General features: G+C 47.6%; 1 protein-coding gene across 3 annotated transcripts; it reads right to left on the minus strand.

Moving 5' to 3' along the window:
- Positions 1-3,014: 3,014 nt before the first annotated feature.
- GATA4 (GATA binding protein 4) lies at positions 3,015-81,865 on the minus strand. 3 transcript variants are annotated; one of them, XM_070794397.1, is made up of 7 exons: positions 81,740-81,865; positions 50,447-51,533; positions 11,417-11,586; positions 10,344-10,469; positions 7,897-7,984; positions 5,959-6,107; positions 3,015-4,713 (listed from the first exon to the last, which is right to left on the minus strand). In XM_070794397.1, exons 2-7 carry the CDS (start codon positions 51,060-51,062, stop codon positions 4,531-4,533), a joined length of 1,332 nt encoding a protein of 443 aa, XP_070650498.1. In that variant the 5' UTR covers positions 51,063-51,533; positions 81,740-81,865; the 3' UTR covers positions 3,015-4,530. The 3 variants fall into 3 exon arrangements, with proteins under 3 accessions (XP_070650498.1, XP_019821359.2, XP_019821358.2); XM_019965800.2 differs by lacking the exon at positions 81,740-81,865 and adding an exon at positions 55,124-55,280 and having other exon boundaries at positions 11,417-11,583; XM_019965799.2 differs by lacking the exon at positions 81,740-81,865 and adding an exon at positions 55,124-55,280.
- Between the last annotated feature and the right edge of the window lie 62,314 nt (positions 81,866-144,179).

The raw sequence follows: 144,179 nt of genomic DNA on the forward strand, positions 1-144,179 counted from the left end.
GATTTGGAAACTGAAACCACTGGCAGTGATTTGAACTTCAGGTGCATCTGGTTAAAAACCTATGCGATCATGTTTATTTCTCAGGTGAAGCAGGGCCACCACAGCTGTAGGACAGAAGGCAGTCACCACATAGCACGGGGATGCAGTGTGAGTGTGTGTTGTGGGGGGCGATGGGGGTTCTCATTTATCAGCCTTCACTGGAGATGCTCCCTCTTTGGGTCCTTCTGAAGACCTCCTGACACCACCTCTAAGTCAGGGCCTAAGAGCACCAGCAGGCACCTTACAGGATTTTTCTGTTTCCACTGTTCCTGTGAACCCAGAGCACAGCTGTGTGTGGTTGCCCCTCTCTCCGTACAACTGAGCCCACAATTTCCAAGGCTTCAGCCAGTGTTCTAGCCATGCACAGAACCAAAGAAAACTGGACTTTGAGAACCTAGGTATGCTTTAGTGCCATCTTTGCTTGGATCATTTAGTTCTCCTTGTCACTGATGTCTTTTTGCAAATTGGTCTGCCGCAGCTACTGGAGGGGAGATAATCGCACAGGAGCCAGGGTGGCACAGAACAGCTGTGCTCCCAGGAGGCTACAGAACAGAGGCTCAGTTACTGTAAAGAAAGGAACCGTGTCCAGGGCCCAGAGTCCCCTGGAGCACGGATTCCACTTCCCGGGCTACACTTGGAAGCTCTGAGCCTCGTCCTTGGTTCTGGGAAGATACCTATTTGTGTTGTTAAGGATGGAGGCCTGTTTGTGTTCCAGCTTCAAGCAAGGCAAGGATATAATCTGAAGAGTAGTCTCCAATGTCAGAAAATTATTTTTAAAACTGAAAACCAATCATCTCCACTCCAAGAGCAGCTTGCCAAATGACCGAATTTCTCATGCATTAGTGTCCACATCAGTAGGTTCTGGGGGCTTAGAAGAGGGGGCATCAAATAATCCCCAGCCCAGGTCTAGTTGGTGCACGTTCAGTGAATATAAACTCATGTTCACTACTGTCACCCAAGCCAAACATCTGGGGTGAAGCACATAATCATGGCTAAATCTGCTACTACTTACCCCCTAAAGGTATCGAAAAGTCCAATATTAAGGACTCATGCTCCCGAGTGTTAAAATGATTTGATCTGCACTTCAAAATTTTTGTCATAGTGAGGGGTGAGCCTGAAAGGGACCATGAGGGATGTCTCAACCTGAACAAACACCCCCAGGGGCTGCACTCACCATGTTAGGGCAGACACTTATTCTAAGGATGCCATCTCCCACCCCCACCTCCCCATCCTTCCTCTAGCCACTTTCCAACCATCTGGGAATTGTATCCTTTCAAATATCCTGATTGGTAGCAACTTGGCCTCCTCTTGACCTCCTGGGGCCTCCCTGGTGGCTCAGATAGTAAAAGAACCTGCCTGCAATGCAGGAGACCCAGGTTGGGAAGATCCCCTGGAGAAGGGAATGGCAACCCACTCCGGTATTCTTGCCTGGAGAATTCTATGGACAGAGGAGCCTGGCAGGCTACAGACATTGGGGTCGCAAAGAGTCGGACACGACTGAGAGACTAACATTATTATTGACCTCTTCTAAGGATACATTAGGAGAAGATAATGGCACCCCACTCCAGTACTCCTGCCTGGAAAATTCCATGGATGGAGGAGCCTGGTGGGATGCAGTCCATGGGGTCGCTAAGAGTCAGACATGACTGAGCGACTTCACTTTCACTTTCCACTTTCATGCATTGGAGAAGGAAATGGCAACCCACTCCAGTGTTCTTGCCTGGAGAATCCCATGGACGGGGGAGCCTGGTGGGCTGCCGTCTATGGAGTCGCACAGAGTCAGACACGACTGAAGCGACTTAGCAGCAGCAAGGATACATTTGATTTGAAAAATCAACACAGTCTGGTGAGCAAGGAGGATGAATAAAGCTGGATTTTACCATCTGGGGTGAAGCACAAGTTATGACCATATAAGGAATGAGGTCAATCTTCTGGTTGTGTGTGTGTAGGTATATATATATGTATGTATCTCCATCCTCTGAAAGCCATTCCTAAAGGGAAGTGGCAAAAATGTTTTCAGCTAAGACTTCATCATCAGAAAACACATCTTCCCCAAGGCTAATATAAATCCTGGTAGGTTTATTTTTGCTTCTGAATCTTTTTTGCTACTCTTTGCCAGAGTTATCAATTACTCATCTTTCTGGATGGTAGATGCATCGAATAGGTTTGGCTATTTCATAGCCAGTTTAAAGGCTTTTCCAATTTTATATCGAGTGCTTATTACAGTTTTTTATCCTCATTTGCTCAAAAAATAACGTGGGTGCTGTGAAAGGTCAAAGACCTTCAGTTACCAACTGGGTATAAGCCATCTGAGAGGCAGGAAGCTGCTACCAACAGTTCTGAGTGGGAGCGGATTTGCCTGTCTGGGTTCTGTTCCACAAACCTTGGAGTCACCCGCCTCAACCCCACGCCACTTTTAAGATGAAGCAAGTAAGCAAGTCTATAAGCCTAAGTGAAGACAAAATGGACAAAGGAGAGGTTTTTCCCCTCCTCTCCTACTGGTATGGAACCCTTGGGGGGCTTGTTTGGATCAAACCATAATGGAGAAGATGGCAAACAACTCAGCGTGACCCTCCAGTACACACTGTAAAATAAGGTGGACTGGAGAGTACTACCTCGCAGCTCTCCTTCACACTCCAGCTACCGGTGTTTGCCAGCAGCTCTAAAGATGGCCCCCTTCCTGGGGTGGCAACTTCTAAAAGGCCACAGGAACTTCAGTTAAGGGCTGGTTCAACCCGCCCCAGGTAACCAAACCTAGAGGTTACCTGTCAAGTCACAGACTAGTCAGTAGCAGGGCTTGGATGCGTGTCCTTGTCACTAACCCCCAGCACCTACAGAGGAAGTCTCCGCCAACTGCCAAAAGGAATGGACGGAGAAGTGATTCAGCAAAGGGGCCTCGGTGGCTCAGGACTGCCTTGCAACGGGCAGCAGTGAACCTCTTAGAAAACACCGCGGAGGGAGGAGGAGAAGGGAAAGAGGAATACAGATAAATTTATTAGTTAAATACTGATTTTACAGCCATTTCACCTTAAGACAACGTTAGCAGTTTTGTGGGTTAGGGAAGGGTATACAAGGGGTGGGGGGCGGCTTTCGTAGAAGAAAGCCGATGTAAATGATGATTAAAACAGAACCTGGGCTTAAAGATAACTCTGCTACCTCCGGGAGGATTGCGGGGCGGGGGCCTGGGTGTTTGTGGAGTAGCACAGAGGAAGGGCAGTCAGCTACACTCTGCTGGCAGCCAGGGCACGGAACGCAGCATCTTCGCGAGCCCCGGGTCACGGATAGTGAGTAGAGATAGCGACGCGGAGAGGAGGCCGATTGCCAAACCGAGGGAGCGGTAGGCGCCCCCTCGCACCCTTGTATCTTCTCTCATCACCCGTCGTCTTTCTTCCATGAGTTGTGTTGTGTTTGTTTAAATATATATTGGAAAATCCCTAGCATTTTTGCCTCCTGGACAGACGCCTTCTGCTGGAGAAAGGACGCGGGTGCAGGCAGCGCGCCCCTCAGATGGACTCGGCCCGCGGCCCAGGCAGCAGGTGCGTTTCCAGGGAACCACAGCGCATCCGCAAGTTCCAGGCCAACAACCCGGCCCCACGCAGCGCAGCCCCCGCCGGGTTGGGGGAGGCCGTCCACCAGACATCCTGTCCAGAAGGATCTCAAGTCCTAGATGACTGCTAGTCAAATTCGCTTCAGCAGCAGGACCTTTCTTGTTCTTACTCAGGAACCCCCCTGAGCGTGATGGGGCGGAAGAAGGATTCGGGGACTAGTACAAACTGCAGGCCGAGCAGAATCACCAAGAGCAGCGGAGGGGGGTTTCTTTTCAGAGGCCTCGAGGGGGGCGGGGGTGAAGAGAAGGAGCGATTTGAGCCGCGGAAGGAACTTGCAGGGAGGCAAGGTTGCCAGGTAGCGAGTTTGAGGAAGCCACTCTCCCCACGCAGCATCTGGTAACACTGGCCCTACACGCAGTGTTTCTGGAGTCAAGATTCAATATGAGGGATGCGGGTGCACTGAGCCCGAAGGGGAGTGTTGGCCGAGGGCAGGACCGGCCGCGGGGCCGAGGGATCCCAACACACGTCCAACAACAGATGCCCGCTCTACCTGCCCTGGGATCCCCGGTGCCCGCAGCACCGTGGAAAGGCCACCATCTTGGGTGCAGTGGTGGAAACAGGGGAGAAGGACTTCTCGTCTCTTGTCGGGGGTGATGGGGCAGAAAAAGGAGAAAGTCTGCAGCTCCGTGGGAGGGGCTGAGGTGTGCTCCTAGTGAAGGGAGTGGGCTCCTCCTGATCAGAGTCTGAGCTCTCCAGTCCCCCACCTTAAAAAGGTATGCGCTAAAATCCCCTAAGCAAATCATTGACTTCAAGTTTCTTCCCAGTTGTCGTCTGGAGTCATTCCCAGACAGAGCAGGCCGGCACCCTGGAGCCCAGAGCCTCGTCTCTGCTGTCCCCCGTGTCCCCAAGTCCGGGCAGAAATCCGAGGAGGGAAGGGGTGACATTATGCAGTGATTATGTCCCCGTGACTGTCAGCTAAGGCCAGGCTGTTCCAAGGGTCCTGCTTGGAGCTGGCCTGTGGTGACTGGCTGACAGAAGACGCGTAGCCTTGCGGGGAGAGCTTCAGAGCAGAGAGGACCGGGTGGATGGAGGACCCGTGGCCAGACATCGCACTGACCGAGAACGTCTGAAAGCGAAAGGTATAAAATACCATCAGTGGGATCCTTCCTACCGGAGAGGGGAGCCCTGCTCTGTAGCTGTGCCCAGGCTGGCTCGCACCCCAGGAAGGGGACCAGAGGACAGGGTCAAAAGACAAGGGCAGGAGAGGTACCATGCCGCACTGCTGGCCCCCCGATCCCCAGGTATGAGAGGCAACGGGTCTTCCTGACTGACCAGCTGCTTCTGAGCACTGACCTGGTAACTCTGTGACTATTCTGGTTTCTCAGATGCCTTTGATGATTGCATCAGACATTTTCTATAATCTTAGCACCATCAATCTCTATTTTCCAAAGAGAAGCCATTTCCCCCTGCCCAGAGGGGGCTCCTGGCTCTCCTGGTCCCACAGGATTCTCTTCACTCTGACAGCACAAAGCTCATTAGGACATGCTCACCTCAAGTACAGGAGGAGAAGAGGTCAGTTAATGGGAGACCATGACCAAGTTTGGAGGCATTCTGGTCCCGAATGGGGGAGCCACAGAGGGAAGAGGGTGGAGGAGCAGGGTTGCCATCATATCTGACAGAGGGACAGGAGGGTCCCGCTGGCCCATCTCTGGACACGTGTGAAGCTGGACCTGCAGCCAGCTCTCATTACAGTAGCATCCTGCCTGTGACCCCTCATCAACCCCAAGCCTCCCACCCTGCCTGCTGCAGCTTCCACAGGCCAGGAGGGACCTCATCCTCCTGTTGAAATCTACCTGCCGCCAAGATCAAGCCACCCTCATTGAGGAGACAGACTTGCTCAGAAAGCCCCGTTCTGCCTCCCAAGGCCTGCGATGGGTTCGCCACGTCCCCCAGCGAGCCCACAGTCTGATTCGGGTTGCAGTCATGCTGTGTGCCAGCCCGTCTTCACTGGCCTTGGCACAGTTGTTGCCATTTAGTCACTAAGTCGTGTGTGTCTCTTCGCAACTCCCTGGACTGTAGCCCGACAGGCTTCTCTGTCCACAGGATTTCCCAGGCAAGAGTACTGGAGTGGGTTGCCATTTCCTGCTCCAGGAGTTCTTCCCAACCCAGGGATCGAACCTGCGTCTTCAGCATTGGCAGGCATGTTCTTTACCATTAAGCTACCAGGGAAGCCTGGCACAGAGTGTATCACGGCTGTGTATCCAAATCGCTGTAGCTTGATCAGATATGCTGAAATATACCCCTGTGTGGACAGCCCCTTGCCTCTGCTGGGGGCCTGGCCACCCAGAGTCTACTCCCCCACGGGCAGTACCTGCGACAGGGAGCTGCTGGGCCCATAGTGGGATGACAGCCCGGGCTCTGTTTTGATGGGGCGCATCTCCTCACTGCTGCTGGTGGCCACGCTGCTGGAGCTGCTGGAAGCACTGGTGGCGGGAGGGAGGCTCTCACTGCCTGAGGGACCTGGAACAAGGCAGAGTCAGCACACCCAGCCCAGGGCCCGGGACACACGGACGGTGGCCCTTGGAACCAGCCAGGGCAGATCAGCTCTAATGGCTCTGTCTACACTTGCTGGGGAGAGAAGAAGCAGGGCCCTTCATCAGGGCAGGGTGGAAGTTCTCATGATGAAGCAGAAGCAGCAGAATTTCAAGGGAACTTTTTCAGATGACTGGCTCATCCCCCCTTATCCCAGATCCTTGGGGCCACATATGTCTCAGGATTCAAAACTTTTGGATTATAAATGGGGCAAGACCTGTATATTATAGAATATCTGAGGCAGGGTCTGGGACAACACCCAGTAATTAAATACATTAATAGTTCTCCAGCAAAACGTGAATATTCACACGTGGGATAAATAAAGATTATAAGTAGCCTGTGTCGGTTCAGATTACATCTTGCTGCCAAATCTAGCTCCCTGGGTTTGGAGTTTCGGATTGGGGATCGTACACCTGAACTGACACCTGATCCCCCAGGACTCCACCATGTAAGGAGATGAAGTTCCCAGGGGAAGGTGCTGGACACACACACACACAACGTGCAAGGGGGAGGAAAGGCCGAAGACCAGCTACGAGACACTGCACGTGCTAATAATACGTGACTGCCAGCAGGGGCAAGCCACTGTGGAACCTGGAGAAGGAGCACTTCGGTCATGTTCTCAGCAGTGGAACAGGGAAAGTCATCCGAACTTGTCAGGCCTTACGTTAGAAGATAAAATTCCCATCAGATCAGCTGACTTATTTTCCCTGCCCCTGCCACATTTTCCAGTAAAATCTTTGACAGTGGTACTGACTGAGAAGGAAGTGCTCTTTTTTTAGATTTTTTATTTCGTATTAGAGTTTAGCTGATTAACAATGTTGTGATAGTTCCAGGTGGACAGCAAAGGGACCCAATCATACGTATATGTGTGTCCATTCTCCCCCAAACTCCCCTCACATCCAGGCTGCCACGTGACATTGAGCAGAGTCCCCTGTGCTACACAGTGGGTCCTTGTTGGTTATCCATTTTAAATATAGCTGTGTGTACATGTCAGTCAAGCAGGGAATGCTCTTGGTAGGGGACCCAAGTAGTCCTCATCTTGAAATCTAGAAATTGAGAGGCAGAACGTATATTGAACAGAATTTCCATATTTCCTAAGTGAAACCACAGGGGTTTCACCCATTCACAGCTATGTGACCCTTGTTAAGTCACTGCCCTCTCTGAGCCTCAGCTTGCTCATTAGTAAAATGGGGATCATAAATGGGGTCTAGTGAGGGTCTTTAAGGATCTACGAGACAGTATTTGTGAAGGAGGTTTGTAAAGCACAAAGTACACACAATGTTAATTATACACTAGCTTACAAATCAATATCCAAATCTAACTGAACACAACTCATGGGCCCAGTGTTTCTTGACCCCATTTAGCCCAAAGCGAGCCAAAAGGACTCGAGTTCTTCAGTAGCTGCAGCACTAAAGATGGAGGGGCTGAGTAATTTTCCTTTCTCCTCCAAGATCGGTCTAGCTGGACCTCTGCAATCTTTGTAACTGGCAAAAATCAGGCATGACAAGAGTTGAACCTGCTTTAAAAGCTCCCAATACGTTCCATGGCAATGTTACTTTTGCACTAAGTTATTCATTCTGTCTTGAAAGGCGGGGAATGGATGACGCTATCATTACACCTCTGCAGCCTGGGCTGGCCCACCTGAGCATACAGGATGCTCATTCACTCTGAGGGCTACTGAGTTATTCATAGAATTCCACAGAGATCTTTTTCTCACCTGCTGGTGTCTTTGATTTGTTAAGGTTCTTGGGCTTCCGTTTTCTGGTTTGAATCCCCTCTTTCCGCATTGCAAGAGGCCTGGGGACCTAGGAGGTTGCAAGTCAACACACATGATTTTCCAGTTGTACATGATCTGTGACAGTATTTACACAACACACACACACACACAGAAATACACACTGGGAGGGCCAGATCTGTGCAATTCCTCTACAAACTTTGGGACTGAGCCTAAGTCAATCAGGCCTGGAACTCCCTTTGAGCAAGAAATCAATTCTATTAAAAAGATGAGTTGAACACTTATATTTTGGGATACTGTACTAGACCCTGGGGAAACAGACTTAAAGACACAGTTCCTTGCCTGTAGAGTTCACAGTGTGTTGGGAAAGACAGACAAATAGAAAATAACCAGATTTTAGGTGATGTGGGAAAACAGAAAAAATAAAAACACTGAACTCTGTCTTGGGTTGGGGGAGGGAAAGCGGCAGACTGGCAGGGTCCTCTTTCTAGTATTTTAAAATAGTGTGCCTTGCCTACATCTGACTTCTTTCAGGCCTGGCCAACCGAACTGTTCAGTCCCGGGTCTATGCTAGTCTCTCCTGTGGGACTAATACAGGCCACACCTGCAAAAGCCAGAGGAAAAGCCACAGCCACTTTTGAGATATGAACATGGAATTGTTAAAGAAGGAAGTGTAGGGAATTCCCTGACAGTCCAGTGGTTAAGACTCTGCGCTCTCACTACCAAGGGCCCAGGTTCATTCCGTGGTCAGAGAACTAAGCCACCAGAGTGGCTAAAAAATAAAAGGGGGCAGTAGCATCCGTGAACTTGAACTGCCTTCCGGTCGACCTAGTCAGATGAGCCAGCACCTCCACCTTTGGAGGAAAGTGTCCTTCCCTCCCAGCCCTCCTCCCCTCCGCCCACCTTGAACCTTCTTGAACACCATCCTGACTTCAGAAGAATCCTGCCCTCATGTGCACCCCCGCCCACATTAGTACTTTAGAAACATTGTCATAAAGTGCGCGTCACATGAAACTTACCATCTTGACCATTATTAAATGTACAGTTCAACACTGTCAAGCATATTCACGGTTATGCAACCGTCTCCGCCATTCATCTCCAGAACACTTTCATCTTGCAAAACTGAACTCTCTGCTCATTAAACAGGAACTCCTCATTTCCCTCTCCCCTTACCCCCTGGTTTTACTTTCTTGGGGTATCTTTTTCCATATACTAATATGAATTGGTATACAACCAAATATATCTTTTTCTTTTATGGCTTTAAGAGTTTTGAAAATTTGCCAAAGAAAAGTTCTTCTCCCATCCCCAAGGTTATATAACCTCTCCCTCTATATTTTCTTCTAGTATTTTTACTGTCCCTTTTTAGAGGTTTTACATTTCATATCTTTAATACACCCAAGTTTATTTTTGATTTTGGTAGGAGGCAGAGGCCAAGTTTCATTTCTGTGTTCCAGACTGGGTCAATACAAGCATTCTTAAAAAGCTATTCTTTATCCATTGAATTGTTACCTTTGTTATATATCATACTACCACATATACAGACTACTTTTGAGTCTCTTTCATCGGTAAAATGGGAATTAGACTTAGGTAGTATTAAAGATGGAAGTGATGTTCCCTAGCAATGTCTCTGCTATGGTCTGAATGTGTATCCCCCTCAAACTGACATGTTCACAAACCTATAGTCCAAGGTGATTGTATTAGGAGGTGGGGCCTTTGGAAGGTGATGAGGTCATGAAGTTGAGCCCTGATGAATGGGATTAGTGGCCTTATACAGGAGACCCCACAGCATTCTTGCCCCTTCCACCATGTAAGGACAGAGTAAGAAATCTGCCACCAGACAGGGGGTCCTCCCTTGATCTGGCCTCTGATCTCAGACCTCTAGCTTCTAGAACCACAGAAATTAATTTTTGTTGGTTAAGCTGCCCAGTAGGGCTTCCCTGGTAGCTCAGACAGTAAAGAATCCACTTGGAATGCAGGAGGCCTGGGTTAGATCTCTGGGTAGGGAAAATCCTCTGAAGAAGGGAATGGCTACCCACTTTAGAGAACTTGCCTGGAGAATTCTTGCCTGGAGAATCCCCCTTGGACAGAGGAGCCTGGCAGGCTACAGTCCCTGGGGTTGCAAAGAGTCAGACATGACTGAATGACTAACACACACACACACACACACACACACACACACACACACACAAGCTGCTCCGTGGGCCTCCCGGGTGGCTCAGTCAGTAAAGAATCCACCTGCAATGCAGGAGACCCAAGCTGCCCAGTCTATGGCATCGTTACAGCAGCCTTAATAGACTGCTGTAAGACAGTCTCTGGACCTTCCAGATTTAAGTGTATTTAAGGAGACAATGAATTATGATCTGTGGGGAAGAGGGATGAGACCCAAGCTGTGGAGGAAAGTACGGGACGTGGTGCGGAGGGAGCCTTACGCCATGGAGCTTCATGTAGAGGCCGCAGGCATTACACACTGGCTCGCCCTCGGCGTTGCGGCGCCACAGCGTGGTGGTGGTGGTCTGGCAGTTGGCGCAGGAGAGGCCCACTCGGCGCGAGGCAGACTGCAACACAGGAGACAGACCCTTCAGGCCCAAGGCAGGTGCCATGGCATCTGCTTCACCAGGAGCAATCGCGGGGCGGGGCCACCGCAAGGGATGCTCCGATGCTGCGATGCCCGGATGATGGGAATCGGGTACCCCAGCCTCTCACGGGTGCATGGGACCGAGGGCTGGGCTGCCGGAGACAGCAAATCCTGGTCGTTCCTGCTGCGTCAGCGACATTATCTGTCACGTCAGGGAAGAGCCCAGCAACCACTGGGCACTGTAGGCAGAAAAACTTCTCCGGAAAGTAGAATTAACCTGGGCCTCAGGGGCGGGAGTTGACAATTACTGTATCCCAGAGACTTCAAACACTGACTTCAAGAGAGGGAAGCAAGCACCACGGTTTATCCCCTCTGTTCTTCCTTCCCTAATATCTGTGAAAGCTATTGGTCAAAATTAAATCGTGGTAGAAATGACCAGGAAACTAGGAGCCAAAAACTTGCTTCTATCTCCTCCCCAGCTACAGGGCCCAGCACACCCTCACATAATCTTTGGGTTTGTCAACGGATCAGCTGAAAACTGAGTGAGTCACAACATAAAAGGAAGAGTCAGCCTTCCTCACAGGGTTGACGTGAGCACAGGAGACACACCACACAATGCAGGCAAGGCACAGCCTCACTTTTCACTTCTGCATAATTAAGGGGTTGAACTGAATGGGCTGGACCATCCTCACAGTTCAAACTAACACTGAAGGTGGACGAAATGACTCTTTGCCACCCACCCAATCCTTCAACCTGCACCTTCTTTGAAAGATAACTTGAAACCCCAGATTCGAAACCAGGAGCTGCCCACTGAGGCTGAGCCCGAAGCCGGGAGCTGAGAGAAGCAGAGAAGCAAGCCCGCTGCCCCCGCCCTGGCCACGTGGCACCTGCCCCCGCCCTGGCCACGTGGCACCAGGCCCTGCTTACCAGGCGGCGCTGGGGTTTGATGAGGGGCCGGTTGATGCCGTTCATCTTGTGGTAGAGGCCACAGGCGTTGCACAGGTAGTGTCCCGTCCCGTCCCGCCGCCACAGTGGGGTGGACATGGCCCCACAGTTGACACACTCTCTGCCTTCCGAGAAGTCATCAAACATATCTACTGGGTGGGAAGCAACACAGAGGATTAGCTCTCTGCTTATGCCCAGAAATCAGAGACCACAGAAACGATGGCCTTCCCTTGCAAGGAGTGGAAGACGGGCCACTTGGGCTGCCATGTTGTTCCTCACTCTGCCCTCACCCTGGAGAACCGGCTCCAAGGCCTGTCCTGGGGAGTGGACGTTTCACCGCCGACATCACAGACACAGCAGGGCTCTCCCTGGTTGTGAGAAGGGGAAGGCAGGGCGGCAGAGACCACCAGCACCTGGACCCTCCGCTGCTTCAGAGCTGGGGTCTCACCCGACACTGCGTTCCACTCAAGACCTTCTTTCTCTCTTTTTTCCCTTTCAGAATTGAGATTCCAGTTCCTTTTCCGTAAAAATATAATAAATATTTACTTCAAGAAAGTTAAATGCTGAAATGTGTACAAAGAATATAGTAAACACATGTAATCCTATAACTCAAAGATCACCATGTTATTAAGTTCGTTCTATTACATCCTTCGTAATACTTTACACATTGACACAGGTTTGCCTACTTGAGGTCAGGCCATATCATTTTGAGCCTGTCTTTTCACTTCATATCAAAGCATTTTCCCATATTAGAAATTCTTCAGAAACTTTAGTGTATATTATCCCATCACAGAAATGCACCATCCTTTATTCTCACTGAATTTTTACTAAGTCATTACCCAGTTTCTGATTTTTGTAGACAAAGCTCATTCAGTAAACTACTCTTAGCATTTCTGGTTATTTCTCAGGATATTCCCCTAGATATAGAATTACTGAGCAAAAGGGACTCTCTTTTTTGAAAGCTCTTGAAATTTTCAAACTTCCCTGCATGAGAAGGTCGTAATTCATTTTTCTCATTTCAATATCTGTATGATCATGCTATGTCATACCTTGACGTTTTTCTTGCTTATTGGAACAAAGGGATAAAGGTGCATATTATAAGCAATGATGCCTTAGAGTGGAACCTGTCCACAGGAACGTGGCCATCCCTGCCACTCCCCTGCACTCGCTCACAGGCCCCTCCCTCCCCACCCCCTTTGTCTTCCATTGTCTATAGAATTTTTTAAAATATTTACTTATTGATTGATTGATTAATTGATTTGGCCATGCTGGGTCTTAGTTGTAGCATGTGGGACCTAGTTCACTGACCAGGGATCGAACTCAAGCTCCCTGCATCGGGAGCTCAAAGTCAACCACTGGCCCACTAAGGAAGTCCTAATGTCTATAGAAGGTAACAACGGACACATCTCACTCGTGTCATCCTGCTGAGATAGGTTGGGCCGGTTTTCTTATTCCCTGTTATCTATTTAAAGCCTGGCTGAGAACTCCCAGAAGTCTCTCTGACTCCATAGTATTGCTTCCTGTTTTAAAAAATGTTATATTCTTTCTAATTTTCTGTCCCTAAATACAGCCACTCTGGTGTCCAGATTGCTCTTATCGTACTATGAGAAGCAAGAGTGGATTTTTCTCTAGTTCACGGGGAGACTTGAGGAGGAGGGTAACGCCTTTCTCTGCCATCAAGACTTAGCCCCCTTGCCCTGGGGGTTAAGGTCTCACATTCTGCCAGTTCTGTGGCCCCACTACCTGCTCTAAGGGAACATGAGCTAAGAGAGGAAAGGATGGTGGGGGGCCCTCCCCTCAAGTCTGGGTACACAAACAGTCATTTGCACCTGCAAACAAGTAACTGTGAGTCAACAGTGTGCAGGTGTGAGGGGCTGTTTGCTCAGTCTGGGGAGCTGAGCACACACAGTCACAAGAGAGGCTATTTTTGCACCCAGGTCACACTGAGAACCCTCCAGCAAGGTCACCGGCCTTCAGAGCCCCACATGACATGACGACTCCTGGACTCAGCTTTCTTTCCCAAACCCGGGGGAGGCGTCAACAACCTGCACGTCACTCTCCACCCACCACTGCCACCCCACCCGTGCCTGTTGCCCCGCTCCCTTGGCCCAGCCTTCTGGTGAGAGGGCTGGAAAGGCCAAGGGAGTTCATAAAAGGCCCTCAGACCAAGGAGAGGCGCTTACAATGTCCTCATTTGTAGCGTGTTTGCAATCAACACTAGATGGCGCTACAGCCTCAAAAGATCCTCGTCATTCGGGTCTAACTCCGGACAGAGGGCTTTCTACAGCCACCTTTCCATTCCAAACCCAGTACAACTCAATTATTCTTTTTGTTGTTGTTGTTTTTTCAGGCCCAAATGTGGCCTGAATGGGAAAACGAACTCTTATTTAATTACCATCCAGCTTTCAACATTTTGTGGCCAATCGTATCTCATGTATACCTCCACCCACTTTCCCTACCTGATTTTTTTTTTTTTAAGAAACTCTCAGACTTTCTGCCATTTCACTCATAAATATTTCAGAACGTGCCTCTCACAGATAAAGATTCACACTCTTTTTCTTTTAAAGATGAGCAAACCAACCTCTTTCCTATGTTCCGATTTATCTAAAGAAGGCTGCACAAACAGAGGTCTCTCAATCCATTCCTCTTTTTTTGGAGGGGACATTCCCTTTTCTTTTCACACTTACTGTTTTACCTCCCAGACAGGGTCTCATCTCAGGAGGCTCCCTAGCAGTTCCAGTCTCTCTGCTGGTTACTGGCCTGGAGCGTTGAGAACCCAACACCAAGGTTTGCCTTAGAAATACCTTCTCACCTGCCACACAGAATGGGTTACACAGTCAAGCAACTATTTTACAGGCTGGGGAAAGGCACTGGAGGTCGGCAAGTATGTATTTGTCACTAACAAATATTTACTGAGTACCTGCTATTTAAGCACTCTGATGGAGGTCATAGGAGCTATGAACACTAATGCCCTGGTTGGGCAAACTGGGCCACAGTATCAGCAATGAATAACAGCATAACTGAACTCATTTGGGCCATGTATCTTTAAAAAAAATTTTTTTTTTTTTTGGCTGTGCTGGGTCTTCATTGCTGCACAAGGGCCTTCTCTAGTTGTGGCGAGTGGGGGCTGCTCTCTAGTTGCAGTGCATGGGGCATATATGGGCTTCTCATCGCGGTGGCCTCTTTTGTTGCTGAACATGAGCTCAGTTGCTCCACGGCATGTGAGATCTTCTCAGACCAGGGATGGAACCTATGTCTCCTGCGTCGGCAAGTGGATTCTTTACCACGGAGCCACCAGGGAAGCCCCGGGACCCATATCTTAAGCAAGTGGGGTATTATGGTGGCAGAGACTGCTTGTCTAGGGTAGAAGGCGCAGAAGTCTGACCCAGATTGAAGAGTCGGGCATTACAACAGCAGCCAAAGGAAAGCCGTTAAGGACGAGCTTCCTAAAAGCATCGTAAATGTACCACGTCTGCCTACAACCTACCACATCTCCAAATGGGTAAAGTCTCCATGTCTTCTACCAGACAGATCTTGTCATCTGACCTACTCAGTGGGATGTTGCACACATGTAAATGATTATGACGAAGACAACCTAATGATAGAGAAAAATGCCTACTTCCCATGTTAAATAAAAAAACGCAACTTGCAAAACATCCTATACGCTGTGACAGCAGCTGAGACCACCAGGAAGGGGCTTCTATTAGGCTAATAAATTGTGTGGCTTTTTCATTTTTAAAAGTATCATTCTGAAATGTTATAATTGCTTAGCTTTTAAATACGATAAAAAAAAATAAGAAAACCAAAACTTCTGATCATCTACAGCAACTCCCACTATGCCATGGGGGAAGGCACCTTTTATTCTCTTACATCTGACACAAGCAGGAACCCAATGGACTGAAGAAGGGGAAGAAAGTTCAAACACTACTGCTTAGCTCCCACTCTGGGGAAGGTGAGAGGCTACAGGCTGGGAGCCCCAAACCAGCACTAACATCTGTGTGAACCTTGGTAACAACCACCTCATTACATAGACGTGCCCTGGGTGGAACTTCCCGAGGGCAAGTGGGCAGCAGCCTGATTTCTAATGAGGAAGGCCATGGCCATGGCCTTGACTTTCAAAAGCCCCACCCACCCAGTGCCGGGCATCTTGGGATCTGGACCAACCACTTAGAAAGGCAATGGGAATCCAGCTCTCAGAAGTGGGTCAGTGTTACCCCACATTCAGAGGAAAGACTTGTAATAAAAGTTGTAAAGTACTTTGCAAATAAGGGAAAAAAACCTCACAACAATGGCTGTAAAGAGGTCTGCAAACACCCAATGAGATAACAGTGGTGGGTTATTGTCAGGGCTGGTGGGGTTGGGAGAGAGTGGGAACAACCAGGGAGAAACTGGGGGCTGGGATTTTGGGAGCGGGAACAGATAGAAGAGCTAGATTTGGGAATCTGGCCTTTTCTCAATTGTAAGGTGTATCGCTCTTAAATTTGACCCAGTTTGAGACTCATAGGCAGAGTGAACTTGCAGACAGGTTGAGTGGTCTGGGGCTGCTCCTCATGGGAACTCGTAATTCACGATCATTTTAGCAACCAAAAGCAGAAAATGAATTGAGCCCTCACCCCAGGAATGGGGATTTAACTCCTCACTTCCATCCATGCCCAATTAAAAAAATGTTTTAAAGGAGGGGCGAAAACCCAGCCTGGTTTGTTCTGTGCCCAATTTATTAATAGTACGGATATGCCTAGGAATTAAGGCAGACTACGCCCACCCAAGTGCCTGCAAGAAAAATGTGGGCCAGGAGGTTGAAGGATCCCACCCTGACTTCCCCCATGGCTAGCTGACGCAAACACAGGCTGGGAGCTGACCTCTCCCGGCCGGCTCCATCAATCTTGGGGAACCCACCCACAGGCTGGCCAGCAAGTCAGGGCTGGGAGAGGGGCTGACGGGAGAGGAAGAGAGGGGAGGTGGTGGGGGAGAAGTGAGAGGACTCAGAGACCGGGATTACAGCTGGCAACATCCACTGGGTACTGCGAGAAAGCTGTTTTGTCTCCCTACAGCCGGAGAGCGAGCTCAGGCTGATGGACTCGGCCACGTTCATGCCAGCCGCTGGGTTGGAGCTGCAAAGCTGGCTCTGCTCTGCTGCAAAGGTGCCCCTCGTGCCTTCCCTCTTCAGGGGGGCTACCACTTGCTGGGTCTTGAGCCAGAGCTGGGAGGGAGGAGACCCTCCTCTCCCTCAGTCCTCAGATGCCGAGTCCGTCAGGTGCCTGTGTTTCTGGTGGGGGCACCAGAGCCCAGATACATGCCGTGTGTGTGTGTCCACTCTGCTTGCCTTTGAAGCAAGTGCTGGACATAGAGATATATTAGGCAAAGTGTAAAACGTGGAAGTGTTAGTTGCTCAGTCGTGTCCAAGTCTTTGTGACCCCAAGAACTGTAGCCCACCAGGCTCCTCTGTCCATGCCAAGAATTCTCCAGGCAAGAATACTGGAGTGGGTTGCCATTCCCTTCTCCAGAGGATCTTCTCAACCCATGGATCAAACCCAGGTCTCTTGCATTGTAGACAGATTCTTTACTGTCTGAGCCACCAGGGAAGCCCATATTAGGCAAAACTGGGGCAAAAATCTCTGCCCTAAGTTGTCTCGATCTAGCTGGGGATGTACAACTCAAAGCAAATAATTTTATTAAATGCGACAAATTGCAATGAAGCCTGGGCTGCATCACTAGGCCCCACCCCTCACCTCCACCCCCAGCACATCCTCAGCTGCCCCAGGTCACTCTGCAGTCTATCTCGGGAGGGAAAACACACAAACACAATGGAAATTATCCATGCCCAGAGCGCCAATTCAGTGGTGCAAAATCAAGGCCAGAGTGGGTGGGAGGCCAGGCCGGGTGAACAGAGTGGAGGGGCCGCCCAGAGACGGGACAGAGCCAAAGGGGCTTCAAGACGTCCAGCCCCACCCAGAGGTCCCTGCTGAACCCCAGCCCCAAGTCCCATCCAAAGTTCAGCGGAGATTGTGCCTGGATTTCCTGACAGGCCAGGCTCTGTCCCTGGGCTGGCGCCTCGGTTTGAGGCACGAGCAGCAAACAAATCCCGAGGTTTTTGGGCAGCGACTGAGCCTTCGGTCTTCTGGGCTTCGTCAGGCCCAGCCGGTGACAGGCAGCTGGGCGGGGAGGGCAGACACAGCTCAGGCAGCGACCGGCTGGCTGGCAGGATTAGAGCACCTATTTTGGAAGCTCCTGCTAAACAGAAGCGGTTCCTGCTGGGCCGGGCTGCAGCTGCCCTGCGGAGCGGGAGCTGGGGGCCTGCCTCTGAGTGCCCGGCAGGGCACGCGGGAGCTGCACAGAGAGTACCCACTACATCCCAACCCTGACCCATGAGGGGCAGGATAGCTTTAGAAATTTACAAACAAGGAAGCTGAGAAGAATCTGTATGAAACATGTGACCCACTATATTTCTTTTTCTTTCTTTCCTTCCTTCCTACTTTTTTTTGCCACACCATGTGGCTTATAGGATCTTAGCTCCTGGACCAGGGATCAATCCCATGCCCCCTGCAGTGGAAGCACAGAGTCGTAACCACTGGACCCCCAGGGAAGTCCCTGAACTACATTTCTTAATAGCCACTGAGCAATATGAGAGACCTTTAAACTTTTCTTCAGGTGAATATTGTAATTGTACTGGAAATAGATTTCCACCAACACACACACTCCAGTAGCATTTACCAAGGAGCCTGGCTTTGGACTTGAGGTGAGAGTTGAAGAATGAGTCAGGTTAAGAAAAAAATCACAAGTAAGCAAGGACATCCTGAAAGGAAGGAACCACCAGAAACAGGGAGGGAGGGAGGAAGGAAAGGAGGAAAGAAAGAACAACCTCTTGCTATGATAGACTGGAGGAAAATATTTGCAGCATGATGCCAAGGATTAATACTGCCTAATATGCTTTGGCGGGGAAGGCAGTGGCAACCCACTCCAGTAGTCTTGCCTGGAAAATCCCATGGACAAAGGAGCCTGGTGGGCTGCAGTCCATGGGGTCGCTAAGAGTCGGGCACGACTGAGCGACTTCACTTTCACTTTTCACTTTCATGCATTGGAGAAGGGAATGGCAACCCACTCCAGTGTTCTTGCCTGGAGAATCCCAGGGACAGAGGAGCCTAGTGGGCTACCGTCTATGGGGTCGCACAGAGTCGGACACGACTGAAGCGACTTAGCAGCAGCAGCAGCAGCAGCAGCAATATACTTTGGGCACCTGATGTGAAGAACTGACTAACTGGAAAAGACCCTGATGCTGGGAAAGATTGAAGGCAGGAGGAGAGGGGGATGACAAAGGATGAGATGGTTGGGTGGCATCACCGACTCGATGGACTTGAGTTTGAACAAGCTCTGGGAGTTGGTGATGGACAGGGAGGCCTGGCGTGCTGCAGTCCATGGGGTTGCAAAGAGTCAGACACGACTGAGTGACTGAACTGAACTGAATATGTTAAGAAAAATGACAGGTCACACAGAGAAAGACTCCGTGGGGCTCAACAATGACACTGGAGAAGCTGTGGGAAGAGACAAGCCTTTCCATTCTGTGGACCAGCTGATCCTTTCTTGAAGCTCTAACCAACCATGACACTGAAGAAGCTGTGGGAAGAGACAAGCCTTTCCATTCTGTGGACCAGCTGATCCTTTCTTGAAGCTCTACAAGCTCCCAAGTGTCTGCCTCCATTCCTATTTGGTCTGCATTCACAGCAGGGGCAGAGTGGGAGGGAGGCCCAGAAAGAGGTGTGTTAGTGGGGGTCAGAGAAGTAAGTCTTGTCCAGTAAATAGAGGAGCTCAGCTTTCAACCCAGAAAGACTGGCCAGTCTCTTAACCGTGGACCCAGAGTTCCACCAGGTTCTGCCAGCAGATGGATAGCTTGACCATCTTGCCGGGGGCCTGATTCTCCTCCCAGTAGCAGACAGTGATTTTTGAACATGAGCAATTCAAAAATCACTTTGTGAAAGACAGTCATGACATGACATGTTAGCAGCGAGGACCACAAGAAGTCCAGCACCCACGTATGTATGCCTGTTTATCCAGCTCACCGGCACCACAGAAGCATCTCAAGGCACGTGCGTTTCAATGCCCTTCAGCACACCAGCTTGGGAAATGCCTCCTGGCCTGCCTCTTTGTGACCCTCAAGAATCCCCAGGTACAGGGATATAATTACAGTGTAAAGATTTCCCCATGACTGAAGGGGTAGTCACTAACGTGGGAGAAATTTCTGGGAGCTTTAAATTTTTATTTATTTATTTGGCTGTGTCTTTTTTGCTGTGCGAGTTTTTCTCTAGTTTCGGAGAGCAGGGGCTACTCTCTAGTTGCAGTGCTCAGGTGCCTCGTTTCAGAACACGGGCTCTAAGGCACGATGGCTTCAATAGCTGCGGCACGTGGGCTCAGTAGTTGAGTCTCCTGGGCTCTAGAGCACAGGCTCAATAGTTATACGCGTGGGCTCGGTTGCTCCATGGCATGTGGGATCTTCCTGGATCAGGAATCAAACCTGTACCTCCTGCATTGGCAGGTGGATTCTTTACCACTGAAGCACCAGGGAAGCCCTCTGGGTGCTTTAGAATTCACAGTTGGTCCTTGGTGAGCATGATGTCCTGAGCCTCCTGCATTGTGCAAGGTTAAGTCCATGAAGGACACAGACCGCCTCATGATTATCCATGGTGTTAGGTTCTGAGAATACTACTTTGCTTGCTGTATCTATAAGTGAAACACATGTAGACTCCTGGGAGAGGGTCACCATGGCCCCTTTCCACTTGTGATGCACAGGCTTGGGAAACTGTCTTCAAAGTAGACAAACAAACAAAGAGACACTCAAAAGATTGTGTTGTGTTTTAATTTCGATCTTAAAACTCTTCCTAATGTTGATATTTTATCCTTCTGACAATAAATGTTTTTACAAACACTGTTGTGCCCAGTGGTCTCCTGGTCCTCTGTGGGCTCCCCCTCCCCACATCCTGTCCATTTTTACCCAGTGGCTGAGCTGCCCAGAGTCTTCCCCAAGGGGCCTGGGGAAGAACCCTGCAGACATGAGTGAGGACTAGCCTGGGTCTCTGTCAGCTGCTGCATCCAACGGACACCCTGCCCTGCAGCCTCCCGCCTCTAAACCTGGAACCAACAGCTCCTCCTCTTTGCCTCCCCCCGCCTCACCCACTCCGTTGGACTGGCTAGGATACCACATAACTCACAAGTTACAGTAGAACACTTCTGAGGGAAAGGTGCTTGTTACTAATTATTCTGGGTTACCATTTTGTTGTTCACTTGCTAAGTCATGTCCAACTCTTCGCCACCCCGTGGACTGCAGCACGCCAGGCCTCCCTGTCCCTCACTCTCTCCCTGAGTTTGCCCAGGTTCATGTCCATTGGGTCAGTGACGCCATCCAACCATCTCATCCTCTGCCACCCTCTTCTTTTGTCTTCAATCTTTCCCAACATCAGCATCTTTTCCAATAAGTTGGCTGTTCACGGCAGGTAACTGGCTTAACATCAGACTTATGGCCACTCTTGACAGAACTCAAGTATAAGACCTACAACCCTGACACTTACTCCCCCGGGGTCCCCCAGACACTCGTTTCTCGGTGTCACCACCTCCCAGACAAGGTGTATGCAGAATGCAAGGAAAGAGGTGCCCCAAACTGCTCTGAATGCTGGGTTCTCTAGTTGGCCACCAACATCTCCCATCTCCCCAGGTTCAGGCTGGGTTTAGCCTTTGGCTCAGCTACAGCCACAGGAGCCCTGGGTGGGCATCGGCCACTGAAAATATTTGCTGCTTCCTGGACTCTGGGTACTGAGCCCAAAACACACTCCCATTCCTTCTCTGCGCCTGATAAGCTCTGAGCAGCCCCTCATCCTGGTACTCTTGTGCTGGCTCCTTGAGGGTGGGCACACAAGTCTTGAAAACTAGAAGAGATGTCTGGGTGACTATGTGGATGTTTGGTGGAGGAAACCAAGGTCCGAAGATGGTAAGTAAGTCATCTAAGCTTCCAGAACATTCTGTGACCTGATCTTTGCCCTCCCCAGCCCCATGCTGCTCTCAGGCTGGTTCACTTCATCTGCAGTGCTCGGCACACAACAGAAACTTAGAACATTTTGACCGAACAGATTTCAAAATCCAGCGCCCTAAAGCATTCAATGAGGCAGCAGTCACACCAGTAGGACAGTGTACATCTGAAGGCTCCGCTCCTGGCCTGCCTGATTGCCTGGTTACTGAGATCCATGTTCCTGGACAAACATCATAATTCAGTTGAGGGAATTATATACACAGGGCCACAAGTTCTCCTAGCTATAAATACACATATACACATAGTGTACATATACACCCATCTGTGTGTGTGTGTATATATATATATATGTATATTATACATCCATCTGGATGTATGGATGGATGGATACAGGAAAGTACTCCACGAAATGCATTAAAAATCAGCCAACTCTAGTGATAAAATTGCTCTAATAATTCATTAAAATACATCGAAAAGACTCCCCAACACTCCCAGAGATAAAGAGACAGACAGGAAGGCAGAAATATTTATATGTTAGGTGTTAATGGCAAAACACTAGCAACAACTCAAATATTCACTGGTAGGGGAATGAGTAAGAAAACTAAGATACAGTAAAAAAAGAAAAAAAGAAAACTTGGGTTGATTTTTTAAATGACAATTAGTAGACTATGTCAAGAATTTTCTCTTCCTGTAACACAGTTCAAAATTCACTAAATCAGCAGCTAATTAAGCAAACATCTTTGTATTGGGGGGAACAGCATTGGAGGCAGAGGGAACAGCAGTGTGAAATCCCTGAGCTCAGGGGAAATGGATGGTTAAAAATAACATTAATACCGAGAAAGAAGCCGGTCACAAAGATCAGAGTGCATGGTCCCATTCATATGAAATGTTCAGAATCCACAGGCAAATCCACAGAGAGTAGATTAGTGGTTGCCAGGGGCTGGGGGAGAAGGAACGGGAATGTCTGTTGACGGGTACAGGGTTCTTCATGGAGTGATGAAAATGTCCTCAAGTTGACTGTGAGACAGACACACAACTCTGTGAACATATTACCATCCATCCACTGTAGTGCACACTTTAAATGAGTGAAATTTACAGCCTGTATATTACATATTACTTGCATAATGCAGATTAATAAGGCTGTTGCGAAATAACTAATATCATGTTCAATTTACTTTTCAAAAGCATCTCTGCCTAGGCGCCAGGGGATTGGAAATGTCAACTTCATTCCTGCAACTTCCCAGGATCCTCCCATTCCAATGACCAAATGCCTTCTGCACGTGGACCTCAGGGCTCAGGTAGCCACTAAGGCACAGGCTATTCTTCCCACCCACAGAAGGAGAGAGGAAGGTCCTTTCCACAGTGGGCAGGACCAACAAGTGCAGGCATGTACGTGACAAGCCAGTCAAAAGCTGCCTGCCAATCTCGCTGTGGACAAAGTCCGGCGCTGGTTCTGGCTCCCCCAGAGTCCAGGCCTCCCGCCAGCCTGCCTCAGTCTCCTAATTGTGCCCTGGGAGAGGACTGTGGGTAAACACGCAGACCGGACATTGATGGAGAGCAGGGCACGGGGATAGGGAGGTGGGCAACATGAGGATATCTTGGCAAGAGGATAAACACAAGTGCATTTGATCCAGAAACTCCACTTCCAGGAATTTATCCTGTGGATGCCCTGGCACTTTCATAAAACGGCTCACGTACAAGCATAGTTAATGTGGCATTTTTTCCTGTAACAGCAGAGGATTGGGAAAACAACTTATATGTTCATCAATATGGGACTATTATTAACTCAATGAGGGTGTGCTGTGTAGCCATAAAGAATGAAAATCTTTTATACACTGATAAGGAATTCTTTCAGAGAAAGCACTGGCAACCCACTCCAGTACTCTTGCCTGGAAAATCCCATGGACAAAGGAGCCTGGTGGGCTGCAGTCCATGGGGTCACTAAGAGTCGGACATGACTTCACTTTCACTTTTCACTTTCATGCATTGGAGAAGGAAATGGCAACCCACTCTGGTGTTCTTGCCTGGAGAATCCCAGGGACGGAGGAGCCTGGTGGGCTGCCGTCTATGGGGTCGCATAGAGTCGGACACGACTGATGAGACAGCAGCAGCAGCAACAGCAGCAAGGAATTCTTTACAAAATATGCTATGAAATATTAGACGGTACAGAACAGGGCATAGAAGACTCTCTTAAAAAAGAAGAGGCGTCCAACACTGCTATATTTAAAATGGATAACCAACAAGGACCTACCGTATAGCACAGGGAACTATGCTCCGTGTTATGTGGGGGAGGAGTTTGGGGGAGAATGGATACACGTATCTGCAAGGCTGAGGTCCTTCCCTGTTCACCTGAAACTATCATATTTGCTAGTACGCACACCAAGTATCTCTAGGAGGACAGACAAGAAACTGATAATACTGACTGCTTCTAGGGAGACTATAATCTGGTGGCTCAGGAGTACTTTTCAACTGTATTTCCTTGTGAACCTTTCGAATACTGAACTATGTTAATTTATCTCCTCATTGCAATTAAATAACTCTTTTATAGGTTAAATAAAGCAATAAAGCAAATAATAAGCCTCCACCAGCATCACCACTGTTTCATGTAGTGATGTTTTTAATTTAGAGCAGGGAAGATTCCTTTTTCTGATTTCCCATCAGAGCATCTTATCTCCCACAATTTCCCAAGCAGGTTCTCAGTCTAATTGACCCACTGCCATCTCTCAGAGCACCCCAGTTCTTATCCCGAGGTGCCCCCAAGTCCAGTCTCCTCGACCAGCTTAGTTCCCAGCCCCCTGGTGAATCCTGCTTGGTTTCTAAAGCTAGGCTATACCCATGCACGCTGCCTGTTTAGATCCTGTTCCTTTTATTAATTAGGAAGACTGAGAAGGCGCTATGGCCAGGCCCTTTATCAGGGCCGTTGGAGGAGACTTATACCAGGCCAGTCTGGGCCCTTTTGACTCTGCAACCTCTCTTCAAGTTTGTGACAGGTTGGAAGGACAGAAAGGAAATACTGAACAAATTGCCAGACCAGCTCCCTCAGGGATCCAGACAATGGGTCTGGAGGGAAAAGCCTTTTCCTTCCAGCCCAGTGGCCGTCAAAAGGAAACAACTTCCCTTTCACCTCCTGGAATGGCAGCAGCCAGCCAGCCAGCCGGGGAGATTTATGGAGATATAATGTGACCTCTTTATTGCTCTGAATGCTAGGGAGGCATTTCAGGGAGATTTACGCCTTTTAGAAGGGGAGGGGAGCTAAGGTGTAGCACTGTATACATGGGACTACTTTCCTCCTCTGGGGGTTTCTTAGGGATTATTTAATCAAACCCAGGTTAAATTCAATCACCAGCAGTTTATATTTTCTTCTCCCACTAATCCACCTAGTTATCCTGCAAGCTTTTTGCATGAAACGTGGATTCTAAGGAGAGTCAGGAGGGCTCTGTTTAGCTTTGCATTCACTTAACATAAAACAAAAAGAAAGATGAAGATCACTTACAGTAGGGCCAGGAGACTGTGTTCCTCCCAGGCAATGGACCGGATAGCACTCATTTTATGCACCTATGTTTAGGACCTTCTTTGTAAAATGGGAGTGTTAGACCACATATCAAGGTCCTTCCTAGTTCAAAAATTATCTGGATTAATATCAGATCAAATGTATAAATGACTCTGACAGCGATTTTTCTGTCATTTGGGGTTTTTTAAAGCTGCAGAACCCTTCCTTCAATTAAAATTTTATTTAGGATTGATGTATGGCAAAACCAATACAATATTGTAAAGGAATTAACCTCCAATTAAAATAAATAAATTTATATTAAATAAAAAAAAAAAAGACAGAGAAGTGCAGCTGATTGAGTGAAAGGATGACCCAGACTTTTCCCAAATCCCCCTCGATACATTTAAACTCACACAGTGGCCTTGAGGAGGTCCTCCAACCACCAGAGTACTTTTCTGTCATTTGGGTTTTTTTTAAGCTGCAGAACCGTTTCTTCAATGAAAATTTTCTTTAGGATTGATGTATTTAGGATTAGTATAGCTGCAGGAGTGTTACCCAGGACTCTCTACCAATGATGTGAATGAGATCCATCTACTGCTTCAATACCACAAACTACATTTACTAAACTTATAGGCTGGGAGCAATGAGAACCCGCTCCAGAAGCATTACAAGCCAAGACATTCACCAACAGCAGCTTTACCTCTCTTGCTTTGGTCTCCAAAACTCAGAAATAAAATATTTGGAAAAGATGATTTCTAACTCTCTAGGTTGTATTTTTTTTTTTTTAATGTGGACCACTTTTAAAGTCTTTATTGAGTTTGTTACAATATTGCTCCTGTTTTATATTTTGCTTTTTTGGCCAGGAAGCATGTGGAATCTTTGCTCCCTGACCAGGCACTGAACCCGCACCCCAAGCATGGAAGGTGAAGCCTTAACCACTGGACCACCAGGGAACCCCTTTAACTCCCTACTTTTTGAATCATCTGACTTGGCACTACACTGGAACTCTTTCCATTCATGTATATATGTATTTTATTTATCCCTATATTTATGTTTAAATTGTATAAATCATTATTGCTTTAAGAATACAAACAGTACAGAAAGATGGCACACGAAAGATACAAGTCTCCACCATTACCACTGTCCTGCTCCCTAGAAGCAATGGAGGTTAACAATTTTTCTATTTCCAGACATTTTCTATATTATTAATTATAATTTTCATATTTAGAAATTACAAAAAGTACCAAAAATAATATAACAATTCCTTTTATTCTTTATCACCATCCCTATCCAATCACTATTTTGAATTCACTGTATATTCTTCCAATTCCTGTTCATCCTCTTACACACATAGATATGTATCTCTGAACATGATAGGCATGGCTTTGTATAAATTGAAATTTTACTTTACATGAATACCCTCATACTGTACACCAAGTTTACAAATTTACTTTTTTTTAACTGTGAACTATTTCAGTAATTGAGAAGAAAAGAATATTACACCACTTTTGAAGCCAGCATTTGGCTTTGTTAAATCTTAACATTTTACCATATTTCCTTCCAATTTTTTAAAGAAATAAAGCACTGCAGATTGTTGATTCCTATCATCCCAGTCTCCTCTTTCCCTCAGTGGATCTTGAATATGTTTACAATTCATGTGAATGTTTTTACTCTGGTAAATATATGTGCACAGTTTTCCAAAAAAGTACATAGTTTTTTTGCATGTCTTAAGCTTCATTAAGCTTCATAGAAATAACATGATATTTGTAGCTTTCTGTAAGTTTTATTTTTGCCTGTTAATATGTTTCTGAGTTTTAATTATGTTGATACATATGCAGCTACTTTATTTGCTTTACAGTTTTTCTTTATATTAACACAGGGCATTTAATTTGTCTATTTCATTATGATGTATATTTAGGTAGTTTTCAATTTTTGCCACAATAACCACTGCAACAGGAATCCTTGTACTTATCTCTAGGATGTATTAGGCTTGTTCAAAACCTTCCATCCCTGGTAGTTATCCATTGCAAGTGCCAGACCTCTAGAAATTAGCATGTTAAACTGAACCAACTTGAGGGGAATAACTTCCACAGGACTTATTTTCCAAAGAAAAACATTGTTTAGAGTAGCAACATTATAAGCCTACCAAGGCATGTTGTAAAACCTCTAAACAGTAACCCAGCAAGTTTTGTGAATGGAAATGTAGTACTCAAATCACATCTGCTTTAAAAGTTGTAACAAATATAGATGCATTAAAGAGAAACATATACATTCAGCAAACACTTATGTTTGGCTGGGGTGCTGTTTAACAATGTATCAGACATCTTTTGCTAGGTTATGTTGTAGTAAGCAACCCCAGAATCTCAGTGGTCTACTATGTTGAAGCGTTGTTTCCTGCTGTTCATACTACACGTCAGCTGGCTGCAGTTCTGTTGTATGTGTGTAATTCGATTCAATCTGAGACCCAGGCTGACAGTGCAACCTCTACCTGGGTCATGCTGGTCTCATGGCAGGGGCAAAAAAGTGATGTCAGCGCTACATAATGACTCTTCATACCTGTGCTTGGAATCTGCGCAAGTGACTTGTAGTCACATGGCCTTGATCAAAGCAAGTCTCACAGGCAAGCCTATGTTATCAGGGTGGGAGATGTAATCCTCCCCCAGGAAGGGGCACCTGGAAGGGCCCCAGGCATCAGGGCACAGTGCCATCTGCCCTGAACACAAATGGGATCGCACCATACAGGCCTTTCTGCAGCTTAGTTTCTTCATGGAAGCACATGTATTTGGACACTTCCCCCACCCTCCCCCCAAAAAAGGCCTAAAAATATTAGATCTTTATTGACATAGGATAGGAAAATGGACTGAAGTTCCCTTATGCCCAGGACTTTCTCTTATAATCAACAGCCTGGGGCTGATCAAACTCAGACCCCCACTCCCCCAGAGGGACAATCCCTGCTGGTATCAATCTGCCCTTGTTATCAGGGCCAATTTGAGCACTATCTGGTCTAAAGTTTGGTTATAAAACTATGACCCTGGAAAAATAAGGTTTTTGACAGTGTGGTCATAATATTCTTTAGACTCCAGAGAAAGCTTGAAAAAAAAATTCTCTTTAAGAATTCTTGCCCTGAGGAAATAACTCCTCCTATGCCTTAAGAGGGGCTTCCCTGGTGGCTCAGATGGTAAATAATCCGTCTGCAATACGGGAGACATGGATTCGATCCCTGAGTTGGGAAGATCCCCTGGAGGAAGGCATGGCAACCTACTCCAGTATTCGTGCCTGCAGAATCCCCATGGACACAGGAGCCTTGTGGGCTACAGTCCATGGGGTTGCAAAGAGTCAGACACAACTGCCTGACTAAGCACACACCATCAACAAAGATCTATCTCACTCTTTGAAGAATATTTATTAGTTTTACATGGTAAAAGTACATTTACATTCTAATCCATAATTCCCAAAGTTGTTTAGCTGCACTTTGATATCTGAAAGGATCCACTGCTTGCTGCCAGTCTTTTTATACCATGGGTTCCCCTTTCCTAATGCCTTGGCTGTCTTTCAGCAAGAAATTTTTCACTGCTGCATACAGCAGGGCTGTAATGAACATCATTGCCTTAATTTCTGTGCCAGTACCTGTTTATTTTAATTTGTTTTGATTTCTGGCAGGACAAGTTCTCTCTTCTTACATCTTATTCATAAAAACTATCTTGGCTATTCTGGCACAATAACTCATCCATATAAATTTTATAATCATCTTGATAAGTTGAATTTAAGAAATCCTGTTGGGATGTTTGCTGGGACCGCATTAAATTTATAGATTTTCTTTGAGGGGGAATCTGGAAGGAAGAATACTGCTAAGCTTTCCAATCCAAGAACACAATATCTTTTCCCATTTGTTCATGTCTTTTTTATATGTCTTTAAGTTTTACAGCTTTCTCCACAGTGATCTTACATATTTGTTTACCAAAGCTGACCATTCTTTCATCTGCAAATAATGAGAACATTGCCTCTTCCCTTCCAATCTCATTTATTTTATTACCAGGTAAATAAATTTACACCAGCCAGAGATCTGAGAGGTATGGACCAGTTCTCAAAGTCTTTCCCTCAATGTGGTTTGAATTTCCATCCTATTTGAGAGTATTTCTAAAGTTGGGGGAATGAGTTTTTCCCCACTTTTCACTAGAGATGAAGACATTTTGTTCCTAAACCAAGACATAAGTACATGGATATCAGAATATATTTTATATTCATTTATTGTATTAGTTTTATTTTCTTTTTCCTTTTTTCACTCTCAGAGTGTCTGCTGGGCCTCAGTGCCACCAATAAATGTCACAACTTCCTCCAAATGGCTCACCAACTGGACAGGTTGGACATGGATGAGGATGGGGACCCAGGCTTCATATTTCTCCTCGCTGCCTGGACCTCTGCTGGGCTGTTGTCCTCAGACCCTAAGGAAAGGCCCAAAGACGCCTGCTTTTGCCAGTAGCTGCATAAATCATCCTTCAGAGGTTCCTATTTTTTTCACTCTATTTCTATTTGTGCTAAAGTCATTAAAATCCACCCCCTCCAACACACACCCCAAGACTTCACCCTCACTGACTCTCAGAGGGTCAGAGCTGGACATGAGGCATATGGTTCCAATCCACTTGTTTTTACAAAGGAATCAGAAGCCGAGGGAAGCCCATATGGACAATGCAGTTTTCACCTTATAGACAGCCTGATCACCTCTTCTGAGAGGGACACCAAGCCCACATCACTCCCACAGTAGAGACAGAGGTACAGAGAACCCTGGATCAATTCCAGCCCCCCAAATCACTCAGAGGTAGGAATGTCCAGGAAGATGCATAAATTGGGTTACTTAAATAAATTAAAAAAACAAAAACCAAAACCCAATACACAATTCCTCCTTTTCCTCATATTCTTATCCAAATCCACTGGGAATCCAGCAGCCACCGTGGGATAGGTACATTTCCTGGTAGAAATCCACCATGCAGGCGACCTGGCCCCTGCTTTCTGGCAAATACAACTTAGCACCATGATGGTGTGAACCAAGTGATGCTGGCCTGGAACTCTAGGAAGAGTCCACTGAAGGGGCTCAGTGAGGAAGGGGGTCCCGCTTACTGTCAGATTCCCAGAGACAGACCCTGTCTGGGCCTCCTCAGGGCCTGTACTCTCTTCCTTTCTAAGTGCAACCCAAAGGGTTTCTTTGCTTTCCCCTTTTTTTCAGCTCTTGATGGAGGCAGACAACTGGCTCCAACTTCCTTAGAAGGATTTTTAAAACATTCCAAAGCTATGACAAAAGTCATCCTCCAAGTACCTACAACCCCAATTAACATCTGCATATGTACATGTGGCTTCCCTGATAGCTCAGTTGGTAAAGAATCCTCCTGCAAAGCAGGAGACCCTGGTTTGATTCCTGCGTCAGGAAGATCCCCTGGAGAAGGCATAGGCTACCCACTCCAGTATTCTTGGTCTTCCCTTGTGGCTCAGCTGGTAAAGAATTTGCCTGCAACTGTGGGAGACCTAGGTTCAATCCCTGGGTTGGGAAGATCTCCTGGAGAAGGGAAAGGCTACCCATTCAAGTATTCTAGCCTGGAGAATTCCATGGACTGTATAGTCCATAGGGTGGCAAGAGTCAGACACGACTGAGCAACTTTCACTTCACTTCACTCATATACGTGCCCCCATATGTAGAAAAAAATCAGATGTTAAGCTGGATATGTCCAACTGTATGCCTAAATGTACACTAATACTGAGAAAGAAGGTAACTCCTAACAAATATTTACAAAACTCCAATTTAATTCCACCTGGCAACCTAATCTTTCATTAGTAGAACTGAAAAAATCCTGTTTGAAATAATACCTGCTTGGTGATAATAGTGAATATTTATTAATAGGTGACTGATGACTAACAGTTAAGGATGCTATGCTTTAGGAACATTATTTCTGTTACTCTCAATAACCTGATGAAGTGGACGTGAACGCTGGAGAACACAGCAGTGAGTAGTAGAGCCGGAATTTTAAATCAGGTGTCTTGACTCCAGACTCGTGCCCTCAACCACAAGCCTCTTCTGCCGCTCTGTTATCAGCTGCCAAATAATAAAAAGATGGAGGTCCCAACACGAAATATAAGCAAGAGTTCCGAACATGCCAAAAAGAGGTCTGGCTAATGGGCTCTGCCTTCACCGGGAACAGCTGGTCAGACGGTGCATTCGGCCAGCTCTCCCTGGCCCAGCAGATCCGTCCTCCCAGTCCTTCGCCCCCCACTGCCCCTTGTGCTTTGTCTTGGGAAAGGGTCCCCTTTATTAATGCCATTCCTGGAGATGTGTTTACACAGGGCAGGAAACTTAATATCAACATTCCCTGAAGGAGAGTGTCTTGTCACTTCTGTGAAGCACTTCAGGCAGGCAGAGACCAGCCTTCCAAATCAACAGGCACTTACGCCCTTTAAACAGAGTCTGATGGGAGAGTTTGTTTCTACAGAGAATCTTTGAGTTCCTGAGCCGGTTTGTTATGATGAGGTTGAGAGGCGGTTACCCGTATACACAAAACCCTCCTGGGTGCCTTAAGAGGCTCTCTAAAAAGGATCTCAAGGAATCTATTCGCAGTGAGGAGGAGGGAGAAGCACAGATTCAGACACTCAATGAGTTGCAAAGGACAAATCTGCTGAGGGAAATGCTACAAGTCTCCATACGTTGGCAGGGGGAGATTGTATGGTTCTGGCTCCAGGGCCAGAATCTAAGAGGATGCGAAGGCTTGGTGTGTGGTTGGCGGGGGTCAAGCAGTTTAAGAAGTCAAAGAGGGCACCGCCAGGGCCCAGCAGAGCATCACGAGATCAAGGAATGAGGTCGCATGAATTTTACAAGGTGAACATGGAGAGCACTGCTGCTGCTGCTAAGTCGCTTCAGTTGTGTCTGACTCTGTGCGACCCCATAGACGGCAGCCCACCAGGCTCCCCCATCCCTGGGATTCTCCAGGCAAGAACACTAGAGTGGGTTGCCATTTCCTTCTCCAGTGCATGAAAGTGAAAAGTGAAAGTGAAGTCACTCAGTCGTGTCTGATTCTTAGCGACCCCATGGACTGCAGCCTTCCAGGCTCCTCCATCCATGGGGTTTTCCAGGCAAGAGTACTGAAGTGGGGTGCCATTGCCTTCTCTGCACATAACTATCGATTTTTTTTTTTTTTTCAGCTTCCTTTCTTGGTTCCTCTTGCCAGGCATCTCTTAACCTGTTACCACTCCCACCTCCACTAGAGGCCAGTGCTGCCTAGCCACCCCCACCCTCCCACCCCCACTCCCCCACCAACTCTCCCCACAACCCTGGGGGCTCTCTCCTGTTCTCAAGGCTTCAAACAGAGTGATGATTGCAGACTCCAGACTGGCTTATCTGCCTCCTGCCACCTACCTGTCCCTCCCCCACGCCTCAGGACCACCGTGTCCAACACACTGACCCACCCCTAGATCCCCTGTTGTCTTGTTGTTACCTCTGAGAACACATCACTGGAGTTTTCTCTGCTCTCCTCTCTCCCCTGGCCTACTAGGTTTGGGCTGCCTGAGCCTGATTCTTTTTTTTTTTTTTAATCTTTATTTGGCTGCGTTGGGTCTTAGTTGCAACCTGCAGGCTGTAACTCCCCGACCAGGGATCGAATCCTGGCTGCCTGCATCGGAAGTGCAGAGTCTTAGCCACTGGACCAAGAGGGAAGCCCCTGAACATGGTTCTTACAACTCCTCAACCTCCTCCCCTCCCACACCCAGTCCCACCAGTTCCTTCTCCCTGTAAAACTGATCATGCTCCTCCCTGGACCTCTGCCTCTCAGGTTCCTTTTACAAGGATCATCCCCTCCTCTCAAAGTCTCAGTGGGGCCAGACTGCAGGCATGAAAATGTGAGCCGAAGGGGCCACAGACTCTGATGAATTCCTGATTTTATCTTTTCAGATATTAAACGCTCACTTAGTATCTTCCCTGTAATTGTATCACGGACGGCAAAATAAGTGAGGTGGGATTCTTACCCTGGCAACACTTCCCGTCTAGTAGAACTGTAATCCAGATTAAAGGACAGTGCCAAGGATAGACAGGTGTGTACAGGTTGAGAAAGCTGGTCGTGCACAAGTCTCAGGAATTCTGTCTGTGGGCGAGTCAAAGGCTGCCCACAGAGACGAGCCCACGGTGAGATTCCCAGCCCAGAGCCTACCCCAGCTCTCGTGCATTCATGACAAGATCCAGCTCTGCTCCCTTTGGCCTACAGAGAGGCAGCGTGAACCTGATTTCTTTAATTCTTCCTTGTTTGCTTCTAGTTCTTCCATGGTCAGGTGAGTGAGAAGAAACAAAGTTGTTTGCCTTAAAAAGCCAGAATGAACTGACTAGGGTAGAAGGAAAAATGAGGCCACGCATGCCTAGTCGCCCAGTCGTGTCCGACTCTTTTGCGATGCCATGGACTGCAGCCCACCAGGCTCCTCAGTCCATGGGATTCTCCAGGCAAGAATACTGGAGTGGGTTGCCATGCCCTCCTCCAAGGGATCTTCCAGACCCAGGAAACAAACCCACATCTCCTGTGTCTCCTGCATTGAACATGGATTCTTTAGCACTGAGCCTACCTGGAAAGCCCCGCCTCTGTGTATACATGTTCTCAATTTACTGTCTCAGTCATGTTTTCCCTGTTCACAAAGCCCGAACTCCTCAGCCTGATTTTCAAGGCCCTCCACATGCGGCCCCATGGTGTCAACCTGGGCAACCCCAAAAGGAGAACTAGGCTGCACCTGGAAAAGGTCCAAGATGTGTGTGGGGGGGAATATCCAAGATGCCAAGGTGGTCCTCCAGGCTGCAGAGCTGTATCAGGGAGCAAGAGGCAGGGGGCGTCGCTGTGAGCAACCAGCTCACGTACTTGCACAAGAGCCCAGAGCCCAGGGCTGGAAACACTGGAGGTAAACCCAAAATCAAAACAGACAGAGCAGGTTCCAGCAACCAAGCTTCAGTGTTAGCATCGATACTGCTTTTCTCAGACTCTATGGATGGCATAAAGCAAATGAGGAATTCTGTTGGGGTTTTTTGAGAGTGAGATTCTTGATATGGATGAAAGGATTTCAAGATGTAAAGATGCATGCTGCTGCTAAGTCACTTCAGTCGTGTCCAACTCTGTGCGACCCCATAGACAGCAGCCCACCAGGCTCCCCCGCCCCTGGGATTCTCCAGGCAAGAACACTGGAGTGGGTTGCCATTTCCTTCTCTAATACACGAAAGGGAAAAGTGAAAGTGAAGTCGCTCAGTCGTGTCTGACTCCTAGCGACCCCATGGACTGCAGCCCTCCAGGCTCCTCCGTGCATGGGATTTTCCAGGCAAGAGTACTGGAGTGGGGTGCTGTTGCCTTCTCCAAAAGATGCATGAGAGATGTAAAATGGTGCAGTTGTCATGGAAATCACTACAGTAGTACCTCAAAAACCACACACAACTACCACATGACCCAGCAATCCCACCTCTGGGTATATTCCCAAAAGAAGTGAAGGCAGGAACTTGAAGAGATATTGGTGCATCTGTGGGCAAACAGCATGATTCACAACAGGCAGAATAACCCAAGTGTCCATCAACAGGTGAATGGATAAATAAAATGTGCTCTATCCGTGCAATGGAATATTATTCAGTATTTAAAAGGAAGCAAAGGGACTTCATTGGTTGTCCAGTGGTTAAGACTCTGTACTTCCAATGTGGAGGCATGGGTTCAATCCCCGGTCAAGGAACTAAGACCCAATGTGCCATGTGGTGCTGCCCAAAAAGGAAGGAAATTCTGACACAGGCTTACAACATGAATGGGCCCTGTGGACATATGCTATGTGAAATAATCCAGACACAAAAGCACAAACCCTGGATGATTCCACTTACATGAGGTAACTGAATGGTCAAATTCCTAGGGACAGAAAGGAAAATGGTGGTTGCCAGGGGCTGGGAGGAGGAGGAAAAATGTACAGAGTTTCATTTGGGGGGGATGAAAAAGTCCTGGAGATGGAAGTGGTGGTGGACGTGTGAACATGTGGACACACTTAGCGCCACTGAAATGATAGCTAAAAATTGTTAAAATGGCCAATCTTATGCTGTGTATATTTTACAGCAGTTAATACAAAAGGTACATAAAGGGAAGTGAAAGCCTTTCAGTCCTAAATTTGAGTTGGAAGTATTAGCTTCACCACACGATGTATTTTATCTTATCTTCAGGTGGACAGGGGAAGTATTTCCTATCTATTTTGAATGACTCATCCAATAGCAGAGAGCTCAACTAGCAGAGCCAACTCTAAGAGTGGTGTCCAAACACCATTTCTCATTAAAAGGAGCCAGTGTTTCTTGGAGACATGGCCAAACCCAGGTCTGGGAGGAGGAAGTGCATAAGAAGAACTTGGAACATTTTACAGTATGCAAATCAGGAAAGGATCAAGCCAAGATTTTGTCAAAAGAACTCAGGAGACAATTTGAACAAGTTCCCTCTGGCAAAGACGGGACAGTGTGAACATCAATTAGGATAATAAGGAAATAGACTAAAACACATCAAGTATGTTTAAATCCATGAGTTCTTAATTATACTAGAAAGCTTTTATTCCACTGGTAATCTTGGAAAGGATGCTAGTGAACGAATTCATTATTTTGAACATTGAAAAGTAAAGTGAAAGAAGCAAGCATTTATCCTACTTTTCTTATATAAACTGTATCTCAGAGTAACCAAATATTTGATAAATTAAAGTCTTTTTGCTGTCATAGATGCATTTCAGCTAATAAATGAAGAAGGAATGAGAGTATTAGAATGTCACCATTTGCAACCCCAGTGAAGTAACAGATCTAGGCAATGACCTTCAGCTGCTGAACATAATCTAGCCAATTTTTCCAATCACAGATTTACACAAAAAATCCAGCATGGGGGTCCTCTCTCACGGTGCAGTGGCTAAGAATCTGCCTGCCAATGCAGGGAATACGGGTTCAATCCCTGGTCCAGGAAGATCCCACATGCCTCGGAGCAGCTAAAGCCTGAGCGCCACAACCACTAAGCCTTCACGCTACAACTATAGAAGCCTGTGTGCTCTAGAGCCCGTGCACTGCAAAAATAAGTAGCCCCGCAACTAGAGAAAGCCTGCTCACTGCAACGAAGATCTAGCACAAGCAAAAACAAATAGACAATTAGTTAGTTTAAAAAAAAAAAACATGGGATAGAGAAACTCATTAAATGAAGGGAATGCAATCAATAAAATCCAGGTTGTGGGGAAACCTAACGGAAAAGCCTAGTTTCTTTAGCAAATATTGCTGCTGTTCATTTGCTAAGCCGTGTCTGATGCTTTGTGACCCCTTGGACTCATTTCACCTCAGTCTGTGGGATTTCCCAGGTAAGAATATTGGAGTGGTTGCCATTTCCTTTTCCAGGGATCTTCCCAGACCAGGAATCGAACTCCCATCTCCTGGGTTGGCAGGCAGATTCTTTATCACCGAGCTACCAGGGAAGCCTAGCAAATATATTCCAAGAAAAAGAAGAGCGAAAGGGGGAACTCAGGTTAAAAGAGACTTAAGAGACATATTAACAGAGGAAGTGAATAGACGTTTTAGATCCGGATTTCAACAAACTGTTAAAGAAAGTTAGACAAATAGGAAATCTGAACACCAATTGGATATTTAATATTAAGGTGTGATGGTTAATTTGTATCAGAGTGATGCTGATCCTCAGGCTACATTTTTTTTCAGTGTCCTCATATCTTTTAGAGATATGTACAAAGTATTTAGAGATAAAATGATAAGTTGTCTAGAATTTCCTTCAAAATAACATAGTATGGGGGATGGGGGAGATACAGATGAAATACAGCTGGTCTTGAGTCAACATTTGTTGAAGCTAGCAGGATGAGTAGTTACTCTCAATTTTGCATATGTTTGGAAATTAATATGTTTTTTTAAATGTGTATGAAAGGCAAGAAGTGAGCGTAAAATCTTCATCTTCACCTCTAACCCCCCTGGGAAGTAGGTGCTGCGGCATCTGGCTCTGCACACCTGCATGAACAGTAATCTACCGTCATTACCTGTATTCCTATTCAAGACCCTCCTGGTCCCTACATCTCACTTTTAGAGACAGAATCACTAAGAAGGGAGTGGGGTTACAAAAGAGGGTGGGACTCCACCTCTGAGGTCAGATTAGCCACATCCCCATGCTTCCCACGGCAGGGAATCTGGGTTTGGGAGCTAGAATCAACCTGGATTTTTGCCCCTTCTTCCACCCCGGCACGGACACAAGCCACACAGCCACACTATGCCCTACTCTAAAGCACACATAAACACACAACAGCTCCTCAACATCCCTATACTGCGTCTCCTCCTTTCCATTTGAGATCTTTCTCTAATTGGGAACAGGTGGGTGGCTCAGGCATCAAGAATCTGCCTGTCAATGCAGGAGACACAGGAAACTCGGGTTGGATCCCTGGGTCGGGAAGATCTCCTGGAGGAGGGCATGGCAACCTGCTCCAGTATTCTTGCCTAGGAAATCCCATGGAGAGAGGAGTCTGGTGGGCTACAGTCCCTGAGGTCCCAAAGACTCAGACATGACTGAGCATGCATACACACAGAAATGCAGGGGGAAGGCTGTCATCACCTTGCAAGAGTGAGGCAAAAACAAAACAAACAAGAGCCACTAATTTTAACCTGTCTACACTATAACCAAAGTGATGGATCCAAAATGCTACTTGAATCCTGCCCCTCCACTGTCTAAGTCTTGCCTTCCCAAGCCAAGTCTGAACTCTCCAGATGCCTCTGCTGGCCGCATGCTCCCCCACACTTCACCCCCAACACTGCAGAAAAGCCAACTCAAGAGCCTCAGCTTACCATGCCTTTCCCCCACAGGCAGCAAACTCCTAAACGTTTCAGACCCCCGTAGGAGTCCAGACCTGCAGGAAGCAGGCCTCTACCAGTTGATGCATACTGGGCTCTCGAGGAACCCAGATTTACCCAGCTGAGTAAATCTGAGTAAATCTCCATGTGCTCTCCACACACTGAGACCCTCACTTTTTTAACTCCCCTGCCAGATGGTAAGCTGTTGGGATGAAGAGACAACCTTGTTCATTTTCAATCTCCAAAGCCTAGCAAGTGCTCAGCTCCCAGGAAGCAGGGGGGGAAAAAAATCTGTTGGCTGGTTGGCTGATGAGACAAATGATGTGTCTGTACTGGTGTCGGTAACAGAGCTCTAACCCTCTGCAGGTCTCCAAGAACCTCAGGCACTGAATGGGTTTAGTTAACAACAGAAAAACAAAACCAAGGAACAACACACTGAGACCCCCAACACTGGAGTCATTTAACCCATGCTTTCCCACAGATGTTTTTACCTTATTTTATTTTGTATAAGAAAAAAAAAAATTAACCCATCAAACCTGAAATTTCAGATACCACTGCTTAAAATGGGATTCTCAGGTGGTGCTAGTGGTAAAGAACCTGACTGCCAAAGTAGGAGAACGAAAGACAATGTAAGGGAACGTTCGATCCCTGGGTCAGGAAGATACCCTGGAGGTGGATATGGCAACCCATTCCAGTATTCTTGCCTGGAGAATCCCATGGACAGAGTAGCCTGGTGGCTTATGGTCCATGGGGTCACAAAGAGCAGGACATGACTGAGGCTACTTAGCACACACACATGCAGTCATGGAAACCTACACTACCCAGAATGAATGAAATCGAACGGATGCCCAGCAAGCTCAGAACCATTACATGTACCATTGCTGTGAGGAAAGACAAAGCCAGTGAACTATTGTCATGGGCGATGCCATCAGATCCTGGATTTTTAAAGTTAGTTTATTTCCACCATGTGGCTTGCAGGATCTTAGTTCCCTGACTGGGGTTTCTCTGTCTTTTTAATTTGGCTGTGCTGGGTCTTAGCTGGGGCATGTGGGCTTTTAGTTGCAGCATGCAGGGATCGAATCTGGGCCCCGCGCACTGGGAGCGTGGAGTCCGAAACACTGGACTGCCAGGGAATTCCCCAGACCCTGGATTTTTAAATACCCTTTTCTCACTACTTCTGTGCCTGGCCTGATTTCTTAACCTTGACAATGCAGATGCTCAGACTAAGAGAGGCTTAGAAAGTTGTGCAAAGTCACACAGCAGGAAGATGAGAGCATGAGACAGGATCGCAGGGACTCTTGGCGCCAGACTGATGCGCTTTCACCTCAGTGGCCTCCCCTTCTAAAAGTGGGTTGGAAGCAGCACACTCATATTTCCCGAATGTCAGAGCCTCGAAAATCAACATATCCTGTAGCTGGTCACCTCACTTCAAGAGGGCAACCACTTACAACTTAGAAAAACGCCCTAGCTTTAAAATGGCTAAGCACAACATACTGTAAGATTTGAGAACTATGCTCCGATTTGATTGGCTATTTATTACTGCCCATTCTTTCAGTCATTTCCCCAGTCTTCCTCTATTTAAGGCAGTGCTCCCCAAACTTTTTTGGCACCAGGGTCTGTTTTCATGGAAGACAGTTTTGCCACGGACGGTGCAGGGGGATGGTTTTAGGATGATTCGATCAAATTATTACATTTATTGTGCACTTTATTTCTATTCTTATGGAAATACTAATTTCTATTATTATTATATCAGTTCCACCTTAGATCATCAGGTATTAGATCCCAGAGGTTGGGGACCCCTGATTTAAGGGATCAGTCTTTAGGAGCCAGTCTGGGTCACTAATCTTATAAAAACTTTCTTCAATGTTTAAATAACTAAACAGTAACTTTTTATGACTGTTTAAATATATAGATGTATATGGTAACTAAGAAGTCAAGGATTAATGCCTAACAGTGGTTATCTTTGGACGGTAAGATTACAACTCTGTGCATTGGTTTATAAGAGTTTTTCATTTCTCCATAGTAAATACACACTGTTTAATAAAATAAAAATAATTACATTTTATTGATACTATTTGAAAAAAAAATTTATGAAGCCATCTTTGACCTGGAAAATATTTTCTTTTCTCAAATAAGCAGTATTTCCCTCTTAAATGTACACTCAGAGAGAACCACATTCTTTATTTAGGGTCAAGTTAAGTTCTCTCTATATGCTAGGGAAAGGTTTTATTTGTTGTTTGTTTTCCCCGCCTACTCAATTTTGATGGGTAACCTGTATTATTGCCTCTCTTTACCTGGTTTGATTTATGATCTTGGAAGTCAGGTCATTCTCTGCTGGGTCGAAGAAAGAAGGGGAAAAAAAGGTCTCTCCACCTAATACCTGATAAAATATCTGAAAAGGTCATTGCAGACCTTGACAGAAACACATACAACTTCAACCCAATCTGATAAAACAGCAACTTGAAAACTTTTATCAGAAGAAAATGTAACTTGCCATTTCCCAGCTCAGTTGACTGAACTGTTTTTTAAATCTGAAATGACAGACATCATAAGATAGGAAAAGCTGCAGATAAGAAGCCAAATTGGGTTGTCTTGAATCAGATCGGATTGTCTGCCTGGGTTCAAACTCCCACACCTGCTCTGAATGTGTCAATGAGAGTCTCTTGGCATGGTCCCCGAGGGGTTTGGAAACACTGCAAAAGTGGTGAACTTTGAGACTTCAGCGTTTATTCTGCGATTATAATTAACCTGCTCACCAGTTGCTATCGATCAATACTGAATGGCGCTGATAAAGTCTGACTGCATTTCTAGAAGTAGAAATAGAGATTTAAACTAGGAAGCAAAAAAGGAAGATCAAAAAAATATGTTAAGGACCAAATTCAATTTTAAGAAGCAAAACTGGATCTGTGACCAAGGAATCTCAAAGCCTGTAGCTTAATAATCCTCAAAACTTCCCACCAAATTCTGATGGGAACTCCTTGATTTCTCATCCTCCAAAAATAAAGTCAGTCTATGACGATTCAATACAGAGTGACAGCCTTACGTTCTGTGTTCATTCCACTTGCAAAGCGTGAACCAAATGGAATGGGTTACCTGTCTGTCTTTGGCAGAAAAAAAAAGATTATTTAAAGACATGAAGGCAATTCGAGGGCTCTTGCAAAGTACTGAAGGCCAGAAAACCCAATTCCCTTCATTCAGATAAGAGGCTTGAATATCCTGGCTCAGTTCTGATTACAGAGCAGTAATAGATAAAACCCTAGGCCCCCTGCCAGAAACGAGAAAGCTTCTACTGATGGCTTCTGTGATCAGCTCAGACCAAGTCCATGGGCTTTTCCAGCCTAGGGTTTTATCCACTATCTTGATCCAGGCGTCTATTCACATGTTCACTAAACAATATAATTACTGTGATTCCCCTCTTTCTTTCTCAGCTCTGACCTTCAAAGAAAAGGCAATAAAGAGAATACAAAGAAAAGGTAATACAGAAAACTCTAGAAAAGGATTTTTGTGAGAGGCATATGGTTTTGCCCTTCTTCTGTAGCCAACAGTCCCCAGGAATAAGAATTTTCTAGTTTGGAGGGTCTCAATTCTGGGCAATCTCTCTTTTAATTCTCTACACCCCCAAATCGGGATGCTGAAAGGACGCTTCTGTGAGGCAGGGACTCGTGGCACAGCGAGTTCTGCAGCATCAAAGGGAGAGGGCGAGACATTGGTAGGAAACAGGAAAACACAGAAGAGAAACCACAGTGGGGAGAGAGAGCAGGCGGAGAACAAAGTAATACACATGCCTGAAGTTGACCTGAGACCTTTGACCACGACAGACCTTCAGGATTTGAAAGGATGAGTGCCCTTAAACTAGGGCAAGTGAAAGGGTGGCAAACGGGGAGAAAGTGTATTCCTGGAAATTGAGACTTACCTGGGTTCTAAGTCGGACCTACTGTTGGCTACCAGAGAGAACCCGGACAGGTTAATCTTTCTGAGCACCAGTTTCCTCTTCTGCAAAATGGAGATCACAGTATCTAATTCTCAAGAAGAACTTTCAAGTCCCTCTCACCTGACAACTTCCTCACGGAATGGATTCAGCTTACTTGCATATTCGAACGATGTGCTGTGTGCTGTGCTTAGTCACTCAATCATGTCCAACTCTTTGCAACCCCATGGACTGTAGCCTGCCAGGCTCCTCTGTGCATGAGGATTCTCCAGACAAGAATACTGGAGTGGGGTGCCATGTCTGCTTCCAGGGGATCTTCCCAACCCAGGGATTGAACCAGGGTCTCCTTCATTACAGGCGGATTCTTTACCAGCTGAGCTACAAGGGAAGCCCCATATGCATGATACAGGCATTGTATGTGTGTGTGTATTACAAGATAAAGGTTCCTATCCCTAAAGTGTTGTTAGCTGGTTTTCAAACATTAATGTACCCAAACTTGTAAACTTCTTTTGTATAAATTAAAATACTTCAGAGGTTACTATTATAACCCCATTCATATTATCTTCCTTTACCTTCTTTAGAAGGAAACAGAAGAACAGCTCTACACAGAAGAATAGTTTTATTAGCCAATAAAACATTTAAATAATCCTGCCTGAAGAGTGTTACCTGAGACCACTTCATGGGCCATGGCAGGGCAATGTAACAGAGTGATACTTTCCAAGCCATGAGAGAGACTTATCACCAGCAACTTACGCAGGACTGCAGGTCAAAGAAGTCACCAGCAGACAAATACTTTCGGATGTCAAAAAGGGCCCCTTCAAGATCTTAAAACAGCAGTATCCCGGGACCTGGAAGAACTGCCCACTTCTAGAGCAAAGCAATGGAAAAAACCAGGGGTCCTTTTTCTTTATTAAGCAAACAGAAGCAGCGATATTTGCAACCTGCTTCAGCTCTAAGTCCAGAACACCTTAAAGGTCTTAAAAGGACAGGCTGAAAAGAAGTGGTTAAAAGACTGACTTACCTTGCCCTGGAAGGTAATTTGGTTTTCTAACACAATCCCATCACTGCCCTGGGTTATTAGTTTTTCTGGTTCTAGCCCCAATATAATCTGAGTGAAAGTACCCACACCAAGAATGGTGGCCAGTGTATGCACCAGTGAGGGCATCTCAGGAAGTCATGTCAGTTGTGGGGGGCGGGGAGTGGCATCTGACAATTTCGGACTGAGATCTGCTTCCAGAAGACATTACTGAGGGTCGGATAAGGGTTTTTGAACCCCTCAGTAAAGCAATCACCTGTTGGATAAGCAAAAATCAAAAGCCACATTCAATAAACAACAATTTATGTTTTAAAGTGCTTTTCCTGTGCATCCATAAACTCTAAATATAGAACCCTATTTTTTTTTGAAAGAAGGGAGACTTTCAGGAAGTTAATTAACGAATACTTATGTGTCTTTAAAATTTTAACCAGTTTCATGTTTTTTTAAACTGGTAATACAGTTATATGACTCAAAAGTAAAAAGGTTCCACGTGTATACCCATATCCACAGCACCACTATTCACCAGTCAAGAGGAGGAGACAACTTGTGTCCCTGACAGATGAAAAACAAAACGTAGTACATACAAGGGAATGTTGTTCAGCGTTAAAAAGAAAGGAAATTATATCACAGGCTACAGCGTGGGTGAAAGTGGAGGACGTGCCCTTGTTTTTGCTGTTAGTTACTCAGGGTTCAGCTCTTTGTGATCCCATGGATTCTGTAACCTGCCATGGGATTTTCCAGGCAAGAATACTGGAGTGGGTAGCCATTCCCTTCTCCAGGGATAGAACCCGCATCTCCTGCATTACAGGTGGATTCTTTACCGCTGAGCCACCAGGAAGACCATAAGTGAAATCAGCCAGTCACACAAAGATGAATACTGTTTGATTTCCACTTACATGAGGGATCTAAAGTAGTCAAAATCATGGAGACAGAAAGGCAGTGACCAAGGGCTGGTAGGGAGTTTGAAATTTGGAGTTGCTGTTTACTGGGTATAGAGTTTCAGTTTTGCAAGACAAAAAAAATTCTGAAAATCTGTTTTACAACAATCTAAAAACAACTTAGGCTTTCCAGGTGGCTCAGTGGTAAAGAATCCGCCCGTCAATGTAGGAGATGCGGGTTCAATACCTGGGTTCTGAAGATCCCCTGGAGGAAGACATGGCAATTCACTCTAGTATTCTTGCCTGGTGGGTTGAAGTCCATGGGGTCACAAAGAGTTGGACATGACTGAGCATTCACACACAACAACACTGCTGAACTGTACACTTAAAAATGGTTCAGATAGTAAAGGAAATCAACTCTGAATATTCATTGGAAGGACTGTTGCTGAAGCTGAAGCTCCAATACTTTGACCACCTGATGTGAAGAGCCGACTCATTGGAAAAGACCCTGATGCTGGGAAAGACTGAGGGCATGAGGAGAAAGGGTGACAGAGAATGAGATGGTTAGATAGCATCACCGACTCAATGCACATGAATTTGAGAAAATTTGGGGAGATAGTGGACGATAGAGGAGCCTGGTGTGCTGTAGTCCATGGTGTCGAAAAGAGATGTGACTTAGCCACTGAACAACAACAAAATGGTAAAAAACAAAACAAATAAACTTTCACTTTAACCTCCCTGGATGTCAAATGTATTTTCTTGTTATTTAATGACTTAATAAAGAAGTACAAAAATGACAATGAAAAACGGTTAAGATGGTTAAAAACTCAAAAAGTTCCCAAGCATATATGGTGAAAGTCCTTTTCCCCTCACCCCCCACCATCCCATCCCATCGGGCAAGCATTGTTACAAATTCCTTGTGAACAGTTCCACAGAGAAATTAAACATTTTCAAACGTACATAATCTTTTCTTGTCCTTTTTTTAAAAAATACAAATACACATACATCCTGCACTTATACACGTCTTGGAGAGGATTCCAAGCTTATTCTAAGTTCACTGCATAATGAACTTTCTAACTTTTTCTGGAGAGCTTTTTGCATATTCAAAGAATATAAATTCTTTTTTTTCTAAACAGTGTTAATTTTTTTTTAACTTCCTAACTTTTTACGCTGACAAGATCTCCTATTGTTTGTATGCACCATATGTAAGCAAACAGTCGCCTAATAATGCACATTTAGATTATTTCCAATTGTGGTTGGAATAATTATTTCCAATGACAAACAGCGCTGCAACTAACATAGGCCCTTATATTTGCAGAATCAATTCCTAGAAGTTAAATTTCCAGGTCAAGGGTATCAGTTTTGTAATTTGTCAGACATCACAAAGGGCTCTCCACAAAGGTTGTTCCAATTTTCACTTCCATCCACAGGTATCAGAGTTCCTATTTCCCCATCTCAGAGTATGTTTGTTTTCTTAGCTCATTTAAGGTAAAAAAAAAAAAAAAAAAATAGGGAGGGATACCAAAGAAAGTGTTATCTAAAACCATCTCCCGTGCATCACTCTACCTGAGTGCTTAGAAAGTACCTAGCAAATGTGGCTTGACCTTTCGGTGGGACACAATTGGGCAGGTGACAAATCGTACTAGAAGCAGTGACACACCCCTGGCTCCCCCCACACACCTTCCCCATTTAATTGGTTCTCAAGCCAGCACCGCAGTCCAGCCCCAGCTCCGACTGACCTACTTGGGGTGGTAACCGGAAAGTTAAACAACTTTGGTTTCTCAAAGACTGACGAATCATTCTCTAGCCAAACAAGCTACTCACGAGTCTATCTTACAAAGTTCCCTACATAAATGAACTGGCTCAGAAAGCAACTGGCTTTGTTGATAAGCAGTTACCAAAAGATTCTAAAAGTTTGTTTATGCTGTAGGTTTGTGGAACTCACCAACCTACACCATGAACAAACTCTTAGAATACAGCGAATAAGACAAAGCTTTCAAAGAAACCTCTGGTTAACACTGTTATACATGCATTTTGTTGTACTGTTATTTTTTTTAATCAACCCTTAAAATGATTCTAAATTGTTGAGCTCCTTTAAAAATATAATCCCTTGTTTTTCTATTACACAAAAGAATTATTTCATCATAAAATATATTTCCATAGCTTTCCAGTAACATCTATCATAATGTTATTTTCTTTAAGATATATTTACATATAATTTCCAGTTTCCTTTTCAGCCTTAAGTATTTACAAGCATTAATTGGTAAAAAAATCAACTTTATTGTGGTGTAATGTACACACAATAAAATACTCCCATTTATTTTTGGCAATTTTGTTTATTTTATATACTCCCTTTTATTTATTTTTGGCAATTTTGTTTATTTTATATACTCCCTTTTATTTAATTTTTCATCCAAGGCCTCACAGCTTGCAGGATCTTAGTTCCCCGACCAGGGACTGAAGCCACACTCTGGCAGTGAAAGTATGGGGTCCTAACCACTGGACCACCAGGGAATTCTCAGTGCTCCCATTCTATTGGTACATGTCCATGAGTTCTGACAAATGGATATGCCTACTTACCAGCTGTGTTCTCCACAAGGAGACAGCTATATCATCCTGCATAGCTAACTCACACGCACACCTCCGTGGACCCGAGCCCTTGAACACAGCTCCACTGGCAGATGGTCACGCAGTGTATCCTTAAGAACTTTCAGCGCCCACATTCCATTTCAACAACTACAGTCTCATGTGTGAAAGTGTTCTTCTCAAGCCTAGTATCTGCTCACATGGAACAACACGTTTAAAGGCCACAGATTTTTTGTTTTAAACCTTTTGGCCATGTTGTGTGGCGTGTGGGATCTTATTCCCCGACCAGGGATCAAACCTATGCCCTCTGCAGTGGAAGTTCAGAGTCTGAACCACTGGACCACCAGAGAAGTTCTTAAAGGCCATAGACTCTTGCATTTTAGATATCTGTACACAGTCCCTCTCTCTGCTGAAGTTGGCCTCTTCAGCAGCCCAAGTGTGTGGTTTGTCCTGGGCAGAGGACTGTGGCAACTCCCTCTTGGATTTCCACTGAAATATTTGCTAAGTGCCCAGCCTCTGCCAGGCACTTAAACATGAGTGATACTCTGTACCTGGCCTCAGTAAGGTCACATAATTCCATTAGTGCAGCCTAATTCACGAACTCAATGGTGTGTCACGCACATATTGAACTTGGAATGAATTAACGTTTATATACATGCAGTCAAGGCAGAGTAATTCCATCCACCTGAAGTCCAGAGCTCTACAAAGGCCCTTGTTTGCTTTTATTACTTTGGGTTTTCCCTTATTCCAATAACCAAAAAAAAAAAGAACTCTGGCAAGATGTGAACTATTGTTAATATTAATGCTTAATAATTCATAGAAAATAAAAGTATTTGCTTCTTTCTCCTCACTGAAATTAAAAACAGTTTCTGAGTGAAGGGTGAGTTAGTCTGTGTGGTTTTACCTATAGTGACAAATATATTATTTAAACAAAAACCAAACTGGGTTGTATTATTTCATGGTACCAGGCTATGTGACTTATAGATGAGGGCATATGTTTTCTTAATCTTTTTTTTTTTCAAATTGCAGGCACTTCTGGTAAAGTTCTATTTACCCTTCAGTGCCAAGTGCAGACAGTACCACCCTGGTGAAGGTTTCCAGGTTCCTAGACAGAAGGGAGGCACACGTCTGTCATCTCTCGTCTACTATCAGTTCATGGCCATAGCTCCCTGCTGAGTCACTCACTGGCCTTCTTGTGTCTTTAGGGTGATCAACCATCCCCATTTGTTGGGGCCTCTTCTAGGTTTAGCATGAAACATTACCAATCCTAAAAAAAAAAACAAAACCCCAGTCTTTAGAAAATCAGAACTGGTCACTCTGCATGATAGCGAGTGACTGTTTAATAAAATAGCCATCATTTCTGAGATGCCAGAGCCAAGTACTTCACAGACATTACAGTATTTTTCTACTTTAAGACAACATTAAAAGTAGTTACAATCATCTCATTTTACGGAAAAAGAGAGGAGATTTAGAGAGGTAAGTACCTCGCCCAAGATCACAGGGGCACCTGGATCTAGGTTTGCTTTTGCCACACCCCCACACCGTACTGGGTCTTAGGCGCTGCTGCTGTCCACCAGGCTCCTCTGTCCATTGGATTTCCCCGGCGAGAATACTGGAGTGGGTTGCCATTCCCTTCTCCAGGGGATCTTTTCCACCCAGGGATTGAACCTGTATCTCCTTCATTGGCAGACAGGTTCTTTGTGGCTGGGCTACCAGGGAAGCCCTTCAGTGGGTCTTAGGACCTGGTGTTCATTCCACACAGCAAGCTCTCAAAAAATATAGAATCAGTCTTAATCCTTCTACCACTCAGCATCAGTTAACATGCCAGTGATGGTCCTTGATAAAGCTATGAGGCATTTACAAGAGGGCTCATGTGATGGGAGGAACATATAAAAAGCACATGTACATATGCTGCTTTTAACTGGCTTTGATATAAGTGCCACTGGAGAACATACTGGAGACGTGAATGCCAACAAATTCAACATGCCTCCTCCCTTCACATAGATAACATGGAACCTTTCATAACTTGACCACTTAAAACACTTGGCTGTGCACAGAAGAGAAAATCCGACGGCTTGGCCAGACCCAACGGCTGTCTTCAGGTGGGACTTGCTGAACCAGGAGGACACAGAACAGAGCACACTTCTCAGAAAGGATGCCATCCTTAAAGGTCAGCTTGCTGACACTGGAATGTGGGAAACTTTACTGACTCCAATACCCTCCTGCTTGGTAGGGGTTATGTTTTTTAATCTAAATACTCACTGAGTACACTTCTCAAACGGTACTTTTATTTTCTTTTAACATTGCTGCGACTGTAACTCTCATGACCACAAACTGTCCCCCATCTTTGGATTTCAGACTTCTCTTTCTTCCTCTAACACCAAATTCTCAGTCCAGGATTACAGGAGTTTAGGAAGCAATCTCTCCAGCCCACTCCCAAGTTAAAAGAAGTAAAACTCTGAACAATTCCTATTTTAAAATGGAAGTTCTAGAGTGAGTTCTAGAGAGAACTCAGGAGAGTTCCAAGAATGGGAGGCCTGAGGGCCCCACCCCTAGTACTCCCACCTCCAACTGCCATTGTATGGAGATGCTGTCCAGCTATCTCTCAAGGTCCTCCCAGAGGCTAGCAGCCTGGGGGAGGGGGGTCCTCCTCCCTGGGGTTGGGGGGGCTGCCGTCTGGCTCCCCGATGAGGGGGAGGGGGAAACTGGGCGCCACATGCACGGTTAATCAGTTTACCTAAGATGTGTATTTGGTCCGACACCCCTAAGGACCTTCCTAGGCCACCCAGGGCCAGAGAATAATTTAAAAACCTTCAAAGCCAGGATCCTTCTTGGAGCCAGCCCGAGACTGGAAACCAGGGAGGGACAAAGCTTTCCTCTTCAAAGTGCGAAAGGATTTAGCACTTAGTAGGCAGTCAATAAATGTTAACTTTATTTCTCAAGTCTGGGCTTCCCCTCCTCCTCTAAAGCCACTTCCATCCAAACCCGATTCTGTCCCTGCCTGAAATTCCACAGGACCAAAGGACATTTGAATTCTGAATTCGTGGTGCCACTTCCTTTTCCTCTCAGCACGGAAGACCTTCCTGGGACTTCATTTTGTTCATCTGTAAATCAGGCCAAGGGGCACACGCATGCTGTCCTTCTCAGGTCTGACGTTCAAAGGAACTACAACATTGTGCCTGTTACAATTGTAACTTCTAACCCCAGCGCTAGGGACAGGAGGAGGCTGAACACGCGGACCTGCGTCACAGTCTCCACAGGTGGGCATTATAAAGAAGCACCTGTGTGCCAGGACTTCCTATGCCTAGCTCCCTGTCTGCCAGGACACCCATCTGGGGAGTGCTTCTAACGCAGCCCTGGGCACCTCGGTCTGGCCGACCAGCCAAGGTCACAATACACTCTGGCCCTGAGATACGACCCAGAGACACACCCCTGGCACTGGTCCCAATTCAACCCATCTCCATTGCTGTGCTTAGTCGCTCAGTCCTGTCTGACTCTTTAGGACCCCATGGATGGTAGCCGGCCAGGCTCCTCTGTCCATGAGGGTTCTCCAGGCAAGAATACTGAAGTGGCTTGCCATGCCCTCCTGCAGGGTATCTTCCCAACCCAGGGATCGAACCCAGGTCTTCCTCATTGCAGGCAGATTCTTTACTGTCTGAGCCACCAGGGAAGCCCTCTCCATTGCTAGGGTCCCTCATTTGTTCCCGGTGTGAGATACTCAACAGGAAAATTTACGGCCCAGAGGGATCCTCTAACTGAGCCGCCACATGGAGCCAGAAGATGTTGGGCCCAAACCATGGAATGAGTGCCCTGCGGAGGACTGAGAGGCGGTGGGAGCAGAAACCCCGTGGTCTCGGCGCTGTACACCATGGGCGCCCGGTGGCCTCCCCAGTCACCCAAAAATGGGCGCTGCCTGGGTGCACGGCGGCCCAGACGCATCCTACGTCTGGGGCCGCGCGGAGGGCTCCCCCAGCCCCTGCCATCCTGCAGTCGTCTCTCCCGCTCGGGAAAGGATGTAGAGGGCAGGCCCAATCTCACTGAATCTGGGCTCCTTGGAGCTGTGACCTTCACCGCCATCATCACCCTGGCCGCCTGGCTCGGTATCCCAGTCTGCTTTCCTTGGAAATTCACGCATCCCTTCTACCTTCTGCCCCCACCCCCATATATTTGTGAAAAATTAAATGCCCCAAACAGGGCTCAGGGCTGCTTCTGTTCCGGCCCCGGGTACTCGCGCGGCATGCAGCACTCACCGAGATTGGGGTGTCGCGCCGCGGGGTTGGCTCGGCCGGGCAGGCTGTGCAGGACCGGGCTGTCGAAGGGTCCGGCGGAGGCGGCGGCGGCCGCGGCCCAGGACGCGCCCACGTCGGCCATGTAGGCGGGGTAGGGGCTGGAGTAGGAGCCCGCGAAGCCGGCTCGCCCGTACTGCTCGCGGCCCGCCAGGCCCGCGCCGGCAGCCCCGCTGCCACTGCTGTAGGCCGCGGCTTCCCGGGCCGCGGCGGCGGCGGCGGCGGCAGCCAGGGACCCAGTGGTGCCCGGGAAGGAGAAGCGCGGCGACACGGGCGGCGGGGTGTAGGCGGCTCCCTCGGCTCCCGCCTGGCTCCAGCCCGGGCTGCCCTGCTGCGTCCCGGGCCCTGCTCCCGACGGCGCGGCTCCCGAGCTGCCGCCAGAGGCGGCCCCGGAGGCCGCGCCCCCGCCTCCGCCCTGGAGGTAGGACAGGCCGAGCACCGAGGAGGGCACCCGCGGCGTGGGCACGTAGACAGGCGAGGACGCGGCGCCCGCGCCGTGCATGAAGGCACCCGGGCCGCCCGCCTCGTAGGGCCCGGGAGGGGGGCCGTGGTTGGCGGCCATGGCCAGGCTCTGGTACATCGCCACGCGCGTGCTCGCAGCGTCCGAGTCCTCAGGCCAAGGAGTAATGCGGATAGAGAAAATAGTAACACAAAAATTAAAAACAAAAAACGAATAACGTACAGGGGAGGGGCTGTCAAAAAACCCGAAGATCAAAAATCAAAGGTTAAAAAAAAACACACAAATCCTTCAAAAATATATACATATTAAATCCAGCGTTGAGCAAAAAGACTGAGGTTCTGGTTTACTCAGGAAAATCCCAAATTGAATTTGTGGTTGTTCCCCTTGGTGGTGGAGTTGAGGGGTGGGGGGCGAGTCCACTAAAGGTCCTAGAGGATCCGAAGGCGCGGGATGGCGCCGGGGCGCGGAGTCCTGCAGGGTGACGCGGGCCAGCCGGTCGTCAGAAAACCCCGGCCTGGTGCACAGGGTGCGGTAGGCTGGCTCCAAGGCTGAGGCCCGGGCCGGCTCCTTTCCTCCGAGATGTAGCCGCGTCTAAAGAAGGAACGACAGAGGGAAACAAGGTCATCCAGTGCTTTCAGGGCCTATTTCCCCTAAGCTTGGTTGATTCTCTCGCCCTACAAACAAAATCGCCACTCTCAGGGGCCCAGCTCCTCGGAAAGCTGATCTGCAGAGGCCCGTGGGGTGTGACTGCTGCAAGGAAGCCTCGGGGAGGGGCGCCTTAGAGGCGTAGGGCTCTGCGGTTATTGGACGTGTAAATTACTGGTTGTGATCTCGACCAGCGTTTTTCTTTTTTGTGTTGCTTGTCAGGAAGGACTTTTATTTTACCTTATTTCTAGCATATTCTTGTCACAGTATTTTAAAAGACCAAGGGTTTCGGGTTTCCACGAAGAGCCTAGAAATCTAAGAAATCTCTCCCCAACTCCTTTCTCCCCCACCTATCCCCAACTGATCCTGACTGTGAAAGAACTTTAGATTGCCCGTGGAAGACAGGGACAAACTTTATTAAAAAAAAAAAAAAAAAAAAAACAGCAACCTAAGAAAATTTTGTTTGCAATCTTTTTTGTTTGTTTGGGTTTTTTTTTTTTTTTTTGCTTTTAAACTAGAGGCAGATTCTAAATATTTATAAATGAACACAGCGTCTGGTAAATCTCAGTGAAAAGGCTTGTGAACTCTTATCTATACAACTATACAATGTGGATATCAAATTAGACAAGATACACGTTTCTTACAAATAGTTTTATTTTGGAGATTTTGCAGACTGGATATTAAGATGAGAAAAGTGAGAGAAATGTACAGTCGCTTTACAGAACTATAGAACTCACTGGATCTCCAATTCATTGAGTGGGTTTTGCACATGGAATCACAGGTCCAGCCACGTATGGAATCAGAACACCAATGAGACTGCTTGGGGGACAGAAACAGTTTGTAGGACTTGATTGTTTCCTTGCATCCTGTGTTTGATTTCACCAGGCAATTTTTCTGATAAAAACCAAGCATGCTACGTTCTGAAGCACCTGCTTGGTTCCAGGTCATTTTCTTTACAAGTCCACTAAGCAGAAGTTTCTCTCCTCATTTTACAAAAGGCAGAACTGAAGCATCCAAAAGTTTTAAAACTCCTCTAAGATCAAAGTACAATTAAAAGAGGTGGGGGACAAAATCTGAAGGACTCCAGAGTTTAAGTTTGTCCAGTCCATGCCCACTTTTCTCCTTAAGAAAATGCAGGTACTCTTAACAATTTTTTTTATTGCAATAGCAAACTTATAGAGTTATTAACTGAATTATGTACTAAATCCAGGCTCTGCCACTTACTAAATGAATGACTGTAGACATATTACTTAACCCCCAGGCTTCAGTTTCTTCATTTGCAAAAATTCATATATTAAAGGTAATTATCTGGTAGGGTCACTGTGAGGATTATAAATTCTATATACTTGGCTATTATTACTATTAAAAATTTCTAATGTATCAAAAGAAAGTGCTTCTGATGTATTATGTACTATAATAAATGGTCATCTTTATTCCAGTAAAAGTTCTGGAAATTGAATTTCTAATATAATATATAATGCTTTTCATCATTAATAACATCACTAATAATAATAGGATAGCACTATATTATATAGTCATATGTTAACTCTTAAGTGGTTTATTATTTGCTTTCAAAACTCTGATAAATTATTGGTTTGGTGAACATTTCCTTCCAATAAGAAGTTTAGTTAGAGGATGGATATTAAAAAATTTGACCTGAAATCAATTTTCCCCTTCAAAAATGAACACAAAAAATTAATACCTAATGGAATACCTAGGCTTCAATAAGTAAATTACACAGGTTTACCTTAATAAAATATTCAGTATTTAATTTTAAAATCCAATAGTTGACCTATTTCATTGAATTTTCTGGAATACCCCCCTAGTTCTAAAACAAACGTTATATATTTCTTTTCTCACATAGCTGCAGGAAAGGAAGATTTATAATTTTGTAATCCAATTTCCAATATACATACAGATGCTAACTTAACAAGCTTTAAAATGTAAACGCTGAAAATGCCATAAGTCTAACATTTGTCTTTACTGCATTCTCTGCCTTTTTAAAATGGCTGATACATTACCTAAGAGTTGGATTACTGAACAATAGAAGGTGGAGAAAATACCACCATAGACCTTTCTGTTAAGACAAGAAATTAACTGCTCCCTTTAAAAGACTGTTGCTTGTTTCTGTAATTGAGACTCCGACGCAGGCCACCCAGAGAAGATACAGACAGAACTCCTGAGAATGGCAGAAAAGGTCTGGCCTCTGGAGATTCAGACTTGCGCCCAGTTTTCCCTCTCCTCCTGATCACTCATCCCAGTTCACCCCGATTCACAGGCCGGACAGGAATGCTTTTTTTCCTTACTGAGTTAGCGCACAGCCCTTTTCTGATAAATTCTGCCAGCGGGGAGGATGGAGAGCGCCCTAACGTTCTCGTCCATTTACAGTCACTCCTGCTCCTTCGGTTCTGCTGGCGCCTTCCCCCGCGGCCTGCTGCCGAGAAAACTGTCACTCCCGAACGCACACACTCTCTGGCAATAATGAACCTGATCGCTGAGGGGGACGTGAAGATCCAGAAGTGGGGGGGTAGGGTGGGTGGGAACCACCCCGTCACCCTAATAAAAACTCTCTCTCTTTTAAAACCTCTAACCTGCTCTAGGCTGCAGTTCCTTTTCTGAGAAACACAGGAAATACTTCCCCGAGGCGCTTCCCCAACCTTCCCGGCAGCGCTGGCCCGGACTCCCACGAGCCCTGGGTCCCTCCCCACCCTCTGAGACCAACCCCAAGGCCCCTCGTTCTCTCAGCCTAGTGGCAGCTCACCACTTGGGCATCCTCTGATCCCCTAGATCACCCCCCAGCCCAAGGTCAAGCGACAGAATTTCGTGGACGCGGTAGCTAGCCCTGGCCAGTTGAGGGACATCACCGCTCTACGCCGGGTTCCCGCCCTTCCCTACCACCCGCCCCCCCAACCCCAGCTAATCTCATCCAGAAGCACTGTGGGTGGGTGGGGTTGCTAGCTGCGTGAGGGGCGTTTAGTTCCCTGGACCCCGGATGGGAAGACTGGGAGGCATAAAAAGAGCGGGCGCTCAGCAGCCATTCCCGACTTCTGAGCGCCTCCCCGGGGCCCTGAGGCCCAGCTGCGCCGCCTCCCACCGCCACTCTGTCGCCCATGGGCGACAGTCCTCCGTCTGAGTCTCTACGTGTTCGAGCCGCTGGGCGGCCGGTCCCGGGTCAGTTGGTCAGGATGATTTCTCACGGCCATCATCGCCACCAAGGCCCAGTCCTGCGAGGTGCAGACAAGGGCTGGGAAATCCGCACGAGGGGCGGGGATTAAAAACGTCCAAGTTCATACAGAAAAAATCCAGAAGCTCGTAGAAGATTCCTCTCCACTTTCCCCCTAAATCTCACTTAGCTTTAAAGAAACTGCTAAGCCAAAGGAGAGCCGACTCTGGGCAAGGTTAGGGACCCGGGATGACCGACGTCTCCTTTCCACTCGCTAGTTACCTCTCTCTACTCCCAGGCAAGCCCGCACGGAGGAGATCGGTGTTCCGCGACTAGGGAGAAAGAGCCGGGAGAGGGATGGGAAAAGCCGTACCTGCCGGGGTTCGAGCTTCCTGGAGGCCAGCGCGCGCTCCCCCGGGCGCCGCGGCAGCTTAGGCGGCGGCAGAGCTCCCGCAGCCTCCCTGCCGGCCGCCGCGGAGTCCCCCGGCTCGCGGCGCGGAGCCCCTGGCCCCTGCGCCCGGCTCGCCGGCGTTGACTGGCCCGCGGGAGTCACGTGCAAGGGAAGGGGGCGGGGGGTGCGCCGAGGCGGCTGCACCTCCACCGGGCGCCGGGCTGCGGGGCTGTTCAAAAAAACTCCCCCAGCAGGCAAAGTCCAGGCTCTGGGATCTCCTCGGAAAACGCCAAAGTGCTTCTGCCTGGGCGCGGGGCTTCACCCCACCTCACGCCCTGCCTGAGGTCGATTCGATTTTGCGGTTTTGCCCTGGGTCAGCTTTATTAATGAGACCTCCCCTGCCTTCCACCTCGTCCCTCCTCCCCACGCCTCCTGGTGGTCGGGTTCCAGCCGAGGCTAGGGACGCGGTGGGCGAGGGGCGGGGCTGATCAGGGGAAGGTGACCTCTTGGGAGCGACCCTGGCTCGGGTGTGGGGCACTGGGTCACCGGGGAGTGCCCCGGCTGGCTGCAAGGCTCCGGGTGATAGTGGGCAGTGGGGATCCTCGTAGTCCAAGATCCCGGGTAAGTGGAAGAGACACCAAACTTGGATGAGCCTCCTCAAGCGGAGCGCGGAGACCTAACCCGCCCTCCCTTTCACCTTCGCAGTAGCCCAGGGAGTCCGTGAGGCTCCTGCCTACAGTTTTGTGTTTATGCAAAAAGTCCACGCTTTCATGGCGAAGCTCCCAGCCCCTGCGGCCTCCTGCCTTCAGATTTTTCCGATTTCTCTGCAGCCTGCGGCGCCGCCGCACTAATCTAAGAGACTTAGCAGGGGCTCGGGGAGCTCAGCAATCCAGCGGGGCTTCTCCGACGAGATGACTCTTCCAGGGGCTCAGCACCCCGCCCCGAGCCGGGCGAGAAGGGTGGCAGGCCTGAGTTTGGAGTCGGCGTCAGTGCCTAGAGGCCCCAGCGCAGCGGGGCTGCGAGCCGGAGAGTCCCTCAGACAGGTCTAAAGGTTAATAGAGCAATCACAGGGCCCTATTACCGCGTAAAAATAACCCATCGATTACCGCAGCCTTCAGCTCCAGATAACAGCCGGCCGGTGGCTCTCAAGAGCTTTCGGTTAAACACCCCCCACCCGCCAAAGGTCGTGTTTCTATCCCAAGCGCAGGTTTCTCAAGCCAGATTGGAGGGGTCGGGAGGGGGCCAGGATACCTCCCTGCAAGAAACCTGTGCGCCTCCGAAGTAAGGGTACATACAAGGCGAGACCCGCTTCCGCAGTCGGTAATCGGTCTTGGATTCCCGGCCTGCGCAAGGGCGATCCGGGCGCCGAGAACCAGGCTAGGATTAGGGGCTGGCTGGAAGGAAACCCCCAAAGGGATCGTGGCCAACTCGTGGGGATTCTCAGGAAAATCCCGGAGGAAGGACTGAGCGCGGCTGCGCGAGGAAGTCTCTTCCCTGAGCTAAAGGTGCGGAGATCTAGAGAGGCTCAGGCGAAAGAGAGAATACTGAGGTGCCCAGCAGAGGGGCGGAAGGGCTGCTGCTGGCTGGGTGAACCGACGCCGCTCCCTGGGCTGCTGTCCGCCGGGTCCCTTCGCGCCCCGGAAGCTGAGGGTGGCGTGCTAGGTGTTGGTCCCTTCTCCAGCTTCCCCCAACTCCTCGCCAGCGCCTGGCAGAGTTTGGTGCTGCAGATCCCAGGCCTGGGAACTCAAGGGGGGGGGGGGGGGCGGAGGAGGGTCCTGGGGATCCCCGAGGCTGGACCTGGGAAAAGGCGCTTTCTCGGGGACACTCCGACCAGCGCACTTTCAGATGCAGCCGAGAAGGGTGCACGGCCCCTGCGCTCTTTGAAACGGGTCCTCCTTCCCACTGGAGTGAGCGAGAAAGCCACGAAGAAAAAGGCCTGCGTCAGGGGCCTACGAGGGCTTTCTCAGGAGTTGAAAGGCTGAGCTCAGCCGAGCAGGAAGCTGCGTCGGCATCTCTCTTCTCCCTGGAAATTTGTGGCTCCAGCGATGCCCCAAGTCTCAGAGCTGCCTCCCGTCCGCGCGACCCCCAGAGGGCGAAAAGGGATGAACCTGGAGACTGGACCTTGGAGCTTAGCATCTGGCGGAGCGGCCATCTGGGCGTCCTCCCCAAAGCCAAGGACACGGCCACTCCCACGCAGGCTACCTCCACAGTGCAGGGTCAGCCGCGGCGTGAGAGCGCGTGCTGAGGGTCGCATTAGCCCGGTAACCGGCGGGGGGCCTCGCCCCACTTCCCCAACCTCCAGTCTCCAGTGCAATGGAGGGGTCACTTAGCAGTCCCTGCTGTATGTGGCTGTTGTGAGACCCCTGATGGAAGAGCCTGATTTTTCTAAGCGCTTGATTTCGAGGCAGCCGGGATTCACTAGGGGGCCGCTCCAGGCAAGGCCTGCGCTAGAGCTCCTTTACCAGCCCCCACTCCCACGCCACACCTCACCGCCCCCAACCCCCAACCCCCGTGCTCTCCTGTGTGCTGAAGCCCAGGAGTCCACGAAAGATTCCTTGCTTCTACGAAGGCTACTGGGACCGAGAATTTTGTGTCGATGTATTCTGTGTGCTCCCACCTTTGGGCCCAGCGCCCCAAGTTTCTTCCCAAAGGGCCCAGCTCAAGGACAGTCCAGAGGGTGGTTGGCGAGCCGCCCACTCTTTTAGGGTGTTTCTTTTTCCCTCGCTCCCTCCCTCCTTCCTTCGCTCGCCCCCTCCCTCCCTTGGGCGAGGCGGGAGCCGCTGGGGCCGGCTCGCCGTTGCCAGGAGCAGAGAGCATTTCAAGGCCTCGGGGCCCGCGGGCTGGAGGAGGTTTATCGGCTGCCGCTAAGTTCCCAGGCTTCTCCCACGTTCAGGAGGCCGCTAGGAAGGGGGGTCGGGGGAGGGGGGCGGTTGTGTTTGGAGGTTCGAACTCCTGGCTATTTTTAAGGAGAAGGCTCTGAATTGGCCTGGGATATGGCCCAACCCCATTCACGTCCTCTTTCCGCTTTTCTTTCCCATAGACTGCAAGGAAAATGTAATACTGTGAAATTCTTTGACCTCTTTTACTAGGAGTCTGGGTCTAATGAAGAGTCAAGTGGTGAGATTTTTAGAGAAATAAGAATTACTAAAATGTGCTTTACGCTTAAAAAAAAAAAAATCTCCAGGACACAAGAATAAGATGCGTTTTCTTGCTCCATTAAGACCTCTGGGACTTGAGCCGGTCCATACCTTAGAGACAGGTTTGTAGGCAGGACACGTTGGACAAAGGGATCGGAACTCTAGTTCCCTGAAAAAAGAAGTTAATAAGCAGTGGACGATGGGATTCACAGTGACACCAGCGAGGGTCTCTCCGTGTGGGGTTCTCCGGATTTCCTGGTGGGACCGGAGTGGGCTTGCTTTAAGCCAAGCGCAAGGCGGTGCCACAATCTCGGTTCTGGCTGGTGCAGTCGTTGGGGACCCCGCGGAAATCAGCCTCGGCGGCCGCCAGCCCTAAAAACGAACGATGCCGGAAAGAACAGTGGGCCCCCAAAGTCTTCTAATCAAGAAACCCGCAAAGAGAGAGAACCAGAGAGGGGACCGGAAAAGTCACCCCTCGTCCTGTGTAACGAATTCTTTCGAGGTGTGGACGATACTCTGCGAGTCTGTGCACAAGGACTCTGGGCAGACGGGCAAAGGGACCCGCGCTGAAGCGTTTTCCGGCTCGAGTCCCCTCGCCGCCCTCCAATTGCCCCGTGGGGCCTCGCGCTGCGGGCGATTCCTTCTCCCTCTCCGACAGTCGGTCCTCACTCGCGGAGCCCGCACTGAGCGCAGCGCAACCCTCCGCGAGTGGAGCACCGAGGACTAGCGTGCGGAGCAGGGCCATCCCCGTGGACGGAAAAATGCAGAACGAATTAAGCTAGTAGACCTTCTTTCCCTCCTGAACCCTGTGCCTTGGCACTGGGAATTCTTGGTGGGAGGGGGGCATAGAGACCCTCGCCCCCTTCCTGAGGGTAGAGTGCTCTGCACCCCGGAAAGGAATTACCAGCCTCGAGGCCGGCAGACGTGAGAGGAGAAGGCAGCTCGGCTTCTTAATTGTCAAACTTGTAAAAATACTACCCGGTGTTGCAAGGCGAAGCCATGCTCTCACTCACAGACCGCAAACGCTTCCTCCTGCTTCCGGCCCTGAGGACTAGAGTTTTTGGCACATCCTACCATATTTTAGAGTCATTTCCAGATTACAGAACACTTTCGAATTCCTTTTTTTTTTTTTTTTCCTTCGAGGAAACAACAGCATCGCTGTGCTAGAGGGAGAGAGATTCCCGTCCTCGAACAAACGGAAACTCAGAGACCCAGAGCGGTTAAAACCATTGTTGGAGGTGGCAAAGCCAGTGCTCTCTGAAGTAGGTCTCAAATCTAGATTTCTGAGTCTTAATTCTTTTATTTATTCTACTTAATAGAGAAGGAAATGGCAACCCACTCCAGTATTCTTGCCTAGAGAATCCCAGAGACAGAGGAGCCTGGTGGGCTGCAGTCTATGGGGTCGCACAGAGTCGGACACGACTGAAGCGACTTAGCACCAGCAGCATTCTATTTAATATCGAGTTTCTACAACGAAATGCTTTAAAAAAAAAAAAAAAAAAACCCTCGTTTTGTTTTTCAAATATTTCTAAATTTCATTGAATATGCCTCACATTTAAAAATTAAAATCAAGGTTAAATAAAACAGCTCCTGTCTCATAATCTAAGAGCCCGTGGGAAGGGAAAGAAAGGCTAAAAGGAGTCTCTACGTTTTCATTAATTTCGGGAAGGATGCCAAAAGTGTTTTGAATGGGAAGAGTGATCCTCAGGTCCCGGGGCAGCAGAGGCCAGAACTGAAACCCGGTCCAGGCGCCCGCAAGTCCCGGCTTTGCCGCCAGCGGGGCGCGGAGCACGGAGCACCGGGCGCCCTGCGGCCAGGCTGACGCCCTCTCATGCCTCCTCTTCCTTCTCCCAGCCTGGCTCCCTCTCCCCTTCCTCACAGAGGACTTCGGTGGGGGGTGGGGCTGGAGGGCAAGGGAACAGACACTAGCGCTAGCGGAAGCTTCTGGCACCCACTGCCCTGGCTGCCCTGAGCCTGCAGAGTCTTTGAGCTGACTGGCGGGGCCCTACTCTTTGGGACCTAAGCTGCCACCTCTGGGCTCTCTCTTGGTGATGTGGGCACCATTCTTTCACTTGTGGACTCTCCCTCCCTCCTCCTCTATCAGGGACTATTGAAGTTGCAGCACTGGCTGTGCCCAGTGCAGCGGAAGAGCACAGTAAATGTTCCTGGAATACAAAAAAACGTGAATTAGCTTAATCCCTAGGCCTTCTGTTCCCCACAGTTAGAAATTCGTTTATCTGTGGTTGCTTGTACACACCCCTTCCTCCCCCATACATGCCAGAATGCAGGATGTATGAGGGCAGCAGGGGCTGGCACATAGTAGCTGCCCAGTAAATGTTTGTTGAATGATTACAACTACAAAAGGAATTGCCAATAGAATCTCTCAGGGTTGCTGGGAATTGGAGCACAGAACACTGTCTCAAAAGGGAGTGAGTCTCTTGGCATACAGTAGGTGCTCAGTCACCGCCATTTCTCTAAGTAGAACCCTGAGGCCCAGGCCAGACACGGGGAGAGGAAGGCCCACTCTGAGTCTCTGGGGAGTGTTAATCTGTGCAGCTGCCTACAAATCTCCCACCCAAATCTAGGCTGCCTCTAAGGACCAAGGACTCTGGGGTCTGCAGGAAGAAGGGATTTCCAGGTGTAGTCAGGATTTTAGAGGTTGAGTTCTGCTAGGAACCGGGTTAGCGTTGAGCCTACAGCAATTGGAGACGTGAGCTGCCAGGCTCCTTGGGACAAAGGCCGACAAGCGATGCCAGGTGTATTGTCTCCCGGTAGGGAGGGTGGAGGGCGTGGACCCCTACATTTTGGAAAGCTGGAGGGACCATGTCAGTTAGTAGGACCAAGAAAAAAAGTGAGGGAGGAATGGAGAGAGACAAAAACAAGAGGAAGCTGAGACCAAAGAAGGCAGGCAGAAAGGACAGAGAAAAGACTGGCTTGAGAGCCCAGAGGGGCTTCCCCAGAGACTCAGCAGGGGACAGGATTCATTCCGTCCTTAGACAATTCATTCATCCAGTCATTCATCCTATTTTTACTGAGCACCTACTCGGTGCCAGGAGCTTTCTGTGCTGCTGGGAGTCAACATAGAACAAAATAGAGAAAAATTCTTCCTGGGAAGCTTACGTTCTATAAGAGAAAGACAGAGAAGTAAGTCAAATACAGAGTATTAGGCCGTGTGGAGTGTTAGGGGAAAAAAACAGCTGGGAAAGGACTGACAGAGGGCAGAGAGTAACAGAGACCCCGGAAAAGAGGGGGTGTCGACAGAAGAGGGAAACACAGACTCAGAGAAAGAAGAGATAGGAGTCAAGAGACCAGGCGACAGAAACAGAGAGTGAGACCCCCAGGGAGAGACGAGGCCAAGGAGAGAACTGGGAAGGAAAGGCCAGGGCTGCCGGATGGAGGAGAGGGGACCCCGCAGGGCAACTTCAATTCCAAATCGTGCCCCCACCACCCCTCGCGCCCCGTTCCCAGGAGGGCAGCGGGCAGTGACGGGGATCCAGCGCCTGGAGAGCTGCCAGTCCAATACCCCGACATGCATATCGGGACCTATGGGGCCACCGGAGAGGCGGTGTTTCCAGCGCCAGCCTGGGCCGGTTTCCGCACAGGCCTCCCCCTGCACCCTTCCCGGGGCCACTGAGCCCTAGGTGACCCCGGAGCTGGAGAAGACGCCCAGGCAGGCGCCGCGACGTGGCGGCAGAGCGAGAGACAGGAAAGTGTCAAGGAAGCGCGAAGCTCAAGTGCAAAAACAGCATCTCCTCCCTGCCCCCCATTCCCTGGAAATCTCTCCACCCCGGGCAGGCCGCTCCCAGAGCCGAGGCTGCAGGGCTGAGCTGAGCGGACCTGGGGGCTGGTGGCTGGAAGCCCTGTGATCCTGCACGTGGGGGAGGAGCCTCTCTGCCCAGGCCTGGACTTCCCTGTAATGGACCCAAAGTTAGATCAGAGGCCACCACTCCTCAATGGCAGCAGGTGCCTGAAGGGAGTGGACTGCCCTCTTTCACACACTGGGCACTTGGAGATAATTATTTATTGTTGTTGTTGTTTAGTCACTCAGTTGTGTCCAACACTTTGCGACCCCATGGACTGCAACACGCCAGGCTTCCCTGTCCTTCATCATCTCCTATAGCTTGACCAAATTCATGTCCATTGAGTCAATGATGCCATCCAACCATTTTGACCTCTGTCATTCCCTTTTCCTCGTGCCCTCAGTCTTTCCCAGCATCAGAGTCTTTTCTAATGAGTCAGCTCTTGGCATCAGGTGGCCAGAGTATTGGTTATTTATTAATTATTTGTAAATGATTGGTTTCTTGCAACAGCAGAAGAAGGAAGTGGAAGGCATGGAGCTTCCCACACAGCTCGACCTACCTATTTTGGTCAAAAGAGTATTTGTTGTATTTTTACCTGAGTGAAGAGAAAGACTGGAAGATCCCTGATGTTCCATTTCTCTAGGCTAGTTTCAACTTCCCTGTTGTGCATTCTCCTGCATCCGCCTGTTTGACTGAAAGACAAGGGTGCTCTACCTTTAAAGTCTGCTTTCTTCCACAGCCCAAGCCCTTTGTAGCAGAGGTGCTAATCAACAGCAAGATGCCAAAGCTCCAGAAACTAAAGGGGGAAAAATAGAGAGGCAAGGGTCCAAATGAAATGGAATAATCGGCACCTAGCTGGGGAAGAGTTGGCAGGGTTTTGCTCTGGGGGTGGAGAGCCCAACCCCAGGAGCCTCTGCACACAGAGCCTATCTCCCTGCTCCCATCTCATACCACCGCTCACAGAGGCTGGAATCTTCCCCCTGTGAGGGCAAGAATCTTTGCACCTCTACCCCAGGAAGTCTCTGGAGATGCCCTGTTCCCATCGCCCACACACTTCTTGGTGTGGGGTAAGGATGGGATGGAGGGTTGTCACATAAGACACAGCCTTATGTGACAAGAACAATCAAATTCTCCTTCACTAGGTGAGTAACTGGTCTTTATTCCTCTTCAAAAGCCCTGAACTCTCATTCTCTTTCCTCTTCTCTTCCTTCCCAACCTCCCTACCTCTACATACTGTGACATCCCCTCCCCAGACTTCCTGAACATGGCTGTTCAGCAGATGAATTATTTGCGACCGGCCTCAGGATAAGACAAGCTCAATGTAAGTTGTGTTTTAACCTATAAAAGAGGATTGCTGGCATCTTTAAACTTACAGTTTTATTCATAATTGTCCCAAACTGGAAGCCACAGAAATGATCCTCAACGGGAAAATAGATACATGGAGGGACACCCATGCAAGGGAATACGACTCAGGAACAAAAAAGAATGAACTACAAATACACCCGACAACATGAAAGAATGTCAAGTGCCCTAGGGCTGCATCAAAGAGGTGGAACTCAAAAGACTAAATGAACCCATTTATCTGACATTGTCACAAAGGCAAAACCATAGGGATAGCAAAGAGAGGTTGGCAGGGGCAGGAGTGTGGAGGAGGGGTGACCGCAAAGGGGGAGGAGGAAATTTGGGGGTGTGTTAGAACTAGTCTATGTCTTGATTGGTGGTTACACCATTTGTATATTTGACAAAACTGTACACTAAAAAGGGTGAATTTACTGTATGTAAGTTTTACCTCAATAAATCAGAAAGAGGGGATTTGAAAAAGTATCTTTGAAAAACCAGGGGGTTGAAGAGTATTTCTGGGGCAGGATAAAATTCTTCTCCCTGTTCTCTCTGTCTCCACACACACACACACACACACACACACACATCTCCAGTCTTTAGTGAGACTTCACATCCCTGGTACATGTTTCACTCCCACCTAAGATACTTCAGAAAAGTGATTTATATACAGAAGACAACCTTGCATCTCTTCTTTTGGCCCTCCTTATTTCAGGAAGGATGGTTGTTCTCTCATCCTGACAGTCCCCGGACCATGTAGCAGAAGCTCAGAAATTGCTAAGTCACTTTCAGTCACACTGCTGCTCCCCAAGGCAACCAGCTGGCAGGAAATGAAGGGTGGAGAGACCCAGTTGGCCAGAACCTAGTCAGTCAGGAGACTGGGTTTTCTCCGTCTGGTCCCATGAAGTAAGAGTAAGCCAAAGTGTGCCCTTGAGAGCATGAGTTTGGCCCCAAGAAGAGAACTGTATTTCCCTTTCCATTGGGTGAAACATGACCTTTTCTGTAAACGATCATATTCAACCCTCACAACAGTTCTGCAGGATAAGTTGTTCTGACTCTGATTCTTATATCAATTTTCATTACATTCAGCTGCAGTTCATGACCTGCCTGTGGAAGGGCTACCATGTAGGTAGATAGTAACCAGAAAAAAGTGCACATTATTCCAGATAAAATTACACTTTTTACCTGTATCTACAGAAATCACGGTCTAGTGGACATCACAAGCCAGCCCAAAGCCACTGACTACTTGGATCATAGGATGGCTCTGATGCCTTTCCCGCTCAACAAAAGTGGTGTGAGTGTGTGTGCATTCATTTCTACCCCTTCCAAGAGTTGCTGATATCATTGTTTCTAACTCCAATCAAACGAATGCTAACATTAACAGACACCCATTGGTCTTTGGCTTTAATCTCATCCTGTTCACGTGAATTAAAAAATCAATAGCACCAACAATCACAAAACACCACCATCTACAAAGACAGAACAAAACCCCACAAAATACTGTTTCCTGTTAGAAATAAAGCCAACAGATTGGCTCTGTCGATTTCTTTTATTCTCCTCCCCACCCTTTGAAAGCTTGCTAATTTGGCAGTGGAAGATCCAAAAGTAGGGAAGGAAAGGGAAGAAGTAAAAAGCATGCAGGAAGTCACAACTGGGAGAGCCTGTGACCAAGAGAGATTTGATCCTACTACCAGGCAACCTTGAGTAAATCAAGAGTCAGTCTCTGTCTCTCCTGAAATGAGACAAAACACTGTAATCTGAGAGTTCTTTCAGCTTCAGTGTCCACTGAACTTGTATTACTTGGATTCCCTTACAAGAATTGCAATTTACATATCAAACGTGTATTTAATGCTTGCTGTATGCCATGCATCAGGCAAACTTTGGAGATCTAAGGATGAACACACGTCTCCACCTCCAAACTGGTTCAGACCAGTGAGGAAAAAGAACCCTGCAAACAGGCAACGGAAAAGTGCTGCAACAGAGAAATTAGAAGAGAAACCACCTTAATGCTTGGAGGGGCGGAGAGTGGGGGAGTAGGTGGGAAGAGGAAGTAAATAATTCAAGGAACTCTATTATTTTTATATGTAGGTGCCCCCCCCCACGCCCATACATTTGCCTCATTCACTCTTCTCTTTCTAGACCTCAGCACGCGCGCACTCACACGCGTGTACACACACACGCGCGCACACACACGCAGGAGGCGATCTGATTTCGGGGTAAGAGATTGTGTCGACCTTGTAGAGTTCATGCACTAGCGGGCACACCGAGAACCTACAACACGCAGGACTTCGTTCATTCCATATATTTGATGACAATCATGCATATGGATCGTGGGTCCCGCCCAGTGCCCAAGTGGCCGGCGCGTGGGCTGGGAATCCGGGGTCAGGAGACCTAGGCTGTCGTTTTCATCGCCACCAGGTTGCGTGACCTCAGGCATGCCGCTTCCCATTCTGTCTCAGTTTCCTCATCTGTGATATGGGCGGGCTGTGTTCGATCATTTCTAAGCACCTTTGTGGCTCTTTAAAAACAAATGAGCATGTCCTTAAAAGACTCTGAAATTAAGAACTGGAATAAAGTCAAATATTTATTGATGGATAGAAAACGCTGCTTCCGAGCTGCGCGGGGCTGTTTTCGCGCCACGTGGAGTCGGTCCAGCTCCTCGGTGACGGCTGGACTTTCCTGTCCTGCTTTCCTGAAGGGCCGTCGGCTCCTGGCCCGCGCCCGCCCCCCGCGCCGGGTGCCCTGAGCCTCGGGCCGCGCGGGCGGGTGATGGATGGCCGCGGAGCCGGCGGCCTGTCAGGCCTTATTGATGAGGTGCGCGCCGACAGCCGCCGCGTAACCCGAGGCGGCGGGCGGCGAGCGCGGGGCGGCAGGCGGGCGCAGACTCTGCGGCGCTCGGGGTCAGCCCCCGGCCGGCCGCCCCCGCCCCGCGGCGCGCCCCGGATCGGCTCCGCGGAGGGGGCGGCGGGCGCTGAAGCACTTCCCCAGCCCGGCGCCCGGTGCGCGGCCCAGCTTCCTCCAGGCTGTGGCCCAGCTTCCCGCCCCCGCTCGCCCGCGCCACTTCCCCCCGGCCGACGTCGCAGCCTCCTGGGCGGAGGTCCCGCGCCCGGACCTCGGCTCTTACCCGGCAGCCGCGGTCCGTGCCAGGGTCAGAGCCCGTAGCCCGCCCTCTCCAACCGCGCGCCGCGGGAGAGGAGCGCCTTTCCCAGCGGAGGGGCCGCGTAGTATCTCTGGCTACACAGCTCAGGACGGGAATCGTCAGTTTCTCGGGTATCACTCACGCCCGCGCGAGCGCAGCAAAATCAGGACCCCGGCGCACATTCCATTTGAGTTCATCGAATTTTTACATAATGATAGAAACCAAGACAGGTAGATAAATGAAAGTCAGTGCACCTACATGTAAAGACGGTACGTTTCCAGCTTGGAATCCGCCCCCCTTCCATTTTTGTACATTTCGACTGAACTGAACTGAATGTTTCAATTGCGCTTTTATAATAGCGAATACACTTTACTCTCTTGAAAAAATATGATCCACCTTAGTTCACGCGCAACCTCAAGCTCACTCTCGCGTTTCCACCCTCCTCTATCTTGTTTTTGGTCAGTTTTCCTTCCCATTGTCTTTCAGACCAGAAAAGCGGGCACTCTGACCTCCTGACAGGTTTTGTAACTAGGGCAAGTTGTCTTCTTCCTCTGACTTTCTACTGAAAGCCCCCAGGGTCACCTTCTCTGTTGGTGACACTCCTGTGGGGGGAGGGGCCATGCTCATAGCACCTGCAAAGCACTTTCGTGAGAATTGAAGGAGTAAGTCAGCTCTGGAGACAACTTAACAGGAAGTGCTAAAGGGCTCAGATTTTTCTTTTGTCTCCCCCCACCCCGCCCCGCCCCTCACCCCAGTCTGAGTTGGGGGCTAGCTCTGACAAGTAAGGGCCTTCATTCTACGTTAGATGTGACCTAAGAACTGGGAACAGGTAGCCTTTTCTTTGGGACACAGTAGGGAGAGTGGGAGGAGGCAGTGTGGCCCAAGAGACTCACAGCAAAAAGCAGCCTTGGCCAGGGAGTCGGATCTAGGGGTCAGGTGTCTGGTGGAAACTCATTGATTTGGAGTTGGAAGTTTGGGGTTCTAATCCTGACTCTGCAGGACCACAGGCAAATCGCTTCTTTGCGCTTTAGTTTTCTGTCTGTAAGTAGCAGAGGCTGGATCCTTTCCTACATCAACACTTTGTGACTCTAAAGCTCCCCAGGTGGGCATCTCCAAATGGTTCCATTCTGTCCCTCTAAAGGTTCTATAACAAGGGGCTCGCTGCTGGTCCCACACAGAGGGAGGGTAGGAACACCAGACCTTTAAGTCTGAACTCAATTTTAGCCACAGATAATGAGTGTGTTCAATGAGGAACCCAAAATGTCTATATACATACATCTGCATGTCTATGATAGAAGGCTCAGACTGCAGACAAAACTTCCATTTCCTAGACAAACATTTATTGAGTAACAGCTACCACTGGGCACTTACTATATCCAGGCATGGTGCCAACGATGTGGGACAGATTGACTATCTCATTTATCTAGGCAATCACTTTATTCTCCCATTTTACAGATGAAGAAACTGAGACACAGCACTGTTAAATAACTTGCCTAGCTTACTAGCCTACAGCGCCAAGATTTACAAGCAAGTAGTTTGATTCCAGAACCCAAATGCTGCTACTATGAGCAAAGCATTGGTACTGTGAGGGATGAAAAAGGGAAAAAACAAGAGCTTTAACCTCACATTGTTGTTTTTTAGTGGCTAAGTCGTGTCCAACTCTTTTGTGACCCCACAGACCAGATTCTTCTGTCCATGGAATTTCCCAGGCAATAATACTGAAGTGGGTTGCCATTTCTTACTCCAGGGGATCTTGCCAGGGATTGAACCCATGTCTCCTACATTGACAGGTGAATGAAAATCCATTTTTAAAGACTTCAATTCCCAGAATCGATCCCTTCCCCCCTCCTTATCCAGATTTTACCACATTAGTTCCTTTTAGTCTCTCCACATGTCTGCCTGTCTCCATAACCCTCTCTTCCAAATTTCAGCTTTATCAAGGGCAGAAATCCTATTTGGTATCTCTGTATTTGCCATAGCTTCTAATATGTAATAGATGTTTTTAAAAGTTTGTTGAATTGAGCTCAGAAAATGGAAGTTTTCAGTTTGTCTTCACACAGTATAAACCCCTATCGTTTATGACTGAAGATGATGTACCATGTTACATGCGAGCTAAGTCACTTCAGTCACGTCTGACTCTTCGCAACCCCATGGACTGTAGTCCACCAGGCTCTTCTGTCCATGGGGATTCTCCAGGGAAGAAAACTGGAGTAGGTTGCCATGCCCTCCTTCAGGAGATCTTCCTGACCCAGGGATTGAACCCGTGTCTCCTGTGCCCCCTGCACTGCAGGCAGATTCTTCACTGCTGAGCCACTGGTGGGATACGGCAAAATGTGTGCTGTGGTCCCTTCCATTGTGCAAACACAGAAAAGCTCACATACAGAAGATGCCTAATGAGGCCTCACAAGCATCTTAGCCTGAGTGCCCCTATTGTGGGAGTGACTATGACCCATGTACCTTTGGTCTCTTATTTTGACATTGACACTGATATGGAGAGCTGGAGTTGCAAGGGGCCTTGGGGATTCTGGTCCAATCCACTCATTCAATAGATGAGGCGATTAGGACCCAGAAAAGGGCTACAGGCTTGTGCAGAGTCACACAGCTATTTAGTGGCAGAGCCAGTATTAGAGCTGGTCGTACCCTATTCTTCCATTTCAATATGCTGCTGTAGGAACTGATAGCTCCCCTCTATAAATCTGAATCCCAAGGCCAAGCTTTCCTCACCCTGATGCTATCACCAGGGTGAGAGGATTAGCGATAAGGCACACTGAGCTCTGGGGTAGCCAGAGTACATGGTGAGTCCCACCACCCCCACGCTTTGCAGGAAGGTGAAGATGGTGACCAGGCTCAGCCCCGGTGGGGGTGGGCGGGGGAGCGAGGCTGCAGTAAAGGGTCTCAGGGAGTCAGAGACATTCAAAATGACAGTCATTCCTTGCACCTCCTAGACAGAGGATAAACCAAGCCAAAAGGGGCACTGGGTACATAATATGTTTCTGCACAATGGCTTTCAATTATCCTCATAAACATTCCAGCCTTCAAAATGAAATAAGATAGCCAAGTTGTGGGCAGGTTGAGAGGTATAATAGACATGGTTCTGGGTTAGGTCCTTGTCATGACCCTTATTGTTTCATGGGATGATCCCATGTCCCAGTTTATGTCCCCCACGTCCTGCATAATTATTTGTAATACACACTTCACTCATCATTTCACATATATTGAATGGTCACCTTTTGCCACTTGGACTCTCTGAGCTTTGGTTCCTCATCTACAAATTAAAGTTTGATGTTGTTGTGCTCAGTCGCTCAGTCATGTCCGACTCTGTGACCCCATGGACTGTGGCCCACCAGGCTCCTCTGTCCATGGCAAGAATACTGGAGTGGGTTGCCATTTCGTCCTCCAGGGGATCTTCCTGATCCAGGCATAGAACCCATGTCTCCTGTGTCTCCTGCATCAGCAAGAGAATTCTTTACCACTGAACCACCAGGAAAGTCCCATAAATTAAAGGATTTTGAGTAAATATCTTGGAAAATGCTTCCATTTTTTGAGAGTGGAGCTCCGAGAGGAGCCTCACAGTGTCTTTTGTCTGGGCAGCGAGAGCAAAGTCACTATGGATCTGTGACTGCCCTGTTATTGACATTGACCTTTGGGCCTCAAGGCTTACCCGTGGGGTACTGGGATTGACTTTTAAAAAATAATAAAATAAGCCAGTCCTCCTGAAGAACAATATGAGAATTCATTAGAGCTCACCTTCCAAATAAGCAAATCAACTGTTAATTTTACTCATCATCAGCATATGTTACAAATATTCTAACATCTGTTCACATCCTAGGGGACCCCCTCCATCTCTTCACCAGTTTGTTTGTATTTAACATGGAGCTGAGTGGAGGAAATGTGGTTTTTTTGATTCCTTCTTAACTGGGGCAGTCAATTCACAGCCTTTTTTTTTTTTTTTTTCTGCCCGTGATGGTTCCCAGCACTGTGCTTATGATAAAGAAGTGTTGTTGGGGACAAGGTTGTGGCAAGGACACCTCCTCAGTGTGCTGCTTGTTGTGGCTTCCCCAGCAGTCAGGGCAGTCTCCCCTTCCTCCTTTATACCCACTAACTGAGGTTCAAGTGTGTGTGTGTGTGTGTTTTATTTTGCCACTTTATTAAGCGCAAAAGGTCCTTGATGGCTGGAATAGTATTTAATCATTCTCCATACCTTCCACAGTGCCCTGCATTCAGTAGGTGCTCAATACACACTCCAAAGGATGAATTAAGACGGGATGCATCTGGAAGCGAAATATGGAAGTCTGTACCACGAAAGTGTCTATTTGTGAAATGCACAAATTTCTTTCACTTTTTTCACATTTCAGGAGACCTGGGGGCCAAGCCACATTGTAAATGATGGCTTCCTGAACCACTTTATTTTCACTGTTTTGATCTCCCATGTATGGGGGCTCTTAAACTGCTATTTGCTTCACTTTATAACTTGCACCTTGGAGAGGCTGGATGATAAATGAGAGATGAATAATTCCTTATTGCTACTTATCTGTTGAATCTATAAACTAGTGTCAGCATTTACTCAGTTGGGTTTAAAGCTATGCCTGGTATACTTATTAACCTGCTTAAAATAAGCCATAAAAATGGGCTTGGTAGGAAATTGTTTTAACTAATTTTTAAAAATGACATTGGTCATTTCCCACCAACTTGTGGGGTGACCTTTGGCAAATCACTTAACCTCCCTGAGCCTCACCTGTAAAATGAAAGGGAGTGGGGTAGTTAAATAGGCTTTAAGAGACTTGCAGCTCTGTCATTCCTTGATTTCCAGATTTTCAGATGAGTATTAAGGGATCCTGATGAGATCATTTACAAATTAGTTCATACAGACCATCTCAGGAGTCCTTGGCATACTCCTGGAAGGTGGAGGAGGCAGCACAAGCTAGATATAGCAGGGCATTTTGAATTTTATTCTGTTACTTATTAGCGATGTGACCTTTGGCAATGCAACATCTCCAAGTCTCAGTTTCCTCACCTATAAAACGGGCATAATACTATTAATATCCACACTGATTGCCCCAGGGAGTAATCAAACGTGAGGATCAAATGTAATATGTACTTGAAAGAACTCCAATAAATGCTACTCCTTGTCCCCAATTTACAAATCGGGCAATCGATTGAGGCAGTTTGTTTAATCAGTTTGTAGTGGGGTCAAGGGAAGGCTTGTTTGACCTCTCTCGTTCTATTTTGATTACATGTGGAAATTATTTTAAAACTATATAAAGTACTTAAGGATACTTCCCTGGGGTCAGTGTGTATTCAAGAAAATCTTGCCTGATGAGACATTTATGAGAATGCTAAATGGCGCAGTCTTAAGAAAATCAGCCTGTATCTACTGGCCCACAGATCTAGGAAAATCCTAGTTAATAGAAAAATAAAGCATTTTGTAAGGGCTTTGGAAATATGCACCCTTCGTAACTCTGGTTGTCCTTACTTCTTCTTATACCCCTTGCTTTGGGACGTATCCTGGCCAGGTGGAAAGTACATATGGTCTGTCCAAGGCTTAAGTTTGTTCCCTTCCGAGACAAGGGAAATCAGTGGTTGATAAGGATTTTTGTTGTAGAGAATTCAGTTAGCAAAGATGTCTAGAATGTGCTCCTGTGAGATCAGTCTTTAAGACATCACCTACTACCATGACTGTGCAGCGAAGGGGGCCTGCAAATGTAGCGTGAAGATGAATATGGTGCCTTACTAGAGCCCTGCTTGCCTCACAGATGGGGCAGGATGGACAGAAACTCACTCCAGTTTACAAAAAACTTCTGCAGTTCTACCAAAATTCTATTCCTATGCCTTTATTACCAAACCAACCAACCAACCAACCAACCAAAGGCTGACCTCAAAGTTAAACAAACAAAAAGTATAGAGCTTGGAGAGAGAGGATAGGAGTGGTATTTTAAGTCTCTATCCCCTACTGTATTCAGACTCCAATTTTTAAAATTTGCTTGTTTATTCCACAGTTAATATCAATGAAATCAGCCTTCAGCTCCATGCTACTTTATCTTCTGTTGACCCAATATGTTATATTAAATTAAAAATCTCAATACAAGACCCTTGAAGGCTCTCTGAGTTTATGATGGGATTTTGTTTCCATTTATTTGTGTTACCACCTTCCCCTGCAACCCCATCACACAATGCACCTATAAAGTAGAAGGAAGGCAGCCTTCTTCTTTATAAATTGCTACTTAATCCTCTACAAATTAAAACTATTTCACTGGATACTTGTAATTTATTTTGTCCTACAATGCATTCTCAGTGGTTAACTTCCTTGCTTTCACAGAGGTCTTCCCTTCTGAAAGCCCTCTCCGATTTTTGGGCCAACACTAAATGTCTGCCTTCCCTCCTCCTCTTCTCCTGGGTCTGAATAAGCAGCTTTTATTTGCAGTTGGACCAGCACCTGGCCTCACATTCCAGCACATCCTTCTGCCAGCAAAGGGAGTTTTGAGAAGAGGAAAAAGTTACAAGAACTTAGACTGTTGTTTTCAATTTCAGAAACACTCAAGGTTGCAAGTGAAATTCTGAGACAATCTGGATGACTTTGAAAAGATTTTCTAAAGGAGGAGGGGGAATCTGTGTGGAAAAATCACTCCCACCAAGTATAAACGTCTCTAGAGTCCAGGACTGTTTTTGGAATTTGAGTCCATTGAGTTTTGGAAACTTTAAATTCTCTAAAATGAATAAGTGTTTGTCATAAGCACGATAGTCATGAAATCTTAGGAAGCAAGAGAATTGATCTTGGAGCTGACCAATTATCCCCACCCCCTTCAAATAATTTCTTTTTCTAGTTTCAAGGAAACAGGAGCTCATTGTAGTTCATTTGGAGAATACAAATAAGTATAACACAGGAAAACACAACCTATCCTTAACCACATCACCTAGAAAGAAAAACAGAGAACATTAATATTCTCCATCTATCTGATTCTCTCTTCCCTCCACCCCACTCAGCCAGTTTCACACTGTATAAAGTATTTCATAATCTGCTTTTTATTTTTTTATAATCTGCTTTTTATTTTTTAAAAATATATTATGAGATTTCCCATGAGTTAAATATTTTAAGAAAAAATAGTTTGATGGCTACATTATGGATTTTGCACAGTTTATGTAACTTATTTTTCAGAGTTTATATTATTTTCTATTTTTCACTAAACTAAATATATGTTTGAAGGGTCCTTGTCAAGTTCACACAAATATTGGCAAGCAAAGCATCTTGTAAACCTCTGATTATTTCCTTGGAGTAAATTGCTACTACTGGAAAAAGTGGGTCAAAAAATATGAATATTTGTGGTTTGGGATACATATTGTTAAATTGCCTTTCAGAAAGGCTGCACCTAAAATTCCCACCAGCAACACTCCATTTTGGGTGAGATAATTTTAAAACATAGTTATCAATTTTACAGTAAATGTCTACCCATTTGTAGACAAATTTAACTATTGAAGTGTTTTGAAGTTACAGGTTAAGAAACAAACAAAACCAAACCCACAAGGGATATTGATGATAATGAACTAACATTATGGAGATTATTTTAGGGACTGGGAGAGGTCCTCTCTGCCCTTTAAGGTCTGTGAAGATTTCAAAATACAAGAAACAGAAGCACAGAAGTGGTAAGTAATTTGCCCAAGACAATATAGCCAGCGGGGGCTTCCCAAGTGGCTCAGTTCTAAAGAATCTGACTGCCAATGCAGGAGATGTGGGTGTGGGCTCAATCCCTGAGTTGGGGAGATCCCTGGAGAAGGAAATGGCAACCCACTCCAGTATTCCTGCCTGGAGAATCCCATGGACAGAAGAACCTGGTGGGCTACAGCCCGTGAGGGTGCAAAGAGTTGAACACAACTTAGCCAGTAAGCAGTGGAGGTGGGATTCAAATCACATTATTCTAACACAGCCTAAATTCTCACACTCACCGAGTGACAGTGTGCCCCTAGTTTCTCATCAGTTCTAAAGTTTCCAGAATGTTCTCTGTGATGAGGTCATTGTCCAGAAGTTGCCTTTTGTAACTTTGAAGTTTTTAAACAGCAAATGACAACAATCTCATTACTAATGAGGGGGTATTTTATCTTTGAAGAAGGTGGTATCCTCCAATACTGAGAAGCACATTCATGTATCTTATTTCTAGAATATGCCAGAAACAGAAGTGAAATAATTTGCTCCAGGTCACCCAGCTTGTAGGTAGTTGTGTTGAGACAAAAATCCAAGCTCTGAAGATTCTTTGGCTATTGCTGACCCAGCAGCAAATACCCACTATGGGAGGGGGAGGCAGGTCAGCTGGACTAAGGCCTATAGTGCCCAAGCATTACCTGGGGGTTAATATCCTGTACTTGCAGATTCCATTCCCAGGGGAAGTCTGAAAGGAAGGTAGCCCAGCTCGTTAGCAGGACACCTGGGGGTTCACAGTAGCTGGAGGGGCTTAGCATCCTGAGCTTAGGTGAAGGCAGGCAGAGGCTGATTTCTCCCAGAACGGACTTTCCAGTCCTGGGAGCCACATTCAAGCCCACGCAGGCCTCGTAGCCTGCCTTCTGAGGAGGGGATTCCTGCATTGAATGGTAGGCTGGACCGGATAACCCCTGAGGCCCTTGCAACTCCCTGTGTTTCTGATTTGTGTGTTTTAGGGGAAAGAAGTGAGCAGTCACAGGGCTGGAATAGTTGATTTAGGGTTCCGCCTCTGTCGCCAGCATAGCCCTCGTCTTGGGCAAATAATTTAACCTGTCAGAACGAAGCACAATGCCTGGCAGAGAGAAGCTTTGTAAATGTTTGCCGAATGACTGAATGAAAGAATGGGTGGATGGATTTAGGTCTCCCAGGTCCTGGGAATCCTGGTGAAAATTGGAATCTTACAGTGCCCTGCAATTGGGGTGGAGTATGAATGAGACATTGTGAAGTGTACACTGAACTGCCTAAGATAAAACATATAATACTCCAAACTCAAAGGGATCCTAATTCGTCCTTACACTGATAATAGGTAAATTGTAATTTACCAGCATCGGAAGCACACCAAGCAAGGGTGAATTGTGAGTCCACACAAACTCTGCTTCACCAGTTCCCCCCACCCCCCACCCACACCCAATCCAGGCTCCAATGGGCCAGCTCAGTGCCTCCTAGTCCTGGTGGGGCACGCCAGCCCCTATCCCTCCTTCCTCCCCCGCCTCAGATAAATGTCGAGGTCTAATGGATTGTTCATGCTGCTGTCCAGATTAGATAGCCGGCCCCTTCGTTATCGCAGCTGGAGCAAACCCGAGCGGCCACCACGCTGAGAGCTTTCTAAGGCAGCCCCGTGCCAAGCCCGGGAAACGACAGGCCCGGGAGAGCTAACAAATCCCTGTGGCTTCCAGGCTGTCTCCTAGAACTTCTTCTCAGAACTTGCCCTGAACCCTAACTCCTGCCGCTACTCCCATAGCATTTTAGGAAGCAGGTATCCGATGTGCTCAGCAGCTACTATCTGCTGAATTCTAGCGAGAAGTTCTAAGACTGGTAGATTCTGCTTGTCAAATTTCCAGAAGCTAGGAACACTTTGAACACCTTTCCCATGCACTCCGCTCCCCTCCCTTCAATTAATACTAGAGAGAGACTTTTGCAGTAATACGGTGACCAGTAGGGTAGTAGTTTTCTTAATTTTTGTTGTTTTTGAATCATTGCAGAGGAAGCATAGCTTCCTCTATGTTTTCTGACCTCCACTCTGAATTCCCTGTGGTCAAGTTTTATCTGTTAATGATTTTGTTTCTTTAGAGTTTCTTTGTTAAAGTTTCTTGAAGAAATAAACCTCAACACATTTTCCCCTGGTATGAGCTATCTTTTCGTGATCTCCAGTCATTTTCTGAAAATGAAAAGGATCTATTATTAATCAGCACTCTTACAGGAAACTACATTTTCAAGTAGGCTCTAACAACAAATTCGGCAGAAAACATATAATAAATGCTCAAAATAATGACTTATCTACAAGGAGAGACTAATTGTTCTATCATTACTACACTGGAACTACTCTGATATAACAGAAAGCAAACAAAATCTTAGCTGATGAACAACTGAAAGTTATCTATTTATACCATATCAGTTTCCTGCTAAATCTTTGGAGTTAGTGGAAAGCCATAATAAATCGTGTGGTAGGACAAATCAACTGGCTCAGTAGTAAATGTTTCTACAACATTAAAAAACAACAATATCAACACCATTGCATCATGATTTTGAGAGAATGAATCTTGTTAGACGTCCACCTAGAAGCTGGAAAATAATTTGTAGGGTGCTATTTAATTAGAGGTGGGAATTTAAGAAATTCCTTAAAGGCGAGAAAAACTGCTACCATGTAGTTCAACATTCATGAATTAAAATAAGTCGCGAACAGGAAGGCCCCTGATTCATCCAACAGGACATCATCGGGTAATTTCTGGGTGGGAACTGGACACCCGAATTAATAAAAACGAATTTATCATAAGGAGTAAGGGTCTCGGGCTGGGATGAGGAAAGATCAAGCCAGACCCAGAGGAAAATTTAAAGGCGGAGCGTCTAAGTTAAGAAGACAATATTAAACGAATAAAGAAAATCCCTAAGAACGACGATTGGGGTGGGTGAGGGAGACATTACACCTCTCAGTAGCTAAAGAAAAAGCACCAGCCATTCCAACCCCAGCCTCACGTCGACACCCGCCCACGTCTTACTGGACCCCGGTCCCCCCTCTCCCCGCCCTCACCCCCAAGCGGGCATCTGCGCGGGCTTTGCAGCCTCTGCCCCCGAGTTTAGAGACGGGTCGTATGGGAAGGATCTGCCAGGAGTTTTTATCCAAGACTAGGAGGAGGTTCGCTGGGGAACAGTCGAGTTTGGTGAGCGGGCTGAGAAGTGATTAAAACACTGCCCCCCCCCCCCCCCCCCCAGAAATCCGCGTGCCCAGGCCCGGGAACCCTTTATCCTATGTAAGTTCCAAGTCCAGAAGCTGCGCAAAATCTACCTCCAGCCCCCGCGCGGGCAGGGAACGTGCCTGAAATACTACGGCTCTTTGAGCCGGGCTGAGCGAGACTCCCTGAACCAGGTGTCCGCGGCCACTAAGCCTTCCAGCCCGGGGTGTTTGCCATTTATTTCCTTCCCAGATCCCATAATCCTCCAAAGCCGGCCCAAGAAATGACTGATCCAGTGCCATTCGGAGTCTGCGGAGGTTCGCTGCGACCCTCGACCCTGGGATAGGGGATGCTCCGTACGGGATGTTGAGATGCAGAACAGCCTAACTGGGGATTTGTGTGTAAGAATAACCTTTCTGATTAAACTCCTACAGTGATTCTTGTACTGTTTAGGAACCTCACAGGGCAGTCGCGACCTGAAAGACACCAGGGGGGACGGGGCTGCACTACAAGCCTTGCTATTCCGACCATGGGGGCAACGGCGTCTGGGGCCGCTAGAGCTCAGCTCACAGAGGGAGAAGCGGAGGAGGCAGGCAAAGTTAGCACACCTACTCCTGCCCGCCACCTAACCTGTACCGCGCCCCACCCCCGCCCCCGCCATGAGTGCGTCCTGAATCCTGCATCCCCAGACCCCTAAAGGGGTCTCCCTTGCAGAGGGCAGCTAGGGCGGCGTTCTGATCAGCGCCACACTCAGGCCCGAGGTCACTCGACTGACCGCGCCTGCGGCCTGGGCTTTCTCGCCTACCAGCCCTGCTGCGCTCAGGAAGTTCGGTTGCGCGGGGTTCCCAGGGCCTGAGACCCGACCCTGGAGACCTCGGACTCGACACCCGTCCGAGGTGGCCTGGCCTACATAGCACCACAGTAGCTGAAATAAGTTCAAACCAAACCAGCTTCGGCCGCGCCAGGAATGCGAATAAGTTGGACCCCGCAGCCTCGTGGGCCAAGCGTGGGAGAGTGGAAAGAACTCAAGGCGGGTGGTGTTTATTTGCGGAAATCCGTCGGTTCTAGGCGCTGTGTCAGCCGGGATCCTGTGAGCCTCCAGGGGAGCCCCCTCCACCACCAGCAGCAGCAGCTCATCGCGCATCTGCTCTCGTCCGGGCTTTGCACTAGACTGCTCAGCGGGAAGGACCAGATCGCGGCTGTTAACTACCCCAATCGCTGGTCCAGGCTTCCGTGCACCGGTTTTCCGCAGGGCTGCGTACTTATCCGGGCTCTTTCCTGGGAAGACCTTCTCTGATGACGAGGAGTGACTTAGCAACCGGTTTGAGTCCCTTTGCGGGGAACCCTGGCGACGTGCTGTAACTTTGGGCAGAATAACTACTTCCAATCTTTCCTCTCGCCATGCGAGGAGTGGGAGAAACAAGAACTATATGTAAAAGGAATTTGTAAACTTTTAAACGCCATACAAAAGGGATTAAAATGGATGACTAATGATGAACACTGTCATCCTTCTCCTAGTTTCTCTCGTTTGGGGACAATTCCCTGGCTTTTTCAAGCATCCCAGAAGTTTTATTGAGTGTTCTCATTATTTGAGAGTCTCCACCTCACCCCTCCTCCGTTTCTTAAAAAAAAAAAAAAATTGTTCCCTCCCCAAACTTTTCGTTTCCTTCTTCAAACTTTCGGCGAAGTTACGATTGATCGCTGGGGATCCGATTTACTTTTCAAGGTCGCCGCCTTCACTGCCGGTCAGGGGGCCGCGCCCGAGGGGACCCACCCAGCCGGGCCGCCCAACTCCCTCCTGTGGGCCGCGCGCCCCACACAGCGGCCCAGTCTCGGCCCCGCGCGCCCCACGCCGTCGCCCGGACCCGGACCTCCTCGATCCTCCGTTCCTTTCCATTTCGCTGACAGCCTCAAGACGGCTGTCTTCCCTTCCCGCCCCTGTCCTTCCCGACCCTCCGCCAGAGCCTGACGCCGCCTGGTTTATTGACCTTAGATCGGCTTCGGGGCTTTATCAGACCCGGCGGGGGCGTCCCGCGGCGCAGGCCCGGCGGGCGGGGCACCCACCCTCCGCCTTGCCCAGTGGTGCGACGGGAGCCCCTTTTAAGCTTTTTCTGGAAAGCTTTCTTTGCCATCCCTAAGTCTAATTCGGAGACTTTAAAGAAAAATCGTTCGAATTCGCGTGATCCCGGAAAAAGCCGAAGCAGAGCCCTCCCCGTGCTAGTTTTTTTCCTGTGTCGCCCTCCCCTTTATCCAGACAGTTCAGGTGAAAGTGCCTCCCCACCCCCACCCCAATTATTCGGATAATTGTCTCAAATCTCCACTTGGTGCTGTGTTTAGACAGTTGGAGATTGATAGCTTGAATTTCTTCAGTCTCTGTGCTGCCCCAACCCTAAACCCCCTCCTTTCTACTGTCCCCAGCGCTAAACCATCTCTGCACTTACACACGCTGAACTACAATTTTCCGCCCCATAAATCACTTGGCAAATATAACAAAGCATTAGAAAGTCATTTGAAATGGATATTTTATTGGGCTTGAGAAATAGAATGGGATAAAGAGCAACTTATTAATATTTCCTCAGTACCAACCACAGGAAACTGAGATTCTCACCTCCCTGCCAATTGAATTCACAAATGCAAAGTCACTTTCAGGAATGAATTCTTTAGAAGAAACAGGATATGTCTGTTTTGCTACAAATGAACTCTAATGAATTATGTTTAAAAAGTTTATAAAGCAGGACTTTTATATATCCTTTTATGCTAGGCTTATTTATTCAAATAAGACTAACAGAAATAAACAAGCAAACAAAAACCAACACATTACTACTAATAATAAAAAAAATCAATTTTGTGATGATAAATCATGGGATTCTAGTAGCCTTTCACAGTAAGATTTTCATTCAATTCAGAGGGGCACTTCCTTGATTTTGCCAAGCTAAAAACCTCTCAAATTCCCTTAATTTTGGAGAACACACAGAAGCCCGAGAATAAAAACCTTTGGGGGAAATGGGGAAGGTGAAGGGACTCAGAGTTGGGCAGGGGAAAGATAAGTCAGGCAGAACTTTTGAACCACCTGGCTGAAAGACTGCAAGAGGGAAACAGGAAAAGTTTCCATTCTCTTCTTTGCAGAGCTAATATTTGTAGTAACTGTACAGACACCAAGAGACTTTGCACTAACTCCTTCCCAGTTCCCGAAGAACGCTGCCTAGTCCTTGAAAGGCTACAGAGTTAAAATCTGCCATTATCTATTTCCAACTTTTGGGCCAGCGGAAAAAGCTCAACCTGCCTGGTTTCAAACCCCACAGAGCCTTCATTTTTTAAGCACTAATTTGTCATTCTCAACCGTGCCCTCTCAAAGCTATCCCTCTGTCTTCGCCACTGTATCTCCTTTTCTCAACTACTAATAAGATCCAAAGCTCATTTGTCCAAGGAATGGGTTTATAGGGAGCAGAGGTAATTTTGATGTGTTTGCAAAAACCATATGCAACCAAACTCTTGCAAGTACAAACTGAACTCAGAAAAGAAAAGCATGATCATTGAGGTACACCTGCAAGACCCACCCTCATCCCCTCCTTCCCACCACAAGTCTGGCTTCAGAATTAACGAAAAATTAAACCGGATACCAAGCCTGGTTGACTTTCGACCTGTTAATAGGTAAAGAAAATGATCTTTCACGATCCTGAAGGCCGTGAGGCCTGTTCACTAACTCACCAATGAAACCAACAAAAAATGCCAGTGAGATTTTTTCTGCCCCGAAAGCATCCTGGGCAAGTCTGATCTGGGTCAGGAAGGATTCTCCTAAGCTTTCCAACCAGGTTCTCAAGACAGAGTATCCACAGCAGGGACTCCAGGGGAAAGAAGGGCCATTGGGTGTGTTGGAGGAAGCAGAGGCAAGGGGCCTAGGGGCAACTGGCCCAATCTCTTGATATTTTTGCATGGTGCATATTCATTTTTTTTTTTTTTTCTTGAGAGACTGCTCATCCCCATCAACTTCTGATTGTTCAAGCAGGAAGCCGAATCAGGAAATGAGAAACTAAAATGCCACCCGATTGTAAGAAAGAGAAACCAAGAAAATGAACCAGAGAGCGAAAGTGGGAAAGGAAGCCTTGCCTCTGTGACTTGGCCTGCAAAGAATCTCATCCTTCCTGTCCCCAAGGCCCAAGAGCCCTGTGCACCCTCGCTCCACACTGGCTGGTCCTCTCCCTGACCTCCTCCCCCCACCGACCGCCTCTCCTCCAGTCTCTCTGCTCCTGGCCCTCCCGACTCCCTCGGTGCATCTCCTGCTCTGCCCTGGTGAAGGGGTCACCAAGGGGGCCAGGTGGGGACTCACCCGGAGCAGAAGCGATGTTCCTGCAGCTCCTCGAAGCGTCCTTCAGTCCCGGGGACTCCAGGCTGTTCTCAGCGGGTGGGAGGGAGGCGTTGTGAGCTGTCTCCCAGCTCCCTCGGAGCTCCCAGCTTTCCCCTCGGAATTAGATAACAGGAAAAATAGATAAGAGAAGTGGTTCATTAATTCAGCAAGCCTTTTTTTTTTTTTTTTGGTATCTGTGCAAGTGGAAGGAAACCCTCCTAGGAACTGAAGCCCTAGTTGGACATTAAAAAAATAATAGTCAGTGTTCACACGGTTCCAGAGATGCTTTTGAAAGTTCGCCCGCTCAGAAGGACCAGAGATCAACAGGAAAGAAACGGAAGGAATCGCTGTTCTTGGGGAGAAATGCTGATTCAGAGCATGGCTCCTCTACCCCAAGTCCCTCTCAGACTCTAGTCTTGTCCTTCTGAGCGGGGAGGGCTGCCCTGTGGTATTTGGTTGGTTTGTGCAGTCATCCTCTGAGGGCAGGAGTAATAATAACAGCAGTACAATTCTTCCCAGCATGGCAATTAAAAAAAATAAGGTCTTCAAAGCATTTGCTCTGTAGCATTTTCTGGACTCCTCAGGATAGGATCAGGAAGGCAGATTACATAATAATAAGAGATAATTGAGACAACTGAGCTCAGAGAAGTTAGGAACATGCCTGTGGTCCAGTCACACAGCAAGGAAGGGGATGGAGCCCATATAAGAACACATCAATTGACTCCTATTTTGGGGGGCTCTAAAATCACTGCAGATGGTGATTGCAGCCATGAAATTAAAAGACACTTGCTCCTTGGAAGAAAAGTTATGACCAACCTAGACAGCATATTAAGAAGCAGAGATGTTACTTTGCCAACAAAGGTCTGTCTAGTCAAAGCTATGGTTTTTCCAGTGGTCATGTATGGATGTGAGAGTTGGACTATAAAGAAAGCTGAGCGCCAAAGAATTGATGCTTTTGAACTGTGGTGTTGGAGAAGACTCTTGAGAGTCACTTAGACAGCAAAGAGATCCAACCAGTTCATCCTTTTTTTTTTAAATATAAATTTATTTATTTTAATTGGAGGCTAATTACTTTACAATATTGTATTGGTCTTGCCATACATTAACATGAATCTGCCATGGGTGTACATGTGTTCCCCATCCTGAACCCCCCTCCTACCTCCCTCCCCTAACGAGTCCATCCTAAAGGAAATCAGTCCTGAATATTCATTGGAAGGACTGACGCTGAAGCTGAAACTCCAATACTTTGCCCACCTGATGTGAATAACTGACTCATTGGAAAAGACCCTGATGTGGAAAAGATTGAAGGTGGGAGGAGAAGGGGACAACCGAGGATGAGATGGTTGGATGGCATCACCGACTCAATGGACATGAGTTTGAGCAGGCTCCGGGAGTTGGTGATGGACAGGGAAGCCTGGCATGCTGCAGGCCATGGTGTCGCAAAGAGTCGGACACAACTGAGCGAATGAACTGAGTCCAGTAATAAAGAAATCAATGGGTTCTTAAAATTGAAAGAGACCTCAGAATTCAGTCTCTTTCACAAAGCAGAAATTCCCTGTGATGTGACTAGCTGCACTCTAATTGAATACCCTTGGTGATGGGGAGCTCATCCCTTTACATTGCATGGAGGTACAGCTCTACTGGCCACCACACTTCCCTGTCCCCCAGGTGACCCAGAATTGTGGGCTATGCCAGGCACACAGAAAGAGACAGGAAGAGGCAGTTGCAGCATGATTTGAGGAACCAGGCAAACCAGGTCTCTTGACAGGTCTGCTGTGGAATTCTCTCCTGTCATGTCTGGCATTGTTTAGGGTAAGTTTCTCCTGTGGAGTCAGTGTCCCTCAAAGGCAATTCTTAATAATAATAAGAAGAAACAGAATGCCTTTGTATTTTTAACATATTTCCCTCTTCACAGTCTCCAGAATTCTTACAACAATCTCTGCAAGGAAAGGAAAGAACAATTTATAAGTAATACAAGTTATTACTTATTTCCAAATGTAGTCCAGAAACCCAGAACAGAAAAGGTGAAAGAACTGCCAGAAATTAAAGAACAAATGTTTGGTGGAAAAGCAACTAGAGAGATGAAGGCCTGGGAAAAAAGGGAAAACATAAGGGAAGATAAATATTTTTTTCCTTCCAAGAATTTTTAGTTATGAATATTTTTGGAAGTGATAAATAAGGTGTCTATTATTGTTATCTGTCTCTATACTCTTCCCCTGCCAAATAACTTGTAGAAACTATGCCACAGGAAGATTTTAGTGTACAACTCCCTGTGATGTCAGATCATTAAAATTCCTAATGTGTGGGCTGAGCAGGACAAGATGGTGATGCAGAAGCAGGGTCATACCCGCTTTTTTTGGGGGGGGGTGTCTCTTAATTTTACCAGAGGACTGCCCTTTCCCCTGTAGCCTCTCTTCATGAAGTTTAAACAATTATTATGGTAAATACGTATACTTATATATATACACAGTATGTAGACACAGGCACAGTCATAAAGAATCTGCCTGTCGGTGCAGGAGATGCAAGAGATCCCTGGGTCAGGAAGATATCCTGGAGTAGGAAATGGCAACCCACTCCAGTATTCTTGCCTCGAAAATTCAATGGACAGAGGAGCCTGGCAGGCTATAGTCCATGGGGTCGCAGAGTCAGGCGTGACTGAGCACACACACATATATATAACATAAAATTTACCATCTTAACCACTTTTAAGAGTTCAGTTCAGTGACTTCCCCGGTGGCTCAGATGGTAAAACGTCTGTCTACAAAGCGGGGGACCTGGGTTCGATCCCTGGGTCGGGAAGATCCGCTGGAGAAGGAAATGGCAATCCACTCCAGTACTATTGCCTGGAAAATCCCATGGACAGAGGAGCCTGGTGGGCTATAGTCCTGGTGGGCTATAGAGTCGGACACGACTGAGCGACTTCACTTCAGCGACACTAATTGTATTCAGATTGCTGTACAGCCATCACCACCATTCGCCTCCAGAATTTTTTCATCTTCTTCAACCAAAACTCTGTCCCTGTTAAATAACACTTCCCCGTTCCTCCTCACTGCAGGCCCTGTTACTCATCATTCTACTTCCTGTCTCTTTAAATTTGACTACTCTAAGCACCTCATACAAAGAGGAATCACACAGTATTTGTCCTTTGGTGACTGGCTTATTTCACCGAGCACAGTGTCTTCACGGTTCATCCATTGCTGTGGCCTATGTCAGAATTTCCTTTCTTTGGAGTATTACTCAGCCATAAAAAGAAATGAATTTGAGTCAGTTGTACTGAGGTGGATGAAACTAGAGCCCATTATACAGAGTGAAGTAAATCATAAAGAAAAAACACGTATTGTATATTAACATATATATATGGAACCTAGAAAAGCGGTACAGTTCAGTTCAGTCACTCAGTCCTGTCCAACTCTTTGTGACCCCATGAATCACAGCTCGCCAGGCCTCCCTGTCCATCACCAACTCCCGGAGTTCACTCAGACTCACGTCCATCGAAGTCAGTGATGCCATCCAGCCATCTCATCCTCTGTCGTCCCCTTCTCCTCCTGCCCCCAATCCCTCCCAGCATCAGACTCTTTTCCAATGAGTCAACTCTTCGCATGAGGTGGCCAAAGTACTGGAGTTTCAGCTTTAGCATCATTTCTTCCAAAGAAATCCCAGGGCTGATCTCCTTCAGAATGGACTGGTTGGATCTCCTTGCAGTCCAAGGGACTCTCAAGAGTCTTCTCCAACACCACAGTTCAAAAGCATCAATTCTTCGGTGCTCAGCCTTCTTCACAGTCCAACTCTCATATCCATACATGACCACTGGAAAAACCACAGCCTTGACTAGATGGACCTTTGTTGGCAAAGTAATGTCTCTGCTTTTCAATATGCTATCTAGGTTGGTCATAACTTTTCTTTCAAGGAGTAAGTGTCTTTTAATTTCATGGCTGCAGTCACCATCTGCAGTGATTTTGGAGCCCAGAAAAATAAAGTCTGACACTGTTTCCACTGTTTCCCCATCTATTTCCCATGAAGTGATGGGACCAGATGCCATGATCTGGTACAGATGAAGCTATTTGCAGGGAAGGAATGGAGACGCAGATGTAAAGAATGGACTTGTAGATACAATGGAGGAAGGAGAGAGTAGGATCAATTGAGAAAGTCGCATCGACTTATATACACTATCATGTGCAAAATAGATAGCAAGGGGAAGTTGCTGTATAGCACAAGGAGCCCAGCCTGACGCTCTATAACGACCTAGAAAGGTGGGATGGGAAGAGGGGAGGGAGGCTCCAGATGGAGGGGTGGGCTGTGTGCGAAGTCGCTTCAGTCATGCCTGACTCTGTGCAACACTATGGACTGTAGCCACCACGCTCCTCTGTCCATGGGATTCTCCAGGCAGGAATACTGGAGTGGGTTGTCATTTCCTTCTCCAGGGGATCTTTCCAACCCAGGGATCAAACCCGCATCTCCTGTATTGCAGGCAGATTCTTTACCATCTGAGCCAATGGAGGGGATATATATATTAATATAATTATGACTGGTTTGCATTGTTGTATGGCAGAAACCAACACAACACTGTAAAGCAATTTTCCACCAATTAAAAAATAAAAAGAATTTCCTTCCTTTTTAAGGTTGAATAATATTCTATTGCACATATACAACACTTCTATTTATCATCATCTGTGAATGGCTATTTTGGCTATTGTGAATAATGCTGCTATGAACAGGGGTGTGCAAACATCTTTTCTAGTTCTGTTTTCAGCTCTTTTGCGTTATATCCACAGAAGTGGAATTGCTGGATCATATGGACCAGTGTAAGCTAAATTTTTTGAGGAGCTGCCGTACTGTTTTTGTTTTGTTGTTTTATTTTCAGCCCTGCAGTATGTGGGAACTTAGTTCCGCCAGCAGGGATCAAACCCGTGACTCTTGCAGTGGAAGCACAGAGCCTTAACAAGACTGCCAGGGAAGTCCCCGTCATGCTGTTTTTTCCCACCCCTTGTGGAGTTCTGATTTAAAATGGGTAGAGGATGTCTCCATCCCCCTGAAAAAATGAAGAGCTGAGGCAGCTGCACCTACTTACTCCAGCTGGGGCTCTATCCAGGCAGATCGATGCCTGCTCAGAGGCTCCCAACATCCGCTCTGCTGTCCACTCCCTCCATCTTCCACACGTGACCACAAGTTGGGGTCCTCACAGCTTCACTGTCCAACCAACAAGGTCAAGGAGAGAAACACAAGTTCCAGACAGCACGCTTTTATGTTCAGAAATTTAAAAAGCAAAACTAATCACGGGAGCATTAATGCAATCTCCTGTGTCTTTGTTTCTTCCCATGTTACTGAACGTTTTTTGTGAGGTAGAGGCAAGCCCATTTTTGTCCCCTGTGGTTTCAAACTTTCCAGAGGTTTTGTATATTTTGGGGAACTTGAAACTCTGTTGTCCTGAGGCCTAGCCTGGGGCTCTGGCCATACAGTCCAGGTCAGGGCCAGTCTTTCCTGGGAGGATGGGAGCCCTTGCTCTCTTACTGCCCATGGGCGGGGAGTAGGGTGGTGAGATGTGCCCAGGAACTCAGATTAGGCAAGGGGTAAGGAAGCCCCCTGCCAGCTGCTCCTTCGTATGTTGGTTCGACAAAAAACTTACTGTCATCTACACACCCCTGCTTGTTATGTATTAGGGCAGAGGGTAAAACCCAGGGATGATGAAGATGATGTTAACTGCTAATGAAACCAGCCAGAACTCTCTAAAAACCACTCAAAACCTACCCCTGGGAGAAGATCAGAGAGAGAACTTCTGAGGAACATTCATTACAGATCTGCTGTCCCTGATCTTCAAACATACACACGCGTGCACACATACACACTTTTTTTTTTTTTACTAGTTTTTATTATGGAAGTGTGGCATAGCCACTGCTAAAATTAAAAGTACTGTAGAACGTGAAAAGTGATGGTCTTTCTCATCGCCGTCACCTCCCCCTTCATCAGATCCCTCTGAAATTCTGACTTTTCTTCTGAAGACTTCTATTTTCCTGGGTGGTTTGACATTGAACATGTGATTAAGAGATAGCCTCCAGAAATCACATTTCTTACTCTTGTGTGAGCAAATTAATGGATATTTTTCAGCCTCAGCCTTCAAATGTGTGAAATGGGTATGAAAATAATTTTTATCTCATAGGGTTCCCGTGAACCTGAGATTCCTGAGATGGGAATCACTTAGTATGTTGCCAGGCACATAGATGAATGAATCGATAGATGAACAAATAAATAAAATATTACTAACTGTGGACAGAAGGGGAAGCTTGAATTCAGCCCAGTGACCCTGTTCAGGCTACCTGTGCTGACCTGTGTCCAGGCTGGAGCTCTGTGGACAGCTGCCTGACAAGCGTTGACCATCTGTGAACGCTCCATCTGGCCCTGGAGCTCGTGGCTGTGCTGTGTTCGGCAGGTGGCTCCCCCGTATTGTTGTGACAGAAGTATTGGTAAGTGTGTCCCCTGGGGCTGGGAGGTCCCTGTCATGTGGGCAGAGGTAAGGACAGTTTGAAGACAAGTGCCTTCTGGGCCAGGCTCTGGCTTGGCTCTGTATATTCACTCTGTTCTGACCTTTGTTCTCTGTCCCAGCCTGTCAGGCTTTGATTTTTTTTTAACATTGAGATAAATTTTGCATATCATAAAATTCATTCTTTTAATTAAAAAAAATTTTAAGTATTGTTTTATTATGGTAAATCACATGATATAAAACATACTATTTTAATCTTATTTAACTATAAAGTTCAATGGTGCTTAATACATTCACATTATTGTGCAACTCTCAACTTTCACCATCATCCATCTCCCCAATTTTTCACCTTCCTAATGGAAACTCTGTTCCTCTTAATAACAACACTAGCTCCCCATTCCTGTCTCCCCAACCCACCTCACACCCTGCGCCTGGCCCCTGGCCAATTTGAAGATGTACTCAGAATTCTCCTGAGACTTTATAACCGGAGATGCTTGTACTTTCTGACTCTATGAATTGGACTATTCTAGGTACCTTGTATAAGTGGAATCAAACAGTAAAATTCATCCTTTAAAATGTACAGTTCAGGGGCTTTTGGTATATTCACAAGGCTGTGCAAACCATCACCACCATCTAAACTCAGAATGTTTTGGGGTCATAATTTGATTGGATTTAGCAGGTTTATTCGGAGAAAGGCAATGGCACCCCACTCCAGTACTCTTGCCTGGAAAATCCCATGGATGGAGGAGCCTGGTAGGCTGCAGTCCATGGGGTCGCTAAGAGTCGGACATGACTGAGCGACTTCTCTTTCCCTTTTCACTTTCATGCATTGAAGAAGGAAATGGCAACCCACTCCAGTGTTCTTGCCTGGAGAATCCCAGGGACGGGGGAGCCTGGTGGGCTGCTGTCTATGGGGTCGCACAGAGTCGGACACGACTGAAGTGACTTAGCAGCAGCAGCTGCAGGTTTACTGAAAACTTCTTAGAGAAAGTCCCAGACTTTTTAGTTCTCGTGGCCCTTGGGGTTGTTTTGGTCTAACCCCATTCCAGCTTCACCTTCTGGGTCTGCCTCCCACCTGATCATACCCGGTCCTTCCTGCTCTTCATGTTGACTTGGTGAACCAGGACCGCGGCTTTGAATGGTGGCTCTGCGCTGGGTTCTCACCCTCGCCAGGCACCACCCTGAGCTCTCCATGTTCATGTTTTCTTATCCTTTTATTTATTTATTTTTTAATATTTTTGAAGTATAGTTGCTTTACAATGTGTTATCCTTTTCTGCTATACCGCAAAGCGAACCAGCCATATATACACTAATGCATATAAGTGGAATCTAGAAAAAATGGTGCTGCTGCTGCTAAGTGACTTCAGTCGTGTCCGACTCTGTGCGACCCCATAGATGGCAGCCCACCAGGCTCCCCCGTCCCTGGGATTCTCCAGACAAGAACACTGGAGTGGGTTGCCATTTCCTTCTCCAGTGCATGAAAGCGAAAAGTGAAAGTCAAGTCGCTAAGTCGTATCCAACTCTTAGCGACGCCATGGACTGCAGCCTACCAGGCTCCTCTGTCCATAGGATTTTCCAGGCAAGAGTACTGGAGTGGGGTGCCATTGCCTTCTCCAAAAATGGTGCACATGAACCTATTTTCAAAGCAGAAATGAGACATGGGCATAGAGAACAAACATATCCTTTTATTTTATCTAGGTTCACAGAAATCCCTTGAACCCTGACATGTTGCTCACTGTGCTGCTGATTCTCTGAACTGGCTAACTCTGATACTGTGCCCTCCTCAGCTTGGGGATGTCCTCCTATCCTCCCTGGTAAATCACGCCAACAGCCAACTGTGTCACAGGTGACGGTGACCAAGTGTTCACATTGTTCTCACTGGACCTTCCCATTAATCCTGTGTGTTCAAGAGGCAAAGCCCTCTCCCTCCTTTGAAACTGCCCCTGGGCATTTCCCCACATGAGAGCCATCTGAGTCCTGTCCCTCCGGACACTCCAGCTCAGCACTTCATTATTAACGCTTTACTGGCCTTTTACTCAACCCATGTCTTCATAAAGCTGAGATTCAGTGTGTTCATATTTGCAATCTGCTGCTACTGCTAAGTCACTTCAGCCGTGTCTCTTTTCAATCCTATGGACTGGAGCCTGCTAGACTCCTCTGTCCATGGGATTCTCCAGGCAAGAATACTGGAATGGGTTGCCAATGCCTTCTCCAGGGGATCTTCCTAACCCAGGGATCAAGCCCATGTCTCCTGCATTGGCAGGTGGATTCTTTACTGCTGGTGCCACCCGATCTCCTACCTCTCGTGTTTATATGTGAATTGTGCATTTGGGTTCATCTTGTTTCTCTTTTTGGAAAGTGAAGTCTGCAGGGATGGGGACCACTTGGTAATTTCCCTTTCAAGGGCAGAGAGGACTCCTTTGGAGGGCTGGTCCTGGGTCTTGACTTCTCTCATCCCTTCTTCAAGTGGCAGAATCCTCCTTCCTATGGGATACTTGTTCCTTGTGGCTTAGTTGGAGCAGGTATCCCAAGCTGGCCAATTTGAAGATGTATTCAGAATTTTCCTGAGACTTTCTAACCGGAGAAAGCCATCTGTCTATTCCAGCTGGGTTCCAAAGTTGGTGGGATGTATGTCTTCAGGCTGCACATTTGGAAGAGAGCCTGCTGGATCGTGAAGACTCTTATGACATATTTTAATCCCCTAGATTCAACTCTGCCTTTATTAAGATAATCTGAATTATTTTAGACTCTTAGAACTGAAAAAGTCCTAGGCTGCACAAACAGAATAATCCAGGATTCTGTTGACTTGATTGGTCCCTATAAATGTGGAGACTGTGGAATGAAATAAACTAAATTTCCTTTCTTCTAATGGTTTGACAAGCAATTTATATCAAATTCTAAATGATCATGCCTTGCTCTGACATTCCATGTTTTAAAAGGAAGAAGGTGCAGTTATTGTTCTCATCCCAGACCAGCATCTATGCTTAATTGAAAGAGAGACATGGTACTGAAATGGGAGGAAACTCATTACAGCCCCAGGCTCTTCTCTTTACAGGTTTTTCTCATAGGAAAGTCCCTTGGCTGCTGATACACCACGGATTTGCATACACATATAATCATAGGAAGATGCAAAGACAGCACAGAGTACAGGTACTCTTTACCTGTTTCCCTCAATGATTACGTCTGACATAAGGTACAACGTCAAAACCAGGAGACTGACATAGTGCCATGTGTATAGTTCTGTGTCATTTGATCCCACGTAATTAACGGTTGATCTTGTATTCTGCAACCGTAGAGAACTCATTTCTGCATTCCAGAGTGCTTTCTTTCATAGGTTCTTTAGGGTTTTCTATTTATATGACCGTATCATCTGCGAATAGCCATGCTTTTATTTCTCCCTGTATTCCTTTTATTTCTTTTACTTGCTTTATTATTTTGGCTAGAACTTCTGGTAACACTATGTTGAACGGAAGGGTTGGGAGTGGAAATCCTCATCTTAGTCTCAATTTTATGGAGAAACCATTCAGTCTTTCACCATTAAGTATGATGTTAGCCGTAGGTCTCTTGTAAATGCTCTCTATCAGGACGAGAAAATATTCCTTTGTTTCTGGTTTACAGAGAGTTTTCATCATGAACAGATGTCAAATTTTGTGGAAAGCTTTTTTCTGTACCAATTGATATGATCTCATGACTTACCTTTTTTTAGCCTATTAATGTGGTGAATTACACTGAATAGTTTTCAACTACTGAACCAACTTTGCATCTCTGCAATAAATCTCTTAGTCATGGTACGTAATTCTTTTGAGCTGTTGTATTCTATCTGCTAACATTTTGTTAAGATTTTTGCATCTATATAAATGAGAGACATTGGTCTGTCATGTTCTTTTCGTGTATTTCTTAGTTTTCTTTTGGTACCACTAGCCTCATAAAATGCCTTGGGAAACGTCTCCCCATGTATATTTTCTGGAGGAGACTGTGTGAAGCTGGTGAGATTTCTTCATAACACTTGGTAGAATTCTTCAATAAAATCCTCTGGGCCTGGATATTTCTTTGGGGGGGAATAAAATTATAAATTCAGCTTTCTTAAGAGTTGCAGGGCTATTCAAAAGGTCTATTTTATATTAAATAGGTTGTGAGGAACTGGATTTCTTTAGATTTATCCTGTTTGAGCTTCACTAAACTTTTTGAATCTCCAAGTTTATATCTTTTTTCAGATTTGGAACTTTTAAGTATTTTTAATTTTTATTTTTTTAAATTTTTAAAATTTATTTTCAGCCGTACCCATTTCTTTTCTCTTCTGGAGCTCCAGTGACTTGAATGTTAACTCTTTTGTTACCAGACTAAAACAGAATTTGTTATTTATCTGAAATTCAAATTTAACTGGGTGTCCAGAGTTTTTATTTGCAAATGTGGCAACTCTAAGTGCGGAGAAAACTTGCAACAATTTTGGGGTCCGTGGACGGAGGGGTGTGTTGATGGGAATGGTATGTGTATGCATGCGTGTGTGCTAGGTCACTTCGGTTGTGTCTGACTCCAGGCAACCCCATGGACTGTAGCCCGCCAGGCTCCCCTGTGCATGGAATTCTCCAGGCAAAAATACTGGAGTGGCTTTCCATGCCCTCCTCCAGGGGGTCTTCCAGACCCAGGGATCGAACCCATGTCTCTTCTGTCTCCTGCGTTCCAGGCGGGTACTTTACCATTAGTGCCACCTGGGAAGCCCTGTGTGTGAATAGGGGGTGGGTTCCTTATATTTGGGGGTGACTGGAGCACCTGCTCATGAAAGAAACCTGTTCCAAGGTTTGGATTAGTCCATTATGCGCACCCAGAGCTCAGCATAAATGAGTGTGTTATGAGGTGGTGTTTGAATTGGGTCCTGGTGGATTTCCCAGGAAGGTAATCCACATACAGGCCACATGATGCTTGCTCGTTGCACCTGCTGTCCTCAGGGTTCTTCTTTTACGATTTGTTTTTCTCAGGTTACTCACGCACACTGACTTACTGCTGCCTCCGAGCCTCCCTCCGTCAGACTGGCCTCTGACTCATCAGTGGTGGCTGAGTCCACAGGCCAACACACTTGGGTGCTTTTGGGCTAAAGGGGAAGAAACCGAGCCAGGAGGAGCCAGGCTGAGTCAGTGCTTTTCTGGGAGTAAAGTCTCCCCTTAGGAAGGTGAATGAACTGTTCTCACCTCGGTCCACAGTCACATTTTCCTGGTTCCAGTGGAGAGTACATCCTCCCCCGTCCTCCACGCTCCCCGCTGCCCCCCACACACTGTTGTGTCCCAGGACAGGTTGCTCCTGGTTGTTGAGTAGTGAGACTTGAGAGTCTCACCCCCTTTTCAATGAAAAAAAAAATCAATACAAACGTTCAGAGTCAGGTTTGTAGCTAGGAAAGATCTGGAAATACATGTCTAACTTAAAGCTAGTTCACCGGGGGGAGCAAGATAAGAGACTGGGGAGTCACGGTGGAGTACACTTTTACACTTCTGTATAAAAAGCACTTTGGCAAAGAGAGCGTCACAACTTAAAAGACCAGTGCCAATGCAGTAACATTAGAGACTAACATTTAAACGAAAACACACCCTCAAGCATGACTATTTCCATTCATTTTGAAATACTGCTTTCCCCAGACACACACTCAGCACAACTGCAACTGTAGTATACGTACTGCTTTTTGTTTGTTTTAATTTTTATTGGAGTACAGATGCTTTACAATGTTGTGTTAGTTTCTGTTGTATTGCAAAGTGAATCAGCTATACATATACATATATCCCCTCTTTTTTGCGTTTCCTTCCCATTTAGGTCACCACAGAGCATTGGGCAGAGTTCCCTGTGCTTCACAGTAGATTCCTACTAGCCATCCATTTTATACATAGTAGTGTATATATGTCAATCCCCATTGTATTCTGCTAGGTTGCTTAACATTGTATCCTTGCTGATTCTCCGCCTTGCTAAAAATTCTAAGTATCACTCTTCAGGAGAGAAGGATGGACTTTGAGCTCCCAGTGACTTGTAGCTCGAACTTATCTTCCCTGGATACTGACCTGACCAGCAGAGGGAAAGTGGGGAGGGGAGTATGTGTGTTTTTCTTTTTTTCCGTTTGGAAAATGAGCCACTGGAAGTAGGTTCTCTCTGGCGATCTCTCCAGGCATCATCTATCACCGTCCCAAAGCACATCATACATAATGATCATTTAGACATAATTCTTTGTAAATCTTTATTTAATCCACCAGCCTTCCTGTTTTAAGATCACTTGGTGAAACACAGCTCATTTATCCTGACGATAGCTACATGGTGGTACATACAGTTTTCCCTTTCATAGGTGGAGAAACTGAGTCTGGAGGTGTGGGTGATTTATCCCAGCATCAGCCTCTTATCAGGGCAGCCCTGAGTTTGGCTTCCCTGTGGTATGGTTGATGGATTGCAGATATCTTCATGGAGCAGACATTATGGGAAGGCTTAGGTATGATTATTAAATAGATTCATCATCTTTCTGCCATCTTCCTTTTTTTTTTCCCCCTCTTTGGATTCCAATCACTAAGTCTCTGATGCATTTCTTTGGGACATATTCATGAACAGGTCCTTGGAACACACACACACACACACACACACACACACACACACATACACGATAATTTGGTCGCACCTACAAAGAAGATAAAGCCAAAGGGAGCCTGCAAAAGAATCTATAGATAAAAAGTCTGGTATCTGAGCAGGTAACACCCAATTACAACAGAGCTGTGTTGACTTACACTTTTCCTTATCAGGGGAATCAGGGATTCATGTAAATCAGAAAAGGATTTGATGGATGCTACTTCATTGGGGTTTCCAGCCAAAGGACAGGTCTGGTTAAACAAAATATATATCCTTCTTATCTACAGTGGCAAGTCTCATGCAACTCCCAGCCTCTCTTCCACTCCTCCAAGCCTTATAAAGACCAGGGCCTTATCTAGAGTTTGTAAGAGCCTCATGTCTAGCAGAGTCTGTGCTAAAATCACTCTGACAATGCTGCAACTCTGGCCCAACCCAAGGCATTTGGGCAGACAGACAATCTTGTCTTATCTTCAATTGTCTAGGCAATAAATGTCTTTTTCTTCAGATGCATGTTTAGACTAGCCCAGGGGAGAGGACAGGTAACGTCTCTCTTGATGGAAGAAGACTTGTAGATTGGAGGGACTTAAAAATTGGTCCGTGAGGTTCAAGGGCCCTGGTGGGAAAGAATAGGCTTGAAGGGAGAAGTTGCTGCCTCATACCAGCAACAAACTGGTGCAGAAAAGAGCGCACCCCTGACAATCATGGAGATGGCTCTTCGGGGGAGCAGGAAGCCTGAGTTTTGGAGATAAAGAAATAGGGATGGATTGAAGCAGAGAGGTGAAGGTGGTGAGGGAGGGTGGCTGAAATTAGATGTGAAGGGGTGGCTGGGATTTTGCTGACCTCTGAAGTCTGTTGGTGTCCGGCAGGCGGTTGGGGGTGGTGAGTGGATGCGGGAGGTGGAGTCAGAGAGCTGGGTGGGGCTCTGCCTTTTACCTGCAGGGAGGCCTGGCCCAAGCCCTTCCCACCCCGGCTGTTCAGCTGCTCCTTGCCGAGTGTGCCCAGGGATGCAGGAGGGCAGCAACAGTGCCAGCTTTGCCTGAGCTCAAGTTCATGGCCCTGGAACTCGCACAGGGTGAGCAAGGAGTCTCAACTCATGCTTCAAACACTGCAGTGAAACAGCCTCACCCTTCCTGGATAAAGCACTTCAAAATTGCATAGGTCTGCTGGCATTTTTTCACCAGCTGTTTAGTGTAAACTTATTTTCCTTTTTTAGTTCTGATTTGCATGTCCTTAATGATTCATGACATCACTTTGTCAACAAAGGTCCATCTAGTCAAGGCTATGGTTTTTCCAATGGTCGTGTATGGATGTGAGAGTTGAACTATAATGAAAGCTGAGCACCGAAGAATTGATGCTTTTGAACTGTGGTGTTGGAGAAGACTCTTGAGAGTCCCTTGGACTGCAAGGAGATCCAACCAGTCCATCCTAAAGGAGATCAGTCCTGGGTGTTCATTGGAGGGACTGATGTTGAAGCTGAAACTCCAATACTTTGGCCACCTGATGAGAAGAGCTGACTCGTTGGAAAAGACCCTGATGCTGGAAAAGATTGAGGGCAGGAGAAGAAGGGGATGATAGAGGATGAGATGGTTGGATGGCATCACTGACTCAATGGACATGGGTTTGGGTGGACTCTGGGAGTTGGTGATGGACAGGGAAGCCTGGCATGCTGCGGTACGTGGGGTCGCAAAGAGTTGGACACGACTAAGCGACTGAACTGAACTGAATGATTCGTGAAAGCACTTTTCATGTACTTACTGGTTCTTTGTGTATTTTCTTTGGAGAGATGTCTATTCAAGTCCTTTACTCATTTTAAATGGGGTGATCTGATTTCTCTATTGTTGAGTTGTAGGACTGTCTTGAGAATCCCTTGGACTGCAAGGAGATCCAACCAGTCCCTCCTAAAGGAAATCAGTCCTGAATATTCATTGAAAAGACTGATGCTGAAGTTGAAACTCCAATACTTTGGCCACCTGATGCAAAGAAATGACTTATTTGAAAAGACCCTGGTTCTGGGAAAGATTGAAGGTGGGAGGAAAAGGGGCCGACAGAGGATGAGATGGTTGGATGGCATCGCTGACTCAATGGACATGAGTTTGGGTGGACTCCAGGAGTTGGTGATAGACAGGGAGGCCTGGCATGCTGTAGTCCAAGGGGTTGCAAACAGTCGGACATGACTGAGTAAACTGAACTGAACTGAGTTGTAGGAGTTCTTGACATAGTCTGGATGGTAACTCCTAATCGGGAATAGAATTGGCAAATATTTGATGCCATTCTGAAAGATGCCTTTTCACTTCACTGATTGTATCTGTAAAAAAAAAAATTTTTTTGGCCACTCCCCACATGGCTTTGCAGGATCTCAGGTCCCCCACCAGAGATGGAACCTGGGCCACAGCAGTAAAAGCCTAGAATCCTAGTCTTCAGATGCACCAAGGTTTGATGTAGTCCAGTGGATTTTTTGTTTTTCTTGTCTGTGCTTTAGCCTGTCTTAGTTTTAAGCCATTCTTGGTCTATGCGGCCACTAGGGCTTGTAACATTAGACTAGCTTGGAGAGAGGCATTTTGTCACTTGTCTTTGAGGTGTTTGCTGCCTTCTCCCTTCAACTGACTCTAGTTTAAGATCCTCCTAAGTTACTTTCTAAGGTGTGACCATTTTGTCTACTTCAGATGCCAGCCTGTGATTAATTTTATTTTTGTTGCTAAAAATTATATTTTAACTGTAAAATTAATTCACACTCACTGGATATGTTTTGGAAAACATATGCAAAGAAGAAAGCAGGAACCCCTCATAAAACACGTGTTCAGATAGAGCCTCACATCACCTTCTGATTTACTTCTGTCCAGGCTTCATAGAGGGAGAGGGGGCTGGTATGTAGACAGAGAAACGGCTACACAGACGTAGATGTGTATTTTCATAGTTGCCGTCAGCCTGTGTTTCATTCCTTCTCTCTTCCTGGACCTCCAACATCCACCCACTCTGTCTCAGCTTCTTATGTCACTGAGAAAACAGGAGCCACCCATGTGCTGCCAGCCCCTGCCTCTGCCTCTGGGCTTGTCTGCCTCTCCTTCTCGTCTGGGCATACCCACACTGTCCTTGCTCTTACATGAGCCACTGTCTCCCTGCCTTCTTGCTGACTTCATTCCTTCCCCACGTTCAAGGACGTGGCTCTAGCAAACCTCCCTTCTCTCTTTAGACTCACCTGTTCTTTCCTGGATTGTTCCCACCACCATCAGACACAGTATGGTAACTCCCTTCTTTAAAACTAAATTTTTCCTTCTTTAAGTCCATATTCCTCTGAAAAAAGTGAAGACCATACACCCATTCTCTGAAGGATGAGCAGGTGCTCTTGGTTGTGGCATGAGGTACTTATACCGAGGTCACGGAGGAAGTGCTAGAAGGGCCAGCTGGGGTCAGGGTGCTCAGGGCTTTGAGCGCTCCATTCTGTGTAAGGTGGGGAATCATTTAGGACTTCTGGGCATGAAAGCTGGGGGCCCCTGGTGTTGCCCAGCAAGGTTACTATATGCAGCAGTAAGGAGGGTGGGGAGGTCAGTGTCCCGGCCCAGACGGGAGGGGATGACAGCAGAGTGTGTGACTATCTATGAAAAGACGGTTTCCTCACTTTTTACAAATGGGCCAGAGAAGAAGATGCAAAGGCAGGTGGTTTCTACAATGCAGAGTTGGGACATTGTCCTGGAAGTGAGGCTTCCACCACAGAGAGAGGTGATGAGGTTTGTCACCTGGGTCTTCCAGAGAGTCAGCTGGGATGACTGATGAGGGTGTGAGAGGTCCAGGGCTCCCTGGGAACAAGGGCAGGCTGGTCCTGCTGCTCCCCGCAAGCCCCTTGGGGCGAGTGGTCTACAGTGCCCCAGCCCCGGGCTTGGAAGGAGATGAGGAGGATGCTTCTGGGGATGGTCTCTTGATTTTATTCTCCACCAGTTATTAATAGTAACAAGGTGAGAGAGCCTCTGTAGAATGGATTTCCTGGGAAAGCAGGAAAAGGGAGGACTTTTCCTTCCTGGGATCCAGGAAGGAAAATGGGGTGGTGGTGAAGGTTTGGGGTGAAGCCCATAGCTGCTCCCACCCCCTTGTTACAAGTAACAAGACCACAGGGATACAGATAGGCTGGAAGATGGGGTGAGGCAGGAGAAGCAGAGGGGTCGTGAAGGCAACTTGGCCTGGGGAGAAGGGCCTTTTGGAAGCAGACAGGACCCGGCTCAGAGGGGACCTGGTGAGCTTCACAAGGTCTCCTGGGCTCCTCACCTTGTTGAGGTGAAAGGTGACATTTTCACTTCTGGACTTGGAAAGGAGGACCCTCCCAACCTCTCCCCTGTTAAAGGGAGCACCAACAGCCAATTGGTTATTTATTTCTTTCTAATCCTGTCGTTTTATGGGGCCGTAAACGAGGGCAGCAGGGAATTAATGAAAAAGGTGTAGCCAAGACAAATAGCAGAGTCCTTGCCCATGTGGCACTGGCAGTCTAAAGGTGTGCGTGATGCAATCCCAGGCCTGTGCTCCCAGGAGGGCAGGGTGGAGCTGCCCGGGAAGTCTGGGCAGCCAGAGGGTGGGCAGGAGGGGCGAGTGACCTTGACCCTCAAGGGATGGCCGACAGAAGTTCTTTCCCCGAGCAGTGAGGTGGGCACAGGCAGACAGCCAGACAGCGGGGCAGCTGGCATGAGGCAGGGTGGGGAGGCCCCAGGAGTCATCTTCATTCTGGAAAAGTGAAGCAAGGGGCTTGTGTTTCAGCGGATGGCTCGAGCAGGCAGAAGACTAGAAGAAGGGCCGCAACCGCCCAGCTCTACAGAAAGTGACCAAGAACCTCCAGATCCAGGAGCTGCTAATTAAGGATGCTTGCCCCAAGGGAGCCTCCACCCCTCCTCCCTGTGGTGGTGGTGGTGGTTTATTTGCTAAGTTGCTTCTGACTCTTTAGTGACCCCATGGACAGTAGCCCAACAGGCTCCTCTCTCCATGGGATTTCCCAGGTAAGCGTACGGGAGTGAGTTGCCTTTTCCTTCTCCAGGGGATCTTCCCCACCCAGGGATGGAACCTCAGTCTCCTGCTTGGCAGGCAGCTCTTTTACCACTGAGTCACCTGGGAAGCCCCTCTGTGGTTGGGGATATATTTAGTCCTGATGAGATTAAGGGACCCACGAAACTTTCATGGGAAGCATCCTCCAAAGCAAGTTAGTGAAGAGTAATCCGGGGGACTTCCCTTGTGGTCCAGTGATTAAGACTGTGCTTCCATTGCAGGGGGCATGGGTTCAAGCCCTGGTCAGGGAAATAAGATCCTGCATGCTGCAAGGTGTGGGCAAAAATTAATAATAATAATTTTTAGAAGTGCTTAAAAAATAGAAAAGTAATCTGGACACCTGGGGGCTTTAGCAAGGTCTGGAAGGGTGCAGACACAAAAAGGAGAGCTGCTGTCACAGCACGGCTGTATTGGAGGTGTGGTCCACAGGGCAAGGCCGGGGTGGGCTCCTGGGTGGTTATCTAGTGCAGGCCAATTGGTGTGGGATCCCTCCACAGAGCGGGTGACTCACCAGGCTGAAGCACTTGATGCAAAGGATTCTTAAAATTCCTAGGTTCGACCTTGAACATGCTTTGTTAAGTGAAATAAGCCAGCCACAAAGGGATGAACGCTGGATGATTCTGCATACACGAGGTCCCTAGAGTAGTCGGATTCACAGTGACAGAAAGTAGAAGGGTGGGTGCCAGGGGGCTGAGGAGAAGGGGGGCAGTTAGGGTTTAATGGGGATGGAGTTTCAGTTTGGGAGAATGAAAACCTCCTGGAGATGGACGGTGGCGGTGGCGGCACGGCAGTGTGTGTCCTTCACACCACTGAGCTGTGCCCTTGAAAACAGTTAAGATGGTCCATCCCAGGTGCATTTTATCACAACAAAAAGTCCTGATTTGGGGCTTTCCTGGTGGCTCAGTGGTAAAGAATCTGCCTGCCAACATAGGAGACACGGATTCGATCTCTGATCCGGGAAAATCCCACATGCCGTGGCGGCAGCTAAGCCCAAGCACCACCGCTACTGAGAGCCTGTGCACTAGAGCCCGGAGCCCCAACTACTGATGCCCACTCACCCTAGAAATGTGCTGCACAGCAAGAGAAGTTGCCACAATGAGAAACCTGTGCCTTGGAGCTAGAGAGCAGCCCCTGCTCTTGCAACTAGAGAGCAGCCCACGCAGCAGTGAAGACCCAGCACGGTCACAAATAAATAAATACGAATTTTTAAAGTGCTGATTTCACTTTGCATGGACTCTCTGCATATCAGTCTGACTCTGACCTTGATTTCACTTCCTGAGCCAGGAGATGGTGACTGATTGGAAGCCAGGCATCCTGTCACCATCTGGTCATAATAAATGTATAAACACCACCCTGCTTTCAAGTGAGTCTCGTCTGAGTGGAGGTCAGACCTCCAGAGACTGCTCACTTGGAGGGGGAGGTGAATGTCAGCCCTGGGCCTGCTCAGCACTGGTCCATGGTCTGAAGTCTCAGCACCCAAACCCTCCGCCCCAACCCTCCCGACCCTGCGCTCTTCACCATCACAGCAGAGAGGTGGGGAAACAGAAGTAGGCAGCAGCTGGCCATTTGGAAGAAGCAGGATTTGGGGTTATGGGTACATCTGAGCTTACATCCCCAACATTAACGAGCAAGCTGCTAACTCCTTGTAAACCTTGGCTTCCTGATCTGTAAAAGGGCTAATATTGCATATTCTTCAGGAATGTGAAAGTTCTATGATGTAGAGTATGTTAAACATAGAGCACAGTGTTTGCCCAGAGGAACTATTCAACAGGTGCTGATTACCTTTCCCTCGCCGCCCACCACCCACACTTTTTGTTTTCCAGAGTCAGGTGTCTTTTTCTTTTTGAAGTATACTTGATTTACACTGTTGCGCCAATTTCTGTTATACAACAAAGGGACTCCGTTCTATACACATATGCATTTTAAAAATATTGTTTTCCACTATCTCGGTATCATAGGAAATTGAATATAGTTCCCTCCGGGAAATAGTGGAGGACAAAGGAGCCTGGCAAGCCACAATGTATGGGGTTGCAAAGGGTCAAACATGACTTAGCGACTAGACCACCACCACCTAAGTAAAACACTGAGCACACAGAACCCTATAGAAATTGGGAGTTCTGGAGGGAAAATACATTGGGAGAGTGAATATTTCCACTGATCACTTTTGTAGTAAGTCGAGAGAGGTTGAGACCTGTAGTGGGGAAGACAGGGCTGAACAGGGGACTTCCCTGGTGGTCCGAGGGCTAAGACTCTGTGCTACCAATGTAGAAGGCCCAGTTCAAGCCCTGGCCAGGGATCTAGATCCTGCATGCCGCAATGAAACCCAGCTCAGCTAAATAAATAAATACTTTTTAAAAAGAGCTGAGGAAACAGAAAGTAACAAGTGTGGGGAAGATGTGGAGAAATTGGAACCCTTGTGTATGGCCGGTGAGACTATAAGATGGGGCAGCTGCTGTGACAGAATGGTGGTTCTTCAAAAAATTAAAGAGAATTGCCAGATGACCCAGCAATTCCACTTTGGAGTATAAATCCAAAAGAACTGAAAGCAAGATTTTGACATCCCTGTTCGTAATAGCATTATTCACAGAAGCCAAAAAGTGGAAACAACTCAAGTGTCCATCAATGGATAACAGATAAACCAAATACGGTCCGTCCATACAGTGGAATACTATCCAGCCTTAAAAAGGGAGGAAATTCTGATCCAGGCTACAGCATGGAGGAATCTTGAGAACATTATGGTCATTGAAGAATCCGGTCACAGATGGACAAATACTGTAGATTTCACTTATACGAGGTATCCAGAGTGGCCAAACTCATAGAGACAGAAGTAAAATAGGGGATTGCCCGGGGCTGCAAGGAGGGGAAATAGGGACTTAGTGTTTAGTGGATACGGAGTTTCAGTTCCAGTTACTGCGGTTAATTTTGAAAAAGAGCTGAGGACATGGATCCAGGCAGAATTGACTCAGGCGTTTGGGAAAGATGGGTGGCCCCTACTTTCCAGTAATGACTGACAGAAGGGTCTTCTCTCAAACTTGCTGGATGACACTCCTCTTCTTTCATGTCCCACAGCGTCAAAGATGGACCACATTTGAGTGAGGTTGACTTTTGCTAAAGGCCTGGGTAATTGGAAAAGGGTGTCACCTCTCAGGACAAAACACAGCAAACACATTTAAATGCAACATTGGAAAAAGAATGCTAATTAAAAGTAATAAAAATATTATAATATAGTTAATATACAGAGGAAGAATAAAGTTTTGATTTACTTTGTTATTTGAAAAAATGCAACATTGGGGGCCTTCCCTAGAGGATCACTGGTTAAGACTTCCCCTCCCAATGCAGGGGGTTTGTGTTCGATCCCTGATCAGGGAACTAAGATCCCATGTGCTTCAGGGCCAAAAATCCCCCAAATATAAAACAGAGCAACATTGTAACAAATCCCATGCTTTAAGAAAAATTGTATAAGTTTAAAAATAAATGTGGGAATTTCCCAGTGCTTCAGTGGCTGAGACTCTGTGCTCCCAATGCAGGGTGCCCAGGTTCAATCCCTGGTTAGGGAACTAGATCCCTTGTGCCAAAGCTAAGACCTGGCACAGTCAAATAAATAAATATTTTAAAAATCTTTAAAGTAAATGCAACATTGGGCATATTGTCTGGGGTTCTGTGGCCTGGACAGGAGGATTTTGTCTTGGCAGCTCCCCTGTGCAGGGCACCAGCCATCATGCTCTTCCGTCTCCCCTGACCCTCCTCCTGGTCTCACCTTCCTCCTTCCCAGACTCTTTGTTTCCTCCTTGTCTGGTTGCCCAGATACTCAAAATTCCTTTCAGTTTATTACGCAGGACAAGACAGCTCCGTGCCTGGCTGCTCGGAGTGGTGGGAGGCACCTTTCTCTTCCGAGACTACTGGGTCAGGCGTCTCCCGAGAACAGGAGAGAATGCTGGTGCAGCCGAATGTGAGCAGATGACGGCTCAGCCACCACCACACCCCATCACTTACCCTGACCTGCGGGTCGGCTCCTGTGATGAGGGAGTCCAGCAGGCTGTGGCTGTCTGGCCTCGGATCTGCAGCAGCATAGGACGCAGGTCTGTCCAAAAGCCTTGGGGGTGGTGTTCCCAGACTGGAGGCTGACGCCCCACATGAGAGTGCCATCATCAAGTGTGCAGATGAGTTCTGCACTTTTTCCGTGCTGGTTCTGGGCTTCCAGCAGAGGGAAGCTCTCAGGTAGGACCACGAATGCTGGTTCTGCCCCGCCTTCGTTGGGTGACTGGGCAAACGGGTCCCTCTGTGCCTTCTGTGAAGAGTAATCATGGCTCATCCTATGCGGTTGTTGCAAGGAGTCAGTGAGATACTGTGTGCAGAAGAGTTTTGTACACAGCAAGTACTCGACAGAACTCAGCTGCTGGTGTGGTGGTTATCGTGGTGGCTGTGTCAAAGCAGTCATGGTAATATTAATCATAATAAGGCTAGCAGCAGAGAGGGCAGTGGCCACCAACTCCAGTATTCTTGCCTGGGAAATCCCATGGACAGAGGAGCCTGGCAGGCTACAGTCCATGGGGTCGCAAAGAACTGGACACAACTGAGTGACTAACACACACACACACGCACAGGAGTGGCAGCACAGTTAATAGTAGCAATGGTAGTAGTAACAACCACGGGTAGTAATAGTAGTGGTAATGTTAACGGTAGTGCCGGTGCTGGCACCGTCGAGTGGCCCTACTGTTAATGTACTGTTAATGGCAGTAATAGCTAACATTGACAGAGTACTTAATCCGCCCAAGCCACTGTTTCAAGAGCTCCACACGTGTTATTTCAATGGTTAAAAGCAAGTTCTTGCAGTTAGATGTTTGGGTGTGAACGTCACCCCTCCAGTACTGGTGAACCTGTGGAGAACCTGTATGCACTGTTGGTGGGAATAAAGCAGCTTCTATGGAAATCCGTACAGGCAGACCTCATTTTATTGTTCTTCATTCACTACATTTTTGTGGGGTTTTTTTTTGAGGGGATTACTATTATTTTTTCTTTTTACAAATCGAAGGTTTGTGGCAACGCTGCATTCTCAGATGATGGTAGCATTCTTTAGCTATAAAGTATTTCTTAATTAAGATATATGTATTTTTTAGACATAATACTATTGCACGCTTAATGGACTCATCAAGAAAAAAAAGGGAGAGAGCTTAAATCAATAAAATCAGAAATGAGAAAGGAGAAGTTACAACCAATACCACAGAAACACAAAAAATCTTAAGTGACTACTACGAAAAACTCAATGCCAATAAAATGGACAACCTAGGAGAAAGGGACAAATTCTTAGAAACGTACAACTTTCCAAGACTGAACCAGAAGGAAATAGAAAACATAAACAGACTTATTCTGAGTCATGAAATTGAATCTGTAATTTAAAAACTTCCAACAAACAAAAGTTCAGGACCAGATGGGTCCATAGGTGAACTCTACCATTCTATCAGGAATGGTTCTATCAGGAATCAAACCAGTGTTTCTTATGTCTGCTGTATTAGTAGGGGGGTTCTTTACCACTATGCCATAATTGAAAAAAAAGAGGGAGGGGAAAAAAACCCTCTGTTTCAGTTTCCTTACTTCTAAAACGGGGGAAAACCTCTTGTACTTCTGAGGTTGTCAGGGTTGAGTGTGTGAATGGAGCCGTCCCCTGAGAGAAGTGGCCAGTCCAGAGTGGCAGCCAGAGATGCTGGCAGCTACCAGTGTCCAGTAGCTGGCAGCTACGCCAGTGTCGTTCTGCTGGCTTTCCTGTGTGGCCCCGGGCACACCCCTGCACCTCTCTGGGCTGCAGAAAAGAAGGACTGGCACCACTGCCAAGTCCCCTGTCATTCCCCAGCTGTGATGCTCCATGTGGGCTGCCTGCGGGAATCCCCTTGCCTGGAATGGACGTCTTGAGGGGGACCTGACACGTCTATTCTGCCAGCAGAGGGCTGAGCCCACTGCCAGGACAGTCCATGCTGGGGTGATCTGTGGGGTGAGCCAGGGCAACTGACTCATGCCCCATCACCCAGAAAACTTGTCTCCAATGGGTTTAGGACAGAAGGTCCCGGCGTGGGCCTGCATATGCCTGATTGTGGGTCTGCATGTGCAAGTAAATGCCTGGGGTCCGCTGGAGGTGGAAATGTGCGGGAGAGGGAGTGCTGTGCTGTGCTGACTGTCATGCCTCTTGGGGACAGGGACAGTAAATCTCTCCACCACATTTGTAGATGGCTGCATCCCTTTGGCCTTGGCTGCCCACCAGGGAGCCTTATAAAGAATCCGAGAGCCTGAGGTTTGAGTCCCACTCCCGAGGCTCTGATTTCACTGGTCTGTGGTGGCCTGAGCACCAGAATTTTTCAAAGCTCCCCTGGGGGTTTCCACTGTGCTCCTGGGGCTGAGGAGGGGAGGCCCCGGCCCAGACCTGCCGGGGCTGGGCCCAGTCCAAGGGCCGAGGAAGTTTGTGTGGTGTGTGAGGGAGGCTACCTGTAAGCTGTTTATTGCCCGCTTGAATTACTGGGTAAATATTGACCCACAGCTCCGGTGGCCTGGGAGCTACCTGTTGTTTCCACGGGCACATCTTTGGCAAAGTGGGGGCTCTGCCAGGCAAGAGATGGATGATGCAGAGACAAAAGGTCCCCCCGAGGGGCACGGTGCCAGGCCTTGAGCAGACACTGGGCTTGGTGGGCAGCCTGGCAGATGTGCCGGAGAAGGCAAGGAGCGCCGCTTCTGAACTCGCTTCTGTGAGCTGTGAGAACATGGGCAAGTGTTCTGAGCTCTCTGGACATCCATCTCCAATCTCTACAACAAGGATGAGAGGAGCTGCCTGCATCCCCCTGTGAGGAGGAAATGGAACCGCACATGACATACCCATCCCTCAGCAGTGGCTCAATTCATGACTTGTCTTGTTTTCTGGACTGGAGAGCCTGCTGGTTGCCTTGCCTGTGGGACATCTCTACAGTCCTCCTGCTGGTAAGTCAGCATCTCTGAACCAGTGGGACCCTGACCACTCCCAGGGAAGTGTTGGAGGAGACAGCTCAGTGCCTTCCCATTGCGGGCTGATGGCCTCCCAGACCCCAGGTTCTGACTTCCCAGGCCCTTAAAATGGGACTGTATTTCAAGATCTTTAAAGAAGCATTAAATAAAAATGAGGTAATTGGTGTGGGCCTTAATCTAGTGTGTTGTTATTATTGTTCAGTCGCTCAGTTGTGTCTGATTTTTGTGACCCCATGGACTGCAGCACGCCAGGCTTCCCTGTACTTCACCATTTCCTGGAGTTTGCTCAAACTCATGTCCATTGAGTCAGTGATGCCATCCAACCATCTCATCCTCTGTCGCCTCCTTCTCCTCCTGCCTTCAATCTTTCCCAGCATCAGGGTCTTTTCCAGTGAGTTGGCTTTTCACATCAGGTGGCTAAAGTATTGGAGTTTTAGCTTTAGCATCAGTCCTTCCAATGAATACTCAGGGTTGATCTCCTTTAGGATTGACTGGTTTGATCTCCTTGCCGTCCAAGGGAATCTCAAGAGTCTTCTCCAACATCACAGTTCAAAAGCATCAATTCTTTGGTGCTCAGACTTCTTTCTGGTCCAACTCTCATATCCATCCATGACTACTGTAAAAACCACAGCTTTGACTGTATGGACCTTTGTTGGCAAAGTGATGTCTCTGCTTTTTAATATGCTATCTAGCTTGATCACAGATTTTCTTCTAAGGAACAGGCACCTTTTAATTTAATTTAATAATTAATTTAGTAAATTAATCTTTTAATGAAGTAATTGGGGTGGACCCTAATCCAGGATGGCCGGTGTCCTAAGAAGAGTGGATGAGGACACAGACACATGCAGAGGGTTGACCACATGGGGACACAGGGAGGAGACAGCCCTCGACAAGCTGGGGAGAGAGGCCTCAGGAGAAACCAACCCTGCTGACACCTCCAGAGCTGTAGGAGGATGCATTTCTGCCTTTGAAGCCCCCGGTCTGTGGGGCTTTGCTACTGCAGCCCTAGCAGACGTGCAACTCCCCACTCCAGACCCCACTCCATGTCAACCGCATTGGCATGTTCCCTTCTCCTGCAACTTCTAAATCTTGACCTCTGCCTCCCCCGCTCCCTGACAGAATCAGTCGCTAAGTTCTAAAATATCCCAGATTCTCCTATCACTGTCGTAACCTGTCAGCCAGCTGCGCCCTCTGCTTTCTTGCCACTGCCTCCTCTCTCACGGGCTGCCTGCTCCAGACCACCCTCCACACACAGTTCATCTTCCAAGTTCAAATGTGACCATGTGACTGGGTTCCTCCCCACTTGCCCAGCCCCTCTTGTCTCCTTCACGACAAGCCATGTCTAGCTGCACAGACACTGCAGGGTTCTGCAATGTGCAGTGCTAGTCGTACACCCCCAGGTCTCTGAGCCTCTGACCCACTGCCTGAGTCCTCTTCCTCTCTTCCCTGCTACCAAACTCCTATTCATCTGTCACAGCCCTTTTCTAATGGCCCTTCCTTGGAAGTCCTCCTGGATCTTCTGGGGGCAGAATCACCCTTTCCTCTTCTCTCTGCCCACGTGGACTTGTGTGCAGCCCCCATTTACAGGCAGTTTTGACAGCTCTGTCTCTGGGCCTTTTTTCTTCACCCAGAGTGTGAGTGGATGAGATCAAGGACCAGGCCTGATTTATCTCACATTCCAAGCGTCTAGTTCAGCGTCTGGCCTGGTTGGTGTTCAGTAGCTGCTTTTCAAATGCACGGGTTAGTTGAGTAGTTTAGGCCAGGGTTTGGGGCCAGATAATGCCATTTGGGAGGTGTCTTACACATTGTAGGACATTTAGCAGCCCCTGTGGCCTCTGCCCACTGGAGGTGGTAGACCCACTGCTGTCAAATTGTAACAATCCATTTACCTCCATGGGATTCTCCAGGCCAGAATACTGGAGTGGAGCGGGTTGCCATTCCCTTCTCCAGGGGATCTTCCCGAAACAGGGATTGAACCTGGGTCTCCTGCATTGCAGGCAGATTCTTTACCCTCTGAGCCACCAGGGAAGCCCATTTACCTACAGTCACGTCCAATTGTCCCTGGGCCCAGAATTGCCCCAGTTGAGAACTGCTGGGAGGCCTGCAATGATATTTGAACTTCTCAAGAGCAGCATTGTTGGCACATCCAAGGTTGGAATGATGCTGACCTTGATTTTCTTAGAACACAAATCAGAGAAAAATAGAAATTTTTGGAGGCTCTGTGTGTGAGACAGTTGTAGCCAGGCAGGGGCAATAAACCTAGGAATAAAGTTGAGGAAACTCTTATTTTCTGAAATTTTGGCTGGAATTTCCTATTGCATTGGGTACAAAACCAGTGGGAGTGGACATACATGCAGGAAGCAGAGGCTCTGATGGCAGGTGGGATGATGATTTTCGGAAATTGGATCCATACTCATTCCACTTCCTTCCAAATTCAACCTTCTCTTTTCCTTTATGGATTTGCCCCCAAATCACTTTGGTTCTGAAGCTTCGTCAGTCTCCCCAGTAAGTATCAGTGCCCTCTGAGCATTCTGCATAGAGCCCATTTTATTAGATTTGTCCACTAAGCGTCTGGTCATCCCTCTGCATCCGTGTCTACCTCTGTCCCTTGCAGGCCCAGCAAGGGAGGGCAGTTTCCCTCTCAAGATGACCCAGACTGTCTCTGGGGGCATTTGTCTTGGTGGAGAACTGAGGCCTGTTTTCTGATCTCCCTGACCTCAGTTTCCTCTTTTATGAAAATGGAGTCAGAATACCTACCTCACCTCAAATGTCAAGTGCCAGGTGCTCAGGAATGTCAGTTTTTACCCATCCCAGGGGCCAAGGTGCAGAGCTTGGTTACTTAGCCACACAGCAGAGAACAGTGGACAAGCTGCTCTTTCTGAATCCAAGCAAGTTCTTGGGCAACAAAAACCTCTTACCTGGCACACCAGCACAGGCCCACAAAAATTCCCTTCTCACCCCATTACTGTCTACTCTTGTCCTCTTAAAAATCAAATGCCCTTGGAAAGGTAGCGTAGTGGGCCTTACCAAGTAGAGTGGCAAGATAAAATACAGGACACCCAATTAAATTTGAATTTCAGATCACCAGCAAAAAACTTTCAGCATAAGTGGGTCTGAATACTGCACAGGACAGACATACTCAAAATTATTCACAGTTCATCTGAAATTCAAATCTAACTGGACGTGACATATTAAAAAATTTTTTTTTGTTTTATTTCTTGGCCACATGTGGAATCAGTTCCCTGACCAGGAATTGAACCCATGCCCCATGCATTGGAAATATGGAGTCTTAACCACGGACCACCAGGGAAGTCCCGGGATGTTCTGTGTTTTTTATGTGCTCAATCTGACCACCATACTGAACAGCCATTTACTTCTTGGGTAAATTCGTCTGCTAGGCCCTTCTCAGGGAGCTGGTTTTGGACACGAAGAGAACATGGAGCTCATGGAACGGCCTCTTGGTGGTAACCGGTGACAAAGACTGCCTGACCAAACTGTAGTCAGGGTCCCGAGCCTTCTCCTAAGCCCATCTGTGTGCTTCCTTGCAAAATTTAGTTTTAGGAAGAACCCTGCTAAGTCAGTTTAACCAAATCTCCCCAACTTCAGTATCTGATCACCTTTGATGTCTGATCAGTTTCCTCATCCCACACCGTACCCCAGTGATGTCTGATTGTCCTGTCTCACCTTCATCAAGAATCCTGGAGCTTCCCTGGTGGCCCAGTGGTTGGGAGTCTGCCTGACAATGCAGAGGACACAGGTTCGATCCCTGGTCTGGGAAGATCCCACATGCCTCAGAGCAACTAAACCCATACTTCTGCAATAAGAAAAACCACTGCAGTGAGAAGCCTGTGCACTGCAGTAAAAGAGTAGGCTCCCCCTCCCCCCACCCCACCCCCACACCCCGCTGCTGCAACTAGAGGAAACCTGTGCACAGCAACAAAGATAGAATACAGCCTAAATAAATAAGCAAATGAAAATTAAAAACGAATCCTCTTATGTCAATTTATGAAGAAACTTCCTCAGCCCTGATGTTTCCTCCCAGGAATTTTCCAGCCACTAGTCCCCACCAGGCTCCTTGGCTATAAATCCCCACTAGTCATTGATATGTTCGGAGTTGATCCCATCTCTCTCTCTCCCACTGTAAAATCCCATTGCAGTGGTCCCTACACCTGTCCTGAATGTCCTGAATAAAGTCAGCATCCCCACCTTTAACAAGGGGCTTTGATTTTTTTTTCTCTCTTTACTCACAGTATGGTAGCCCTGATGGATCATTCTGTATGGATGGATTCACCACCAGCTGAGTTTTATCTGTCATGAAACAGCTTAAAAAATTAAGGAAGCCTAGTTCCGAATGATTTTGTGGCTTTTACATGAAACATGCATGTAAGGCTTCTGTACTGGCCCCTTTTCTCAACATTTTTGGCAAAGATGACCAAAAAATAGCTTCTGTGGAAATTATTTATTCAGTATTAATGGGGCAAAGTTAGATCTTGGCTAGACATTTCAAGTAAACAGGATCACTCCACATGAAGTTGTTTGAAACCAGAGATTTCCTGTGACCCCGAGTTTTAACAAGAGCCAGAGAAGTTATATTTATAGAAATCCCGTTAATTTTACCCCACCCCCTCCCACATTTAATCCCAAATACAACAAATCCCGGAACGTCTGCAGACAGTGGCCTGTTTGATGGATGAGACCAGGAGGTGATCCCCTGATGTGGTTGTGTTGATAAATGGACGGCTGGGTTGAGGCTGTTACAGTGGGATGGGGGGTGGATGCCAGTGGGTCGACGATATTTTCAAGAAGCTGCAAACACAACCAATTAATAAAAACATTAACTCCCAACACAGAGCATCATTCGGTCAAGTTTCTTGGAGGGCTTTGCAAATCACTTCTGACCTTAGCAGCTTAAAAGAGTTCCCAGGCAGAGCTGGAAGCACTGTTGCCTTCCCATATTTCTTCTTGAGCAATCCACTGTTTCCGTATGTGTGCGTGCATGCTTAGTCACTCGGTAGCGGCTGACCTATGGACCGTAGCCCACCAGGCTCCCCTGTCCATGGGATTCTCCAGGCAAGAATACCGGAGTGGATTGCCTTGCACTCCTCCAAGGGATCTTCCCAACCCAGGGATCAAACTTGTGTCTCTTAGGTCCCCTGCATTGGTGGCAAGCAGGCTCTTTACCACTAGGGCCACCTGGGAAGCCCCTACTGTCTCTGTATAAATCCTCAATATTTGCTCAAGGGCTTAGTGGAAGCCCCCATTATAGGCTATCAGTTGGATAGACTGCTGCAAGATGATTATTAGAAATTTCTCCTCCTCAAGGACCTCTCCAGTCTATTCAGAGCTTAAGAACTAGGAGAGATTTCCCAAGGAAGAGAGAAGATTCACCTAGTCCCAACAGAGAACCATCAAAATGTTGGGGAAGGGTCGTGGTGGAAAGAGCATCAGAAGACTCAGGTCTCAGCCCTGAGACCTGGTGACGGTGGGCAAGTCACCTGGGCAGGCTGACTTCTACTTTTCTCACTGGTTAAACAAAGGAAAAACTCCACCTATTCTGCTGGGTTGTTCTGAGGGATTTCTAGTGAGAAAATGTGAGTGAAGTATAAATTGTTACTGTAATCAGAGACTGGGCAGCAGGCATCTGGGCTGAGGCATGTCCTTGGACCTATAGCAGTGAGAGGATCCACGGAGGCCGTGGGAACCTCTTGCGGTCAGAACTCCAGCTTCCTGATAAGGACATTCAGCCACACCTGAGCACAGCCTCACTGCTGACCTGCCATTACTTCCGGGTCACTCAGTTCACCACAGTCCTCCCTTCAGCTGGTGTTTGTCTGACTGCAAGTAGCTTTACTTTTAAATGATAGAGAAAAGAAGACACTAAATGAGAAAACACCAGAATGCTTTGCAAATAGGATTAGTATCAGTTTGTGTGACCTTTGTTTCAGATATTTTATACACCTCCACGGGTATATGTGTATTGGACTGCAGTGAAAAAGATGCTTCTCACCATGAATTGTGCTTTAAAATAAAAAAAAGCTAAAGTGCTGCTTTGTGTGTGCATGCTCAGTTGCTCAGTTGTGTCCGACTCTTTTCGACCCCATGGAATGTAGCCGGCCAGACTCCACTGTCCATGGAATTTTCCAGGCAAGAATACAGTGCTGCTTTAGGCAAAGACAAATATGATTTCATCACTTGGGCAGCTTTGAGTCCAAAATAAAGCCAAGGAAGTGAGTGCTGATGGAGTCACCAAGGTGACCAGTCCAGAAATACCTTCTTGAGTCACAGGATGGGTGTCATGACACCAATGTCATGCCTGCAGACAGGTTCGAATCCCAGCTCTTGGCTTAGTAGCTCTGAGCCTTTCTAACGCCCAATGCAGTGGGCTGGCTCCCCTAAGCTCCAGGGCCTCTCCCAGTGTGAATATTTTGAGGTTTGTTGCCTCTTTAGCTGTTCTCAGGGAACTGTTTGGTGAGAATCTCCTGCTTTCCATATGCCCTCTTTTCTTTTTTTAAACAATTGAAAATTTTTATTTATTTTTGGCCGTGCTGTTGCTGCAGGGCTCTTCTCTAGTTATGGGGAGTGGGGCTAGTCTCTAGTTGCAGTGCCCAGGCTTCTCACCACAGTGGCTTCTCCTGTTGCAAAGCACAGGCTCTGGGGTGCGAGGGCTTCTGTAGTTGCAGCATGTGGGCTCAATAGTTGTGGCACATAGGCTTAGTTGCTCCGTGGCATGTGATATCTTCCCAGATCAGGGACCAAACCCGTCCTGCATTGGTAGATGGATTCTTTACCACTGAGGGAAGAATCCACCCTCTTTCCTTAAAGATGCTTTGGCGGGGGCAGAACTTTCTGTTTCATTGCTAGCTACTAGCTGCAGAATCCACAGATCAGTTGTGCTGCTTACACCACAGCACGTGGACCTCCGCCAGAGTGGTTACCAGGTTTGGGTGGTTGGAAAAGCCAACAGCACCGGGAGTGGCTGTGAGTGAATCAGGCATTATCGACTTCCAATGGGCTGACTCGCTGGGGCCCCATTGATCATCCTGAGGCCATTCTTGGCTGTATGCTCTCAAGGGAGAGTTGGTTACCCCTTGTGAGGATGTATGCACATTTTCAGTGCCAACTGCCTGAGAGGGGAGCCCAGCCCTTGGGACCTCTCTGTTGTTGTTCAGTCGCTAGGTTGTATCTGACTTTTTTGACCCCGTGGACCATAGCCCATCAGGTTCCTCTGTCCATGGGATTTTTCCAGGCAAGAATACTGGAGTGGGTTGCCATTTCCTTCTCCATCTGCCCCTTAGCAATTTAGGTACATTTTTCTCCCCTCCTGTTTCCCAGCCTGGGTAAGCCCTGAGGCCTCCCGAGATTCCTGTGAATGACCAGCCTCACTTCCTTATGGGCCATGGTCTCTGTCCTTGCATTCTGGTATACCAGCTCTGTTCACCCTCCTGCCAGCTGACACCACTTTGGGCCCTGAACTTACATGAGAAATCTAATCATACTTGTATTTCGTAAGGTTAGTAAGTTGGCTGAGGCTCTAGGTTTCATGGAGAGGGGTCACCACATGGACATCCCTCCACCATCTTTCTTCCCTCCCCCCTCACTTCACATCCTTTCCCCAAACCTGTGTTCTCTGCAGCATCTGGGCCCGTGAGGTCAAACTCAGGTCCTCTGGGGAGGGTAGCCTCCTGAACTCGGTGTTCCTGTCCTGGGTGCTTCCCTACCGTAAGACTGTCTTCTCTCGGGCCCCTGGGTTCTGGCGAGGAAGACAACGCCCCATCTCTTAGTAACTGTTTTTCTGTAGACCTTTTTTTTTCCCCTCTAGGAATAATTTTAAACTTACAAAAGAGTTGCAAAAATAGTACAAAGAACTCCCACATGCCCAGATTTCCCAAATATTAACATCTTACAGAACCACAGTATAAGGATCAAAATGAAGAAAATGACATGGATGCACTTTCTTATCTAATCTGCAGGTCTTATTCAAAATTTCCAGCTATTTCATTAACGCCCTTTTTCTGGTCCAGGATCCAATTCAACAAAGGCTCACGAGCTATATTTAGTGGCTATGTGGCCTCAGTCTCCTTTCATCCAAACTCAAGGTCAGGGGTGAGCAAATATTTTCTGTAAAGGATCAGAGTAGATATTTTAGTCTTTGCAGGTCATGTGCCCTCTCTTACAATTATTTTTATTTGTTCTAAGGGAATAGCTGTCAAATTAAGTTCAATGAATTCGGCAGATGGAAATAAACAATCTCCCATTCACAGTTCCTGCTAACCATCTGCATTTAGTCACTGTCTTTTTTTATATTTATTTATTTTTAATTGAAGAATAATTTCTTTACAATATTGTGTTGGTTTCTGCCATACATCAACACGAAAAAGCCATAGGTGTACATATATCTCCTCCCTCTTGAACCCCCTTCCGTATTTATTTTTTATATATATTTTATTTATTTATTTGGCTTCACCAGGTCTGTGGGATCTAGTTCCCCAACCAGGGGTTGAACCCAGGCCCCCTGCATTTGGACCATGAAGTCTTAGCCATTGGACCACCAGGGAAGTCCCTATTCAGTGGCTTTTAAGCAAACTGTTCCAGTGAATGATCTGTCCACAGGAGATGCCTGAGTTCTTGCCATCCCTGTTTCTCAGGCCAGGAGGAGCAAGCATTTTCTGAGACTGACAGCCTCAGTTCAGTTCAGTTCAGTTCAGTCACTCTGTTGTGTCTGGCTGTTTGTGACCCCACGGACTGCAGCACACCAGGCTTCCCTGTCCATCACCAGCTCCCGGAGCTTGCTCAAACTCATGTCCATCAAGTTGGTGATGCCATCCAACCATCTCATCCTCTGTTGTCCTGTTCTCCTCCTGCCTTCAGTCTTTCCCAGCATCAGGGTCTTTTCCAGTGAGTCAGTTCTTCACATCAGGTGGCCAAAGTATGACAGCCCAGGCAGGTGCTGTCGAGCAGGTGCTAAGTCTAGACAGTCTGTTCTTCCTGTCATTTACACACAGGCTCTGTCCCCAAGTGTCTCACTCCCCCCTACATGCCCCACCATCAGAATGCCTGGGGAGCAAGCTGTTCAAGTTTCGCCTGCACACTCAGTCTCTAAGTTGTGCCCGACTCTTTGTGACCCCATGGATGGTAGCCAACCAGGCTCCTCTGTCCATGGAATTCTCCAGGCAAGAATACTGGAATGTGTTGCCTTTCCCTTCTCCAGGGGATCTTCCCAACCCAAGGATTGATCCGGGGTCTCCTAAGTCTCCTGGAAAGGCAGTCGGATTCTTTACCACTGAGCCACCTGGTAAGCCCGTTCTCCAAGTTTCCTCTTCCTCAAAGTGAGACCTTTGGAATCCCAGATAGGCGGAGTCAGCTGAGGATGGTGGGAGAGGGCAACGGGAGTAGGGGGGAGGGCTGGAGGGACAGCTCTGCGTCTCCCCGGCAATCAAAGCCGTCATTGTTCTCAAAGAGTTAACTGCATACCAGGCTTGCAATTAGCAAGGAATAATGGGGTGTGATGGGTGTCGAACAACGGCTGGAACTGATTTTCAGTCCTAGAGTGAGAAACTGCCCCGCTGATTCCCTTTCCTTACTTCCTGGTAACTGGCAGCCAGTGGGCTCAGTGGAGCAGAAATCCTTGGGGTGGGGGAGGGGACGGCAGGGGCGCAATCTGTCTTTGAATAATTTAAACAATGCAGCCCAGCCAAGCTAAATGGAGCTTATCAAATGTTACACCTCTTAAAGCTGCAATCAGAGGCGGCAGTATATTAACTGTAAAGCCCTCCTTCTGCGCAGAGGGAAACCGAGGAACAGTGAGCTTGCTACTCACTGGAAAGAAAGGGGAGTTTGAGGCCCAGAAGGAGAGAGAATTGGGTCTGTTTTGAGGGTCAGATCAATAGCTCAAAGTGGATATCTGAGGACTGGACAGGACAGCATTTACTGGGCAGCTACTGTATGCAAGGATGGCAGGCTCTTATATTCAGGATATTTTCTTTAAACTTTGTTCTGGTTCTAAAAGTCACATTCTCTTATTCGTTGTTGTTGTTCAGTCACTCAGTTGTATATGACTCTTTGTGACCCCGTGGACTGCAGCATGCCAGGCTTCCATGTTCTTCACTGTCTCCTGGAGCTTGATCAAACTCATGGCCATTGAGTCAATGATGCCATCCAACCATCTCATCCTCTGTCCCCCGCTTCACCTCATGCCCTCAATCTTTCCCAGCTTCAGGGTCTTTTCCAATGAGCTGGCTCTTCACATCAGGTGGCCAAGGTATTGGAGCTTCAGCTTCAGCATCAGTCCTTTCAATGAATGTTCAGGGTTGATTTCCTTTAGGATTGACTGGTTTGATCTCCTTGCTGTCCAAGGGACTCTTAAGAGTCTTCTCCAGCACCACAGTTCAAAAGCATCAATTCTTGGGTGCTCAGCCTTCTTTATGGTCCAACTCACATATCCGTACATGACTACTGGAAAAACCATGGCCTTGACTACACGGACCTTTGTCAGCAAAGTGATGTCTTTGCTTTTTAATATGCTGTCTAGGTTTGTCATAGCTTTTCTTCCTAGGAGCAAGTGTCTTTTAATTTCACTGTCTGCAGTGATTTTGGAGCCCAAGAAAATAAAAACTGTCACGGTTTCCACTTTCTTCCCACCTATTTGCCACGAAATGATGGGACCAGATGCCACGATCTTAGTTTTCTGAATGTTGCAAGAAAAATACACTCCAATCCATACACACAAGTGACTTTTCAAATATGTCTCTTAGTGGCTCTTTTGGATGTCGACTAAATATACCTCTAAGGACTTAAGTGGTTATTAATAATTTTTGATAATGATTAAGAACATTTCTTCATGCTTTGGTTTCCTTTGCACCCAAGAACTGCTGAGTTTTTGAAATGCAGGAAAATAAAAAATATATTTTAACAGCTTTGATTTACCCTGGAAATAAACTCATTCAGGCTATTCTATTATAGTCACCTTCAGTTATGTATCATTTGTAAAACATGGGCTTCCCTCGTTGCTCAGTGGTAAAGAATCTGCCTGCCAATACAGGAGACACTAATTTGATCCCTGATGTGAGAAGATTCCACATGCCACAGGGCAACAAGGCCCGCATGCTGCAACTACCTAAGCTTGTGCTCTAGAGCCCAGGTCTGCAGCTACTGAGCCTGTGAGCCATGCTACTGAGCAAGCTGCAACTACCTAAGTTTGTGCTCTAGAGCCTGTGCTGCACAACAAGAGGAGCTACCGCAATGAGACGCCTGTGCTCCTCAACTAGAGAAAAGCCCCAGCACAGCCAAAATAAAATGATAAACCCATTACAGGCAGCATTTATTTTCACTTCTAGTTCAAGATAGACTATATTGTTTATATTTTAAAGCCAACATATCTTTACTTTCTGCCTTTTTCTAATTCAAAGATTTACTTTCATTTTAATAAGTGAAAGCCAGGTGTCATGTTTTGCTTTTTTTTCATATTGCTTAAAAGTGAAGACATCAAAAATAGTGTGACTATTACAAGTTTTTGTGTTTTACAGATATTCAAGAACAATTTACCTTTTATTTTTAAATTTATTTTAGTTTTGTTTTAATAATAAATAATTTTATAATTTAAATAATTAATTTTAATTATTTTAAAGTTTACATTTTATAGTTGATTTACAGTGTTGTGTTAATCTCTGCTGTGCAGCACAGTGACTCATATACACATATATACATTCTTTTCCATTATGATTTATCCCAGGATATTATATATAGCTCCCTATGCTATACAGTAGGACACGGTTATTTATTTTATTTATATAAATATATTTAAATTTTATTTCCTTTATTTATTTATAAACATTTTTATTTCATTTATTTTGATTTTACTTATTTATTTTTATTTTTGGCCACACCAGGTGGCTTGTGGAATCTTAGTTCCCTGAACCCATGCTCAATGAAAGCATGGAGTCCTAGCCATTGGATTGTCAAGTAATTGCCCCCTCCTTTGTTTTTGGTACCTAAGTCTCCTTGAAGGGCAAGAGGACCCAGGTGAGAAGCAGTTCCAGGGAGCAGAGACAAGTCTCTCTGACTCTAAACCTGCCTACTTGCCTACCTCAGGGAATCCCACCTGATTTCAGAAGATTTTCTCAGAGAAAGAAGGCAAGTGCTCATGGTTGAATGTGGCTTCTGTACCAGGCTCCACTCTGTCCTCCTTAACCCCAGCCACCCCTCTTTCCAAAGCCTCCTGCAGTTTACTAAAAGATATGTGGTTTCCACTAGGTGCCAGGCGTGGTGAGAGATGACAGGGCTATAAAATTGCCCTTTTAGCCCAGAGACCAGTGGGTAACATGTTGCTATAATCAGATAACATCCATTTGGTGCAGAAAATGTTTCTCATTTTTAGTTGTGGTCAATTATACATAACGTAAAATTTACATCGTAACTGTTTTAAGTGTATCGTCCAGTAGTCTTAAGCACGTCCAGGGGGTTGTGAGTGTTTCTGTGTCGGGTGCATCAGGGCACAGAGGATAGTTCATTCAGTCAGGGATCAGAAAGCTTTATTGTTTTTGTTCTGCTTTTTAATTCTACATTGGAAAAGTGGATTTACAATGCAGGGAACTACAGAAACGTGGAGAGAGGTGCTCACGTGTGATCGTACATTCAGGCCGCTCTTGGATTTGCCAGCCGAGAGGCTAGCTCACTGGCATCACAAGCCGGGGGTGGGACGGCCCGGAGTCGGGACTCTCAATGATCATTACGTCCCCCTCTTTCCCAGTGGCTTTGAGGCTTAGACCCTTAACCCAGCAAAGTGGTGACACCTCTGACAGCAACAGGGGAGCGGAAGTTTCTGTAGAGGATGAAGATGGCTCACAGTGAAAGATGTCAAAGGAACTGAGGGCACTGTCAGTGGCCACATCCAACGAGTAGTTAGAGACTGAGAATGGGAGCCATTTTACCCTGGCTTCCCAGCCTGGGGGAGGGTTCTGGACAAAACGTTTCCATAAGTCCAGCCTTGCGATCAAAGGAAATTGCTTCTCTGTACCCCTGTGAACACACAGGCACATGTGTGCACGTTAACACATGCACAAGACACACAATGGCACATGCTCACACACACACACATTGATACACACACTTTGACACACAGACCAGTGCCCTCACGCAGGTGACGTCCACAGCCCGTGCTGCAAAGGTGTTTCGCGGTGCTTTTCCTTCTTGTCCTCGCCTGGAGTTTACAGCACTTAGAAAATGTCAAGCGTGGGAGGCCTCTTAGTCCTGGGTTAGGTGAAAACTCCCTCTACATATTTGGAGGGCGTCCAGGCCCTGCGAGTGCACTCGCAGAGGAGATAACAGTGACCTTGCTGGCAAGGGAGGACAGCCCCGCTGAGGCCAAGGAGCCTCGCTGGCTGGGCTGAGGTCACTTCCCCTCCCCTGCGGCACCTGGGTTGACTCTGATGGGTGAGCATTGGGTGAGAAGCTCTGCTCTCAAGGAGGCCCTGCAGGTTTGGGGGGAGGAGACTCCTTCTCTGCCCCTGGGGGCCCACAACGAAGTGTGTTAGTCGCTCAGTTGTGCCTGATGACTCTTTGCGACCCCATGGATTGTAGCCCGCTAGGCTCCTCTGTTGGAGAAGGCAATGGCACCCCACTCCAGTACTCTGGCCTGGAAAATCCCATGGACAGAGGAGCCTGGTAGGCTGCAGTCCATGGGGTCGCTAAGAGTCCGACAAGACTGAGCGACTTCCCTTTCACTTTTCACTTACACTCACTGGAGAAGGAAATGGCGATCCACTCCAGTGTTCTTGCCTGGAGGATCCCAGGGACAGGGGAGCCTGGTGGGCTGCCATCTGGGGTCGCACAGAGTCGGACACGACTGAAGTGACTTAGCAGTAGCAGGCTCCTCTGTCCAGGGGATTTTCCAGGCAAGAAAACTGGAGTGGGTTGTTGCCATGCCCTTCTCCAGGGGACCTTCACGACCTTGGGATTGAACCCAGGTATCCCACATTGCAGGCAGATTCTTTACCATCTGAGCCACCAGGGAAGCCCTCGGGGAGGAGAGTTTGGGGGACGAGACTCTACCTTTCTCCCTGGAGGCCACAGGCTGATGGTCACATGTCCACCAACCTCCTTGTCTTCCCAAAGGCACCCAGCGTGCCTCTGCAGAATGGTGACAGGTTCTGGGTCCTACCAGGGCTGCGTCTGGCTCCTCAACAGCTCAGAGGCTCAGCCTGGCTGGGCCTGACTGGGGCAGCTCAAGTCTCAGCATGACTGGTGTGTGACTGGAAGCTGTGGAGGTTTTCTCATCTAAACGTAATCCCCTCTGTCGTCATCCCTTTAAGGGGACAGCCTGTCCTGTTCAGTGACCACAGGTGACAGGGTCCTCACTGCCTCCGGGAGCAGCCTATGGCAGAGGGGAGGCCCACCGGGTTCCTGCCCCTCTGTCACTTCCACTCACTCGTCCTGACTGTGCCACGTGGGTTAGGATGAACCCTCCTTCCCCAAGACAGCCCTGTGATATTGGAAAACAGCTGGCATTCATGCGCTGGCAAATACCGAGAGGGTTCCTGCTGGGTGCTGGGCCAGGCCTGAGAGCTGAGGGCAGACATGTGCCTGGTGGTCTGGTGGAGGCGAGGACAGGAAGAGACCTGGCCCTGTAGGGTGATAGTCTGCAGGCTGGGAGAGCCCCTGGGGGCTGGGCAGTACCCAGAAGAGAGGAAGCCACGTGCTGGAGGGCACATGACGGCTACTCAGGCGGGGTGCTGGAGCTCTGTGTGCTCCAGACAGAAGGGCTGGGACATGGGAGTCCAGGGTGCAGCCTGGCGCCTGCACTGCAGGTGATTCAGAATGTGTGGGGAGACCGACAGCTTACCCCAGGCAGGGCACCAGCTGGACCTTATTCTGAGGCCCTAGCAGGGGCGAGGGTGGGCACAGACCAGGGAGTTTTGATAGGGGAAAGGCAGGATCAGGTGTGGAATTTAGCAAGGTCATGCCAGCTGCCAGGTGGAGAAGGCATTTCCAGGGTGTCCTCTGGCTGGAGCAGAGAGTCCAGGGGAGGTGGCTGCAGGCAGCTTGGCCAGAGGCACTGGGTGCCTGGGCTAAGGTGGCAGCCGTGGGTGGAGGGCAATGGGTGGGGTCGAGAGACGGTAACACGTGGGTCCAAGGGGAGTTGGCAAACTTCTCTGGACGTGCAACGTCAGGTCTGCACGTGCTCACTGGACGAAACCTTGGAGTGCTTCACCAGCCAACTCAGCCCCTTGGGTTGGGCTCCTGTTTACAATTTAAGGTAACTTCAAGCATGGTGCCCAGAGTAGAACAAAGGATTTCAGCTACTGTCTGGATGGTGTGGATTATCTCAGCCTTTTATCTCTCCTTCCAGCCTGTGCCCTCTCTGCCACCAAGGTTGACATCTGAGGTCTGGTAGCTGGAGCCCACAGTTGCGCATAGAAACACACTGTCTTCTCAAGGCCGTGAACCTTCACTCTGGATCGCTTCAAGCCATGTGCCCCTCTCTGGAACCCAGGCAGCTGGTTTTTAGAACCTATTAATAAGAACTCGCATTTATTACTTTTCTATTTTTTGTAAGAAGTTCACTTTTCTTAGATTCAGCGCTTCCACCTCCAGCCCTTTACCCTGAAGACACAGCAACCTTGGGTTAGAAGCTGTGACGCTTGGCCTCTGGGTTGATATGTGACGTCCCACTGTAGTTTCACCCACTGTGTAAGAGGAATTTTATGTTTTCTTAAAAAAAATGTTTGTTTAAAAAGCTTACTACTTGAAACTTTAACAAACTTTAATAAGTTACTTCCCAGGATATTTTTCTTTCCATCTTGAGGAAACAATGAGTTTCCATTTGTATGGAGAAGAGAGGCAGCAAGGTGGTGTTCTGGCTTCTTCTCCTCCATGGCCCCCAGGAAAGCTAGGGGAAAGACATAGCATGCAGGCCAGCCCAGCCTGAAACACCCCACTGAGGTGTTTCAGGCTCAGCAGCCAGCTGGGCTTGGCCTTCCAAGACGTCATATAAAAGTGCAGTGGCAGTGTGCGCATGTGAGTGTGAGTGTGTGTGTGTGTGTGGAGCGGGGGCCAGGTTATTGGGGTGGAGGGAAGGGAACTGTTTGATTAATGGGTGTCCTGTGAACCTGCACATTTGGCCAAGGCTGCATTCCTGGGCTTTCAAACCCGGGGCAGTTTGATAAGCTGAGACCAAAGTCCTCTTTCCTCCCAGCAATGAGAGCAAACAGGGCCACTTGCTAATCCCAGCCCTGGCCTCTGGGGCCGTCTCTCGGCAACCAGCCCACCAAGTGGCCTTTCACAGGCCAATCAATGGGGCAGCTCTGGGGTCGGGAGCCCGATAGCCAGCCTGTCTGAGTTGGGTGGGAGGGAAGCCGGGACACACTGACCTCCAGCACGCAATCTGGAGGGCCATGCGTGGCCATGAGGCCCACCACAGTCACAGCTCCTCCGGAGCTGGACTCCTCCGGAGCTGGACTCCTCCTCCTCTTCTTCCCACCACCCCCTTCCCTACCTGGGCAGCTTATCAGTAGGACTCTCTCCATTCCTCTAGTGCCTGCCTAGAATGTTCTTCCCAATCCCTGCCATCTTCAAAAGCCTACCCTGGTTCCTCCTCCTCTAGGAAGCTTTCTCTGGTCACTCCAGTCTACATGGATCTCTCCCTTCTCTGGATCCCTGGAGCCCTCAGGGTCACGACTCATGGTTTAGTACCAGACACTTCTTCAACTGGTTTGCATGTCTTGTCTTGCTGTCACCAGCTAGATTGTCAGCACTTTGGGGGTAGGGCTCACACTTGGGGATCATCCCTAACCCACCCAGTGGAGGGCACACTGGAAGCTTTAGAAGGATCATACCAGTGTGGATGAAATGGGGCAACAGGGGACAGATTGGGGTGGAGGTAGGGGCTGAAGGACTTAATCCCAGGAAGATGTGGAGGGCAGACTTTGAGATGAAAGGCAGTATGGGGGTCGATCTGGAGAGAATGTTTATTTCTGGGGAGCCACGGTAGAGAGCTGAGGGGTGTCTGTGCATCCTGTCACCCGCATCCACCTTTCTCTCTGAGAACTGTTTCTTTTCTTGGCAGGAGCTGAGGGTATGGAGCTGCGTCCACATTTGCACCACTGGGTCCCTTACTTCTGACTGGAGGGGGTTACAGTTGTAACGGAGCCTGGAGGGTCCTTCCAGATTCTCTTCTCCAGAGACTTGCAGTCAGGACTTGAGTGAGATATGCTTCCCTGTCTGAAGTGCTGCCTCTGAAAAGATATAAACCAGCTACAAGATGGCTGTATGTAGGGAGGAGCTCTGGAAGCAAAGCTGCAAGAAAGCAGGAAAGAAGAGAGCGAATAGGAACTGGAGCCCATGTCCAGCATACAGCCGCCTTTGCTGCCCACACTAAGTCAGAGCTCACCGTAGTCCCGAGAGCAGGTACTATTGGGATCCTGTTTTACTGATGGGGCAAGTCAGGCCTGGAGATCCAGTAACTTCCCCAACCACACTCAGCCAGTAAGGGGCAGATTTGAACCCTGTCCTGCCAGGTTATCAAGTCCAAGCAGAGCCCCTTATCTACCTTTGCTCTAAAGAGCTTCATGGATCCAGGCCTTGTCTTTTATGAAGCACTTCTCTACATCCTGCACTTCAGTTCGGGGAGACACCAGAGCTGAATTGGTAAGGTTTGTTTCCATTATTTATACACCTCCCTATCTATCTACCTGGGCTTTCTCTGGTAGCTCAGCTGGTAAAGAATCCACCTGCAATGCAGGAGACCTCAGCTCAATTCCTGGGTTGGGAAGATCCCTTGCAGAAGGGCTAGACCACCCACTCCGGTATTCATGGGCTTCCCTTGTGGCTCAGATGGTAAAGAATCTGCCTGCAATCCTGGAGACCTGGGTTTGATCCCTGGGTTAGGAGGATCCCCTGGAGGAGGGCATAGCAACTCACTCTAGTATTCTTGCCTGGAGAATCTCCATGGACAGAGGAGTCTGGTGGGCTACAGTCCATGGGGTCACAAAGAGTTGGACACGACTGAGCGATTAAGCACATCTATTTACCCATCTATCAAATCACATCAATCAATCCATCACCTATCTATCCCTACCTATCCACCCAGCATCTATCTATCTATCATCTATCTGTTGCTGCTGCTGCTGCTAAGTCACTTCAGTCGTGTCCGACTCTGTGCGACCCCATAGACAGCAGCCCACCAGGCTCCCCCGTCCCTGGGATTCTCCAGGCAAGAACACTGGAGTGGGTTGCTATTTCCTTCTCCAATGCATGAAAGTGAAAAGTGAAAGTGAAAGTGAAGTTGAGTCTGACTCCTATCGACCCCATGGACTGCAGCCCACCAGGCTCCTCCGTCCATGGGATTTGCTAGGCAAGAGTACTGGAGTGGGTTAAGTGCAATTAAATCCTAGATGGAGAGAACAGGTAAGAACCTTGGAGACTCAGGTTGGATGAGGACTAAGAAAGGATCCCCACCACCGTTAACACTATTGGTTGTTCACATGCTTTCTTCTAAATAGGCCCTCTTCACTCCTCAAGCAGCCCCATTTTACAAAGGTGTCCCTAGACAGGGAGTCACCCAGTAACCCTCCAGGACAGTGGGTGTGGAGCTCACGCATGTGCTTAGGCTGCCTCTTGTCTTTGCTTCTCCCTACAGATGGATGCACAGCGTCTAAACACCCCAGGGCATGCACGCTTGTCTTCCTCCCCAGCTTCCCTTGAAACACTCCCTTCTGTGACCACTGCGAAGACCAGGTCTTGAGCTCTCTCTTTTGGACAGACTTTGGTCCGAGTCACTCTACCGCTGGCTTCTCCTGCCAAACAGCCACCAACTGGACAGTGTCTCTGCAGGGCCCTCCCCCACCCCCACCCCAAGGTTTCCCAGCTGCCAAGTTAGCTCCCTTCATCTGCATCCCCCGCCTCGCTCCCCTCCGACTCCAACAAAACCAAGTACCCTGCTTCTGCCTGCCCTTGGAGGCCCAGTTTCTCCCACTCCTTCCTTATTAGTGAGTAAAAAGAAAAGGAATTCCTTTAGCAATTGGAACAGCCTCTGAATGGAGTTGAAGGACACGCTGCGAAGTGTGAAACAAACAAGGTCTGAACTTGCCAAGCTGACCAAGTGGTTATTTTAATCATGTGGAACAGCCCCCTTTTCATGGAAAATTTTCTACTCCAACACCTGTGGCCATTAAAGAAACCCTCACTCTTTTCTCCTCTGGGGTCCCAAGGGTCCACCTAGCCAGCCGCTGCCAGCCCAAGTAATTATTCCTGTTGCCCTTTCTCTCTGGCTCCTCATCCCTGCCAGGCCCAGCCCCTGCTAGCCCTCAGGCATAAATGGATGCAGTGGAACAGTTCTGATCCTTCTGGGAAGAATAAAGTGACCCAAGACCAGGATCATCCACTGCTTTCTTCTGGAATCGGGTGTGACTCTGTCCTCATCTAGACACTGGAGGTAGTTCAGGCCCTCTGCTCCCTAAAGTGCCCCATGACCATCTTAAGGAGGCATTGTAGTTCACCGTCTACAATTTGGACCATATCTCTGCAAGAAAGTAATTCAGGGAAATTACATCAAGTTAAGAACCCAACCGTGGTGTGTACCCTGATTTCAGCCATATAACACAGACTGTACTAAATTGCTTGGTGTGGAAAGGGGCTTCAGATGTGTTGTAGTTGATCTTTTATGCACGAGACTTTGCTCGTCTGGTGGCTCAGATGGTAAAGAATCTGCCTGCATGCAGGAAAATTGAGCTCAATCCCTAGCTTGGTAAGATCCCCTGGAGTAGGAAATGGCAACCCACTCCAGTATTCTTGCTGGAGCATCCCGTGGACCAAGGAGCCCGGAGGGCTACAGTCCATGGGGTTGCAAAGAGTTGGATATTACTGAGCGACTAACACTTTTACTTTTTCTTTTGTGGTCATTAACAGGGCTTCCCAAGTGGTGAAAGTTAGTGGTAAAGAACCCACCTGCCAGTGCAGGAGACCTAACAGACCTAACAGTTCAATCTCTGGGTCAGGAAGATGCCCTGGAGGAGGGCATGGCAACCTACTCCAGTATTCTTGCCTGGACAATCCCATGGACGGAGGAGTCTGGTGGACTACAGTTCATAGGGTTGCAAAGAGTTGAACACGAAAAGCAATTTAGCAAGCACACACCCAAAGTCATTAACATGTGCAGTAGCAATTTAAAAAATTGAAAGCAATGCCCAAGTCAATGAGAAAATTAGAGACTTTCAAAACAATGAAAATTCCCCTTAATATTATTCAAATGTGAAACCAGAGGTGAGACTCATACCTAATGTATCCTTGTATGGCCCATAATACCCACCCAACATGCCTAGCACATAATAGTTACCTATAAATGTTTTTGGATAAATGAATGAATTGTGCCATCTAAAATATATGAGACTTCGCTTTTTACTCATTAGTCAAGTTCTAGAGAATATCAAGCATAATTTCAATGACAATCAGAGGAGGTACTAAAGGTAACTCAATCTCTTAACGTTCCCTTTGACTCAAACTTTTCAGTTCAGTGCTTGCTAAAATTTCACTCCTCTGCCAATTCAGTACTTTCGAGAATAACACCTTTACTGATGAGTCAGGAAGGAGCAAGCTGACAGTTTATAAGCAGGCCAGGTAGCTATAGTTGTGGGGTTGCGGGGGAGCTGTCTGACAGTAACTTCTCTGGTACCTGGGTCCTCAATTTGAAAATTCCAAGCATTTTTGGGGATGAACCTATTAAAAAGTTTCAAGTCCCACTTCAAGGGGAAATGTAAGTTGGAGCCCCCTTGTCTCCATTTTGCAAAAAAGTAAAGACCTAAAGAGGACATGCAGAGAAGGCAATGGCACCCCACTCCAGTACTCTTGCCTGGAAAATCCCATGGACAGAGGAGCCTGGTAGGCTGCAGTCCATGGGGTCGCTAAGAGTCAGACAAAACTGAGTGACTTCACTTTCACTTTCCACTTTCATGCACTGGAGAAGGAAATGGCAACCCACTCCAGTATTCTTGCCTGGAGAATCCCAGGGACAGGGGAGCCTGGTGGACTGCCGTCTATGGGGTCGCACAGAGTCGGACACAACTGAAGCGACTTAGCAGCAGCAGCAGCAAAGAGGACATGTGATTTACAAAGGACACCTGGAGAGTCGGTTGTTGTTGTGTTCAGTTCCCTCAATCTTTCCCAGCTTCAGCGTCTTTTCCAATGAGTTGGCTTTTTGCATCAGGTAGCCAAAGTATTGCAGCTTCAGTTTCAACATCAGTCCTTCCAATAAATATTCAGGGTTGGTTTCCTCTAAGATTGACTGGTTTGATCTTCTTTCTGTCCAAGGGACTCTCAAGAGTCTCCTCCAGTACCACCGGAGCAAAGCCAGAACCAGAACTCAGGTCTCCAAGGATCCCTCTACTATAACAACTTGCTGCCTGGGATGACTTGGGTGAGTCTGACCAAACACAGAAGTCCTTTCTGTAATTAGCATCAGTTTTAGTTCACCAAAGCAATATCGAAATAGAAAAACAAAACTGGAGAGCTCACACTTCCTAATTGTAAAACTTACTCTAAGCCTACAGTAGTCAAAACAGAATGGTACTGGTATAAGGATAAACATATAGACCAGTGGAACAGAATTTAACTAAAATAACCTGGAAATAAACTTATACATCCATGGCCAATGGATTTCATTAATCAACAACATGGAAAATTGCTCTACATCATTAGTACTTCGGGAAATGCACATACAAACCATAATGAGATACAACTTCACACCAACTAGGATGGCTATAAAAAAAACACTCTGAAAATAAATGTTGAAGAAGATGTGGAAAAATTGGATCTATTGTAAATTACTGGTAGAAACATAAAATAGTGCAGCTTCTGTGGAAGGTAGCACAGTGGTTTCTCAAAAAATTAAACATAGGATCACCATGTGGTCCAGAAATTCCACTTCTAGATAGATATATGCCCAAAATAATAGAAAACAAGTATGTGAACACACATGAATGTTCTCAGCAGTGTATTCACAATAGATAAAAGGTAGCAACAACCCAAATATCCATCAACAGAATGGATAAATAAATGTGGTTATACTTACAATTGAATATAATTCAGTCATAAAAAATAATGATGTACTGATACATACTACAGTGTGGATGAACCTTGAACATGATGCTGAGTGAAACAAGCTCAGCACAAAAAATATGTACAATTCCCTTTATATGACATATTCAGAATAGGTAAATCCATAAAGACAAAAAGCAGGTTGGTAGTTGCCAGGGGTTTAGGCAAGGGGGCAGGGGGAAGTAACTGCTTAATGGGTAAGAGATTTTCTTTTAGGGTGATGAACATGTTTTACAATTTGATAGTGGAGCAAGTCGTGGTTTCAGAACATTGGGAATGTACTAAATGGTATTGAATATATACCTTAAAACAGTTAATTTTATGTTATGTGAATTTTACCTCAATTTTTTAAAAAAGGCGTTAATTCACTCAGAGAGTCATTAAGAAAGGAAAATATGTAAGCCCACTATGTGCTTCTTATGAAGCAAATAACTATTTGACTGACAACTTTTCACATTCTTACCAGTGTGTGGGGGGAAAAGTCACAAGTATTTTCTGGAACATGCAGAGTTGTGAAACCAATGCCCTGAGTAAACTGAAATTATTAACTGATGGAGCCCCAGAGGCCAATCTCGCTAGCTAGCTTAGAGTTCCCTTCTAACCATATGTGGCCCTGCCTCCAGGCATTGTCCCTTTCCATCTAGCCACAGACACTGTCCCTCTTTTACAAAAGTTTAACTTTCCAGTGGGATCCTGGGTGGAGGATATGATGGGATGACAGCGGGGATATTCTAGAGACTGAGCTTCACCACATGGCAGGTTGTCGGTGACTGGAGAGTTTTGCCAACAGACTGAAATCACTTAGAAGCCCAGGGGTAGTGGGCTGAAGCATTTGCTTGAAGAGACACTTAGAACAAAGTCTGGGGCCAAATCTCATCTGAAGCCCATCACCAGTCAGGTGCCTAAATGGAGTTCAGAAATCAGAAGTAGAAATGTCTGTGATGATGCTGGCAGGAAGCAGGTAACTGCTGCATGGACCAGCCTGGCAGAGGATAAAGGGAGGAATCAGGGTCCTGATGTGAGTTGGGTCAGCTGAATCAGGACGGGATGCTGAGTAGAAGAATGGGAGGTTGGACCTGAAAGAAAACAGCACTGTGGATGCCTGGAAAGACCTTAGGAAGTCATGCCCAGGCATCAAGCCAGCTCTGGGTAAACAAGACTGATGCTCCCTCACCTTGGTGGTTCCATCCAACAAACCACAGAGTTTATAGGATTATTCTTCTGCACCGGTTTCCACAGGTGACCCTTTAGATAACTCCCTTCTATGGCGCCTAAGAGCACTCTGTCTGTGCCTTTAGGGCCCAACTGCAAGCTGTTATGGGCTTCCCGGGTGGCGCTAGTAGTAAAGAACCCACCTGCCAATGCAGGAGACATAAGAGACTTGGGTTCAATCCCTGAGTCCAGAAGATCCCCTGGAGGAGGACATGGCAACCCACTCCAGTATTCTTGCCTGGAAAATCCCATGGAGAGAGGAGCTTAGAGGGCTACAGTCCATACGGTCACAAAGAGTTGGACATGACTAAACAGACTTAGCATGTAGGCAGGCTGTTATAGATATTCATGGACATAACTAAATCTCTTGCTTGCTCTAAGCCCCCTTTGGCCAGATGAGTCTGATTAATCTTTGTTTTCCTCTACAAAGCTGAATGTAATGCTTTATTCTGAGAGGGCACTGATACAATGTCTATGGATGATTATAAGGGATAGGTTTTGTCTTCCAGCAAGCTTTCACTGGGAAAGCATGACATGAACCACATGAGTCTGAAGGGGTATCAAACATAGAAGCCCCTGGGATGGCCTGTGACCTCACTGGTCCAATTCTAATTGTTTACTTCCTTCTCCGTGGTGGTTGGTTCAAACGTGTGATCTGAGCAGAACCAATCAGAATCCTCCCATGAGCTTTGACACATGACCTCTGGAAGATATCTCAAAAAGATTGTAAACCCTCCAATTAAGCTTTATTCTCTAATCATGCTGTTTTCAAAACTAAACACCACCAGCCGGATTAATTCAACATGCTTAAAGCCGAAGATTGGCCACTCTGGCGGCTTCTTGTCTCATCCAAATTAAGTTCCTGTGACCTAACCCTTCTTATTGCTAGTATCACACTTTTATTTTGTTGTCACTTAGTTGGATAACATAATGAAAGAAAATACACTCATTCAAGACAAATAATTTCATTAACATGCACTGCTAAACACAAAGATGGCAACATAGCCCTAAGCCATCTGTTTGTAGATGGGAGCCACCACCACAAGGGAGTTCAAGAAGTGCTTCCAAGAAATGGTCAGAGAGGTTCAAGACAGGCCCATCAAAGCAAGTTCCTAAATGCTTCTGTATAAAGTATGGGGTATATGAGGGTCACATATTTAAAACTGAGGACCACCTGGTTGAATTGACATTTATTTACCTATTTTTTTAAAAGTTTCTTCACCTGAAAATGATGCACAGAAAAAAATTATGCATGGACTATCCAGTGCTCTCTTTTGTGCAACTAGTGCGATTCATACTAAATGTCTTCACCCTCTTGTGATCTGTCAGTGGAGGTGGAAAGGAAACAGAGGGAGGACAGGAAGTGACACACAGAGAGGTGAGTGGGGAGGGAGACCTGGCCACTCGTCAGCTGTGTCCTCTGTGCTGGAGGTTGAGGTCTTGGGCTGGGCTTGCCTGACCCCGCAATCCAGCACTGCTTCCATCTCCCATAGGACACAGGGCAAGTCATTTCTCACTGAGTTCACCATCCTTCTCTACCAGAGAAGGAATTCCTGAGCTCTCCAGCATAATTCTAAGGCTTGGTGGGGTGGAAGGTACTAAATAAAGTGTTTTCCGATGGAACCTGAACTGGAGAGTCTCCTGACACAGGGGCATCTGGCAGAGTGGAGGGCAGGGATGAGGCATGACCCTGACCATGAGGATAAGGAGCAGCTGGCAATCTGAACCATCAGAACCACACATACCTTCCCCTCCCTTGATTCTAGAATGCAGGGGCCTTGGGCTGGTCACTGAGATGGAAGCTGCAGAAACCAACCAGTCCAAGTAAATGACCAAGGTCTTCTTTCAGTCACTACTGAAATTAAAATATAACAGAAAAAAAAAAGAGGATTTTGTAGGAGGGTATGAAAAACTCAGAGACTTCTTCCCAAAAGTAGAACAAAAAGGTAAATAGAAAATAAGAGATGAGATATTTAGACTATCAATTTAGGATGTTTAATATCCAGTTAACAGAAGTTCTAGAGGAGGGAATATAGAAAATGGGAAAGGGTAGAAATTAGTCAAGAAATAAATATATGCATTTTCTGCAGAAGTAAAGGAGATGAGTTTCTGGATTGACAGCTTATTGACTGATTGTCCAAAACAATGAATGAAAAGACATACTAAGAAATATCACCGTGAAGTGTTCCACCAATGGATATAGAGATTCCTAATAGCTCCCAGAGAGGAAGCAAGAAAAGGTCCCATGCAAAGACTCAGGAATCAGATTGGTATCTTGAGAGGTCTGACAGCTTCCCTAAACTAGAAGACAAAGGAGCAATCTCTTTAAAATTCTTCTTCTTCTTTTTTTTTTAAAAAGACTTTCAATCTAGAATTCAATACCTTACTAACTGAAAAATATACCCTTTCTCAGGAAGGTAATTGGAGAAGGGAATGGCAACACACTCCAGTGATCTTGCCTGGAGAATCCCAGGGATGGGGGAGCCTGGTGGGCTGCCGTCTCTGGGGTCACACAGAGTCAGACTCAACTGAAGCGACTTAGTAGCAGCAGCAGGAAGGTAGTGAAGGAGATGCTCCAGCAAGACAAAGGAGTAAACCAAGAAAGTGGAGGACACAGGATCTAGGAAACAGGGTAACAAATGCAATATTTTTATTGTCAGAAATTCCTGATTTGTTTCACTCAAATATTACAATTCTATTGGAAGGATGAGAGAGAAAAAGTAAAAGGGAGAGTAGAGTAAAGTTACTAAGTTCTCATTTGCCATATGAAGAAGCCATTAGATGATGTCTAAAATTGATAAACAAAGAGATAGCGCCATAAACACATTATTCAGAAACAGAGAGGCAAATACCAGAAGCAGCATCAGGGGTTAGCAATCGTTTGGTTGCCTTTGGGAAGCAGAACTGGACAGGGGACAAGGATGGGAAGGAGAATGGGGAGGCCGATTGCAGGAAAACAGTTTTGTTGTTAAACATGCTTTTGTAACTAATTGATTTAAAATAGAAAAACTGTGCACATATTACTTTGATAAAAAAAACTTTAAAAATAAATTCTGAGACTCAAAGCGTCAAGTTCACGTGTGAGCTACGAGCACAGTAAAGCAAGGAAGTCCCAGGGGCATGGAGAGAAGTGTGGTTCTTCCCTTTCTATCCAATCCTCTGGGTAGAAACGTCTCTGGCTGCTGCGGGGCTCCGGGCTTGGGAACTGCAGGCTCCACGTCGCTGTGGCTGTCGCTGTCGCTGGGCGGGGGAGACACTTTCTCCAATAGACTAAGCGGGGACAGCAGGAAGCGTCCTTTATTTACCACGCCCAGAGCACCCTCCGCAGAACGTTCCGGAGCCCCTGAGAACCCTCGCCGCCCTCCCCCTGCCCCACCCCACCCCCACTCCGCGGCGCCCTCCCCCAGCCCCACCGGCCGCCACCCCTCCCCCGGCGGCTGCTTGTGGCCGCTGGGATCCCTGTCGCCCCGGGACTCAGCTGACAGCGGACAGACAATGGTATTTCCCATCAGCCTGGGTATCAGGAGCCGGCCTTATCCAGCGGTGTTTTTCTATTAGTCTAACACCCCATTGTCCACCGCTTATCGCAGAAATGTTGATGTCATGCCTGGCTTGGAAGTGGTTTCTGCATCTCCGCTGGGAGGGCTTCGCTTTAATTGGAGGGAGGGGGAGGGGCGGAGGAGCCCATTTATCAGAATTCTCACGAGAATTCACCCCTCGTCCCCCCGCAGCCGGGCCGCCGAGGGCGCCACGGGGGGGGGGGGCGGCGGTTCCCGGACACCATTCCTGGCCTTTGTCTCAGTCCCTGGCTCTCGACCCTGCCAGTCTCCCTCACAACTGAAGTGCTGGGGAGGGTGGAGCGTGCTGGGGGTGCTTTTATGCCCCGCACCCCAACCCCGGGCTGGGGGTGTTGGGAGGCCTGTTTTCTCTCTGGTGAGCTCCAGGTGGGGAGGGGTCGTGGTGCTCTTCTTCCGCTGAAGCTCCTTCAGGCCCCACCAGAGCCTGTTCTTGGTAGGAGCTTGGTAAGCATATAAGCAAATGATGAAAGCGCAGGCATCTGGGAAGGTCCAGCCTGAGAGAAGGTAGAAAACTCAAGACTAGCCTTCATTTCTGTTACATTCCACTCTCCAACCCTCCAGCCCTAGTTGTGCCAACTCCTAAGGAAAGTCTTAATATGGTCTGTCCTCTCCCCATGATGCTCAGTCTTCCCAGATTCTGTGTTTGCTCATAGTGGAGGTCTGAGCACAGGAGACCCTGTGTGTGCGCACGCGTGCATGCGTGTTAGAGCTGCCTTTGTTATAAAGCCCCTCAGAGAATGTGGTTAAGAAAGAAAATGGTGCATTGCCCTGCTGCCTTTTGCTGGGGTGATTTAACCTTTCCAAGACTCAGCTTCTTCCTCCATTAAACAGGAGTGTCTCAACGGATTGTCGGGAGGCCAGAATTGAAACAGGTAAGGTGCGTGGCTAGGTGTTCAGCTGGCTGCATGGCATGTAGTCACACGCAGTAAGTTGGTGGCTGCTATGTGTATAGCTGTTTAAGGCTTTGGCACAAAGCCTGGTCTCTGGACAAACCAGAGGAGAGCTGCCAGTAGGGGTTAGAGGGCATTGCCTTGATCCCTTCCTTGGAGAGCTGGGGCAGAGAGGAGGAAGTGTGCCTCGGTGGGCTAGGTCAGCCTCTGTTGGCTGCCAGAGGGAAAAAGAGACAATCGGGCGTCAAGTTTTTGCCTCACCTTTAAAAAGAACATGAATGCATAGGTAAGCATTTGGAGACTTCTCTGTGGAGTCAAACTTTGTATCTAATGGATCTGTTTTGAAGTGCTTCTAGGGAAACCTAATTTGGAACATGATTGGCAAGCTCCTTTTGAAGGCAGTTTTTACTTTGCAGAGTGGCCTAGTGAACCTCACTTAAAGCACAGACAACCCTGCAGGAGGGCACTGCTCCTACAAGAGAGTGAAGGCTCAACACCAGGAATGGTGGAGACCCTTCCCATCCATCTGCCCCCTCCCCAGGGCTCCAGACCCCCAGGCTGATAATAAGCACAGCCCCTAAAGGCCAGAGTCCTCAAAGTAACCCCATCCTGTTAGGTTCTCACTAGGTCCTGTGAGACATGCTGGCTAATCTCTACCACATACTCCTGGGACAAAAAGAAGCTTAGAGAATAGGGGCAGACACTGTCTGTTTCGTTGCTGTGTTTGCTGGGTGATCTTCCTTCGTCAGGGGCTTGCCATACTCTCTGTCATCCCAGAGGCCAGGGCTGAGGGGGCTAAGGGGACCAGACATACAAAACAGAGGAGCCCTTCCCCAATCCCAGGCCACACTGGACACACCTCCTTCCTGACAGGACTCTCTTGGAAGTTCCAAAAGGGAAATATTAGAATGACAGAGGCAGAAATACAGTGCTGCATGGATTGGAGATGGTGTTTTCAAGGGTAAGTTGTTTTTTTTAAAAATATTAAACTAACTTTATAATTAAGTTGTGTATAAATTCTTTTTTAGAAAATGTGTTCTTTTGCGTTGGGGTATAGCTGATTAACAGTGTTGTGATGGTTTCAGGTGAACAGCTGAGCAACTCAGTCACGCGTATACACGTGTCCATTCTCCCCCAAACCCCCCTCCCAGCCAGGCTGCCGTGTAACACTGAGCGGAGTTCCATGTGCTACATAGTAGGTCCTTGTTGGCTATCCATTGTACATATATCTGTGTTTTCATGCCCGTCTCAAGCTCCCTAACTATCTCTTCCTTCAAGGGCAGCTTTAAGCAAAGTCAATTCTCTTCCCCTGAGGGATTTGAAGGATTCCTACAGGTCTCAGATTTCTCCGCCGTGGACTGGTTGTAATTGCATCAATGATCCTTCTATCTGTCCCATTTTAAGGTGCAAATATTTCTGGGAGAACCATATGTAAGTCATGAACACCTTAATGTGAATAGGTTTTCATGTGTTCTCTTCTGTGAGTGCTGAGTGCCCATTGGAAACACCAAGGAGAAAAGGGTCAGTGCAAGAGGAAGGGGGCATGGGACAGAAGGCAAGCATTTGCTGCCCAGTTTGTCCAGACTTGGCTTTTAAAAATTATTATTATTATTATTTTCACTGTGTCGGTTATCTTTCCCTTTCCAGTTTCACATTTGGAACACGTGTTCCTTTGGCCCAAGGCAGCATTTCCTGGGTGTCCCTTTGCTCAGCCGAGCACTTAATGCTCCTTAAGCTTTGATGATCTCAGAGCATAATTTTCTAGAAGTCAGAAGGCCTGACTGGGTTTCTTGGGAGATTCTTAACATACATTGAAGTGCCTCCTCCCTGCCCAGATAAACAATCCCGTTTAGGGAGTTGTCAGAGCTTTACAAATACCGTGTTAGCACACAATGCCCGGCTCATCTCTGTAAGCTGGTCCCTTTCTCCTTTCTGCCTTCTGTCTCAGTCCTTCGCCTTTCACCTTTCTCCTGTGAGATCTGCAGTAGAAATACCAGCTCATGCCAGAAGTCTGTGGCCTTGATGAGGCCGTGATGTATTCATCCTTGGCTTATACCCGCTCCCCAGTATTTATGTCCCACAGAACCCTTAATAGCACCTCGTGTGCTTGGTAATGATCATTCATGTGTTTCTTGGCATCACCTCTCAATCCAGAGCCCCAGTGGGACAAAAGCGGGTTGTTCTTGACCCCACTGTGTCCACACCATGTCTCTGTATCTCAGCCTGCGGCTGGCACACAGAAGATGTTCAGAAAACATGGGCCGAGTGAATACATGAGCTGATGAGGGGGTACTGGGCAGACAGCAAGATTCTGGGGGATGGGCTATGACCTGAGCTCTTACAGCAGGGCATCCATGTGGGTCTGTGATGGTGAGGCCACCTCACACTTCGGCATCCTGGAGCAGGAGCCCGAAGGAACACTGGAGGCTGAGGATAGAGCAGGAAGCAGAGGTTCAGGGAGAAGATGAAGATGGTCTAGGGTCAGCCATAGGGAAAGGGGCAGCTGCCTCTGGGCGGTTCCTGATACTGGCTCTGTGCTGTCTCTTGGTCTGTGCCTTGCTTAGCACTGCAGGGGTGCCAGATCAGGAAGCCCAGGTGTCTATGGGATGCTTGTGCCCTGTGTGGATGGCTGCTTCAGGGTGCATCTCAGGAGGTGGGGGGCGGTGTGTGCGGAGTTGTGGACACATGCACAGAAGCGCTGCTCACACAGGCTCCCCGACATGCCCTCTGATGCCCGAACTCGGAGGAGGCACTGGAACCAAGTGGATACAGCCCAAGCTGCTGCTCTGGTCACCAGAGACCACCCAGGGCCACTCCAGAGCTCAAGGGTCACAGGGAGGAACTGAGGCCTCCTTGAAGCCACTCAGGGAAGGTGAAGAATCAGCCCTTTGGTAGAGCCACCACTTGGACCAGCCTCCTATCCTGCAGCAAACACCCTTAGAGGAAGCTGGGCTGCTAACAAGCCACCCTGCACAGCCCCAGAACTCAGGACAGTTAGGAACTCCTGGAGAAAGTGGGGTTTCCCCTGAGCCTGAGCAACAACACGTCTCATCCCTGGACCGAGGCCCCAGCCAGTTGGGAGCTTCTGCTGGGTCTGTCTTGGTGAGGCCTTCCTCCCAGCTTCCTCACCTCTTCCTCTCCCCTCCGCGCCTCCCAGGCTCCTGCTCTGGCTCCAGGGGTCTGCTGCCTGTGTGCCGCCCCTTTATCTTGTCTCCCCGTTTCCACCACTATCAGCTACTATCTGGCGCAATTCCACCCGGCGGTGGGCAGGGCAGGAAGCCGGCGTGACTCTCCTCTTTGCTCTCCATCCTCTTCCTTCTCCAGAGACAAAAGCAAAAACAGCCTGTTAACAGATCTGCCATTTCCCTCGGCTCCTTGACTTCATTTCCCACTCATTTTTTCACAGCCTCCACTTTTCCACCACAGGGTCCAGGGCCATCACTTCCTCCTGCCTGTCTGCCGGGGCTGCCCCCTCCCAAAGCCGCCTGCTCCCCTTATCCTTTCTGAGGTCAGCCCGACCCGAGGTAGCCGACTGGTCGTCTGCAAGGATGGGGCAGGATGGCGCTCTGGCCTGCCTCATGGACCGCTAGGCTGTGGCTCCGATTGTAACCACAGGAGGATTTTGTTTTGTTTTGTTTTTGGTCAAAGAGCATCATGCATCCATTTATTAGGTCGCCATTCACTCAGACATTCACTGTGCACTTCCTACACTACTGCTGGACACCCAGAGAGGCGCAAGATGAGACCTTGGCCTCTAGTAACTTGGGGAGTTGGCAAGTTGCCGGGCCGAGTTAAGTGCTCCATCCAGTGCTTGGTAGGACTTACTAAGTGCAACCAAGCACTCTGAAAACTCAGACGGGGAAAGACAGATGCTCACAAGGAGAGTGGGTGCTCGTCAGCACCTCCTCTGTACCAGGAGCTGGGTTAAACTCTTGTGTTGTTGCCTCGTTGCATCCTGGTCCTCTCGGCAAACCTTTGGGCAGATGTGATGATCATCACCAATTTGCAGATGAGAGACTGAGGCTAAGTTATGGCTGGTGAATTCAGCATCTGGGTTCATAGCTGGAGCCCCATTTTACTTGAAGACCCAGCTCAGGGCTCCTTTGCACAGTCTTCAGCCCGCGCCTCATGCCGCTTGGTCTACATCGCACGCTGGTGGAAGAGCGAGTGCCGGAGAAATCTCTGGCTTGAGAAAGAGATTAATTGCAAAAATAATAGATGCTGAATTGCACCGGGTCTCAGTTTTCCTCATCTGCAAAAGGGGTGATAACAGTACCTATCGCTTAGGTTTGTTGTGAGCTTTAGGGGAACAGTGTGCATAGCGTGCTTATCATAGAGACTGGCATGCAGTAAGTATTAGCCGTGAGTATTCTTGTGATTCTTACAGGAGACAGAATATCAGGACGTGACTTAGGAAGTGGACTGTCAGGGTTGATATAAATTTTGTATCTGTTTTCTAAGGGCAGACGCCCTGGGCCTTGTCATCTCAGACCGAGAGGATCTGGACAGGACAGTGCCCCAGAGGCTGTATTTCCATTTTCTCTTGAGTTTACTCTGAGTCTCCCCCATGCTCAAACAGCTTGTTACTTTCAAAGTCCTTGGGTCCTTCCAAAGCTTGAGCCCCTTGTCTTGTGTTTATTGAAATTCAATTTTTTCCTTTTTCCCTTGTGGCATAATACCCGGTGGCTCGGTGATAAAGAATTAGCCTGGAATGCAGGAGACCTGGGTTCGATCCCTGGGTTGGGAAAATCCCCTGGAGGGAGGCCTCCCCTGGAGGAGGCCATGGCAACCCAGCCCAGTATTTTCATCTGAAAAATCCAATGGACAGTGGAGCCTCAGGGGCTACAGTCCCTGGGGTCACAAAGAGTCGGACACGACTGAGGCAACAGAGCACACAAGCAGGCATGCATACATCACATAAAGTTGACCGTTTTAACCATTTTAAGTGTGCAGTTCAGTGGGATTTTGTACATTTGTTGCTGCACAACCATCCCCACCTTCCATTTCCAGAACTTTCTCATCATCGCAAACTGCAACTGTGTCCCCATAAATAATGACTCTCCTGCCTCCAGCCCCCAGCCCCTGGCACTCTCCTCTCTATCTCTATGAATTTGGCAGCTTTAGGTGCCTCATATAAGTGGGATCATGTAGTATTTCTCCTTTTATGTCTGGCTTATTTCACTCAGCATAAAGTCCTCAGGGTTCAACCTCAAGTTTGCCATATGTATCAGGATTCCCTTCCTTTAAAAAAATTTTTTTTTAATTTTTATTTACTTGGCTGAACTGGATCTTGTTGTGGTACGTGGGATCTTTAGTTCCCCGACCAGGGATCGAACCCAGGCTGCCTGCATTTCAGAGCCTGGAATCTTAGCCACTGGACCACTGAAGAAGCCCCTTCCTTCCTTTTTAAGATTGAATACTATTCCACTTAGAAACTTCCCTGTAGTTCATACAGGCAAACAGAAAAAGAATCTGCTTGCAATGCAGGAGACCCAGGTTTGACCCCTGGGTTGGAAAGATTCTCTGGAGAAGGGAATGGCAACCCACTCCAGTATTCTTGCCCGGAGAATCCCATGGACAGAGGAGCCTGGTGGGTTATGTATGGTCCACGGACTCGCAAAGAGTCAGACATGACTGAGCGACTCAGCACACACTCTTCCACTGCATGGATAGGCCACGTTTTTGTTTTCCATGCATCTCTTGATGGACATTTAGGTTGTTTCCGCCTTTTGGCATCTGTGATTAGCGATGCTATGAACACGGTGTACAAATATCTGTTGCTAGATCAAATGGTAATTTTATATTTAATTTTTTAAGGAACCATCATACTGGTTTCCACCATTTCACACTCTATCAGCAATGCACAGGGGTCTTTTTACAAAATTAATTTATTTTTTAATTGAAGGATAATTAGTTTACAGAATTTTGTTGTTTTCTGTCAAACCTCAACATGATCAGCCATAGGTATACATATATCCCCTCTCTTTTGAAACTCCCTCCCATCTCCCTCCCCATCCCACCCCTCTAGGTTGATACAGAGCCTCTGTTTGAGTTTTCTGAGCCATACAGCAAATTCCCATTGGTTGTCTATTTTGCATGTGGTAATGTAAGTTTCCGTTACTCTCTCCATACTTCTCACCCTCTCTTCTGCTCTCCCCATGTCCATAAGTCTACTCTCTATGTCTGTTTCTCCACTGCTGCCCTGCAAATAAATTCTTAATGTCTATTCTCTATGCCTATGTCTTAGAGAATATGTCTGTTCTCTAAGTCTATTCTCTACGTCTGTTTCTCCATTACTGCCCTGAAAATAAATTGCTGCCCTGCAAATAGATTCTTGATTTCTCCATAACCCTCACCAACCACCTCAGGACACAGTTTACTCTCTACAGGTGGGTGTACATCTGATTGTTGGGAAATTCTTTTTGTCCCAAGTTCAAATCCTCTGGTACCCTTTTTGCTGGCCTGGTGACTCAGTGGTAAAGAATTCGCCTGCCAATGCAGAAAACGAGGGTTCAATCCCTGGGTCGGGAAGATCCCTTGGAGGAGGAAATGGCAACCCACTTTGGTATTCTTGTCTGGGAAATCCTATGGAGAGAGGAGCCTGGCAGGCTACAGTCCATAAGGTTGTACGGAGCTGAGCAGGACTTAGAGTGTAAACAACAACAATAAGAACCCTTTACACCTGTCCTGGGCTGGCCTTGGTTCCCAGCCAGTCTAACTCTGCTCCTTTTCCCCCTGGGTATCTCTTCAGCAGCCTGGGGCAGCCCCTGCCCAGCGGTCAGTACACTGACCCACCCCATGCCTGCTGGCTCCCTGCCCACCCTGCCGGATGCTGACACGAGGTTCCCGTGCTGACTGCTCCTGGGCCCCTCCTGCCCCTGAGTGGGCACAGACGCCGACAGGACCGGGGGACGCCACTCCCTTTCTCAAGGAGTGTGAGTTATTGGAGGGAATGCTGGCTCCCTGAGGAGTTAAATCATCCCTTGACTCAGACAACAGCCCTTTGCCCCCCTGGAGAGCATCACTCATCCCGGCACCCGCGGGACCAGGCTCTGTGTCAGAGGAAAGTGCCGCTCCCTTTCCCCTCGCCCAGAAGCTCATCCATCATCCCTATTAGAATTTCGGCTCCTCAGATTAGACACGGAACAGCTGGCCAAGCCAGGGCTCCCCGGGGCTCCTGGAGTTTGCTCTGGGAAGCTGGAGGGGATGCCTCAGAGGACGGGGGACCCCAGATGCCAGGACCTATCCCTCCAGGCCAGCAACTCTGCCACGGCTGGACCCCGTGAGACAGGAGGACTTCAGGTTCGGTGTCCCTGAGGACTTGAACAGCCGTGGGGAGGGACCTGGGGAGCCATGGTCTGAGTGTGACGTGGCCACCCTGCCCCTGGGTCTGCATTGGTCATGCCCAGGTTCCATAGCTCTTGGATAAATGTTGCAAAACTCTGCCCTGGCAGGAACTGCAGACATGTTTTCTCACTTACTTTTCACCAGCTCTTTGACGGAGGTGTTAGTTGCCCATTTCACAGATGAGAAAGCCAAGGATTGTGAGGTTATATGACTTGCTCAAGGCCTCAGAGTCCGTGAGAGCCAGACAGAGGGTTTGAATCCAGATCTGGATGATCCAGGCCTGGCTTCTCTTTCTTGTCACAAATAACCCCACCAGTATTTTTATGCTCCTCAGAAGTAGTGCAGTGGTCTAATTCTGGGGGCAGAAAAGTCTCCCCAGGCTCTGCTGACACTGAGTTCATCTTCAGCTATTCTGCAGGCTGTGCTGTCCGAATATATTACATTTTATTAGTGTGTGAAGCTATTAAGCTTTTACGTTCTTCTTCTGCTGACTTTAGAAAATCCTTCTCCAGTCTCCTGGCTGTCTGTTTCTACCATGTCTTAGATCCTGCCTGGGGACTTCCCTGGTGGGACCGTGGTTAAGAGTCCACCTTGCAATGCAGGGGACCCTGGTTTGATCCCTGGTCAGGGGAACTAAGATCCCACATGCCACAGATGAGCTAAATTTGTGTGCCACAACTGCTGAAGCCCAAGTGCCCCAACTACCGGAGCCTGCGCAGCACCAACAGAGACCCTGCATGCTGCAAGTAAGACTCAGTGAGGTCAAACGGATAAATATTAAAAAAAAAAAAAAAAAAAGATCCTGCCCGGACTCATCTTCAGACTTGAATGGGATGTGGCAAGGGATTAAAAACTCTGGGAAGATAGACAATGCCACTTCTGAGGGGTGTGCCCTAGACCTCCCAAGTGACCTTAAGGAGGACAAGGAGTGGCCTCAATTCTAATAACAGCGGTCACTCACCAAACCTCCACTGCGTGCTGGGTGCTTTGTGTAGCTTGACCAGTCCTTACAATCATTCTGAAAGATATTCTTGTCCCCACTTTACAGGTGACAAAGTAGAGGCTCAAAGAAACTAACTTGTTGAGCAGTTAAATGCCTCCAAAGTGCACACTTGTTCTGACACATCACAGGTGTTCTTGCATGGCATGGGCATGCCTGCATGGATGAAGAGTGCCCCTGGCCAAAGGCCCTGGCCAAAAGACCCTGATGATGGGAAGGATTGAAGGCAGGAAAAGAGGGGGATGACAGAGGATGAGATGGTTGGATGGCATCACTGACTCAATGGACATGAGTTTGAGTAAACTCCAGGAGTTGGTGATGGACGGGGAGGCCTGGCATGCTGCAGTCCATGGGGATGCAAAGAATCAGACACGACTGAGTGACTGAACTGAACTGAAAGGCATAGCGAGGCTGAATTGCTGCACCATCTGGGGCAGCCAAGTCAAACCAGGGGTGGGGTCTGCTCAGGGGCTGAAAGACCTTGAACATGGCTACGGCTCCTCCTTGACCACTGATCTCTTGGGCTTCCTTGTGGCTTTGACAACCATCAGTTATGTCAACACAACACCTTACACGTGCTGAAAAAGTCACTGCTTTGGGAAAATGTGCTTTTGTTCTTCACAACCAGAGGGTCAGAGCCACTGTGAGTATAGGGGGCTTCCCTTAAATCTCAGAGTTTCATTGGAGAGGTGGATCCAACTGTTCACCCTTGGGACTTGGAGCGGGAAAGACCCTCCTCAGTCCCCTCAGCAGAGCTTTCCGTGGAGCTATCCAAGGTCCTGCAAGTGCTTTGCCCAGTGCTGCCTGTAATCAGTTGACCTCCAATCTTTCTGTCTGGATCCTTGGCATCTGGCCTTCCCTGACTTTCAGATCAGATCAGATCAGTCACTCAGTCGTGTCCAACTCTTTGCGACCCTGACTTTGGGACCCACCAAACTTTACAGTACCCTGCCTTTTCACCCACTTTCTAGGTCCTGCTGATCTGAGCTCACTGGACCCAGTCCACCATGGCCTTGAGGCCTCCCTCTTCACCTCCACTGTCCTTGCTGATAATCAGCCAAGCCCACTGTCCAGCACTGTGTCACTCTGTCCCTTACCTCCTCCCATGGGCACTTGCTTTCCTGTGTGGTTGTTCCTTGGAATCTGGTCGATTTTCAAGACATACTCAATTTGTTGATTTTGTCCTTTCTACTTCCCCGGCCACGTAAGCAGACATTTATGAAAAGTTTCCTGGCTTTAG

Source organism: Bos indicus, chromosome 8, assembly GCF_029378745.1.
Source record: "Bos indicus isolate NIAB-ARS_2022 breed Sahiwal x Tharparkar chromosome 8, NIAB-ARS_B.indTharparkar_mat_pri_1.0, whole genome shotgun sequence".
In the NCBI taxonomy this organism is placed as follows: domain Eukaryota; kingdom Metazoa; phylum Chordata; class Mammalia; order Artiodactyla; family Bovidae; genus Bos; species Bos indicus.

Excerpts from the sequence above, each read along its gene's own strand:
- GATA4 (XM_070794397.1), bottom strand. The coding sequence starts at position 51,062 with ATGTACCAGAGCCTGGCCATGGCCGCCAACCACGGCCCCCCTCCCGGG. Across the intron at positions 7,985-10,343 it reads TCTACATGAAGCTCCATGGC|GTCCCCAGGCCTCTTGCAAT; the intron begins GTAAGGCTCCCT and ends GCAACCTCCTAG. Across the intron at positions 4,714-5,958 it reads CCAGCAGCTCCCTGTCGCAG|ACGTTCTCGGTCAGTGCGAT; the intron begins GTACTGCCCGTG and ends TTTCGCTTTCAG.